The 143,147-nt window shown below is 51.4% G+C and overlaps 1 protein-coding gene across 1 annotated transcript; it reads left to right on the top strand.

Moving 5' to 3' along the window:
• Positions 1–69,759: 69,759 nt before the first annotated feature.
• VWA5B1 (von Willebrand factor A domain containing 5B1) lies at positions 69,760–116,621 on the top strand. The gene is made up of 21 exons (XM_068968520.1): positions 69,760–69,898; positions 72,071–72,245; positions 73,468–73,716; positions 77,737–77,882; positions 78,760–78,891; positions 79,466–79,590; positions 83,659–83,835; positions 88,658–88,768; positions 90,881–91,083; positions 92,019–92,133; positions 93,576–93,761; positions 96,015–96,198; positions 97,185–97,375; positions 101,825–102,026; positions 102,458–102,772; positions 105,274–105,411; positions 110,498–110,626; positions 112,744–112,812; positions 113,637–113,706; positions 114,581–114,698; positions 116,127–116,621. The coding sequence occupies exons 1-21, from the start codon at positions 69,760–69,762 to the stop codon at positions 116,619–116,621; spliced, it is 3,669 nt and encodes a 1,222-aa protein (XP_068824621.1).
• Positions 116,622–143,147: the final 26,526 nt, after the last annotated feature.

Genomic DNA, 143,147 nt, shown 5'->3' with positions numbered 1-143,147 from the left:
ACTACTGGAAAAACCATAGCTTTGACTAGATGGACCTTTGTTGGCAAAGTAATGTCTCTGCTTTTTAATAAGCTGTCAAGGTTGGTCATAACTTTTTTTCCAAGGAGCAACCGTTTTTTAATTTCATGGCTACAATCACTATCTGCAGTGATTTTGGAGCCCAAGAATATAAAGTCTGACACTGTTTCTACTGTTTCCCCATCTATTTCCCATGAAGTGATGGGACCAGATGCCATGATCTTCGTTTTCTGAATGTTGAGTTTTAAGCCAACTTTTTCACTCTCCTCTTTCACTTTCATCAAGAGGCTTTTTAGTTCCTCTTCACTTTCTGCCATAAGGGTGGTGTCATCTGCATATCTGAGGTTATTGATATTTCTCCCGGCAATCTTGATTCCAGCTTGTGCATTCCAGTCCAGCATTTCTCATGAAGTACTCTGCATATGAGTTAAATAAGCAGGGGAACAATATACAGCCTTGATGTACTCCTTTTCCTATTTGGAACCAGTCTGTTGTTCCATGTCCAGTTCTAACTGTTGCTTCTTGACCTGCATATATATTTCTCAGCAGGCAGGTAAGGTGGCCTGGTATCCCCATCTCTTGAAGAATTTTCCAAAGTTTGTTGTGATCCACACAGTCAAAGGCTTTGGCATAGTCAATAAAGCAGAAATAGATGTTTTCCTGGAACTCTGTTGCTTTTTCGATGACCCAAGAGATGTTGGCAATTTGATCTCTGGTTCCCTTGCCTTTTCCAAATTCAGCTTGAACATCTGGAAGTTCACAGTTCATGTACTGTTGAAGCCTGGCTTGGAGAATTTTGAGTATTACTTACTTACTTAGCATGTGAGATGAGTGCAGTTGTGCAGTAGTTTAAGCATTCTGTAGCATTGCCTTTCTTGGGGATCAGAATGAAAACTGACCTTTTCCAGTCCGTTGGCCACTGCTGAGTTTTCCAAATTTGCTGGCATATTGAGTGCAGCACTTTCACAGCATCATCTTTCAGGATTTGAAATAGCTCTACTGGAATTCCATCACCTCCACTAGCTTTGTTCGTAGTGATGCTTCCTAAGGCCCACTTGACTTCACATTCCAGGTTGTCTGGTTCTAGGTGAGTGATCACACCATCATGGTTATCTGGGTCATGAAGATCTTTTTTGTACAGTTCTGTGTATTCTTGCCACCTCTTCTTAATATCTTCTGCTTCTGTTAGGTCCATACCATTTCTGTCCTTTATTGTGCCCATCTTTGCATGAAATGTTCCCTTGGTCTCTCTAATTTTTTGAAGAGATCTTTAGTCTTTCCCATTCTATTGTTTCCCTCTATTTCTTTGCACTGATTGCTGAAGAAAGCTTTCTTATCTCTCCTTGGTATTCTTTGGAACTCTGCATCCAAATGGGTATATCTTTCATTTTCCCCTTTGCCTTTCACCTCTCTTCTTTTCATGGCTATTTGTAAGGCCTCCTCAGACAGCCATTTTGCTTTTCTTTTTCTTGGGAATGGTCTTGATCACTGCCTCCTGTACAATGTCACGAACCTCTGTCCATGGTTCTTCAGGCTCTCTATCAGCTCTAATCCTTTGAATCCATTTGTCACTTCCACTGTTTATGTCTCAGTATTATCCCACTGGCTTCCCTAGTGGCTCAGTGGTAAAGAATCCACCTGCCAAAGCAGGAGACACAGGTTTGATACCTGGGTCAGGAAGATATCCTGGAGAAGGGAATTGCAACCCACTCCAGTATTCTCACCTGGGAAATCCCATGGACAGAGGAGCCTGGCGGGATACCGTTCATGGGTTTGCAAAAGAGTCAGACACGACTTAGCGACTAAACAACAACAATTTCCATTGGATATAAATGTTATTTGATTTTACTTTATTAAATACCCTAGTACCTGTCTTAAAAAATAAAATTAAATAAAACAAAACTTCTCTCCAGTGAAAACAAAAATGCCCCCCACCCCCAGAGTTCTCTCTCTTTGCATCAGCAAAACTGCTCTCCAGATGAAAACGCCCCATTGCTTATGCTTCACCCATGTTTGCTCTGCCACGAATGCTCCTGCCCACGTGGGGAGCTCAGGTAGCGACTACTCTACTTCTGTTAGGTATTAGATTCCAGTTCTCCTCTGAGAGACCACCCTTGACGGGTCTAACTTAACACAGTCATTCTGTCATATCTAACACTGACACAGTTGGAATCAATAAATATTGATTTATCTGCGGCTTCTCTCTCTCTCTTGTTTCTTCTCCCCTCCCCACCCCCTACTAGAATGTCAGCCCCTTACAGCAGGGACCTGGTCCCTTTTGAATGCTGCTGTGTCCTTAACACCTTCAACAAGTCTTATTCCTGCCCACTAATCACATTCCCCTGTCTCAACCACCAAGTCATGGAATGAACTGTGTCCCACAAAAAACTCATATGTTTAAGTCCTAACCCCTGTACTTCAAAATATGACAGCACTTGGAGATAGAGTTTCTTTTTTAAAAGCTCTGGTTTTATTGTTTAAATTAATTCTGGTTGGAGTAGTTGCTTTGCAATGTTGTGTTGGTTTCTGCTGTGCAGCAACGTGAATCAGCTGTGCATATACACGTAGCCCCTCTTTTGGGGATTTCCTTCCCATTAGGTCCCCATTAACAAGCACTGAGAAGAGTTAGAGCTATACAGCAGGTTCTCATTAGTTACCTATTTTATGCAAGTGAAAGTGAGAGCCCCTCAGTCGTGTCCAACTCTTTGCGACCCCATGGACCATAGAGTCCATGGAATTCTCCAGGCCAGAATGCTGGAATGGGTAGCCTTTCCCTTCTCCAGGGGATCATCCCAATCCAGGGATCCAACCCAGGTCTCCTGCATTGCAGACAGATTCTTTACCAGCTGAGCCACAAGGGAAGTCCAAGAATACTGGAGTGGGTAGCCTCTCCCTTCTCCAGGGGATCTTCCCAACCCAGGAGTTGAACCGGGGTCTCCTGCATTGCAGGTGGATTCTTCACCCACTGAGCTGTCAGGGAAGCCCTATCTGCTTTATGCACAGTATCCATAGTGTGCCTATGTCCATCGCAGTCTCCCGGCCGTCTCGCCACTCCCTGTTCCCCTTGGTGTCCATGCATTTGTTGTCTACACCTGCGCCTCTACGTCTGTTCTGCAAGCAAGACCATCTTCATAGATTCCACATATACGCATTAATAGGTGACATTTGTTTTTCTCTTTCTGGCTTGCTTCACTCTATACAACAGTCTGTAAGACCATCCACATCGGAGATGGGGGCCTCAATATGCTTAAATGAAGAGGAGGTCATTAGGATGGGCCCCATTCTGGTATGAATAGTGTCCGTATAAGAAGAGGAAATTGGGACCCAGAGGGAAGACACAGGGAGAAGACGGCCACCCTCAAGCCAAGGAGAAAGGCCGGGAACATATCCTTCCTCCCTGGCCCCCCGAGGCCCCTGCCAATACCCTGAGCTCACCCTGATCGTCTAGTCTTCAGAACTGTGAGGGGGAAAAAATTCCAATTGTTCAGTCACCCGGCATGTGCTCCTTTGTTACAGCAGCTGGAGGACACTGATGCGTATCACCACAAAGAGAACCAGGAACTTGCAAGAAAATGCTGGCAGAGTGTCTGTGACAAGGTGCTTTTGATCAGTTGAGTTGCCAGCAGGGAATATGCAGCACTCTCCCATTGGATAATTGGAGGTGAATTTAAGAAAAGGACTATTTGGGGGCCTCCCTGGTGGTCTAATGGCTAAGACGCCACACTCCCAACATAGGGGCCCCGGGTTCGATCCCTGGTTGGGGATCTAGATGCTATACATCACAACTAAAGGATCCCATGTACGGCAACTAAGACCCAGCAAAGCCAAATAAATAATAAAACTTTTTTTAAAAAAATTAAAGGACTGTTTGTAAAGATGTGGGCAGGGTGGGAAGCAGCATAAGGGAGGCTTATGCTGGGACCAGAGCCCGTAGGCTGCCAGGGAGAGGGCAGGGAACAGTTAGCAGGAGCCCAAAGAGAGAGAACAGTCCATGCAGACAGTTGTCTGGATCAAAGCTATGACCTTTGGAGACCAGCCAGCTGGCGTGAAACTGCCTGGAGGGGGTGGGAAACAGATGTCTCTACTTTCTCCCCTCGCTCGCCAGCTCAGGCACGAAAATGGCAGTACTCACGGAGGAGTCCGTGTGGAGAGTAGGTCTGGAGGGCCAAACGGAAGATTCCAGCATCATACCCGCTTTCCCCTCTTGCTGGTGAAACATTTCTCTTCTACTCATTAACTCCTGCAGAGAAATGAAGCAAAGCCACTTTTATCTTCACCTCCTGCAGGCTAAGAATGTCATTTTTAAAAATTTAATTTATTGAATTATAGTTGACTTCAATTCAGTTCACTGAGTTCAGTCGCTCAGTCATGTCCGACTCTTTGCAACCCCATGGACTGCAACATGCCAGGCCTCCCTGTCCATCACCAACTCCCAGAGTTTACTCAAACTCATGTCCATGGAGTCAGTGATGCCATCCAACCATCTTATCCTCTGTCATCCCCTTCTCCTCCTGCCCTCAATCTTTCCCAGCATCAGGGTCTTTTCAAATGAGTCAATTCTTCGCATCAGGTAACCAAAGTATTGGAGTTTCAGCTTCAGCATCAGTTCCTTCAATGAACACTCAGGACTGATCTCCTTTAGGATGGACTGGTTGGATCTCCTTGCAATCCAAGGGACTCTCAAGAGTCTTCTCCAACACCACAGTACAAAAGCATCAATTCTTTGGCACTCAGCTTTCTTTATAGTCCAACTCTCACATCCATATATGACCACTGGAAAAACTATAGCTTTGACTAGACGGACCTTTGTTGGCAATGTAACGTCTCTGCTTTTTAATATGGTGTGTAGGTTGGTCATAACTTTCCTTCCAAGGAGTAAGTGTCCTTTAATTTAATGTCTGCAGTCACCATCTAGAGTGAGTTTGGAGCCGAAGAAAATAAAGTCTGCCATTGTTTCCACTGTTTCCCCATCTATTTGCCATGAAGTGATGGGACCAGATGCCACAATCTTAGTTTCCTGAATGTTGAGTTTTAAGCCAACTTTTTCACTCTCCTCTTTCACTTTCATCAAGAGGCTCTTTAGTTCTTCTTCACTTTCTGCCATAAGGGTGGTGTCATCTGCATATCTAAGGTTATTGACATTTCTCCCCACAATCTTGATTCCAGATTGTGCTTCATCCAGCCCAGCATTTTGCATGAAGTACTCTGCATATAAGTTAAATAAGCAGGGTGACAACATGCAGCCTTGATGTACTCTTTTTCCGATTTGGAACCAGTTGAATTACAATGTTGACTTACAATTTGTTAATTTCTGCTGTATAGCAAAATGATTCAGTTATACAAGGAATGTCATTTCTCAACAATGTTTTCAATATTGAACTCCATGGATGATCCCCAAATGAGTCTATATATTGAGTTTTACCCACACATTCTTGAGAACTTGAGAACTCAACCTCAAAAAGGGCAGCACAGTCTTAGCCCCTGCATCACACAGAGCTGAGTCCCTAAATATTTATGTTACAGGCTTCTTGGTTTCCCCACTGAGAAGATCATCCTCCCAAATCTTTCTCAGGTGAGATTTCTTCTCCTGCAAGTTTGGTGTAAGATGCTTCAAAAATACTCATTTGTCAATGCCCAGGAAGACTCAGAAATAGAAAGAGTGGGTGGCATATTTACTGAACACCTATTAGGTGTCAGACAGTTAACTAGCTTAATCCTTGCAAGACTTATGAAGTCATGTTATTTATCCCTAATTTACTTGCAAGAATTATGAAGTCGTGTTATTTATCCCTGCTTTACAAATGAAGAAATAGACTCAGAAGAGTAACTCGTGCAAGGTCACCCAGCCAGCAAGTCAGCAGAGCTGGGATCAGAACTCTGGAATAGTCTCCCCATATTCTGTGTCCTTCCCACTATACCAGATGCTTTCCGATCGAATGAAATGGCTCCAAAAAGAGCGAAGAGGTGAGATAAAAAGCCCAAAATAACAATAATGCCAGACACATACTATTTCCCATCTGCCTGGTGCTCCAATTCGCGTGACTAATCCCATTAAATCCTCAAAATCACCCTCACAAGGTATGTGCTGTTATCTCCATGTTGAAGTTGGACCTTTGAGGAGCTGACTCAGGTGAGTCATGGCTCACCATCCAAACCCCAGGAGGCCCAACTCTAGAGGCCAAGCTCTGCATGAGAATTATAATTACAAATAATGGAATTTGATGCACGAAGACTTAGGAAATGGTTGGAAAAGGAAGGACCCTCAGTGCATAGAAAATGCAACCTGCACAGGGTAATCCTGCTGCTTTGCATAGAATAAGAGTGGGAAGGGAAAGTGAAGCAACAGTTGCTCAGGGAACCTTCGAGAAAGAACCTGTTATCTCAGGTTTCAGGAAGACTAAAAGATATTCATTGGAAGGACTGATGCTGAAGCTGAAGCTCCAATACTTTGGCCACCTGATGCAAAGAGCTGACTCATTGAAACAGACCCTGATGTTGGGAAAGACTGAGGGCAGGAGGAGAAGGGGATGACAGAGGATGAGATGGCTAGATAGCATCACCACCTTAAGTTTGAGCAAACTGCAAGAGATAGTGGAGGACAGAGGAGCCTGGCGTGTTGCAGTCCAAGGGCTTGCAAAGAGTCGGACATGACTTACCAACTGAACAACAGTGAAAGGAGATTAGCTCATGTGCCCATCCTCAGCACTTCCGACTTCCGGGGCGGGATAATTTTTTTGTTGTCAGGGAATGTTCTGGGCCTGGAGTTTGCTGAGCAGTCCCGGTCTCTCCATGCTAGATGCCAGGAGCAGCTCACCTGCCCAGTTGTGGCAATCAAAAATGTCTCCAGGCTTTTCAGATGCCATCTGGAGTGTCAAACCACACACCGCCCAGCTGAGAACCATCATTCCATCTCAGAATGAGGGTGAAGTGTCAGGGGGAAACTCGAGGTAGAGACTCTTTGTCTGGAACACCCAGAAATAAAACCTCTCAGTGGGAGGGCTGACCATCAGAAACACGGCAGAACCCAGGACGAGGAAAGCCACCGAAAGACGCTACAGTTGGTGGAAGGGGCATGGCCTTTGGCACTGAGCGGGCAGGATTCAGATCCAGGTGTGCCGCTTACTGCAATAGTGAACGAACCGCTTCACCTCAAAGAGTCTGTGTCCCAGGCTGTCAAAGGAGCATCAAATCATCTGCCACACAGGACTGTTTCAGGGACTTAATGATTTGTTCCCTTATGTGATTTGGGCTCATTTTCGCTTGTCCCTCATTCCTAAGACCAGCAAAGCCAAGTTCTGCCAGCTGTCCTTCTCCCTGAGTACATCTCACTCCCGTGAAGTCCTTTCTTGCCCCCCTAAACAGCTGGCCAAAGATGAGTCACTGGCAGAGGAGAGTGTAACTCAGAGGATAAAGATGGAAGAGCTTTCCAGGAAGGAAAAATAGCCCATGTTCAGAAGAAAGAGCAACGAGCCGTAATGGACGAGGGGATCAGTGGGGAGGGCAAGTGGTCTGAGGGGCTCTGAAGCCTGCAGAATGCAGCACACCCAGGAGCTGAGGCTGAAAGAGCGATTGGAATCTGGTTTTGAATGGTCGGGCTCTCATTGTTTATCTGCCAAACTCATACTCATCCTCCAAGACCCAGTCCAAAGAATGAAAAGCAGAGCCAGTTCTATGTGAATCTGAAGCGCTCAGAAGGCAGTCATCCCAAGAGCTGGAGTTAACAGGGAGTTTGCGACCAGCTTTTGAAAGATCAGATGCTCATGTTATTTAAGTGACAAATTATTGTTGTTTTTCAGTCGCTAAGTCATGTCCAGCTCTTTGCAACCACATGGACTGCAGAACGCCAGGCTCCTCTGTCCTCCACTATCTTCTAGGGTTTGCTATACCCCACTGTCATCTCTCCCAAACGGCAAAATGTCATCTTCGTGATACCTACTCCAGCTCTCCCAGGTCACCTACCTACTCCCTCTTTTCTCTGCCTCACACTCTTCTAATGATATATACATCATACGGCGAGAGGTTATTTTGTATCTGTCTCCTCTAGCAGGAAATATGTCCCAGGGGGCTGTGCCATTCATCTTCATATTCTGCGTGCCTAGCAGAGCCTGTATGGCAGGCATTACCAGGGACCTACTCATTCTTCCCATCTTTCTTTCTAACAGAATCCCAATTTTTGAAAAGCATTCACTTCCCCAGGCTCCTTTGAAGCTCAGGTGCCATGTGACTTGGCTTGGACTGGAAAAGGTCAGTTTTCATTCCAATCCCAAAGAAAGGCAATGCAAAAGAATGCTCAAACTACTGAACAATTGCACTCATCTCACACGCCAGTAAAGTAATGCTCAAAATTCTCCAAGCCAGGCTTCAACAATATGTGAACCGGGAACTTCCTGATGTTCAAACTGGTTTTAGAAAAGGCAGAGGAACCAGAGATCAAATTGCCAACATCCGCTGGATCATGGAAAAAGCAAGAGAGTTCCAGAAAAACATCTATTTCTGCTTTATTGACTATGCCAAAGCCTTTGACTGTGTGGATCACAACAAGCTGTGGAAAATTCTGAAAGAGATGGGAATACCAGACCACCTGACCTGCCTCTTGAGAAACCTGTATGCAGGTCAGGAAGCAACAGTTAGAACTGGACATGGAACAACAGACTGGTTCCAAATAAGAAAAGGAGTACGTCAAGGCTGTATATTGCCACCTGTTTATTTAACTTATATGCAGAGTACATCATTAGAAACGCTGGGCTGGAAGAAACACAAGCTGGAATCAAGATTGCCGGGAGAAATAAAATAACCTCAGATATGCAGATGACACCACCCTTATGGCAGAAAGTGAAGAGGAACTAAAAAGCCTCTTGATGAAAGTGAAAGAGGAGAGTGAAAAAGTTGGCTTAAAGCTCAACATTCAGAAAACGAAGATCATGGCATCTGGTCCCATCACTTCATGGGAAATAGATGGGGAAACAGTAGAAATAGTGTCAGACTTTATTTTTTGGGCTCCAAAATCACTGCAGATGGTGACTGCAGCCATGAAATTAAAAGACGCTTACTCCTTGGAAGAAAAGTTATGACCAACCTAGATAGCATATTGAAGAAGGCAATGGCACCCCACTCCAGTACTCTTGCCTGGAAAATCCTATGGACGGAGGAGCCTGGTGGGCTGCAGTCCATGGGGTTGCTGGGAGTCGGACACGACTGAGCGACTTCACTTTCACTTTTCACTTTCCTGCTTTGGAGAAGGAAATGGCAACCCACTCCAGTGTTCTTGCCTGGAGAATCCCAGGGACGGGGGAGCCTGGTGGGTTGCCATCTATGGGGTTGCACAGAGTCGGACACGACTGAAGTGACTTAGCAGCAGCAGCAGATAGCATATTCAAAAGCAGAGACATTACTTTGCCAACAAAGGTCCATCTAGTCAAGGCTATGGTTTTTCCTGTGGTCATGTATGGATGTGAGAGTTGGACTGTGAAGAAGGCTGAGCGCCGAAGAATTGATGCTTTTGAGCTGTGGTGTTGGAGAAGACTCTTGAGAGTCCCTTAGACTGCAAGAAGATCCAACCAGTCCATTCTGAAGGAGATCAGTCCTGGGATTTCTTTGGAAGGAATGATGCTAAAGCTGAAGCTCCAGTCCTTTGGCCACCTCATGCGAAGAGTTGACTCATTGGAAAAGACTTTGATGCTGGGAGGGATTGGGGGCAGGGGGAGAAGGGGACGACCAAGGATGAAATGGCTGGATGGCATTATGGACTCCTTGGACGTGAGTCTGAGTGAAATCTGGGAGTTGGTGATGGACAGGGAGGCCTGGTGTGCTGTGATTCATGGGGTCGCAAAGAGTCGGACACGACTGAGCGACTGAACTGAACTGAACTGAATTGAATGAGATCCAAGTAGAATTCTATGGGATGGTTTTCTAGAAAGAGCCATTGCTTTCCTGATAAAGGGTCCCAGCTGGCTGTTGGCCTATGGCCCTTCACTTTCAACTGCCCTTGTCCTCTCTTCCCACCTGGAACTTCAGACTCTATACCATGAGGTGGAGCAACCATCTTGTGACAAAGAAGATGAAGAAACAAAATCACACTGGGGAAAGCTTAGCAAGCGTCTGGAAGGATCTTGAGTCATCAAGGACTTCCTTGCACAGCTGCGACAGCCTGGGACTTTCCTCTTTAGGACTGGCTGTCAGATGTAAGAATCAAAGCCCAGTTTGGCTGATCTGGATCCTGTCGTGCTGTGCTAAGTCATTTCAGTTGTGTCTGACCCTTTGTGATCCTATGAACTATAGCCCACCAGGCCGCTGGATCCGTGGGACTCTCCAGGCGAGAATACTGGCGTGGGTTGCCGTGCCCTCCTCCAGGGGATCTTCCCGACCCAGGGATCAAACCCACATCTCGTATGTCTCCTGCATTCGTAGGTGGGAAGCCAGGATTCTGCAATATACGGCTAAATGCAATTCTACAGGTTATATCCTGGCACATGTTTAGTGAATTCTGATGCTGCAACCAGATGGCCATATCTGTCCCTGCCCAGCCCAGGCCCCTTGGCCCCCACTGGACCAACAATGCTGGCTGCATGAGGGCACAGCTGTGATGGAATCCTTTTTCTTCTCGGGTTCAAAATTCTCAGCAATTCCCAATATCCTTAGTACGACAAGGACCTCAGGCCTTTCTGCTCTGGAGCACCTGCCCTTCTTAGAAGAGGCTAATTTTGGAGACCACTGCCCACTAGTTGATGTAAACTTGGGGGAAATCTGTCAGATTGTTGGGTGGGTATAAACACTGACTTTGGGATCAGTTGGACCATTTATTTTTTCTTTCTTTCAATACTTTTTGAGCAACTGGTCTGCCATTGTCAGAGAACTGGGGAAATGAAGGGAGAATATCAGGGGTGGGGGTGGGGATTGAGCAAAAACATGCCATTTTCCCAAGGAACATACAGTCTAGTGGGAGAGACAGAGCCTCGTTGAATAACAGCACTGATGAATACTTAATAATTAAGGGAGGTAAGTAGCACTAGTGAATGCTGAAACATAATACAAGGATCTGTTCTAACCTGTCTTGATGTTCAGGGAAGACTTCCTGGAAGAGGTGGCATTTCAGCTGACAGCACAGGTCGCCTGGATTCAAAGTTCAATCCTATCATTTACTAGTAGACATATCCTGGGTGAATCATTTACTCCTTCTAGGCTGCTGTTTCCACAATGAAAACACAAGATTCATAGGATTTACCACTTTTATTTGTTAGGCTCAAAGGAAATGATGCTCATAGTGCCTGGCTCATAGGAAGCACTTCTTAGGAAGTTGCTGTTAAAACTTTGTTTCAGTCCAAGCCCCCAGGCTGTTTCTGCCTGGGGCCACTGTGCTCAGGGTCAGCGCTCACGATAGAACAGACGCTGTTGATCTCCGCCAGTTCAAACCTGAGGTCTCAGCTCAGGAAATCATGTGCTGGGGGAGGGTGAGAAACAAGCTCAGGCCAAGGTGAAGGATAATCAAGTCCCCTGGGCTGACCCAGCAAGGTCTCCACCCCCCATCTCCTCTCGTCAGCCCCCTCCCTGGGGTCCCTGGGTACCTCGAGGCTTGACTGATGCCCGTCTGGGCAGAGGCATGAGGGGCATAGTGAAGACCAGTCCCAGTGCTACCTGGGGGAGATTCAGAGGTGCTGGGCTGTGAGGGGGCCATGAAAAGCAGAAGCACCTCCTCAAGCTTCAGCATCCCTTCCTTGGCACTCATCCCTAACGGCTGTGTGCCAGGGCCACACGTGCTGGAGAAGCCCAGGTAAACCCACCTCCCTACTCTGAGGGTCAATTCCCTCACCTGTGAAATAGGCAGTAAGGCGAAATTAGTGGGTCTCAAATTCTGCCACATGTCAGAATCATCAAGGGGAAAATTAAAAAACTCAGACACCCAGCTGCACCCCAAACCAAGGCACTGTCAGAACCTTTGAATGGAACCCAGTATTTTTCAAGCTCCCCTGGGATTCTCAGGTGGAGTCAGGTTGAGATGCAGGTTGAGATGCATCCTTCCAGCTCTCACTTCCAGCTGCGTGACCTCAGAGAAGTGGGTTGAGACTTTTGTGTTTCCATTTCCTCATCAGTAAAGGGTAATAACAGCACATCCCTCTTGGAGGTGTTAGGAGGACTGAAAGGATTCATTCCTTTAGAGCGCTGATAACAGTGATTGGGCGCCATGTGAAGCCTCCAGCAGCACCAGCTGGGGGTGGCGGTTGCCCTTCTTGTTCTTGATTCCATTGTGATCATGATGGAGGCAGAGGAGGAGGAGGAAGAGGGAGGAGGAGGAAGACGGGACTCTGTGTCTGCTTCCTTCCCCACTATGCTCGTGGCTGTCAGCAACAGAGGGAAAATACATTCGACTCTCACATCCTAAGAGACGCAGGAGACAAGAGACATAGCATTTGGGGTTGCCCCATTAGGACAAGACTTCCCTGGCGGCTCAGATGGTAAGGCGTCTGCTCACAGTGCGGGAGACCCAGGTTCGAGGCTGTCACTGACTGTCACCAGGCCTCTGCAACATCATTCCCTGGGCTGGGAAGATCCCCTAGAGAAGGAAATGGCAACCCACTCCAGTATTCTTGCCTAGAAAACCCCATGGACGGAGGAGCCGGGCCGGCTACAGTGCATGGGGTCGCAAAGAGTCAGACACTGAGCGGCTTCACTTTCATGAGGACAAAGAATGGATGAACACAGAGTTGATCAGCGGGCCGTGATGTTGCACTGCCCAGCATTTTGGGGGGACTGCTAGAAGGCATCTTATTTTGTTAAGCTTAATTTTTAATCGATTTTTCAAAAGATTTCTTGATATATCTTTTTAAATTTTTTTGGCCACTCATCATGTGAGATCTTAGTTCCCTGACCAGGGACGGAACCTGTACCCCCTGCACTGGAATCACAGAGTCTGTAACCGCTGGATGAGCAGGGAAGTCCCTAGAAGAGCTCTTAGCACCTACCCCTAACTTCTCAGTTTAATCAATGAAGATGCTGAGGCAGAGAGGTTAAGTAATCCACCCAAGGTCACATAGCCTCGGGCCTAGCCAGGCCTCAAAATCCAGGTGTTTTGTTCTTTTTTAATTTGGTCTAGAAGTCATACAAAAGAGAATCATAACATCTACAGCCTCCTCTCAGAGGACAAAATCCGCCAGCCTTAATCAGTCCTTTTACTTTGGCAGGGATGCCTTATCTCTTTCTTCTAAGCAGACACAGTGCCTGCAGCCGAATGAGCAATCATGATAATTAATAATAATATTTTGCACTTGGAATTTTCCCCCGGCAGCAGCTGCTCTGAAAGCATCTACTCATTCAGCCACACAGTAGCAGCCAATCAATCAGTCTATAGGAGCTCAGGGAGCATCCGCTGCCAGCCTCTCAGCCTGCACTGGACGCTTGGAGAACCCGGCAGCCTAGGAAACAGTTCCAGCACTCGGCGAGCTTGGGTGGGGAGCGGAAAGAACCCCCACCACGAGGCTGTCACTGACTGTCACCAGGCCTCTGCAACGTCAGTTTCCATCAGCATGGCCAGGAAAGTCAGATCCCATCCCAGGAGCTTCCGTTTGAAGTCTGGCTCTGTTTCTTTCATCAGAAGCCGAGACTGAAGTTCATGCATGCCTGCGCGCTAAGTCGCTTCAGTCGTGTCTGACTCTGTGTGACCCCATGGACAGTAGCCTGCCAGGCTGCCCTGTCCATGAGATTGTCCAGGCAAGAATACTGGAGTAGGTTGCCATGCCCTCCTCCAGGGGATCTTCTCGACCCAGGCATCGAACCTGCATCTCATGTCTCCTGCCCTGGCAGGTGGGTTCTTTACCACTAAAACCACCAAAGTTCATAGGCCAAAGGTAACAAGCATTCATTCAAGAATAAGGCCAAACAGCACCTACCATACATGGAGGGTTAAATGAGTTAAAGCATGTAACACTGTTGGAAAAAAAGGCTTTCCTGAGGAAAGCATCCCATAAATGCTAACCATTATTGATGCTGGTGTCTGTATCAGCAAGGATCTCACTCAAGAGTTGAATGGAATTCATTCATTCATACCAGGAAGACACTGTAATGAAGAGACTATATTTATGAGATGTGGGCAGGGTTAAGGAAAACCGTGAAGGATGGTAAGGGGCCATAAGAGCAGTAAGCTACTACTATTCCAGGAGACTTCCCTGGGGGTCCAGGGGCTAAGACTCAGAGCTCCCAGTGCAGGGGCCCAGGTTCCATCCCTAGCTGGGAGACTAGACCCCACATGCTGTAACAAAGATGGAGGCTCCTGAGTGCCGCAGCTAAGACCCTGCACATTAAAAAGAAAAAAGCTGCTCCCATCCCAGACCTGGAAGGACAGGGGGAAAGGGCCAGAACTGGGGACAGAGAAGAGAATGCTCCACGGGGGAGCTATGGCCACAGAGAGGAGCAGTCACTAGGAGGCCTGCTGTAGCCAGATGCACGGGTACTTGTCACAGGCTGGTGCGGATGCTGCTGGCCTGGAGGCCACTCTCTGAGAACCTCTGGCCTGCACATGGCCTCCCAATCAGAGTTCATCTCCTCTGTGAGCCCTCCTCTGACTGCTTCCATCTCCCGTGACCAGTCTGCACAGTCTGATGCCAGCTTGAACCCACAACACCATCTCCTGTTCTGGATGGGATTCAGAAGGTCATCTGAGCTTCCCCACAGGACTGGCAGCTCCTAGCGGGCAAGAACCATGAGCCTCAGTGCCTCCACCCCTTCAAACACCCTTCACCACCCTTCCCTGCTTCCTCGACCCTCAGCCCTCAGGGAAACCTGGCTGTATACACTTCCATGCCTGTCTGTGCTCAAACGCAGACTGCACAAGTGTAAGACTTCCCCCATTTTTGTAACCAAAAATTATCTCATAATAGATTATTACGTGCTACTAATACACAATGATTACTGTTTGTCTCTTACTTTTCCTTTCCTTTAATTTTATCTTTCCAGGAAAAAAAAAATCTCTTTCTCATTCTTGATGAATCGTCTAGAAGCAACACTCTTGAGATTCTCTGATGGTTCTTCCCCATCACATGCCCTCCCCACTGAGTGACCTAGCTCATAGGTGAGTCTGGGGGAATGAACTGGCAAGAGGAGCCCAGCACGTTCCTCACCGCTCTCCCTCGGGAGTGAGCTGCCCACGAGCAGCCAGGTTCTGCTCCGTTCTTGCAGTTCCCGCCGTGGCCCCAAGCTGCCTACAGCCGGGTGGGCGAGCCTGCCTATTCTGGCTGCACCAGAAGGCAGCCCACTTCCCCGCAGAGAGAGCCGAGCTCTCCAATCGTGGCTTTATCTTTAGCAAAGGTGACGCTGGGGGGCTCCATCTGCCTTTCTCTTGTTCTTCTTTCTCAGTTGGATCAGAATGTGGGTGCGGATGCCGGCGCACTGTTTATTAGCTCCTCTTGGCATGCGTCCCTGGTGATGTATCTCAAGACCTGGCCCATGTTACACGGCCGATTCTGTTCGGATGCTTTCGGTGGCAAACAGACGGCCCGACTAAAAGTAGCTCGAACAATAAGGGGGCTGTTCTCTCACGTGGGAAGAATTCTGCAGGCAGATCTCTTTGCCAGCCTCCTGGTCTTGGATTCATTCCCGTCCACGAATGGTGGCCTGGCTCTGGGTCGCTTTTCCCATCATGATGTGTTCTCCTACGGTGGAAAGGATGGGAGAAATTAGACCACTGGATTGCAATGTCTGTCGTGCTATTTCTTATCTGCGGGTCCTCAAGCAAGTGACCTAAACACTCTGACCCTCAGCCTCATCTTCTGTGAAATGAGGATAACAAGACCTTCCTTCTAAGAGTGCGGCGGGATGAAATTAAAGCATGGGGAGTGTCCAGGACAGTCTTTGACCCTGACAGCGCTCAATATCTGGTAGTTCTTGTCCCATCTTCTCCTCTATGACCTTCTCACATAAGGATAGAAACTTGAATCAGTTCTTAGAAATCTTTGATGTCTGCCTTAGCGCTGTGGTTATTTTTCTCTAGAAGCAGAAAGAAGTCTCATTTACATCTGCTTTCACGCAGGTCCCAGGCAGGGAACGGGGCTCCTCTCGAATGAGTTAGCCATTCTTTGACAGATTTACCCTCTAGCAAGGTACCTTCTTGGGGCTAAATGTGCTGTTTCCAGGCACCAAAGAGGGTTTTCCTCCATCAAGGACATCTGCCAACATACACATGCCAGGCACCCAACAGACACCCTGTTAGGACCGCCGCAACAAAATGCCACAGCCTGAGCAGTTTAAACAACAGAAATGTATTGTCTCACAGTTCTGGAGGCGAGAAGACCAAGATCAAGTGTCAGCAGGGTCACATTCCCTCAGAATGAGCTAGGGGAGGGTCTGTTCTAGGCACCTCTCAAGCATCTGGCAGCTCCTTGGCGACCACGCTCTGTGCCCACATCTCCCCTTTTTGCAAGGACTCTGGTCCTCTGGGATTACAGGTCCACTCTACTCCAATACGACCTGTTAGCACCTGCATCGACCCTATTTGAACACAAAGTCACATTCTGAAATACTAGGGGTTAGGGCTTCAATATACAAATTTGGGGGGATATAATTCACTCCATTACATACCCTACGCTTCAGCAATCGTATCCCCCAAACACATCCCACCCTTTTCCTTCTCCGTGGTCTTACTCACGGTTCCCTGAACCTGAGATGTCCCTTCCGTTCCATCTCTGTGGCCCTACTCAGATCACCTCCTCCAGGCAGCCTTCTTTCAATCTCTTTTTACTATCATTACAGTGTTATTCAAAGTTGGCCCCACACTTGATTTAACTGTGTGATGGGCATCTTCAGTTCCTAAAGAGTCTTCCTTCAGCTGGGTGATCCAGGACCTCCCACCTCCAGCATGGTCCCCGGACGAGTAGCACCAGCATCACCAGGGCTTTGTTAGAAATGCAGAATCTCAGGCCCCAACCCAGACCTTCTTGGATTGAATAGGATCATCAGCTGTTTTACACACATACTAACACATGAGAAACTCTGATCTAGCCCAGGAATTTACTGCAGTCTCAGTTCCCTCATCTGTAAAATGGGCAGAGTAAAGTTACCTGGCCTATAGGGCAGCAAGGGTATAACTGAGAATATGTGTGGACAACGCTTAACCCAGTGCCTGGAGCAGGTTTGGTTCGGTTCAGTTCACGCGCTCAGTCGTGTCTGACTCTGCGACCCCATGGACTGCAGCACGCCAGCCTTCCCTGTTCATCACCAACTCCCAGAGCTTGCGCAAACTTATGTCCATCAAGTCAGTGATGCCATCCAGCCATCTCATCCTTTGTCGCCCACTTCTCATCCTGCCTTCACTCTTTCCCAGCATCAGAGTCCTTTCCAATGAGTCAGTTCTTCGCATCAGGTGGCCAAAATACTGGAGCTTCAGCTTCAGCATCAGTTCTTCCAATGAATATTCAGGGCTGATTTCCTTTACAATTGACTGGTTTGATCCCAGGTATTTAACCCAGGTCACCCCCATTGCAGGCAGATTCCTTAGCAGCTGAGCCACCAGGGAGACCCAAGAATACTGCAGTGGGTAGCCTATTCCTTCTCCAGCGGATCTTCCCAACCCAGGGATCCAACCAGGGTCTCCTGCATTACAGGTGAATTCTTAACCAGTTGAGCTGCCAGGGAAGCTCCCGGAGCAGTGAAAGTGAAGGTCACTCAGTCGTGTCTGACTCTTTGCGACCCATGGACTACACAGTCCATGGAATTTCCAGGCCAGAATACTGGAGTGGATAGCCTTTCCCTTCTCCAGGGGATTTTCCCAACCCAGGGATCCAACCCAGGTCTCCCACATTGCAGGCGGATTCTTTACCATCTGAGCCATAAGGGAAGCCCAATAATACTGCAGTGGGTAGCCTATCCCTTCTCCAGCAGATCTTCCCAACCTAGGAATGGAACCTGGGTCTCCTGCATTGCAGATGGATTCTTTACCAACTGAGCTATCAAGGAAGCCTGGAGCAGAGTATGTACTAAATAATGATAGTTATAATCATTATTGGACTTCACTTGTGGCTCAGATGGTAAAGAATCTGCCTGCAATGCAGAAGACCTGGGTTGGATCCCTGGGTTGGGAAAATCCCCTGGAGAAGGGAAAGGCTACCCACTCCAGTACTCTGACCTGGAGAATTTCATGGACTGTATAGTCCACGGGGTTGTGGCAGCCAAGAGGAGCTACCCCACATCTGAGGTCAGGGGCAGCGGCAGGGAGGAGCAACCCCATTTCTAAGGAGAGGTGGCAGCATGGGCGCAGGAGGGCCTAGAGGAGCTACTCCACGTTCAAGGTCAGGAAGGGCAGCGGTGAGGAGATACCCCTCATCCACGGTAAGGAGCAGTGGCTGTGCTTTGCTGGAGCAGCTATGAAGAGATACCCCACATCCAAGGTAAGAGAAACCCAGGTAAGACGGTAGGTGTTGCAAGAGGGCATCAGAGGGCAGACACACTGAAACCATAATCACAGAAAACCAGTCAGTCTAATCACATGGACCACAGCCTTGTCTAACTCAATGAAACCAAGCCATGCCCTGTGGGGCCACCCAAGACAGGCGGGTCATGGTGGAGAGGTCTGACAGAATGTGGTCCACTGGAGAAGGGAATGGCAAACCACTTCAGTATTCTTGCCTTGAGAACCCCATGAACAGTATGAAAAGGCAAAATGATAGGACACTGAAAGACGAACTCCCCAGGTTGGTGGAGATCAGTGAAGAAGTAACTCCAGAAAGAATCAAGGGATGGAGGCAAAGCAAAAATAACACCCAGTTGTGGATGGGACTGGTGATGGAAGGAAGGTTCAATGCTATAAAGAGCAATATTGCATAGGAACCTGGAATGTTAGGTCCATGAATCAAGGCAAATTGGAAGAGGTCAAACAGGAGATGGCAAGAATGAACGTCGACACTCTAGGAATCAGTGAACTAAAATGGACTGGAATGGGTGAATTTAACTCAGATGACCATTATATCTACTACTGTGGGCAGGAATCCCTCAGAAGAAATGGAGTAGCCATCATGATCAACAAAAGAGTCTGAAATGCAGTGCTTGGATGCAACCTCAAAAATGACAGAATGATCTCTGTTCGTTTCCAAGGCAAACCATTCAATATCACAGTAATCCAAGTCTAAGCCCCAACCAGTAACATTGAAGAAGCTGAAGTTGAATGGTTCTATGAAGACCTACAGGACCTTTTAGAACTAACACCCAAAAAAGATGTCCTTTTCATTATAGGGGACTGGAATGCAAAAGTAGGAAGTCAAGAAACACCTGGAGTAACAGGCAAATTTGGCCTTGGAATGCGGAATGAAGCAGGGCAAAGACTAATAGAGTTTTGCCAAGAAAATGCACTGGTCATAGCAAACACCCTCTTCTAACAACACAAGAGAAGACTCTACACATGGACATCACCATACGGTCAACACCGAAATCAGATTGATTATATTCTTTGTAGCCAAAGATGGAGAAGTGCTATACAGTCAGCAAAAACAAGACCAGGAGCTGACTGTGGCTCAGATCATGAACTCCTTATTACCAAATTCAGACTGAAATTGAAGAAAGCAGGGAAAACCACTAGACCATTCAGATACGACCTAAATCAAATCCCTTATGACTATATAGTGGAAGTGAGAAATAGATTTAAGGGACTAGATCTGATAGACAGAGTGCCTGATGAACTATGGACGGAGGTTCGTGACATTGTACAGGAGACAGGGATCAAGACCATCCCCATGGAAAAGAAATGCAAAAATGCAAAATGGCTTTCTGAGGAGGCCTTACTAATAGCTGTGAAAAGAAGAGAGGTGAAAAGCAAAGGAGAAAAGGAAAGATATAAGCATCTGAATGCAGAGTTCCAAAGAATAGCAAGAAGAGATAAGAAAGCCTTCCTCCGCAATCAATGCAAAGAAATAGAGGAAAAGAACAGAATGGGAAAGACTAGAGATCTCTTCAAGAAAATTAGAGAAATCAAGGGAACGTTTCATGCAAAGATGGGCTCAAGAAAGGACAGAAATGGTCTGGACCTAACAGAAGCAGAAGATATTAAGAAGAGGTGGCAAGAATACACCGAACCGTACAAAAAAGATCTTCATGACCCAGATAATCACGATGGTGTGATCACTCACCTGGAGCCAGACATCCTGGAATGTGAAGTCAAGTGGGCCTTAGAAATCATCACTACGAACTAAGCTAGTGGACATGATAGAATTCCAGTTGAGCTATTTCAAATCCTGAAAGATGATGCTGTGAAAGTGCTGCACTCAATATGCCAGCAAATTTGGAAAACTCAGCAGTGGCCACAGGACTGGAAAAGGTCAGTTTTCATTCCAATCCCAAAGAAAGGCAATGCCAAATATTGCTCAAAGCTACCAAACAATTGCACTCATCTCACACGCTAGTAAAGTAATGCTCAAAATTCTCCAAGCCAGGCTTCAGCAATACGTGAACCGTGATCTTCCAGATGTTCAAACTGGTTTTAGAAAAGGCAGAGGAACCAGAGATCAAATTGCCAACATGTTCTGGATCATGGAAAAAGCAAGAGAGTTCCAGAAAAACATCTATTTCTGCTTTATTGACTATGCCAAAGCCTTTGACTGTGTGGATCACAATAAACTGTGGAAAATTCTGAAAGACAGACCACCTGACCTGCCTCTTGAGAAACCTGTATGGAGGTCAGGAAGCAACAGTTAGAACTGGACATGGAACAACAGACTGATTCCAAATAGGAAAAGGAGTACGTCAAGGCTGTATGTTGTCACCCTGTTTATTTAAGTTATATGCAGAGTACATCATGAGAAATGCTGGGCTGGAAGAAACACAAGCTGGAATCAAGATTGCTGGGAGAAATATCAATAACCTCAGATATGCAGATGACACCACCCTTATGGCAGAAAGTGAAGAGGAACTCAAAAGCCTCTTGATGAAAGTGAAAGAGGAGAATGAACAAGTTGGCTTAAAGCTCAACATTCAGAAAATGAAGATCATGGCATCTGGTCCCATCACTTCATGGCAAATAGATGGGGAAACGGTGGAAACAGTGTCAGACTTTATCTTTTTGGGCTCCAGAATCACTGCAGATGGTGATTTCAGCCATGAAATTAAAAGACGCTTACTCCTTGGAAGGAAAGTTATGACCAACCTAGACAGCATATTCAAAAGCAGAGACATTACTTTGCCAACAAAGGTCCGTCTAGTCAAGGCTATGGTTTTTCCAGTGGTCATGTATGGATGTGAGAGTGGACTGTGAAGAAAGCTGAGCGCTGAAGAATTGATGCTTTTGAACTGTGGTGTTGGAGAAGACTCTTGAGAGTCCCTTGGACTGCAAGGAGATCCAACCAGTCCATTCTAAAGAGAGATCAGCCTTGGGTGTTCTTTGGAAGGAATGATGCTAAAGCTGAAACTCCAGTACTTTGGCCACCTCATGTGAATAGTTGACTCATTGGAAAAGACTCTGATGCTGGGAGGGATTGGGGGCAGGAGGAGAAGGGAATGACAGAGGATGAGAAAGCTGGATGGCATCACTGACTCGATGGACCTGAGTCTGAGTGAACTCCGGGAGATGGTGATGGACAGGGAGGCCTGGCATGCTGCAATTCATGGGGTCACAAAGAGTCGGACACGACTGAGTGACTGAACTGAACTGAACTGAACTGAATAAACTCTTAAAGAGCACAGATCAAGATTAAATAAAGGGGCATACATAAAGCTCTTGGAATAACCATGCTGTATGATCCAGCAAGTCCACCTCTAGGCACATATCCAGACAAAACCGTAATTCAAAAAGATGCAGGCATCCCTGTGTTCACAGCAGTGCTGTTCACTGGAGCCAAGACATGGAGATGACCTAAGTGTCCATCAATGCATGCATAGCTGAAGACGCAGTGCGTATATAAAATGGAGTATTACTCAGCCACGAAAAGAACAAAATAATGTTGTTTGCAGCCACATGAATGGACCTAGAGATTATAATACTAAGAGAAGTCAGAAGAGAAAGACAAATATCATACTATATCACATAGAATCTAATTCATATTATATACATAGAATCTAAAATATGGCACGAAAGAACTTATCTATGAAACAGGAAAACACAGACATGGAGAACAGATTTGTGGTTTCCAAGGGGCTGGGGAGGGATGGACTGCGAGGCTGGGGTTACCAGATGCAAGCTATTGTATACAGAATGGAGAAACAACAAGATCCTACTGTATAGCACAGAGAGCCACATTCAGTATCCGGTAACAAACCACAGTGGAAAGAAGATGAAAAGGAAGCTTGTGCTCAGCTGCTCAGTCATGTCCAGCTCTCTGGGACACCATGGACCGTAGCCCACCAGGCTTCTTTCTCCATGGGGACTCTGCAGGCAAGAATACTGGAGTGGAAAGAACATATATTTATGTACAACTGAATCACTTTGCTGTAATTTTGCAACATTGCAAATCAACTATACTTCAATAAAAAATAAAATAGAAATAAAAAGAATAATCACGCTCAGCACTCAGTAAGGGACGGCTATTGCCATTGCTATTGCCGCTAGTCTTCACGGCCCACCCCTACCTTCCCACTCACTCACCTTGGGCCAGCGCCCTGCTTAAACGAGCTCATCAGTGTTTATTAAGAGGAATGCAGTGACTGAGCTAACAGGCCCATATGGAGAGGGAACCCTGAGCCTTGTCAGTCCTAATTGTGTGCACTCGCCAACACAAAGGCCCTCTACCCAGGCTGGTGTCTCTCAGCCAGCTGCCCCGTGCCCCAGTTCTGCTCCCAGCCAGGAGCCCTGGACACACAGACACAGCAGCTTCCCATCCTGCACCTTGTACAGGAGCCGTAGCAGAGAGAGCGGGGGGATGGACCTGGACCCATCCCCAAGAGGGACTGAGGTTGTGGAATGGGTTATGGGAACAGGAGACACTGAGTTCCTGCCAGAAAGGGGAGTAACAGGGTGTCAGGGCCGCCTGCTATGTTCTGGGAACCCTCCAGACCCTTTCACATTCTCCATCCTGTTTATTCCTTATAAGAATCCATAAGAAGTCATTATTTTCATTCCCATTTTATATATGAGGAAACAAAGGCCCATAGAGATGAAAGTCACCAGGCTGGTTACTGATAAAGCTGAGATTCCTAGGATGGGTCTTTCTGATTTTAAACCCACTAACTGAGACATATGGGAAAGAAAGCGAAATGGGAAGACAGGCAAAAACTCATCCTGCCTCCCAGAACAAAGCCTGGTGCCCAGAAGCAGGTGTGTTTGAGTTAGGGAGAATCCTCGAGAGGGCCAGCCCTCCCCTGGCCATTTCCTCCCTCCCTCCCACAAGAGGCTGGGGTGGGTTTCATATGAGCGAGTAAAGCAGCATGTATTCACAGAGCCCTGAGCTGGGTGCCTGTGCAGAACACGCATCTGTTCTCTCTGCAGCTGCATGAGTCACTGGGCCATTATTATCCCTGTCTGCTGCCATTCCAAATCTTTGGGGGAATTAGATGAGGAACACATTTTCCCCAAAATGTTAGCACTCCCATTTTACAGATGAGGAACTGAGGCTCCGAGTAGGAGAGGACTAACCTAAGGTCTCAAAGCTAGTGACTCCTCAGAGCCAGGGTTTAAGTTCAGCCCTGTGCAATCCCCCAGACCTGTGGCTTCTGCCACTTCCTGACTTGAGGGAATTTAGCAAGGGATCGACTCCAAGGCAGGGGGAGAAGAGACGGGGACCGCCCTCCCCTGCCCCTGTGGTCACAGCACAGCTCATCCCCAGAGGTAGGGCTTGAGTTCATCTTCCCAAAGCAGAGCAGGCACCAGGCTTAGGACACGGCGAGGCAGACAGGGATCCCGGCCACAGAGCCCTGCTCAGAGGGAGCTTCAGACACTGCCTCACCACTGCCTGGGGTGGAACGTTCTGCAGGGATCTCTGACCCTCCTGGGCCCGGGTCCAGCGCACCCGGCCTTGCTTCCCTTTGCCCTGCCGCCCTCACGGTCCACGACCCTCTTTCTGATGCCTCCTTGGTAAGCCCTGTGTCTAGAGCTGCGCTTGTCTGGTGATTTGATGATCGCCACGTCCTGTACCATCTGTCCAGGACTCCCCTGGCGGCTCAGCGGTAAAAAGTCTGCCACCCAATGTAGGAGACAGGTCCCATCTTTCAGTTGGAAAGATCCCCTGGAGTAGGAAATGGCACTCACTCAAGTATTCTTGCCTGGAAGATTCCACGGGCAGAGGAGCCTGGCAGGTTTCAGTCCACGGGGATCACAAAGAGTCGGATACGACTGAGCATTCAAGCCCATGAAAAATAATAGCCACAACATTTCAGCCACGTGGCGCTCAGTATTCGTATTGGTGTCCATAGAAATAAGCACACAACAACTAAAAATAAAATTTGCCATTTGTATTTGTTGCTGTTCAATCGCTCAATCGTGTCTGACTCTGCGACCCCACGGACTGCAGCACACCCGGCTTGCCTGTCCTTCACTATCTCCTGGAGCTTGCTCAAACTCATGTCCATCACGTTGGTGATGCCATCCAACCATCTCATCCTCTGTCGTCCCCTTCTCTTCCTGCCTTCAATCTTTCCCAGCATCAGGGTCTTTTCCAAAGAGTTGGCTCGTCACATCAGGTGGCCAGAGTATTGGAGTTTCAGCTTCAGCATCAGTCCTTCCAATGAGTATTCATGGTTGATTTTCTTTAGGACTGACTGTTTTGATCTCCTTATAGCCCAAGGGACTTTCAAGAGTCTTCTCCAGTAACACAATTCAGAAGCATCGATTCTGCGTTTGTCCTCTTTATGGTCCAACTCTTACAACCGTATATGACTGCTTGAAAAGCCATAGCTTTGACTAAATGGACTTTTGTTGGTAAAGTGATAGCTCTGCTTTTTAAGATGCTATCTAGGTTTGTCAAAGCAGCTATACTCCAGTAAAAATTAATTTAAAAAGAAGAAATCCACTGGCTCGCTTAAGCAATGAAGTGCTTTGGGAAGATGTGCGAAAGCTTACAAATCAAAGGGAAAAATTGGAATAAACACACAAACCAAGTCTCAGGAAGAACAAGAAACCAAAAATCCAGCAAGCAGGAAACCAAACCATAATCCCTGCCAGGCCCGTGGGTGAATCATGTTCACCCTGTTGTCACATGATTTCTCTTTAGACGCAAATTCTGGGAGCAGCCCTGGGTCCTGGGTCCACCTCTCGGCAAGAGGATGGGCAGGACACCTTGATTGACAGTCCAAACACTCCTGCCTCTGGTAGAGGAGGTGGGGCTCACCAAAGGAGCACCAGCATTTACTTATCATAAGAAGGAAGGATGGGAAGGGATGGGACTGACGAGCAAAACACAAGCTTCCCGTGCCATCAGCCCGTTGCCTCTGGATGTTGAGGGCTTCATCATTTTCACACTCAAAGCAATTCTGTCACTATCAGGCTGTAAAATGAGATCGTTCCAGAATGGATGTCCTCAAATAACTAGCTAGACTGAGAAGGGGAGTGAGAAGAGACTTTCCTGGGAATATGTTGGTTTTCAAATGTCTCTGTCCCCCAGATAACTGCCAAGTTGTTTGGTGGGGACCAGGAAGAATTCTAAAGTTTCCTACTCACTCATCCTGAAAGCCTCTGGGGTGCTTACTTCCAACAGTAGACACATGGTCCCCCCTATCTGCATGCCCTTTTGCAGATGTGGCTTTGCAACTCCTCCCACCAAGATGTGGAATCTACTTCTCCTGTCCCCTTGAATCTGAGCTGGCCATATGACTTGATGCCACTAATAAGTCAAATGCAGTGGGTGTGAGGCTCTATGATTTCTCCATCTAAATCTTAAGAGGCTACACAACTTTTTGTTCCCAGTACCTGGTACCTCTTATGGATTGAATAGCATCCCCTCAAAATTCACATGTTGAAACCCTAACTCCCATTGTCCAGCCCAGGTTGTAAATGCCACCGATATGTTGTCAACTACAAAATACATCTAGAACCTGCCCACTTCTGCCAGACCTATTGCCATCACCTTAATTCAAGTCAACCCCATCTCCTGCTGAGTGTATTTGTTAGATGTTGGTATGATAATGCCACATCACAAACAACCTCCTCCAGATCTCAGTGACTTGCCACAACATTTCTTGAGGATAGGTGTACAGGTCATTTGGGAGACCACTTCTTTAGGCTACAGGTCAGTTCTGGTTTTCTCTCTAGGTTTCCTTATTCTTCATGGACCAGTAACTACCCGGGGCATTTTCTTCTCAGGACAGGTGATGCATAAGAGTGGAAGCCAAACAGTACAGCTGCTTGAAAAGCCCTTGTTTGCATTATACCTGCTAACGCTCTATTAGATAAAGCAAATTATACAGTTAAGGCCCAAGACGATAGGGGAGAAATGTATCTTCCTCCCATAGAAAGGAAACCATGGCAAGGGCCAGGAAGGGAGAAAGATTTGGAGGCAAATGACAGTCTACCGCACCTAAGCTACTCTTACAGCCTCTGTAATGGGCATCTTTCCCAATCCATTGGAAGAACCGCCTTTCACGAAGACTTGCTGATTAACGTGCTCGTCTGTTTACAGCCCACTGGTGGCTTCCTATTGCTCATAGGAGATGGGAAGGGTGGGCTCTAATCCAGCATGATTGGTGTCCTTATAAGAAAAATGTAGAAGGAAAGTTATTTAAGACACAGAGAGAATACAGCCAACTACAAGCCAAGGAGAGATCAAAGACAAAACCAATCCCTGTCCAATACCTTGATCTTGGGCTTCTAGCCTCCAGAATTGAGAAAATAAATTTCTGTTGCTGCAGCCACCCAACCTGTGATGGTATGGCTGGTATGTGCCATACTTTGTTATGGGAGCCTACGCAAACGAATACATTCCTGGTATGTCCCTTCATAGCATGAATCACAATGGCAGCGATATGTTATGGTGTGATTTCTTTTTCTTTTCCATTAGGGTTCACTACAGGATATTGAATATAGGTCCCTGTGCCATACAGTAGGACCTTGCTATTTATCCATTTGATATATAGTAGTTTTCATCTGCTAGTCCCAAACTTCCAATCCAATCTTCCCGTACCCACCATCCCCCTTTTTGGCAATCACAAATCTGCTCTCTATGCCTGTGAGTCTGTTTCTGATTTTGTAGATAGGTTCGTTGTGCCATACTTTAGATTCCACATATAAGGGATATCATACGGTTTCTTTTTCTCCTTCTCACTTACTTCTGTTAGTAAGTTCTCTTGAGTTCTATCCATGTGGCTGGGAAGTATGTGTGCGTGCGCGTGTGTGCGTGTGTGTGTGTGTGTGTGTGTGTGTGTGTGCTCAGTCGTGTCCTACTCTGTGCAACATGGACTGTAGCCCACCAGGTTCATCTGTCCATGGGATTTTCCAGGCAAGAATACCGGAGGGGTTGCTACTTCCTACTCCAAGGCGTCTTCCCCACCCAGGGAGCAGACCTGTCTCTTGCATCTCCTGCATTGACGGGCAGAGTCTTTACCACTAGCACCACCTGCATCCATGTGGCCGCAACAGGCATTATTTCACTTTCACGGTTGAGTAATGTTCCGTCGTGTATGTGCACCACATCCTCTTTACCCATTCATCTGCCAGCGGACGTTAGGCTGTCTCCATGTCTCGGCTATTGTGAATAGTGCTGCTATGAACATAAGGATGTGTGCACCTTTTTGAATTATAGTTTTGTCTGGATATATGCCTAGAAATGGGATTGCTGGATCATATGGCAACTCTATTTTTAGTTTTATAAGGAGCTTTCATACTGTTCTCCATAGTGGCTGTACCAATTTACATTCCCACCGACGGTTCAGAAGGGTTGCCTCCTCTAAATGTTATGGTATAATTTCTTATGTGCCTGCACCTCCCACTAGACTGTGACTGTGCAGCCATGCAGGGACCACGTTCTCTTATCTGCAGTTCCATCCGCAGAAGCTAGCCTGGTGCTTGATACAGTGCAGGTGCTCAAGAAATGATTTGCATGAATGAACAAACCGACAAGCCTCATCTCAGGTGACAGAGCAGGGAGAGAGTTGGGAGGCTCTCCGAAGGGGGAGAGGGAGCCCTTCTGAACCGCCGGTGGGAATGTAAACTGGAGCAGCAGTCTGGAGACTGCTTCCAGACTGGAGAACAGTCTGGAAGTTCCTATAAAACTAAAAGTGGAGCCGCCGTGCGATCCAGCAATCCCGTTTCTAGTGCAGACCCCTTGACACATCAACCCCTTCCTCGTTCCTTACAACCCTCCCGATGTAGAGCGGCTCTACTGTGAGACTTGCAATCTGATTTCCTCCCGAGTGACATCATAGTCATCACCATGGCAACACCCAGCGATGCTTGTCTGCCAGACAAAGTCTCTTCCGTCAGGAAAGGGCAAATGGGCACCAGGATGGGAAGGAGTCATTTGTGAGGTACAAACGTCAGCCTCAGAGCCCTGCACTGGCAGCCAGGACCTGCGGGAGCTGTGTCTAACAGGGCAGGTGTCCCTACGGAGGGCAGCCAGGACCATCTTCCCTGCCACTGAAGAGCTCTCTTTGAGACAGGCCAGTCAGCCAGAAGTAACACTGTGTAGGTGGAGGCCAAGTTTAGCTCAGGCGTGTCTGGCTGACTTACCTGCAGCATCTGCCCTTCATCCCCAAAACACCTGCACAAAGACCAGAGCAACTGCTTTCCCATCTGCCCATTGCTCTTTCCCTTCCTGATTTCTTACAGCCCCTCCTGCCCACCTTACCCCCCTCCCCACTTTCTGCCTTTTTTTTTTTTTCGGTCAGCTTGTACTAAGAACCTGCTGTGTGTTAGTCCATATCTTAAACAGATGTGGCATGTTCACCAGTGTCCAGAGGGGTCTTTCCTTTATAGATAAAGGAATTAAGCCCCATCTTTTTCAGTGGTGCTAGTGGTAAAGAACCTGCCTGCCAATGCAGGAGACATAAGAGACATAGGTTCCCTCCCTGGGTCGGGAAGATCCCCTGGAGAAGGAAACGGCAACCCACTCCAGTATTCTTGCCTGGAGAATCCCATGGACAGAGGAGCCTGGCGGGCTACAGCCATACAGTCGCAGAGTCAGACATGACCGAAGTGACTTAGCACACACACTCGCCATTTTGGTGGAGCTCTGACGCTGTCCCTCAGGGGTGGACATTGAAACACATTGCTGGTATCATGAGTGAGATCTTGGGATGTGCCTTCTTGCAGTAACAGTGTTGACTAAGTGTCACCTGGGTGAAGCTGAAGTACGACTAGTAATCCTCCAAATAGTTGAGGGTCAAATGGGATTTTGTGATTCAGTCTGGAAATCCCTCATCTTACCTACACAAATGGATTCCAGGTGCCCAGCTTTTAGATACTATCTTCATGGAGGCTATCTAGTGGACACTCATTTCTCCTCCCTGGGCTTCTCTGAGATACTCAGACCTCCTTAATCTCCCAAAGCAAAGGGGTTGAAACTTTAGAACACCTCACAGTTTTGTCCAGTGCTTACCCTGCAGGCAGGGCTACCTGGCCATGAGCCAATACAGTCAACATAGGCATGCATCCGAGGGACAAGGGCTCCCGGCTCAGCCCTCCACTGCCTGGCTGGCTGATTTTGACCCAAGTGCCCTCCCTCGGTGAGCCTCAGTGTTTTCATCGGTAAAATGGGGACAACACCTGCTACGTCACAGGATCATGGCGAATGTACACATGTAGGGATAGCATCACCTACAAAGAGTCTGGCGTGTAGAACACACAGAAAAAAATCCCAGCTGTTACAGCAGCTTCTGCAGGAGGGCAGAGCTTGCCCTACAGCCACCCCACCGGCAGAAACGTCAACAGAGAGAGCAAGATGTTGAGAGATGCCTCCTGAGCTGGTGCGGATGGAGAAGCCGTGACAATCTGCATGAAGAAAACCCTCAGCAAGCGGCCCAGGAAGGGGAAGTCCAACCACGACAATGTTGCCCAGACTCCACAAGATGCTTCCTCATCGCCGATGCTCCTGAGGGAGAAGCCACAGCTGAGCTCATTCCTTTCCCACTGATTTGCAGCATCTGCCCCAGAATTCAGTGGAGGTGGGAAAAGTAAGGATTGTAAGGGCAAGCCTTCAGGCTGCCAAACTTTGATAATCACCGGGTCCTTTCAGAAATTAGATTTTCCAATTGGCCTCTGCAATGTCACTGATAGCTTTGGTGCGCACGGAGCAGCACTGGCCCATGAGTTCCTTCAGGGCCAGGCTCTTCAATCTGCAGAGTTCCCGCACACAGGAGGGCACGGTAATGGCAGCCGCTAATGAAATTGGCTGGATAGATGCATGGAGGCGTATATGGAGTGCTGTCGACTGAAATAAAGATTGCGTCCTCCTGGCTGGAGAATTCCAGAAGCTCAGGAAGATCTGAGGCTGAGAAAACAGTGGGGTTCAGGCTCTGGGAAAAGCTAGGAGGACCACCAAAGTGGTTAAGCTCCTAATGACCTTGAGACCCAGGGTAAATCATTCCTTGTAGATGTGCAAAGCATATTTCATAGAGGGAGGGCCTGTGGGCTTGGGGGCCAGCCCAGTCCAGACTCTCTTCCTGTGGATGAGGGCATGGGCCTCAGTTTCCCCTCCAGGGGAGGGCATAATCATGGCACCTCCTTTTCCGGTTCTTGGAAAGTTTTCATTGAGATAACGCTAACCAAGTAGTCTGCATAGAAGCAGACACATATACGTGCACAATACACTTCTTCATGATATTTTGTGTGTGTCTGCATGTTTTTATGCCCATGAGAACAAGACCCAGTTCCCCCCTCAGCCAGTCTCTCCCATCAGGAAGCTTCCATAAGCCTCATATCCTTCTCCATCAGAGGGCAGACAGACTGAAAACCACAATCACAGAAAACTAACCAATCTGATCACATGGACCACAGCCATGTCTAACTCAATGAAACTATGAGCCGTGCCGTGTGGGGCCACCCAAGACAGACCGGTCATGGTGGAGAGGTCTGACAAAACGTGGTCCACTGGAGAAGGGAATGGCAAACCACTTCAGCATTCTTGCCTTGAGAACCCCATGAACAGTATGAAAAGGCAAAAAGATAGGACACCGAAAGATGAACTCCCCAGGTCAGTAGGTGCCCAATATGCTACTGGAGATCAGTGGAGAAAAAGCTCCAGAAAGAATGAAGGGATGGAGCCAAAGTAAAAACAACACCCAGCTGTGGATGTGACTGGTGATGGAAGTAAAATCCAATGTTGTAAAGACCAATATTGCATAGGTACCTGGAATATTAGGCTCCATGAATCAAGGAAAATTGGAAGTGGTCAAATAGGAGATGGTAGGAGTGAAGATCAACATTTTAGGAATCATCGAACTAAAATCGACTGGAATGGATGAATTTAACTCAGTTCAGTTCAGTCGCTCAGTCGTGTCCAACTCTTTGTGACCCCATGAACTGCAGCACGCCAGGCCTCCCTGTCCATCACCAGCTCCCAGAGTTTACCCAAACTCATGTCCATTGAATCGGTGATGCCATCCAACCATCTCATCCTCAGTCATCCCCTTCTCCTCCTGCCCTCAATCTTTCCCAGAATCATGGTCCTTTCAAATCAGTCAGGCCTTCTCATCAGGTGGCCAAAATATTGGGGTTTCAGCTTCAACATCAGTCCCTCCAATGAACACCCAGGACTGATCTCCTTTAGGATAGACTGGTTGGATCTCCTTGCTGTTCAAGGGACTCTCAAGAGTCTTCTCCAACACCACAGTTCAAAAGCATCAATTCTTTGGTGTTCAGCTTTCTTTATAGACCAACTCTCACATCCATAGATGACTACTGGAAAAACTATAGCCTTGACTAGATGGACCTTTGTTGGCAAAGTAATGTCTCTGCTTTTTAATATGCAGATGACCATTATATCTACTACTGTGGGCCAGAATCCTTTAGAAGAAATGGAATAGCCATCATAGTCAACAAAAGAATCTGAAATGCAGTACTTGGATGCAATCTCAAAAACGACAGAATGATCTCTGTTTGTTTCCAAGGCAAATGTTTATAACATAAGACACCAGTATTAATAACGTCTGAGACAGAGGGACCTCAAGCAGGGAGCAGACACAGAGGGAGACAAGGTTTATCTTCATTTAGTTGCATCGTTTCCCAATTCCTCCCTTCCCCACGGCAGTGAAGAGCAGAAGGCCAAATGATGCCTCCCCCACCTTCACCCCAGACTGCAGAGACCCCCGACTCTTCTCCTTATTTGCCGTATATCCTTGGGTGATTTCTTTCCCTTCTTTGAGGCTTGGTTTTCTCATCTTTAAAAATGTAAATAACAATAGTTTCTTTACATAACAATTGTTTCCAGGATTAAATGAGTGTGCATACTTTGGAGAGCCTGATCTAGGTGATGCTCTAAAGACATCTGTTCTCCCCTTTACCTAAAGAAACAGCATGGAAAGAAATCAGAATCTGGACCAAGGCGCAGGCAAGACATTGGGCTGGGGCCTCTTGGGCTCTCTTGAAGGATGAGGCAGAGATGCTACAGACCAGAAGGAGGAAACGACCTTCCAGGCAGAGAGTCTGCCTGGGGATAAAAGTCACCCTGTGTTCCAGATGCAATGGATATGAATTTGAGGACACTCCGGGAGATAGTGAAGAACAGGGAAGCTGGGTGTGCTGCAGTCCATGGGGCTGCAAAGAGTTGGACACGACTTAGCTACTGAACAACAACAACGATGTTTCAGAAGCTGAGGGAAGCTTTGGGAGGGTAGGGAATATTACTACAACGAAAGACACCCCCCACATATATCAGGCTGAAGGAAGGAAGACACAGAGAGCCACCATAGAATCTCTAAAGGGCACAGCTGGACTTAGAAATCTGAATGGGAATTTTGCCATTACTCACCGCAGCAAGGTGAGTAACAGGTGGGAGACAGCGGAGGGCAGGGGTGGGGTTGGTTAGAGCTGCATGAACACAATCAAGATGCTTGAACCCAGGTGGTGGTAGTGGGGAAGGGAGACAGGGAACAGATTTGGAAAACAGGTTCAGAATATTTCTTGAGCACTTTTTTCATGACCTCTGATCTCACCATGTCTGCGTGGAGCCATCCTTGCAAATCTTCCCCGGCAGCTCTGTGATCATTTCATAGCGGATCAGATCGCATCACCCCGTGATTTAAGGCTTCTTGACGGCTTCTAATTGCCCTTGAGGTTAAAGCCAGAGTCTTCAGCCCCGTCTGCAGGTCCTCTCTGTTCTCTGCCTCTGCTCCCCGTCTTGCTCCTCCTCCGGGTTAACACCTATTCAGGTCTCAACTCAAGTAGACGTCCTGACCTCCAGGGTGCGGTTGAATTCTCCTGTCGGGCAAGCACCACATCACCCTCGGTGGCCTTTGTTGCGACTGTTCTTTCACGATCATGAGTAGCTCCCTCTCCCACTAAAATATAATAGCTCCACGGGGGTCATCCCTGTGTGTGTTCACCCCCAGTCCATTCACCCCAGTAGTTGGCACAGAGCGTGCTCAGTAAACATGGGTTGAACCAAGGAGCGAAGGAATGAGCGTGCGCTGTCCGCCAGCACCATGCCGGGCCCTTAGGGAGACGTTCACAGGCAGGGACCGTTCAGGAGCAGAGCGCCAGCCCCGAGGAAGGAGCTGTCCTCCTGAATCCTGTCCCTGGTCCCCGCTCCTCCTCCCCAGGGCCCACGGCCCCGGAGCTGCTCAGAGGCTGACATTCCCTTGGCAACGCGGCCACCAGCCTGGCATGATGAGATGCTTTAGCCGGACCTCGCCGGCTGAGCCCAGCCTCAGAGAAGCTAAGGCAGATACCATGGCAACCCAGCTCCCAGGGGACCATGGGCTGCCCTTTGGGGATGCCAAATCAGGCTTCTCTGTTCTCTGGGGACTGAGCCCAGGGTCCAGCCTGAAAGAGACAAAGTCTTTGAGGGAGGAAAAACCACGATCAAGCTGGCCAGGGATGCATCACTGCGATCAGGGGTCTCAGAGTTCAGGGGAGCCGTGGACCAATTAGTCCAGCTAGAGGCCTGACCACATGTCTGTGGAGTAATTGTCATCATGAAGACAAGGCTCCTCAGTGGGGAGGAGGAGTCACCGGTAAAGCGGGTGATGGAGGAAAGGGAGGGTGGGGTGAATGGAGAGAGAAACACAGAAGCGTATGGGCTACCATGTGTGCAATGGATAGCCAGTGAGGACTTGCTGTACGCCCCGGGGAGCACAAACCAGGGCTCTGCCACAACCTCGAGGGGTGGGAAGGAGGAGCGGGCAGGAGGGGGGCTTAAGACAGAGGGGACACGTGTAAACTGGGACTGCTTCATGTTGAAGCATGGCAGAGGCCAACACAGTATTGTGAAACAATTTCCCTTCAATTAAAAATAAACAAGACTGGGGCAGGATGCGGGAGAAGGTCATGAAAAGTTCTCGTGCAGGGCAGGGAGAGCCGGCATGGCACCGAGGAAACAGGTGAGCATCCTGGCTTCAAGTCTTGGCTCTGCCTTCTAAATGCCTCCACTTCTCTGAGTCCCTGTGTCCTCACTTACAAAGCAGGGATCGTAATAAAGACTTACCTTGCAGGGCTATTGTGAGGACCAGGTCTGCTGAGAGACGGAAGCTCCCTGGGACACAGAGAGCACACGCTAAATCACAGCTGTCTTCGTTAGCGTCACCGTGGACACTGTAAACAGTGATGTGCTCTCAGTGACGTGCCAGAACTGGGCTGGCAGCCTGTCGAGAGTGACCTGCCAAGGTCCTGATTCTGATACAGGGGCTGAGACCAAGGAGGGGGCAGTCCTTGACCGCGGAGTCCTTGGTCTACCTGATCTCACCTGTCTTCACCGCCACCTGGGGCAGGGATCACTGCTCCTGCTTCCAGACAGGGATTTCCAGGTCCAGAGAGCTACGTAATATGCCCAAGTCCCATCATGGAATGAGTTTGTGGATTCTCACAAATGAAGCTGAGAAGCAACAGTAGCAGCCGCTAGCACCGCGAGACACAGAAGACCACTGGGGGCGCCTCTGGGCCGCTTCCTCCAACCCCTTCCCACCCCAAACAGAAGTGCTCCTTGAGAAAAGGGAGCGCTCCGACACGACACTGTTGGTGGGGATGCAAGTCGGTGCAGCCACTGTGAAGAACAGTATGGAGATTCTTCAAAAAACTGAAAATAGAGTTGCCATGTCATCCAGCAATCCCACTCCCGGGCATATATCCAGACAAAAGGACCATTCAGAAAGATACATGCACCCCATATGTTCATAGCAGCACCATTCACTGTAGCCAAGACGTGGAAGCAGCCTGAGTGCCCATCAGCGGATGAAAGGGCAAAGAAGGTGTCACACACACACACACACACACACACACACACACACACACACACACATGGGAATATTACTCAGCCAAGAGAAGAACAAAGTCATGCCAGTTTCAGCAACATGGATGGACGTGGAGACTCTCATACCAAGTGAAGTAAGCCAGAAAGAGAGAGACAGCATGTTACTTGTATGTGGACTCTGAAATGTGTCACAAAGGAACTTACCTATGACCCTGTGCACAGAGAACAGACCTGTGCTCACCCCGGAGCGGCAGCAGAGAAGAACGGGCGGGAGTCTGCGACTGGCAGATGCAAGCTATTGTCCATAAAGTGGCTAAACCACAAGCTCCTGCTGTATAGCACAGGGGACTAGAAATACGTTCAATATAGGGCGACCCTGGTGGCTCAGATGGTAAAGAAGCTGCCTGCAGTGTGGGAGACCCGGGTTCAATCCCTGGATCAGGAAGATCCCCTGGAGGAGGAACTGGCAACCCACTCCAGTATTCTTGCCTGGAGAATCCCATGGACAGAGGAGCCTGGTGGGCTACAGTCCACGGGGTTGCAAAGAGCTGGACGCGACTGAGCAATTAACACACACACACACACACACACACACACACACACATCTTGTAATAAACCATAATGGAAAAGAGTATGAAAAAGAATTTATATATCTGATATATATATCTGAATCACTTTGCCATCCAGGAGAATAACACAACATTGTAAATCAACTATACTTCAATAAAATAAACTTAAAAAAAAAAAAAGAAATGCTTCTTGATAGGAGGAAGACTAGAAATTGTTTTATCTGGACCACGCTCCTAGCTGGACCTGGACCCTGGGTACCTTTGCCAACGTGGACCGTTCCGTCTGATTCCATAGCAGGGATTCAGGAACTGAAGCAGACAGGCACTCACCTTGGGGATGTCTGGGGAATCCAGGAGTTAAGTAGGTGAATGGGTATCCCTTGGTTCTTAAGCATCACGCCTTCCTTTTTCACCTTGAAATAGCAGGTTCAGCATAGGCCAGAAACTTCCTGCAGAAGCCAGTTTAAATTCATGCTTTTTGCTTATGTTACACTGGCCAGTTAACACCTGCAGAAGACAGGAACGATGGACAGGTTGTGAGAGACGATTCTGCTTATGCCTTTTCCCAGAAATAAGTCATTTTGTTTCGTGAAGGCCCTTGGCCTCTGGAAGAGCCAACTTTCAAAGGGCGTGCTCAGCTTGACTCCCTGTTACAGGATGCACCTCGGGTTGGAATACAGATGCAATTAATAAATCCAGATGGCACTGAATTTACCACGAAGAGCCAAGGGCCATTAAGAAAGTGAGCAACCAACAAGTGTCATTAACAGAAATATACAAAACCCACAGGCGTGGGGCGCCACCAACTGGGTGGGACCTTAGAACCTCGCAGAGTCCCTTCCCTTAAGTGTTTCTGGAAGTCTCAGGGAAGGCGTAGTCCAGCATACTCCATGTGAGACCATTTGTGGTCGCCCGAGGGCTGGATGCAGTTTCTGTGGGTGCTTGAAACGCTGTCCTTGAGAGCACTGTGGTCCTGTGGGTCCCACACTGAAGCCTCAAGATACCCAAATAGCCCTCCTTCCTGTCTTTACTGTGTGGGAGCCATGCTGGGATTCGTTCCAACTGGGGAGGACTTATTCATGTAAGGACCATTTACTGAGCATCTGCTATGTGCCAGAAGATTCACTGGGGAATAAATGTGGCATGGTATTTGTTCTTTGTGGAGTTCATGGTCTAGCAGCTGATGATAAACACGTGAACAGACCAAAAATTGCAAGGAGAGCTACTAAAGAAGTCGACAGGGTGCCATTCAATGATACAGACTCATTGGAGGTTGTACTTTGGGATCAGTAATCACAGAATACCTCTCTAAGGAGGTGACATTTATGCTGAGACCTGAGAGCCATCCTGCCCAAAGTGAGGGATGGAGCATTCCAGGCGGAGGGAACAAGGTGGGGTGAGGCCTGAGGGCTGAGCCTGAGGAATCGAGAAGAGGAGGAATGGGTGGGACACCAGTTGAAGAGAGAGAGGTAGGGGTGAGATTAGAGATGGAGGCTGGGGCAGGCCATTCAAGGCCAAAGTGAGGTGTTTGGGTTTTATTTTGAGCGTGATGCAATCCCCAGCGGGTTTTAAGCAAGGCGGGGATGTGAGTTAACGTATATTTTTAAAATGTCATCCTGTTGCGCAAAGCAAGGAAGGAGGCAGACAGCAGCGAGGAGACTGCTGCAGAGTCTGTGGGAATGGCCAGGGGAGGGGCTGGGGAGGAAGAGGGGCTGGGGGGTCAGAGGGGGAGGTGGAGAGGTGGGTGGACTTGACAGATATTTTGGAGGGAGAATCAGCTATGCTTGCTAATGTCCATGGATATCTTGATTTTTCTTTTTAATTTTGGCTGTGCAGCGCGTGTGGGCTCTGGAGAGCAGGGGCTCAGTAGTTGCAAGCTGACTTAGTTGCCCTGCAGCATGTGGAACTTTAGTTCCGCAACAGAGGACCAAATCCACGTCCCCTGCCTCGGAAGGAGGATTTATAACCATTGGACCACCAGGGAAGTCCTTTGATTATTTTTTACTGTAAAAATAACATATAGTCTTTGTCTTAGCATTTTTCTCCACCAGGCACTTTACCAATCTCTCTACCTCTTTCTACTTCTAACCTTGGCATTGACCCAAAGCTCAGTCTGCCTTCCCCAAGCAGAGGTTGCAACTACCTAAGTACCCTGCCTTAGCCTTCACTCAGCCACCCAAATCGATTCACTCAGTCGTGCCCGACTCTGTGATCCCAGGGACTGCAGCATGCCAGGCCGCCCTGTCCATCACCAACTCCTGGAGTTTGCTCAAACTCATGTCCATTGAATCAGTGATGTCATCCTCCGTCCTCCCCTTCTCCTTCTGCCTTCAATCTTTCCCAACATCAGGGTCTTTTCAAATGAGTCAGTTTTTCACATCAGGCAGCCAAAGTATTGGAGTTTCAGCTTCAACATCAGTCCTTCCAATGAATATTCAGGACTGACTTTCTTTCGGATGAACTGGTTGGATCTCCTTGCAGTCCAAGAGACTCTCCAACACCACAGTTCAAAAGCATCAATTCTTCGGTGCTCAGCTTTCTTTACAGTCCAACTCTCACATCCATACATGACCACTGGAAAAACCATACCCTTGCCTAGATGGACCTTTGTTGGCAAAGTAATGTCTCTGCTTTTTAATGAAGACATATAAACTCATCCATGCTATAGATGCTGCCGACCCTTTCTAGGCTGTTTAGAAGAAACCAAAGCCCAGAGAGGCTCAGAGACTTATTCCAGATCACGCAGCTACCACATAATTTGTTTTAAAACCCCAAATCTAGTTCTGTTGCCATTGTATCCTACATAGTAATTTTAGCAAGAATCACCTAAGAGAGATGCATAAGGAATTTGCTTCAATAAATAGCTAAGAATTCATTTATTTAATAACCCCACTGAGCTATTGTGAGTATTGGTTATCTGTCGTCTGTCACGTGCCCAGCACCCAGCCAGCCTCTGAGGTTATGAAATCAATCAGATAAAGCCCTCTACCCTTGGGACGCTTTTGCTTTTGCGGACAGAGAGGGTGTTGGGTCAGAGGATGTAAGGGTGTCTCCAGCGTAAAGGCCTGCCGTGCAATAAGACAAGTGTAGTAGCAAAGACACAGACGTGCTCAGGAAACCAAAAATGAATGGTGCACAAACCCACTGAGCATATAGCAGATCCTTCCAAAAGGCTTAGAAGTGGCTTGTTCTCAAGTTCTTCAAATGTTTGCCTCAGAAGTGCACTTCGCCTCTTAACTTGGACCACCCAGCAGGGCAGGCTTTGTGAGGCTAAGGCAAACGCTAACCCTGGCTCATCTGAATGGCCCTGGATGCCAAACTGGTCCTGCAGCTTTTTTGTTCTGTGCTTTTGAAGCTGTGTTTGCTTCTGAATGGTCTCTTGTAATACAAGTTCCTTGAAGAAAGGGATCACATCTTTGCTTTCTCAGCATATTCACCTTCCAGTCTTCAGTAATGCTAGTTTGTAGTGGGGAGGGAGCAGAGAGCAAAGACAGTGACAGGCATGGTCCCCGCCATCATGGAACTTGCAACTGGCCATCAGCCAACTCTCAGTCCACGAAGGGGCCTGCTGGATTGTACCATCTACAGCTTTGTGCCTCCGAAATCTTATCTTCCACCGAGTGTTATCTGAGCTCCAAACTCATACATCCAACCATAAACTCTGCCTGGTTACATGATTTGCCCTGAAACCTTTATATTCAAGACAAAATCTGATTCCCACCGATGCCAACTCCCACCTGCTTCTCCCTGCACCTTTCCTGCCCTGTGAATGGCACCATCACCATCTGATTGCACAAACCCATAACCTAGGAAGCACCCTTGACTCCTCCCTCTCTCTGGACTCCCACACCCAGCCATCCCCTGCTTCCCATCGTCTCTGTCACCACCACTGGCTGCTGCCATCTTGGACTTCTGTTACCACCATAGCGTCCCACTGACCTTCTCTCAGCTTTGAATCCATTCATTACACAGTGCCTAGGTCAGTCTCATAAAATGTAGACAGAGCATATCTTCTTGTAGCCTTGCAGGGATGGTCCGTTGCTTTCAGTGTAAAATTCCAACCCCACAGTGACCTGCACTGGTCCTCGTCACCTCTCGGCTTCCCTCTCCTTTGCATGGGTCCCTCTCACTTTGCTCCAGCCTGTCTCATCTCCTCTCTTCCTTGGGTCCCTGATACCCCTTCCCATCCTTTGCAGCTGCTGCCCCTCTATCACTGACTGCTCCTCTGCAGCCCCATTCTTTCAACAGCTGGATTCCTCCTCACCCTTCAGGCTTCAGCTCAGGTATCAACTCCTCTGAGAAGCCTCCCCTGACTTCCCAATCCAACACACCACTCCCTACCCTAGTGACTCAGTGTCGCATCACTCAGAATTTCCCTTTATAGCATCAACTCTCTCATGGTTTCAGGGACGTAGACTGTGGGACTCATGACATCAAGGATTCACTATGGAGGCCCCGGGGCCCCAAAGAGATGCTCAAATGTTTGTTGGATCCAAACAGAGCAGCAACAAAAAGCTTCCCAGGGCTGTTCTGAGGATTACGTGAAGCCGAAAGCCCCTGCAACAGGGCCGGGTTCACTGCAGGCTTCCGCAGGCTCACTCAGGGTCCCAGGCTGGCCTGTAGATTTCAGGTACCAGAAATGCATTATCCTCATCTCCCAGGGGGAAGAAGGCATGAGAGATGAGAGGGCAAGAAACATAAAAAAGTGCTTCTGACCACACTTGAAAGAATTTATTTCCTTTGTTTGTCTCTTCCCCTTCTTTGCAGTGTGTCTATATTTAAAGAGCTGGAAGGGCACTGCAAGACAATCACTCCAGAGATGCGGCCTTCCCTCGCTGCCTTCCACTGGCTTTCAAGTACCCACTTGTTCCGTGCCATCTGCATCGAGCCCAGCCTGCACCTCTTCCTGGCCCACTCAACTACACCCCGGGGACCCTGGCCAGACCAGGATCTGTTCCTGCCCCCAGGATGGTTTTGAAGCAAGGAGCTCTGTCTGCCTCTTTTTTGCAGCAAAGCTCCTTGTATAGTAACGGGTCATGAATAAGAAATAGGACCCTGATGGCAGAGCAGACATCTCCTGCCAGCACTAACTGCATCTGCAAACTCCAGGCAGCCCAGCTCCTGGAGAGGCAGCAAGGTCCGGCAGGAAGCACCAGAGATGGAGGCAGAACCCACCTGAGCTCAGCAGGCAGGAATCAAACCCCTCCCTGTGTTGGGAGCTGTGTCTGGGTTCCAGCCCTGGGTCTACTGCTAAGCCAGGAGACAGGAGTAAGTCCCTTCTCTTTTCTGTCAGTTTCCTTATCTGTACAGTGGGTAGTGGAATAATCCCAAATTGGTACCTAGGATTTAATAAAAATCTTTCCTTCTAATGTTTTTATTTCACTTGTTCAGTGAAACTTATTTACTAGGTGCCTACTCTGTGCCAGGCACTACACTAGGCATGGAAAATACAGTTGCCCAAAGAGATATGGTATTGGCCTTCACTGGGCTTGTATTGCAGGGAAGAAAGACATGCACTCAGTTCTCCCATAATTGAACGCTAAGTTACAGCTGTGACAGGTTCTAAAAAGTCTACAGTAGACAGGTACTTGGGGCAATGAGAGCCTGTAACTGGAAAATTTGACCTGAGGGTCCCCTGAGGAAGTGATGCTTGAACTGACATCAGAAGAAGTAGAGATGCTAACTAAGAAAGGAGCGAAGAATGCCCTGGGAAAAGGGAACGGCTTGGACAAAACACGGGTCAGGAGTAGCTCAGAGGTTGTGAGGGCTTGCAAGGAATCTGATCTTTCTGGGGGTACAGAGTGGAAATGAAGCAGGAAAATCAGCAGGGACCAGACTTGGTGGTCCTTGTTGTCAGAGGTAAAGAGGAATTGTGTCTCCATTCTGAGAGCAATGGGAAACATTTGCTGGTTTCATCAGGGTGTCCTGAGATCAAGTTTAATGCTTCCAAGGTTCACTCTAGCTGCTGAGTGGAGAATAGACTGGTGTGGGGGGATGCTGAGGGAAAGCAGGAGCCTGAAGTCTGTTGAAGGCAACCTGGAGGAAGATGAGTGTGGTTTAGTAATGATGGTGGCAGAAGAGTTGGGAAAAAGGTCCAGGTAGCTGGTTGCATGGCGTTGGGGGGAGCAGTGGAGTGGGAAGGGATGGGGGTAGGTGAGGATGGATAGGGCTGCCATTCACTGGGGGAAACAAAAATTACCATCTCCACTTTAGAGATCAGAGAATCAAGCCTCAGAAAGGGGAAATGGTCCCCCAAAATAGCAAGTGATGGGACCAAGCTCACAGCCAGTCTTCCAGGAGACCAGTATCAGGTATCATGATTAAGTGAGTGCCAAGCGACTAAGTAAAGACTGGTCCCCATGGCCAGGGCTGGCCTCTGCCTCAAAGTTCTTGCTGCCAAAGGTGAGGAGGGCAGCGTCCAGGCTGAGCCAGTCCCACCCTCGGCAAATTCTGGGTCCTCAGCCAAACCCAGGGGTGTCAGCCATAGCAGCAGGAAGAGAGCAAGCCTGAGGGCCAGCTGGAGACAGGACCCGGGGCAGGTGAAGATGGCGGGCTCTGGAGGCACGCAGACCTGGGTACCAATCCTATTTTTGCCACCTGCCACCTATGCGCCCCCTGATGCTGCCAATGGCCTCCTGGCATCTGACCAGAGCTAGACAGCATTGCACCAAGACTGTGAGCCTTCGTGAAAACCCAGGCTGGGCTCCCCAGAGACACAACTGCCCTATCTCTCCAAGGACATCCTCCAATGGGGCAGACTTCTGTGGGGATGACAGCACCAGGGAAAAAGGGAGAGTATCTTCCCCATGGCAGGACATCAAGGTGGAGGCAGATGGCAGCGTCTGCTCCGTGGGGGAGGACCTTTTGATCACGACAGTGAACTTTCCAATGCATAGTGATAATTAAATGCAAACTGATTTTAACTTTATTGCTTTTAAACTCTCTGCACACAATGTAACCCTTCTTGGCTGGACTCAGAGATGATTCCTGCCACACTCGCCCCCACAGTGACGGGTGCCAAGGCCCCCTCACTCACTGGCCCCTTCTCTGGGGAGGTGGGGAGAAGTGTACGTGACTCTTTGGGACACTCAGATGTAGGGTCATATGCTCGTTTACTCACTTATTCAATAAATATTCATGAAGCCCTGCTATGTGTCGGGATGAGCATTAGATGCTGGAAATACAGGTATCTGTTACAAGTGATACTGCCCTTGAGAAAGGCTTATTCATTCATTTCCCCATTCACACATTCATCCAATGTGATATTAATTGAGCACCAACTGTGCCCATCATAGGAACTGAGGCCCCTCAGGCAGATTATCTAACTGGGATGGTTAGACTTTCTCAAGGAGGTGCCTTCCAAGGGCGCTTCAGCTCTCCTTTTCAGGAAAAGTGGAAGATAGCTAGATGAAGGGAAAACTCATCTTCCAGATGGAGGGATCGACGCTGGTTAAAAACCCCAGAGGTATGAAGCAACTTGAGATTCAGGGAACCACAGCAGTTCTATGTGGCTGGAGGAAAGGTTCACAAGGGGGACTGGGCAGGAGCAGGGCCAGAAAAAGGGAAAGATCATAAACAGCCTTGAATGCTAAGGCAGGAAGGGGAACTTTTTAGTAAGAAGCCGTGGCAGAGTCACTGAAGGGTCTCAGGCTGGGTGGAGAGAGGGGATAACAGGTAGGGACAGCCCCCATCAGATATCACAGAGACCTGGCTGCAGCCGGCGGATGGAGGGGAGCACAGGACACTCAAGACAGGGAGCCCGAGTCTGTGAGGAGGCTGGTACTGAGGCAGGTGGCATGGAGAGCAGGGGTGTGTTCCAAAGACATCAGCAGAGGAAATCTATGTGAGGTGGCTTATCAATTAACTCCTGTCAGAAAATGCTGCAAACCCAACCACTCCAAACTCAGTCACATAAAAAAACATTGACCCCAGATCAACTGAGAGCTGGCTGGTCTTGCCCAGGCTTGAGCAGGCTTGACCGGACTTGTGCGAACGTCTGCCGTTGGATGATATCAGCTGGGCTTGCTCGGGGCAGTTTGGTCCTGCTCCGTGGGTCCCTCATCCCCCTCCTGGCACCAATGGGCAGTGAGGTCAAGGCACAAAAGAACAAGCCTAACCAGGCAAGAATTTTATAAGCCGTTAGTTATGTTATATCCACCAACATCCCATTGGGTAAGTCAAGGAGCTGAGCCCAAGATGAAGGAGTGGGAGCTATATTCCATCTTTTTGGAGGACGAATTGCCAAGTCACATGGCACAAAGCAAGGATTCAAGGAAGGGTGAAGAACTGGGTGGTTCAAGCTGTTTCTGGTCCACTACAAAGCCTGGGAGGAGAGGAAGAGCATTCATAAGTTCTTTCGCCAAGAATGGGACCCATGTCAGTCTCCAAAGCTTGGACTTGTTGCCCTCTAGACCTCAAAGCTGCATCAAAAATTAACCGTGAGACAAGGGTTGTCTCAGATGCAATGTCTATGCAGCCTGCCCACCCTGCACAGAATGTTCCAGGGGAAGAACCCAACCCTCAGCCCCATTACCCATCCAGACTTTCTCTGATCTTTCTGCCAGCCCTGCCCTGAGCAGCCCCCCACTGCTTACCTCCTGGAGGACTGGCATGTCTTCTCACTCAGACTGTGTTGATTACACATTCTGGAGCCTTGTTTCCCTCCGTGTGGGCAGAAACCGTCACACAACTGCTCCAATCCTGCAAACAGAGGGGTGGGTAGGAAGAGAGGTATGTATCTGGGGCAGGAGACATCTACCATTGCTGCTCTCCGTCTCACTGGGGTCCTCTCTTCCCCCTGGCACTCGCCCTCCTCTCCGGCTGCCCCTCCAGGCCATCCGCCTGCTTCCTCCAATTGCGCAGCCAATGGGAGGAAGGGTTACTCTCCCCTGAGAGTAACCCGAAAGGAAGGAAGCAGAAGCGGCCTGCACCCTGGGGGCCCTGAGGGGTGTCGTTCCCCTCTCCTGGATCTTAGTTTGTGGCTGTTGTGCAGTTGCTAAGTCATGTCTGACTCTGCACCCCCATGAACGACAGCCCGCCTGCAGGTTCCTCTGTCCACGAGATTTCCCAGGCAAGAGTACTGGACTGCATTGCCATTTCCTTCTCCAGGGGACCTTCCCAGCCCAGGGATCGAACCTGTGTCTCCTGCATTAGCAGGCGGGTTCTTTACCGCTGAACCGTCAGGGAAGCCCAAGGATCTTAGTTTTCACACCTATAAAAAAGTAACATTGGTTTAGCAGACATTTAATGTTTAACAGACACTCATACAATGCTTACTAAGTGTCTCACTATCTTAAGTGCTTTGCAAATATTTGCTCATTTAATTATCATAATGACACTTCAAGTCATCTCTATTTTACAGTGGGAAACTGAGGGGCAGAGAGCCAGGGGATGGCAGAGTCAGGGCTTCAACCAGGCAATCCAACCCCAGAGTCCACATTTAACCACATATCACTCAGCCAGGTGGTGCAGTGGTAAATAATCCACGCGTCAACCCAAGAGATGCAGGTTCAATCCCTGGGTCAGCAAGCGCTGGGAAACCAACACAATGGGTAAAGTCTTGAAGGTTTCAAGCAGAGGCAGCTCCAGAGAGTAACTCCAAGCTGGCTTCCTCCTCTACCTCCTAGGGCACATCCAAGGTCCTCTGTCTCCTACCACCTCTCATGGAGTCACTCAACCTGGCTGACCTTGATTCCCGGAGAACTTTAATCCCCAAATGCAAACTCTAGGCTGGGGAAGGCAGATTGGAAAGGATGGCCAGAGAATATGCAACCTGAATGGTAGGAGAACAGAGACTTTGAACTATGTGGGGGCTGAGAACTGGACTTTGGGAACCTCGGGAGCAGGGAGGCTTGGAATTCTTTTTCCAGTGGTCATGTATGGATGTGAGAGCTGGACTATAAGGAAAGCTGAGTGCCGAAGAATTGATGCTTTTGAACTGTGGTGTTGGACAAGACTCTTGAGAGTCCCTTGGACTGCAAGGAGATCCAACCAGTCCATCCTAAAGGAAATCAGTCCTGAATATTCATTGGAAGGACTGATGCTGAAGCTGAAACTCCAATCCTTTGGCCACCTGATGCGAAGAACTGACTCATTGGAAAAGACCCTGATGTTGGGAAAGACTGAAGGCAGGAGGAGAAGGGGATGACAGAGGATGAGATGGTCGGATGGCATCACCGAGTCAACAGACCTGAGTTTGAGTAAGCTCCAGGAGTTGGTGATGAACAGGGAGGCCTTGCGTGCTGCAGTCCATGGGGTCACAAAGAGTCGGACACGACTGAGCGACTGAACTGAACTGATGCTCTGTAAGCCCAGTCTCTAACCTCCAGGAAACTGGGACTCTTCGAGCTGAAAAGTGGCTCAAAGCCACTGCAGGTACCAATGATGTCACGTCTCCACCTCAGTCTCCCAGCCGGTCTAGGGCAAGGCTGATCCTGCCTACTGCACCAGTGATGGTGGGATGAAACAGATAGTGTGTGTGGAAAGGCTTTAGGGGATGGTCGAGTGGAACGAAAGCTAGCTGGGAACAGTTGGGCCTCTTCCCACCTGACCAAGTTGTTGGAATCTGAGTCTTGCTCATCATTCTGTTCTTTAAGCCCTGAACCTAAAGCCTAGCTCATCATGGGTTTCAAATTTCAGTTTCAAACTGAAGTGAATCATGGTGAGTCTCCATTTTGACAAAGGCAGCATTCCATTCCCCAAACCATCATTTTCTTCTCAGGACCGATCTTACACCCCAGCAGGCATTCAGAGATGACCCAGGCAAAACAACCAACTTGGAGAAGTTTGTTTGCCTACAAGCTAGCTTCCTGTCCTCTCTGCCTCTTCTCCATGCCCTCTGCCCAGCAATACCTACCCCTCAACACACCACACACAGAGAATCACTCCCTCCAAACTCTTCTCCAGAATTCTCTTGCTGGGGCTGCGCTCTCAGCTGGCTGACACCTACACTGATGTCTACCAGGGTTTCAGGCAGACATTCAGTGAACATCTGATGGGACTCAGAGCACTCGAGGATCCTAAGACATGACTTCTTAGTGTTTGACTATCGAATCGCTGACTATCAGACTCCTGCCTGAGATCACGTGTCATCTGTCACACTGGCAGGGAGCTTCTGCATCCAACTCCATGTCTCTGCTCCCTTCAGACTTTACCCCACTGCGCCCACCCGCAGGCCCCATCCCATCCTCAGACGTCTCTCTGTTTAGGCAGAGAGTTCAGAAAAACGATAGGTCCTCTGCCCTGGATGTGTAGTGAAGGAGACAGGGTGGAAAGACGGAATCAGACAGACCTGGCCTGAATTTCATCTCTTCTACTTGTTCTCTGGCCTTGCGCAAATTGCTTCACCTCTCCAAGCTCATTTTTAAAAATCTTTGTTTTATATTGGATTGTGGTTGATATACAATGTTGTGTTAGTTTCAGATGTACAGAAAAGTGACTGTTATACACATACATACATCTATTCTTTTAAAAAATTATTTTTCCATGTACATGATTACACGATATTGAGCAGAGTTCTGTGACTATACAGTAGGCTCTTGTTGGTTGTCTATTTTAAATATAGTAATGTGATTATGTCAATCAACCTGAAATGAAGATCACAGCGTCTTTCTCCCAGGGTTTCGTGTAGAACAGCAGCACGCACCTCTTCCAGGCCTTGCTTGCCAGGCCCTGGCACACAGTGAGAGCTATAAAAGGCCGCTGGGGTGTGATGGGGAGCTCCCAGGCGTTGGAATCTGACAGGCAGAAATTTGAATTCCTACTCCATCACCTCCTAGCTGTGCAGCCTTGGGTTAAATCACTCCAGACCTCTCTGATCCGCTGTTTCTCTGTAAAGCTGGGGTAATGCCTCTGATCGTGGGTGTGAGAACAGAAGGAGAAGGGGACAACAGAGGATGAGATGGTGGGATGGCATCATCGACTCAATGGTCGTGAGTCTGAGCCAACTCCAGGAGATGGTGAAGGACAGAGAAGCCTGGGGTGCTGCAGTCCATGGGGTCACAAACAGGCAGACACGACTGAGCGACCGAACAACACCAACACGGGTTTTGATTGCTTAGCTTCATCCTGTGCTTAACTCCAGACTCCAAGGCTAGGTTTCACAGTCCCAGCCAGCAGACCTCCTGGCTTCCAGATCTGCTGTCCCTGATCATAAGCCTCTGACTCACTGGGCCGTCCAACTTTATACTCAGAGCTCAAGTCTCCAGTCTGATGCCTCCTAGAATTCACCTAAAAGCCTAGATACTTCCTTTGTGGCTTTGGCATGACCAGAGTAGGAGGTAACATCTCAGGACTCTCAGGTTGGATGGGTACGGCCAAAGGTCTCCGCGATAACATGCCTGTGATCAGCAGGATGACCAGAGCCATCTGCTTGGCTGATCATGGCCACAGCAGGGCAGGGGCAGAGGGGGAAACAGACGGTCAGGGTCCATCACTCGGTCCTGGAATGCTGGGGGACACTTGCTGGGGGTCAAGGAGATACAGACGAGGCCAGCCTGGCTCTGATCTCGGGCAGAGGGCGCCCCCAGGGCCCAGACAGGCCCCGTCAAGTGCTGACCCGAGGCAGCCCTATTCCCCAGGGAGGGGCTGCCCGCAGGCCCGTGACTGCTGGCCAGGCCCTTTCCATCAGTCCCAGCAGGAATTAGCAGAGGCTGCAAGTGGCCTCGGCCTTCTCCTGTGCTCCGGAGAAGGGGGAGGGAAAGGGCAGGGGGAGCCGCACCAGCGGTGTGCGCACGGGGTGATTGTCATGGTTACGCTCTGACAAAACAAATGGCTCGCTTCCTGCAGGCCACCTAAACAGCCACTGCAATGTGGGCTTGGATCAAGCCGGCTGCCGGGCCACGGGCGCTGGGCTTGGCACCGGAGCCCTGCCCTGGGTGCCCCCTCCAGCAGCTCTGGGCTCCGAGAGGCAGCGGCTGGGGCTGTGGACAACAGGGAGCATTTACCCAGACACCTGTTGCTTCCGGGGTGAGGTAAGGGCTGGCCCAGTTTGTGTGAGGATGAGGACGGGGCCGCTGGGCTGTCCCCAGTGTGTGTGTGTGTGTGTGTGTGTGTGTGTGTGCATGTGCACACATCAGCGCGTGTACATTGTGCTCGGGCACTAGTGGGATGGACCCACTGGACACAGGGCTCAGGACGCTCCAGCGATAGAAGTGAGAGCTCACAGGACCACATGTTGCTGCCGGGTCCCCTCCCCTTTCCTCCCCCTCTCTCCACTCCCCGCCCCCCCAGCACTCGGGATGTGTGTGTATGTCTAGTTCTCTGTTTCTTATCCTGTGGATGAATCTCACCATCTCCTGCCCCCTAGGTGTTTCTGCGCCCTCTTCCCCGGCAGCCCCCCCCCCCCCCCGCCCCGCCCTGACACCTGTTCCGTCGTCTCCTGCCCCGCTCCCAGTCTCCAGGGCCCTGGGGCCATCAGGAGCTCTGCGGGCTGTCCTCCCCTGGCTGCTGGGCTCCGTGCCCGGTGCCCGGAGGGCTGGGCGTGTGACTGTCCCCAAAGCCAGCCGCTAGCTGATCCGCAAGCCCTTCTCAGCGCCCCCGAACCCCCGGGTTCCTGCCAGGTAAGTGGGGCTCTGGGAGGGAGCAGGGGTCCGCGGCAGGCTGGGGGAGGGGAGGGAGCCTGGCACCCTCGCGCAGAAGTGGCGTCTGCCAACACGTCAAGCCGGGGCTGGAAGTCCCGTCATAACATCTCCCACGGCGTCGCCAACAGCCGGAGCCGGAGGCTCGCTCCGCCCCGCCCGCCCCGCGGCGCAGACCCAGGCTCGGTGGGCACCGGGGCGGGGGCGGGGGGATGCTAGACCCTCCCCCACCTCTCCTCCCAGAGCCGCTGGCACCTTCCTGTCTCTCTCCCTGCTCCCCTTCCTTCCTGTGTTTTCTTTCTTTTTTTTTTTTTTTTTTGAAGATTTAAGAGCAGGCTAAGCGCCCTTCCTCTCCTCCCTGGATTCCCCGGCCCCTGGGATCTGGGCAGAGGCTCAGGGGCGCTGGATGAATCCTGACGTCCTGCCCTGCCCGAGGGTGGAGGGCAGAGGGCACCCGAGGCTCCCTCGCTTAGCTGGAATTGGGGGAGGGAGCCTGGCTGGAGGGGAGGGGACCTGAGCGCGGGGCGTGGAGGGGGCGTGGTGCCCGCAGGATATCTGCTCTAGAGACCTGCAGGGGGGCAGGGCCGCTGTGCCTCCGTCGCTAGAAGGTGTGAAGGTAGGGAGGGAGCCTCAGGGGTTGGTAAGGAGAGGCATGGTGCGGGGATAAACGTGCTGACGTGTTTAAGGGCACGTGTGTGGGATCCCTGTGTCTGCTGGTGTGCAGAGGTAGTGTGGGGTGTATCTGTGTGTGTGTGTGTGTGCTGCGTGCCTGCGCATGCACACGTGCAGGCAGCTGTGGACTGAACTTGACCCAGAGGTTGTCTTCCAGGATTCCCAAGACCTGACAGGTTGGCTGCAGGCAGTACTTGTCACCCAGCCTCCGTCAGCGTCCCTCCCCAGGGACAGAGCTTCTGCTGACTCCAACCAAACCCTCCCCACTGCCCCCCACAGGTGGTGATCCAGGGCACCAGGGAGGTGGGCACTGTGCCCTGATGGCTGGCCTGCATACCCCACTGCTCTTCTGATGTGAGACAGGCCAAGGGTCCTGGGCTTAGGGGGACAAGGATGCTCCCTCCCCAGCCTTAGGTAACTCCAGGTCTAGGAAACCAGCCCCAAATCCCAGCCAGATAACCACCTAAGGAACTCCAGCCATTGGCCATGGGTTTGTTGCCTGGTGGATGGGTGCTGCTGGTGGTCCCGACACTGGAGACAAGAACAGCGTTTCCCTCACTGAGCGGGGCTCACTTGCTCGCTGGCCTCCCCTCACCTGATAGATGCTGATGCTGTTCTGGGGGAAAGGGCACCTCTAAGGGAATGGGGACAGCGGAAGAGGCACCCTGCCCCTCCAGGATCCTGGCCTCGGGTTCCTGCTCAGGTTCAAATGGTCCTCTCTCCTGGGTGAGCAGGTCTCTCTTAGCACCCCCTGGCAAAACCCCTCCAACTACATGACCTGAGTAACCCATGGCCAAGCTGACTTGGGTTGCTTGTGGTCTCCTGGACGTTCCCAGTTCAGCCACACTGGGAAGGTGGCTCGGGCTAGGCCAAGCAGAGGGTCACCAGACATGAGAAGTCCACAGGCTTCCCTCAGGGCCTGGGGAACAGTCCAGTGGGATCAGCGGACAAAATGTGGCTCCAAGTCACCAGAGATGCGCAAATCTTTTCACCCCGTGTTAAACTCCTCAAAGGCTTCCCTGATAGCTCAGTTTGCCTGCAAGGCAGGAGACCCAGGTCGATCCCTGGGTCGGGAAGATCCCCTGGAGAAGGGAAAGGCTACCCACTCCCGTATTCTGGCCTGGAGAATTCCATGGACAGTCCTTGGGGTCTCAAAGAGTCGGACATGACTGAGTGACTCTCACTTTCACTTTCAAACTCCTTGAGAAGCATGTGTCCATGGGGCACTGCCTGATGAAAATCCAGCTGGAACCTTTCCCTAACCTGTGTTCTCTGGGGTTACTTAGCCAGCAGAACGGCTGGTCCATGAAACCCTCTAAGAGAGGGGGCTGGGACTCGGGGTGTTCCCTGTGGAGCTGAGAAGGCTTCCTGGAGGAGGTGACATTCGGGTGGGGAGCTGAAGGAAGTGGAGGGGGGATGTGGATACATGGGTGAATGGAGAGGGGCAGGGGAGCATTCACACGTGGCGGGAGGCATGAGGACAGGCAGAGCTGGGAGGAGCAGGAGTCTTGGTAGGGCTTGTTTTAAGTAAATCAGTCGGCATGAAGAGAACCACCTAGGGTGGAAAGAGGGAAAGGAATGAAACCCTTCATCACTGGGGGCCCGCTTTCACCAGGCTCTTTGCTAGGCACTGCAGTCTCAATTGTGGAGAGCAAGATGCACCAGTTATCTGGGATGAGGCAAAGCAGTGCCCAAGAATTCTTCAATCTGAGCTCTCTTCGAGCTAGCCACAAGGAGACTCCGAGGAGGCTTGTAAGAACCTGAAGCCCAGAGCTTAAGGCCGAGTGGAGACAGGCCGGAGGGAGCCATCTGCTCACAGCTTGGAGCAGGGCAGGAGTCAGCCACTTTGGGAGAGAAGAGAGGAGAAGGCCAGAGGCTGGACCCTGAGGAATTTTTGCCTCCACTGACCAGTCCCTTGCCTCACTTTAGTCCTGGCCCTGAGCGATGAGCCTCCCAAAGAAACAGAGGAAGCAGCTGGAGGAAGAGGCCAGTACAGAGGGCCCTCCCCGCTGTGTGATGTCTCCTTACCGGGTATCTTCCCCGTGGGGTTTTATTTCATCCTCATTTTACAGATGACGAAACTGAGCCTTGGAGAGGTCCAAGAGCTTGGTTGGAGGTCACATAGCAAATGGCAGAGACATTTCAGCAGGAATGAAGTGAGGAGGTGGGCAGATCCCGCAGACAGTTCCTGAGTAGGTGCTGGGTGCCCGGAGAGGAAGTGACAGGCGCAGGCCCTCTTGCTTCCTTCAGAAGAGATGTTAGGACCACTCTGCCGACGGCGATGATCGCAGCAGGATGTGGCTGAGCCAGCCTGCGTCCCAGGGGGCTCAGAGCAGGGAGCAATCACCCCCAGATACAGCATCAGGAGAGGCTTCAGGGAGGAGGTGGGACTTGAAAGGGTCAGAAGGATCAGCAGGTTCAGAAACATGTAGACGGCTCAACTGTGCTCTGGGTTAAGGGAAGAACATGGCGAGGACATGAGGTTGCGGGGGGCAAATATTCTATCTTCTCAGGGACAGAGGGCAAGCATGGAGGAATGACACCAGAGCAGGCTTCAGAGGCAGCTTGGGGGTGACCATCAAGGAGGCTGGATCTGACATGCAGTTCAGACTTGACAGTCGAGGAGCAGAGAGCGCGGTGATCAGGTCTGGACCTTGGAGAGTGTGTTCAGGCTCAGGTGCTCAGTCGCCTCCGACTGTGCTCTAAGGAGCTGAAATTTCACACTTCTAATCCTCACCAGGATCTGGGTGGGGAGGGGAGGGGTACTGCAGTCCCCAGTTTGAAAACCCTTCGCTGGATTCTTCTCTCTCCTCCTCTAACCATACTAGGGGTCAAACTGCGGGACGCAGGGCATCGGCCAAGCAGTTCCTTCCATGCGTGCCCCTGTGGAGACAGTGAGATGCAGTCAGGATGGCAGCTGCGGGGGATTCTCCCGCACAGACACAAAAGGAGCCTGGAGGAGGGGTCTTCCTGACCCATGTGTGCAGACCCTTTGCAGGGATCTGAGTAGTCACATCTGAGACCCCACAAATGTGAGGCTGTAAGTTACCCAAAAAGTTATAACAGAAGAACGGTAAAGAAACAGCCACTTGAACTGTAGTCCCTGCATGACCGTCTCTCCTCGCCAGCATCGTCCCTGCCCATCACGTAACCTCTATGTCTACCAGGCCCTCTTTGGTTGCTGGGTGGGGTCAGCAGCTGACCATATGATGCCACAGATTGCGTGGTAAAACTGCCATCCTGTGAAAGTTGTGAGTTTTAATGACACCAATCAAAGGGGAAGATGGAGGACTCTTAAGTAAGTAAGTGTTAGTTGCTCAGTCATGCCCAACTCTTTGTGACCCCATGGACTGTGCCCGCCAGGCTCCTCTGTCCATGAGTACTGGAGTGGGTTGCCATTTCCTTCTCCAGAGGATCTTCCTGACCCCAAGATTGAACCCAGGTCTCCTGCACTGCAGGCAGATTCTTTACCGACTGAGCTACAAGGGAAGCCCCTTGTAGGACACTTTTAACCCCACCCAAATTCATAGACAAATGAGAAGTTGGCATAGGCCAGTTAATAACACAAGAGAAAATTGGTCACACTGAGTTTATGATAGGAAACTTCAAGCACTCTGCTGAGACAGTGAAATATGAAATGAAAAAAGTCACATCATTCTAGCATATAACGTTCAAAAATGTTACTGCCCCAACCACACTTGTTTTATTCTTTGTAAATTTTTTTGGGGGGAGCCACATGGTATGTGAAATCTTAGTTCCCTGACCAGGGATCAAACTTGTGTCCCTGCAGTGTAAGGGCAGAGTCTTAAGAAATGGACCACCAGGAAATTCCCATGATCATTGAAAAATTTAGCATGTGGTTACATCTGCAATCTTATTTTAATAATGCAAGATTTTATTTTTCTATTTTTAGTTTCATTTCTTAAAATGAAATCCATGTTGAAAACTTTTCCCCACCATTTCCTATGACATTTTCTACCCTGTCTTAAGTTGATTCACTGGGCCTATTTCTGGTCAAATTATTGGGGAGATTTAGAGATCTTATGTGGTCAGTGCTTAGTATTTGTAAAGTTTACAAATGAGCGAGTGAATGACTATCCTTGCAAGGGCCATGCACTTCGCTCTTCAAGTCTTTCGCTTCTGCATTGCCTGCCTCACCTTAGGGCATTCTTTCATTTATTCAACATTTAATGAGTATCTGTTGATTGCCAGGCACTGGGCATACAACTGTCCACAAAATATGCAAGACTCTGCCTTCATGGAGCTTGTATTCTAGTGGACTCACTGGCCAATCTCCCCTTTCCCCGCCTCTTACTCTCTTCTCAGGAGTGTGGCTTCTTGGGACCATAATTACTCAGAGACCCATCCGCGGACTGACTCGCTAGTAGATGAGGCAGTAATGAGCAGCAATGTTTCCATTCTGGCTTGAGCCACACATCTGGGGGTCATGCACGCTCTCACCTTTAGGTCCAGGATAACAGAGGCTCCTCGCGCACACGTGTCTCTGTGATCACCATAGCAGGGAATAAAAATATGGCCAATTGCACACTGGCTATTACAGCTTCCACCTGGAAGTGACCCACTTCACTTCCACTCTGTTCATTGGCCAAACAAGACACACAACCACACCTTCAGAGGGGCGGAGAAGTGTGATGTGCCTAGTGTCCAGAGGAGGTGGCTGAGAAAGATCTACCCAACAACACGAAGGACACACTCTGGTTTCCCCAAGAGAGGGGCAGCAGAGCCTTTGGGAGGATGTTAACAGCAAATTGGGGGAAGAGAAAAGGTGATCTTGGGCTGGATCCCTTTGAGCATCCTCGCCCCCAGCCCTGGTCAGTAACTCCGATCAGCAGATCTGAACACCTGTGGCCAGTGGAGCTGGCTTCTGCAACTCTCAAGCCCCAGCTGAGCAAAGCAGTAGGTTGGTTTTAACAGTGCCTTAGTCAGCCTGTGCCGCTGTAACAAAAATACTGTCAACTGAGTGGCTTAAACCATTTACTTCACGTAGTTTTGGAGGCTAGAAGTCTGAGATCAGGGGGCCAGCAAGATCAAGTTCTTGGGGGAGAAATACTTACTGGTGCCTTCTTGCTGTTTGCTAGCAAGGTGGAGAAAGACAGCTCTGGTTTCTTCCTCTTCTTGTATAAACCCATCATGGGGCTCTATAATCATGACCTCATTGAAATAGTTATCCCTGGGAGGCCCCACCTTCAAACACCATCCCACTGGGCATCAAGGCCTCAAAATATGAACTTAAAGGGGATACATTCAGTCCACGGCACAGAGGAGGCTGTGCTACAGAAACTCCAATTCTGCTGTGTTACTTGCCCTTTGAGCCTCAGTCTCCTGATCCTTCAGTTCAGTTCAGCTCAGTCACTCAGTCCTGTCCGACTCTTTGCGACCCCATGGACTGCAGCACGCCAGGCCTCCCTGTCCACCACCAACTCCTGGAGCTTGCTCAAACTTACGTCCATCGAGTCAGTGATGCCATCCAACCATCTCATCCTCTGTCGTCTCCTCCTCCTGCCCTCAATCTTTCCCAGCATCAGGCTCCTGATTCTTAAAATGGGAATAATAATTTATTTTGCCCCTATTTAGAAAGCTCCAATTAATTTATGGGTGTGAACACACTTTGATTCTACATTGCTTCCTATGAGGTGGGGATACTCTTAATCATTCTAAGGCTCAGTGGTGGAGTTGAGAGGATGAGCTGGTCAGGGATCGGAACCCCTCACTACTTTTACTTCTGTCCGTTCAATTCTGTGGACCTTGAAGCCTTTCCTAATATATCCCCTTTCTAAGAGATTCCTCACAAGCCTATTGGAAGGTCTGGCCTTGACCACCTTTGTCCCTCATCCCATCTTCCCCAACACAGGCCAAAGCTGCCCACTCACCCTTAACACTCAGCCCTGTTTTATTCACACAGCTTTAGCTTGGCCCCTGACACCCTGTTGCTGAATCAGACACACTGTCCGGACTTGAGGACCCCTTACTCCAGGCCAAGTACTGTGCTTGACACATCACTTAATTTGGTCATGATGATGCCAGGAGGTAGGCCTCTAATGTACCCGTTTTACAGATCAGAAACCTGAGGCTCAGAGAGGTGAAGTCACTTGTCCATGTGACTCAGAGATGCAAGTCAGAGGCAGGCTTCCAACCCAACTCTGTTGGGACTGCAGAGCCTGAGCTCTTGACCCTCAGGCTGGGGGACTCCTACTCGCTTGCCTCGGGTTGGTTTCATCTCTGTTGCTGACAGCCCCAAGCCGCATCAGAAAGGCTTTGCTCTTGCTTCTGTGGATTTAGCTCCAGCAGCAGCGTAGTGAGTGCAGAGGCACTGGAATGAGACTGCCAGTTCAAGTCCCAGGCGTGTCACTTACCAGCTCTGTGACTTTGGGCAAGTTTCTTAACCTCTGTTAGGTTCACTCAGTTCAGTTCAGTTCAGTTCAGTTCAGTTCAGCTGCTCAGTCGTGTCCGACTCTTTGTGACCCCATGGCCTGCGGCATCCTAGGCCTCCCTGTCCATCACCAACTCCTGGAGTCTACTCAAACTTATGTCCGTTGACTCGGTGATGCCATCCAACCATCTCATCCTCTGCCGTCCCCTTCTCCTCCTGCCTTCAATCTTTCTCAGCATCAGGGTCTTTTCAAATGAGTCAGTTCTTCCCATCAGGTGGCCAAAGTATTGGAGTTTCAGTTTCACTCAGATCATCTGTTAAGAAAATAATAATAATAATATAGGGTTAGGAGGAATCAGTGTGGTAATCGACATGAATTACTTAGCATAGTGCTTGACCCAGGGACAGCTTGTTACAAGGGTCAGGAATGTCCAACTGGCTCCCCACTCCCTGCCAACTGTCAGCTGGCACTTTACCACATGGAGTCCTAACACGAAAAGAGACACCGCAGACCTCTTCCGAGGCTCTCCTGCAAGTAAGCTGCCCCTTGAGATCCATTTCGAGGCCGCTGCCTGCATCCTCTATGGTCCATTTACCTCTTGGTTCAGATGACTTCCTGTGGGAGTCGCCTCAATGGTGCTGATGCGGCAGGAAGAGAGCTGCGGGGCGGGTCCAGCATCTGTGCCTGAAGCACGGGGAAGGATGCGCCCATCCCCGCTCCCATCCCTGCCCCCTACTCCTGGAAGGAACGTCAGAGGGGCAGGAGCCAGCTGGTCATGGAACCTACGGGTTTTGCCCCAGTCTGAGCCAAAGGATCGCAGCCACCGAGTCAGAGCAAGCAGGGTCCCCGGGGGGCACTGACTGGGCCTTGGCACGTGGACCTGACCAGCAGGCCACAGGGAGACACCATGCACAACCCAGGTTTTGGGACCAGACTGCTTGGATTCAGACCCTGACTCTACCGTGACTTGCAGTGTGACCCTGAGAGCTACCTCACCTCTCTGAGTTTTGGTTTCCTCTGCTGTAAAGTGAAGCTGATCTGCCGCACAGGGTGCTTGTTGCGGTGGTGTGCAGGGTTTCTCTATTTGCAGTGCCTGGGCTTAGTAGCTCTGCCGCACGTGGGATCTCAGTTTCCTGACAAGGGATCGACTCTGTGTCCCCTGCACTGGAAGGCCAATTCTTAACCACTGGACCACTGGGAAGTCCTCATAGGGTCTTTATGGGGATTAAATGAGATATGCCCCCAGGTTGAGCAGAAACACTCAGGACTGCCTCTGAGCAGGGACTCAACAGTCAGACATAGAAGTCAAAGTGAAGTCGCTCACTCGTGTCCGACTCTGCGACCCCATGGACTGTAGTCCATCAGGCTCCTCCATCCACGGGATTTTCCAGGCAAGAATACTGGAGTGGGTTGCCATTTCCTTCTCCAGGAGATCTTCCTGACCCAGGGATTGAACCTGGGTCTCTTATATCATAGGCAGATGCTTTACCGTCTGAGCCACCAGGGAAGTCAGACATGCGGCCCCCTTAAAAAAGGAATCTTCAAGTGAGGGACCAATGCCCAGGCTTCAGCTGCCTTAAAAGAGCAGAGAACTCTCTTCTTTCTAGAGAGAACCGTGGACTGTCAATTTGGGAAAGGGGTACGGGATTCATTCTCCAGGCCCATCTCTTTGTGCTGTTAAATGAAGATGCTAAGACTTGGGTGGAGTTGAGAAGTGACTTCTTATTTACTTCTGCAAAATATTGAAGGAGTGATGCAGCCTTATAGTTAAGACATCAATCTCTGAAGTTAGAGTCCCAATTCCAGCTCCACTTATGAATATATCACTTTGGACAAGGGCTGTAACCGCTCTGGGCCTCAGTTTTCTCATCTGCAAAATGGGGATAATATCCATGCCTTACTGCACAGGGTTGTCTGGAGGGTTACATAACCTAATTCATGAGAAGTATTTAGAACGATGCCTGGTAGGTCTTCATTGCTCAGTATCTTTAGTATCTTTATTCTTTTTTGAATAACTATTGCAGCCACTGCTGTGCATGCTAGGAGATAGAACAAGCAACCAAACAGCTTTTGTCCTTACCCTCAGGGCATCCACCCTCAGGGGTGCTGGACAAAGACAGACACTAAGCCAGCAGCCACTCATGGTGCCAGAGCTGAGACGTGGGCACAGGCTGTACGTGGGACAGCAGGGTCCAAATCCAGGGCCCACATGGAGTGGTTGGCAGAGCTGGCACTCAGGCCTGGGGGCCTTGACCTGTCCAGTGGCCTCAGTCTACACAGCCTCTCTCATGTGTAAGGTTTCAGCCTCACAGCGTGGCATCAAGTGGCCTTAGACCTCAAAGGGAAACTGAGGCAATGAACATATTCTTCAGTCCACACCTTGACTGGGTGCCTTGGGAAGGGGGTCCTCGTGGTGGCTGAGTGGCAGGGATAGGGGCCAGGGATGGCCACAGCTGTTCAGGACTCTCTGAAACCCCATGAACCACAGCTCGCCAGGCCTCCCTGTCTATCACCAACTCCCGGAGTCCACACAAACCCATGTCCATTGAGTCGGTGATGCTGTCCAAACATCTCATCCTCTGTCGTCCCCTTCTCCTCCTGCCCTCAATCTTTCCCAGCATCAGGGTCTTTTCAAATGAGTCAGCTCTTCACATCAGGTGGCCAAAGGGTTGGAGTTTCAGCTTCAGCATCAGTCCTACCGATGAACACCCAGGGCTGATTTCCTTCAGAATGGACTGGTTGGATCTCCTTGCAGTCCAAGGGACTCTCAAGAGTCTTCTCCAACACCACAGTTCAAAAGCATCAATTCTTCGGCACTCAGCCTTCTTCACAGTCCACCTCTCACATCCATTCATGACTACTGGAAAAACCATAGCCTTGACTAGACGCACCTTTGTTGACAAAGTAATGTCTCTGTTTTTCAATTTGCTGTCTAGGTTGGTCATAACTTTTCTTCCAAGGAGTAAGCGTCTTTTAATTTCATGGCTGCAATCACCATCTGCAGTGATTTTGGAGCACCAAAAAATAAAGTCTGACACTGTTTCCACTGTTTCCCCATCTATTTGCCATGAAGTGATGGGACCAGATGCCATGATCTTTGTTTTCTGAATGTTGAGTTTTAAGCCAACTTTTTCACTCTCCTCTTTCACTTTCATCAAGAGGCTTTTTAGTTCCTCTTCACTTTCCGCCATAAGGGTGGTGTCATCTGCATATCTGAGATTATTGATATTTCTCCTGGCAATCTTGATTCCAGCTTGTGCTTCCTCCAGCCTAGTGTTTCTCATGATATACTCTGCATATGTTAAATAAGCAGGGTGACAATATACAGCCTTGACGTACTCCTTTAAATGGGAAATGCCAAAAACCATAGGTGCCCAGATGCAGTCTGAGTTAGGGGGAAAGTAAGACTAGGAGGAAATCCTAATGGAAAAAGGACATGAAAGCGGTCATCAGCATTGATGGAGAACAAGACACTGGGGTGCACAGTGTGTGCGCAAGAACTCGCTTGTAACCCTCACAGTGGGCGTCCCTGGCTGGTGGCTCAGTGGTAAAGAACCCACTTGCCAATGCAGGAGACACAGGAGACACGGGTTTCATCCCTAGGTCAGGATGATCCCATGGAGGAGAAAATAGCGACCTCGGGGATCCTTGTGGGCTTCCCCAGTGGCTCAGAGGGTAAAGCCTCTGCCTACAGTGCAGGAGACCTGGGTTCAATTCCTGGGTCGGGAAGATCCCCTGGAGAAGGAAATGGCAACCCACTCAGGTATCCTTGTCTGCAAAATCCCATGGACAGAGGAGCCTGGCAGGCTGCAGTCCACGGGGTCACAGAGTGTCAGACAGGATCGAGTGACTCATACTTCCACTTTCACTTCTCCTAAATGTCACACAGCAAAGATTCTCATCAGTAACTCTACCCACTGGCATTCACAAACCTGGAGGCTTCAAATCGGAATGTGCCCCTTTCTCCTTCCTTCAGCAGGTCTGGACACAGCCTCTTAGCTGGAAATCTCCCAAGGTGTGGGCGGCTTGGGCCTCGGCCACAAGCAGGGCCGGCCGCCCTGGATGCCCGTCCTGGCAGCACTCCAGGTCCCTCGGGCCGCACGGGCACGCCAAGCGCCGCCCACAATGGGACTGCAGCTGTGTCTGGGATGGAATCCTCCCAGCGCTGGGCTGAGATAGAGGAATTCCTGCCATCACCAAGGCCTCTTCCCACCCCTTCTTCATGCCCCCTAGCCATTCACTCACCCACTCACTCAGAGTCCACAAACGGAGCGCTTGCTGTTCACTTCCCTGAGTTCGTTGTCGAGCAGTCTATGTGCCAGAAGCACGCTGGGGAGAGGGAGTGCCTGCCCTGAGTTCTAGGAGCTGACCGCCTCTCTGCTTGGGAGGGTGGTGTCTCTGCCTGGGGGTGTAGCCCTTGCCTGCCCAGGCCCGCACCGTGTCCCACACGCATTGGCTGAAAGGACACGCAACACACTGATAATGAGACGGCTAATGCGACAAGGGCTGGCTGTGCTGGGGGTGGGAGCAGGGTAGTTCTGTTCAGCACAGGACCCCCGAGAAAGCTTCATGGAGGTGGTGGTATTTGAGCTGGGTCTTCAAGGATGAGTCAGATCTCCTCTGGAGGAGGGGTTGGCGTGGGGATGGCATTCCTGGCAGAAACTGGCAGCCTCAGAAGAGATATGGAAGCTGGAAAAGTCAGGCTCTTTTGGAGGAATTCAAGGGGTCCTAACTGGTTGGAACATGGGGTGAATAAGGTGGGGAGAGGGGACGCCAGAAGCACCAATTTGTTTACCTACATCAGGGCGCTATGAACCCAAGGTGGGAGGTTTAGATGAAGTGGACCAGAATTTGAGAGCCCCCGAATTCTAGAAGCTTAGAACAATCAGATCGGATCCTAGGAACCCATCAGTTCTGCCCCCACTTTGATGGGAGTGTCAGTGTTGGTCACTGGGTGGGGTGGTCCTTGGGGACAGACCCTGAGTGAAGGCATTATGGCATGGACTTCCGAGAGGCATCGACCACAGGGCAGACAAGGTGGACCCCCGAGCCCGAGGTGAGTGGGCCAGCTCGCCGTCTGCACCTCTCCCAGGTCTGGCTGAGCCCCCTCGGCTGAGGGCCTCTGACCAGGGTGAGGGATGAGAGGCCTCCAGAATGACTTTCCAGGTGGAGGGAGGAGGCCTCCCTTTAATGACCCGGGATGAAAGGAGATGGGGAAATGTCAGCTTCGTTGGAAGGACTGATGCTGAAGCTGAAGCTCCGATACTTTGGCCACCTGATGGGAAGAACTGACTCATTTGAAAAGACCCTGATCCTGAGAAAGATTGAAGGTGGGAGGAGAAGGGGATGACAGAGGTTGAGATGGTCGGATGGCATCACCGACTCAATGGACATGAGTTTGAGTAACTCCAGGAGTTGGTGACGGACAGGGAGGCCTGGAGTGCTGCGGTCCTTGGGGTCGCAAAGAGTCGGACATGACTGAGCGACTGAACTGAACTGAACTGAACAGCTCCAAGGACAGAATCAGAGGAGTTACTGGGATGAGCACTCGGGCAGAGACCCAAGGACATTTCCAGGGGAGCAGTCTGCCCAGGGGTCAGGAAGTGGCCCCTCGGGGAGGGATGATGGAGGAGGGGAGACAGGAGAAGCCCCCAGCCCCACCAGGACCTGCCTGCTCCCACCCACTCACTTGACAGGCGTTCTCTCCTTTATCATCCCAGTTTCCTAGGAGTGGGGCGGGGGAACCAGCATGGTCCCATTTTACAGATGTAGAAACTAAGGCACAAAACTGTTAAGTCACTTGCTTGAGGTTACACAGGAGGTACTTGGCAGGGCACAGCTGAGTAACGGGCCCAAGGTCACCCAGAAGGAGCTGTCCAGGGACTCTATCCCCAGGCAGTAGGCTAGCTCCTGGGACCTTGCTGCGGCCCCACGAGCGTCTTGCTTTCCAATTTCTTTCTGAAACTGAAAAAAGTAAATGGCCCCTGGCAGGGAAGGTATGCAGCCACACTTCTTGACCCAGGACCCCAGTGCAGGCCGTCATCACGATTGAGGCCAAGCAGGGCCCAGCACTCTTTCCCTGGCTCCTTCCCCACGCAGCCTTCCCACATCGCATCTGAATCAGGTCACACTGCTGCAGTCATCTGTCAGCCAGCCTCTGCGCTCCGCCTGGAACCCTGCACCCCAGACTGTTCCAGGACAACCTGGAGGGTGGTGATGGGGCCGCTGGTGGGGCTCACGGTCCAGCTGGGGTCCTGGCCGCATCTTGAGAGGCATCAGAGCAGAGGAAGCCCAGGGTCCCCGGCACTCACAGCCCTAGCTGACCGGAGTCCTGGGCATCACTCCTTCTCCCCCTCCCTCCCTCCTTCCTTTCCGCTTCCCTGTGCTCAGCATGGACTGTGAAGCAGCTGGGGAAGGAAAAGCACAGGTGTATTTTTTTTAATATTTATTGAATTATTTAGCTGTGATGGGTCTTACTTGCGGCAGGCAGGATTTTTAATCTTCGTTGCGGCATTCAGGACCTTTTGTTGTAGTATGCGAACTCAGGGCTTCCCAGGTGGCTCAGATTAAGGAATCTGCCTGCAAGGCAGGAGCCCCGGGTTTGATCCCTGGATCAGGAAGACCCCCTGGAGAAGCGAACGGCTACCCACCGTAGTGTTCTCGCCGGGAGAATCGCATGGACAGAGGAGGGCCACAGTCCACAGGGTCACAAAGATTTAGACACAACTGAGCAACTAACATATTGACTTTGGCTTTTGAACTCTCAGTTGAGGCATGTGGAGTCTAGTTCCCTGACCGAGGGTCACACCCAGGCCCCCTGCATTGGGAGCATGGTGTTTTAGCCACTGGACCCCCAGGGAAATCCTGAAGTACAAGCTTTCGAGGAAGGCTGCTTCCTACCTCAGCCATCCTGACCCCTCACCAGCCATGTGGTCCTGGCTTCCAGATCCCTGACCTTTAACGTGAAGGTGCGTGTGCGCACTAGTGATGATTGCAAAGCACTTGGTGACCCTAGGAGATGACTCCATTTCAGACCCCTCCTCTGCAGGGGCTGGGGCGCAGGAAAGGGGAGGGGCACCCCTGTTCTTCCTGTGCCCACGACCCTCAGGGGGAGACAAGCCATCGCAGAAGGGTAGTTACAGAGCTTCAAGATGCGCAAGGTGGCAGACAATGCCCAGCGACTGTGGAGACCCCGAGGAGGGCATGTCTGATGGGCTGGTGTGTCGGGGAAGGCTTCAGGGAGGAGGTGACAACAGAAGTGGGTCTTGAGTGGTGAAGAGGACTTTGAAAGGCAGAGAAGAACGTTACAATCATTGCCGGAAAAGGCTCCAGTGTGGGAAGGGCACGGTGAGAAGGTCAGTGTGTTTGGAGTAAAGGGAACATGCGGGACATAATAGGAGCTGACTCGGGGCGGCAACAGGGAGCTGGTGGTGAGGAGCCTTGAGTGCTGCTCAGGAGTTTAACCTGCAGGACAGACACAACGGGGAGCCATGGAGCTCAGGGGAAAGGGAAGGCACGTGTGTGCCTGTGTGTGTTTTCACACTTGCATGTGCACCTATGAGATGACAGAGGGGACTAGGAGGAAATCAGCCTGGAGGTTGAAGGAGCAGGTAGGAGCTGGTAGAGATGGTCCAGGAGAGAGCACTGAAGCTGCCCCCATGGGGGTGGAGAGCAGAGGATGTCAGGAGGGTGTGGGCAGAAGTGGTGAGAATCAGGGAGACGCTTCCCGCAGGAGGCAGGGTAGCCTCACGGTTAAGGACCTGGGCTCCGTGGTCCTTCTGCTGTGGTTAACTCCCAGCCCAAGGCTGGGTGGGCTTAAGGAAGTTACCTCACCTCTCTGAGCTTTGGTATTTTCAATCTGTAGCACATGGATGGTGAGAGTACCTGCTTCTGAGCTGCTGGTGGTGTTTTAGCCTCCCAGTCATGTCCAACCAGCTCTTGGTGACCCCCATGGACCATATCCCGCCAGGCCCACCTCTCTGTGGGGTGCTGCCCGCATTGTATTGGGTTGACCAGAAAGTTCATTCGAGTTTTTCATACAGAAAAACTTGAATGAATTTTTCTGCCAAGCAGTATATGTGAAGCGCTCGCAATAATGTTTCAGCTACTTGACAAACATTTATTGAACATCTACTATACCCCGTAATATTCTTTGGGTGGCAGATGGAGCCAAGAGACAAGCTAAAAATTCTTGCCCTCACTGGAGGTTATACGGCATCTAGAGAGTTGGGGAGACACATTAAACAAATACAGCAGCAGAAGATACAGCCTATCCGAGGGTGATGACTGCAAAGGAAAAAAAAACAAATAAGAAGAGAGAGCTGGGAAGTGCTGAGAAGCTGCTCTTAAAAGTGCCGGGTGACTCAGGTTCTGGAGATGGAGTGACCACGGGCTGTGCCTCAAGTCCAAGGACTGCGTGGCAATGGGAGGCTGAGCTGGAGCGGCAGCAGAGGCCCCTGAGATGTGGCGTTTGGAGGATAAAAGCCCGAGACGCTGCATGCATGGTTCCCACAGACGCTGAAGGCCCCCTGGGTGATGGCAGGGCTTGGGGAGCAGGGAAGCCAGGAGCCTGGGGCCAAGTGTTTGCTAAAAGGAGGGCATGGTTGGAGCCTTGAAATGGCAAGCAACACAGAGCGGGTGGGATGTAGCCGAGAGACGTCAGCCTCCCAAACTGGGGGGTGCAAGAAATAAGCACCTCCTGCTGGAAGGAGGGAAGCAGGTCCTCGGACAAGGACACAGACAGCCTCTCAAGGAGCCTGCCGGCTGCCAAGTGGGGGGGCGGTTAGCAGAGGAAGAAGCTGGCCAGGGGTTGGTTCAAGGGCAGGACCACAGAGCACCCTCTGTGGACGGGCGGATGGTCCGTTCAAAGACGGGCGGGACCGCCGTGCTGGCTGTGAGCGTGTGTCTGGGCCCCTGACTGATAAGCTCTGGGAGGGAAGCCTAAACAATGGATTTAATTCCAACATCTTCCCTGAGGAGCTGCCCTGGACCTGGTGGTCAGGAGACATCTCTCCCTCCCCTGGGAAATATGGGAAACTTGGAACCAGCCAGCTTTGCCCTGTGACTCCACGTATCGATTGATTCACCCAACAACATTTGTTTACCACCTACTAACAGCGCAAGCACTCCTCAAGGCCCTCGGGACACATCAGTGAGAGACACGGGCCCCAAATGTTTGCCCTCGTGCAGGGGAGACGGACGATAAGCAATAAACAATAAATGCTTCATATGGGGTATGTCAGTAATATGTGCTTTGGGGAAAATAAAACAGCAGGATGAGGCTTTGGAAGTGAAGCTGGGGGAACAGGTTACAAGTTTAAACCCAGGATTCAGAAGAAGGCGTCCTTTGAGCGAAGACTTGAAGGAGGGAGGGAGCTAGGGAAGAGCATCCCTAGAAGTGGAGACGCCCAGCTGGAAGGCTCTCCAGCGGGAGAACAGCCAAGCAGAGGCCCCAGTGGGGAAACCAGAGAGGAAACCGGCGCGGGGCCCGGATGGGGGTCTCCAGGGGCGTGGGGAGCTGGCGGGGCGGCGAACTCTGGGACCGCACAACTGGATCCGTGACTTCTGAGGACCGCTCTGGCTGCCTTACTGGGAGTGGACGCCACTGCGGGACAAGCGGGAGGCAGCTGCGGCAGAGACAAGGAGTCGGGTTTTGGATCTGTTGGCTTGCAGCTGTGCTGGGGATCTGTGGCCGCTGTTAGTCCGTATCCTTCATCTGCCTTGTTCTCCACCATCTGCCCAGCACATAGGTGAGCACTGAAGGTTAGTGTCCCTGGGAGACTGCCCGCATTCATCCGGTCATTTCACTTTGCAAACATTTATTGAGTACCTGCTGTGTGCCAGGCACTGTGCTGGGTACTTTATGCTGACTCAGTTTAATCTTCAGTGCCAGGGAAATAGGACCTGCTGGCCCTTCCACTCACCTGGGATTTGGGGGGGTTTTGTTGTTGTTGTTTTTCCTTTTTTTTTTTTGGCTGTGTTGCACAGGATAGGGAACTTCCCCAACCAGGAATCGAACCCATGCCCCCTGCATTGGAAACACAGAGTCTTAACCACAGGATCACCGGGGAAGTCCTCACCTGGTTGTTGTTTTTTTTTAATATAAATTTATTTATTTTAATTGGAGGCTAATACTTTACAATATTGTATTGGTTTTGCCATACATCACCATGAATCTGCCACGGGTACACACATATTCCCCATCCTGAACGCCTGCCACCTCCCTCCCCATACCATCCCTCTGGGTCATGCCAGTGCACCAGCCCTCTCACCTGGCTTCATAAAGGAGGGAATGAATAACCAGGGATTAAAGTGGCTCCCTCTCTTAGAAATCCTCTTTGTTACCCTCTCTCCACCCGCTGCTCTCCTCATGCCTCCTCTAAGGTCAAGGGGCCCTTCCCATTCCTCTGCCAGCCCATTCTTTCCCTTTTCCCTTCCCTCTCACCTCACCAGCCCATTTTCCAGATCCTGCATCCCAGCAGTTGGGGGAAAGGTGCTCTGGCCCATCAGGAAGAAGACGAGGAGGGTAAAGGCCTGGCTACATACTGACCCACTGAGATCAGCCCCTGTCACTGTCTGGACCAATTCACACCTCTCTGTTCCTGAAGTCGAGCCTGGCTTCTCACACTGTCCAGGGGACACGGATGGCTTCCTCCCCAAGAGGCGTCTCCTGGGTGATGCCCACCGGAGCCCCAGGCTGGGATGGTTGGAGGGATGATGCTCAGCCTTCCTGGCGCTGGTCCCCATCTCTTGCAGGGATACCCCTGGGGTCCTCCAGGAGGAAGTTCCACCCACGCACCCCTGGCACCCATATGTCCTTGGGGGACCCCAAACTCTTGTGCAAAAAACAAACACACCTCTTTGACACCTTGATGTCCTCACTTGCAAAGCAATGCACTTTATAAGGTTGTGAGAGTTAGATGAGATAGTAGATGTGCCTGGCACAGTTTCAATTTTCAACAAATTCCAGCCACTGTTACTATTATTTCCCTCACTCCTCGTCCCCTCTACCTGAGGACTGTAAGTTCCTTAAGGATGGAGCCGTGTCTTATCTCTGCATCCCCAGTGGCTAATTCAGGACCCAGAATACAGTAGATTCCTATCAGTGCTGAAGGAACTGATAAAGATGATGCATGAGCTAGACTGCGGAATTTCAAGTGCACTCTTCCAAGAGGGCGCACGGGGGAGTCGGTGCTCAGGGAGTCTGTCTGTGTTAGTGACGTCCATCACCGAAGCCCCACTCCCTGGGGAGAGTGGCCCCGGGAACTGGGTGGGCACAGGGCAGCGGGGCATGACTGGGCTGGTTGAGACGCCCTTGGCAAAACTCCACCCCGCGCATGCATGCTTCGTCGCCCAGTCGCGTCCAGCGCTTTGTGAGCCCATGGACTGCAGGCCGCCAGCTCCTCTGTCCGTGGATTCTCCAGGCAAGAATCCTGGAGTGGGTTGCCTTTCCTCCTCCAGGGGACCTTCCTGACCCAGGGACTGAACCCAGGTCTCCTGCGTCTCCTGCACTGCCGGCTGATTCTTTACTCACGGAGCAATCAGGGAAGCACCGCCCCCGCCACAGGATGAACCCAAGCTGAAGTCCAAGTTCCCCACCCATCTGGGGGTTGGCTCGCCATCAGCCTTCTGGACAGGAGGGAACCAGGAAGAGGAGGTGGAGGGAAGGAGTGTGGAGGGCCAGGGACGTGACTCTCTCAGGAAAGGAGCCCCACCATCTGGTTCTGCCCCCGGCTTCGCCCTGGGCTTTGAGACAGGAACTCCTGGGAGAAGGTGGCTGGGAATCCAGCCCTCTCTCCTGGCTCCTTATCTGCCTCCTGCTGTCAGTCAGCCTGCTGCAGATATGCCGGGGGGCTGAGAGCTGTCTGGGCTGGAGCCACAGAGAGAACATAATTAAAACGATACTCCTGGGCTAGCAGAGAGGGTGGGAGCACCCGAGGATCCTTGCTTGGGCACTCATGGAGGATGTGAAGGCACAGAGTTCCCTTCTCAGAGAAAAGACAGGGTCATCAGCAGTCACAGAACAGCCCTGCAAATAAACGGCAACAGGCTACCAGCCCACTGCGGCTCCGCCTGGCGCATCCATCACCCAGAAGAAGACCCAAAAAGGACCTCAAGTTCGTATTCCACACCCTTTGGTCGGCTTCTCTTCCTGCTCCTGCCCCCACCTCTCAAAGGCAGGCGATTGCTTGGGAGGGTCTCAGGAACCTCATAGAGAATCGCACCCCACCCTGAGATGTGCTCCGAAGTCGCTGGCGCTGGCGTGATGACAGGCATCTTTTTGCTGTTCCTGGCTGTGCTGGGTCCTCTTTGCTGCACACGGGCTTTCTCTAGCTGCAGCGAGTGCGGGCTTCCTCTTCGGTGCAGTTTGCAGACTTCTCACTGCGGCGGCTTCTCTAGTGGTGGAGCAGGAGCCGTCGAGCAGGGGGGCATCAGTAGTTGTGGCCCATGGGCTTGGTTGTTCCCCAGCACGTGGGATCTTCCTGGCCCAGAGATGGAACCTGTGTCCCCGGTATTGGCAGGCAGATGCTTAACCGCTGGACCACCAGGGAAGTTCCCAACCATGCTTTTATTTATTCAGTCAGCACTTAGGATGCCGTGCAAAGCAACAGTAAACCAGGAGCGTGCTCTCCAAAGGAGTGATGCTCCTGCTGCTTAGCCCCTCAGTCGTGGCCGACTCTCTGCGGCCCTGTGGACTGTGGCCCGCCAGGCTCCTCTGTCCACGGGATTCTCCAGGCAAGAATCCTGGAGTGGCTTGCCATTTCCTTCTCCTAAAGGGGATGATAGACGTGGATAACGTAATCTCATGGAGACAGGATGGATCCCGACAGATGGAAGGAGAGAAGCTAGGCTCTGTGAGAAGGCTCGGGTGGACTGGCTTCCCTGCAAAGGGGGCCCTGAGTTGACACCTAAGGGCAGTTGGCGGTGGCTCGTTTATTTTGGCTCACGGGCTGAGCCTTGCAGATAGAGTGTGGCAAGGACAGAGGTTTGAGAGCACACAGGTCACACCTAGGGATGAGGTAGGAGCTGGGGGACCCACAACGTGCATCCAGCCAGGCCTCATGTCTGCAGGCCTCAGTTCCTCTACTGTGAGGTGAAAACAGAGGGCATAATCACGCCTTCTCTTCTGAGGGTGGTCAAGCGTCATTGCGGGAAGTGGTTGGGGGGAAATGGAGAAAATGACGCTCTGCTTGTCCGTGGAGGCTGAAGGGGGAGAACTGAGCCGAGCGGCATCGGAGGGGGCCTTTCCCCACTTCTTGCCTTGCCACCTCTTGCAGGTCCTGAAGGCCTAGTAGCCCGCGAGATGCCGGGTCTGCTGAACCAGATCACAGGGGCGGCCCTGCCCCTCACCTCGTCCGACGTCACCTCCTTCGTCAGCGGTTATGCTCTGGGGCTCACCGCTTCCCTCACCTATGGCAACCTGGAAGCCCAGCCTTTCCAGGGTAAGGGTCCCTGCAGGCACTTCCCCAGGGCCACAGGTATGCTGAATCCCCCATCCTGACACTCATCAGCCAACTGACATCAGACAAGTCACGTCACCTTTCTGAGCCTCGGTTTACCCACCTGCAAAGTAGGAATGCCATTTCTGCCCAACAGGTCTTAAAGCTGGGGGCAAGTCATGTCAGGATTTGAACCCAGGTTTGGGCTGCACCCCAGCCCTGTCCCAGCCCTACCGATGTCCACAAATCACGCCCACCAGTCAGATAGTCAGTTCTCCACATCCCCCAGGGAGTCTCACAGGAGGAGAGGTATCCGGACTCACTGGAAGCCAGGAGCTCCCAGTGCTAAGCGTGGCTCTTGTCCCCGTGACCTTGGGGGAGCTGCAGTCCTTCTCGACATCAGGATGCTCCCGTGTTTGTCTGGATGCCAGGGTTTGAGGGAGAAGCAGATGAGGTAATGCGTGAGGAAGGGCAGCGTGGAATGGAAAACAGTCTGCGAATGTGAGTCATTGGTGTTCGGCAGTCAGGAGCATGTACTGACATTCCCCTGCGAGAGCTGTTTGTAAATTGTGCTCTTGTCTTTGCATGTAAGGAAGGGAGTTACCGGAAGCCTGGCCAGGAAGGTCCTGTATAAATGATAGTTACGCTTCACATCCCTTCTCATCCACAGTGATGGGGGCCTCCTAACTCCCAAACTTCACCTCTTGGGGCACCAACCCTCCAACCTGACCTGAGTGTCTGAAATCCTTTGAGTTCCCAAAAGAAACCTACAAGGGAAACTTTCCTCCCCACAGAAATCTTCCAGGCAGAACAAAGATCCGGTCCCTCTGTTTCAGGAAACCTACAGAGGATAGCTTAACGTGAGGCTGATGGGGAACCGAAGAGACTGTATTACTTGAACAGCTGTAAGACAGCCCTTTAGCTTTCCATGTGCGGGAAAACCAGTGCCCCCATTTTACAGATGAGGAGACTGAGGCTCAGAGGGATGGGAAACTGGGATTTATGGAGAGCTCGTCAGGGTCCTGGCACTGTGCTGCCCCCGGGTTAGCGGGCTGATTAAATGAGATAAGACCTCGGTCCTCCGAGCGTGCTCCCCCAGCCATCGGCATCACCCAGAGCTGGTTGGAAACGCAGAATCTTGGGCCCTGCCCCAGAACTACTAAATCAGAATCTGCGTTTTAACCAGACCCACCCCCTCCCCCAGGTGACGCATGTTTTCTCAAAGTGTAAGAAGCGTGGCACTGAGGCATGAAAACGTAGGACGCACACTGTGGGGGATGGAGCTTAGTAACCGGTGGGCATTCCTCCCAGTTTCATAAGGACCCTGAGTTTGACTCTATCATCCCCATTTTCAGACAGGGCTCTGAGGTTTCGAGATGCTGAATGTCACCAGACTGGGGCAGGGGGCAGGGCTCAGATTAGAACCCTAGTCCTAAAGACCAAAGACCAGCTCCTGGGCACCACGGGTGATAATCCACCACACAGAAGTGTCTTGTTAGACCCACACAACAGGTCACATAGAGATCCAGATTGCCGCTCTCTCTTGAGAAATCAGAAACCCTGGCCACATCAGCGGAGCCAGAAGGATGGCGGAATCTAAAACCTGGGATGAAGGTGGAGGCAGATGCTCTGGGGAGGAGGTGGTCATTACATTTCTCAGAGGCCCAGGGTCCACGTAGGCATCCGCACGAGCGCCCCCTTCTCCCAAAGATGCAGCAGAGACCAGCCCCAGGCCAGGGCCACCAGGGGCGAATCTTGGTGCCCACCCCGCGGTGAGTGCAGCTCCTGAAGCGGGTGGATGAGGCTGCCTGTTTTAGAGGTTCGGTCTCTTCATTCTCTTTTCTACTCCCTGGGGCCGCGAGGGTGGGGCAGGTGGGCAGAGTACTGGGTGGCCGTGGTGAGCTTGCAGCTCAGCGCAGAGTGAGAGGTGGCTGGGATGGGGGAGCAGCGTCCCTTTACTACCCCGCCACTGATGCGGAGCCTGCCACTCTACGCATCCTGTCCAGCCCTGGAGTCGGGGGGCGCCCAGCCCGAGACCCCTCGGGAGCCCTGTAAGTGGCAGTGAATGCCACGGTGCCCTCACACGGCAGGCCAGGGGCTCTGGTTCCATGCCAGGGGGGCGGGCATGCCGAGCGGCGCTGGGTCACCCCATGACCCTGGGCCCTGCTCTGCCAGGCCTCTTCGTGTACCCCCTGGACGAGTACACCACGGTGATCGGCTTTGAGGCGGTCATTGGGGACCGCGTTGTGACGGTACAGATCAAGGACAAAGCCAAAATAGAGGGCGGCCACTTTGAGGCTCCCGGCATTCGAGCCGCGACCGTCACAGGTAAGAGGGCTGGAGGGGCTGTGGCAGGGCCTGGGCGTGGCTGGAGTCTCGCCGGACCGAAAGGGGAGCAGTGGGATCGAGGAGTCGGGAATCCTGCGTGGCTGCGGCCCAGTAAGTAACGTCTCTGAACTTCACCTTCCTGTCTGTAAAACAGGCAATTGTTTCTCCTCTCACTTGGAAAGAGTGGTAAGGGTCAAAGAGGCAAGCGAAGGGTATTTAAGACATCTCTAACAACCAGAAAAGCATATTATCATTTAAGCTCAGAGGTTGTAGAATGAGTCATACCGGGATTTGACTGCCAGCCCTGTTGCTTGCAAGCTTAGATAAGAAATGAAGACTTGTTTTGTAAAATGTAACTAATAATCCACTGAAATCTCAACAAAGAGCGTGCAGAACGCTCGTCACTGTCACTGATGCAGAGTCGGAACTCACACAACGGCCATGGGTTCCTGCTGTGGAGGATACTGAGGCTCAGAGAGGGAGTGCCCCACCCAAGGTCACAGAGCATGTTAGTGGCAGAGCCAAGGCTTGCGTCCAGACCAAGGATCATAAGATATGAAAGATTCTCACTATTGGATCTGTGATGGAAATGAAGTTTCTTCACCTGACCATCGATGTTCAAGAATCTTTGAACACCCACGCTGTGTAAGATGCAAAGTTGCCCCCCAAGAGTTTAGGACTTACCGCAGCCTGGGAGAATAGCCAGGGCATGCCAGGGAGTGACTGCGAGAGGAAGTTGAACATGGCCATGCCCAAAACGGTCCAGGTCATGTCAGAGGAGGAAAAGAAGGGGCCACACTGGGACCAGGGAGGTTTTCGTAGAGGGGTTGGATGGATGGATAAGATGGGCTAAGAAATAATGAGGGATGGGCCTTTCAGATGAAAAGAAACAGCATGGATTCTGAGGGAGGCGAGACGTTCCAGTGTAAATCCTAGGGGCACATAGAGTCTGAAGATGGAGATGTGATCCTCCATCGGGGTGAGTGGGTCCCAGCCTTCCACTCCCGGCAGCGCACAGTGCAAAGTACACAGGCCTGGCGCCAGACCCGCATAGGTTCAGATCCTGGTTCAAGAAATTAGTTCTTTGTTGAATAACTTGAACTCATTACGCCCCCACGCTGAGCCTCAGTTTTCCCATCAGCGCACAAGCTAACCCAACACACAGCAAGCTTAGAGGGGATGAGAGAGAAGGGGCTCATGGCCCCTGACTCCAGGCCTGGCACGTAGGAACCACTCTGCAAACGTTCCATTATCCCTCCTTCCTGCCAACCAGGAAAGGTGGCTCTGGATGAGGATTTGGAGCGGATCCTCTTTGTGGTCAACCTGGGGACCATCGCCCCGATGGAGAATGTCACCGTGTTCGTCAGCACCTCCTCGGAGCTCCCGACGCTGCCCAGCGGGGCCGTGCGGGTCCAGCTGCCTGCTGTCTGTGCCCCGACCGTGCCCCAGTTCTGCATGGAGAGCACCAGCTCCCCCAGCCAGCAGGTCCACGGGTGAGGAGCCCTGCCAGATAAGGCCAGGGTCGTGGAGTGGGGGGTCAAGGTGTGGGGGAAGAGAAAGGATATGCGGTGATGCTAAGCTCTGTAGCTGCCACCTCTCAAAGACTGTCAAAGAATCTCCCTGAAATGCCTGATGTTGGTACTGATCAGAAGTGTTGGAATTGGGATCAGAATATCCAGGCTTTATACTTAAATGCACTCAAGAGGCATTTTTGGAGCACCTACTATGTGCTAGTGGAGAAGGAAATGGCAACCCATTCCAGTATTCTCACTTGGAGAGTCCCAGGGACAGAGGAGACTGGCGGGCTGCAGTCCATGGGGTCCCAAAGCGTCAGACATGACTGACACGGCTTAGCACGCGCGATGTGCTAGACACTGGGGGCTGTTAGGAGCACAGAGGGCACAAACGCACACGGTTCCTGACCTTTTCGGAACTTGGTGGGAGAGATCATTATCCAGCCGATAACACAACTAATGTGAACTGTTTGTGAACTTGCGTGCATAATTAATTATGCGAAAGTGCAATGGAAGAGACGTTCATTGGCTAAGAATAGAAAAGAGGGACCCAACCCCTGGCGGTCCAGGGGCCAGGTCCGTTTTCTCGGAAGAGTGATATGTCAGCTGAGGGCTGAGCCAGGAGGCAGACAGATGAGGCACAGGGAGAAACGTTCCTAGAGGTGGAGCGGCAGGGGCAGAGACCCTGAGGCAGCAGGGACGGGGCCCGAGAGAGGAGCTGAGGCACAGGTGATACGAGAAGAGGCTGCAGAGATACAGGACACCCTGCGGCCCTGGCCGGCTCTGCATTGCTCCCCAGAGCAATAAGGAGCCACTAACAACGGTTCTCAACAGGGTCGGGTCGGACATTGCAGCAGTTTCTCTGCACTCTCCCCGGCGGTGGGGAGGAGGGCAAAGGGGGTCACAGCCTGAGGCACCTGCAGCTGAGATCAGGGATCTTCCTATTTCCCCACCTGTGGACCCGGGGGACCAGCGCCTCCTCCACAGGGAGAGAGGAAGCCCGGTTTAAGAGGCCTGCTGCGTACGGGAGATATCTTTTGAGGCAGCTTACCATTTGGTCTCCCCTGGTGGCGCAGCAGTAAAGAACCCGCCTGCCAATGCAGGAGATGTGGGTTCAATCCCTGGGTCAGGAAGATCCCCTGGAGGAGGAAATGGCAACCCACTCCAGCATTCTTGCCTGGGAAATCCCATGGACGGGGAGCCTGGCAGGTTACAGTCCATGGGGTAGCAAAGAGTCAGACATGATTTAGTGACTAAATAACAAACTCCTTAACTCCCCCGCCCCTACTCTTGTCCTGAATCTTTGAGTCAAGTTGAAATCTGGGAAGATAGAAACACTGTACATACCCAGGAGTTTCATACACATACTCTGCAGGGCTCTGGGGACAGCTGGGAGCACGTGCCCACTGGGCCACAGAGAACAATGTCAACAGACTCCTAGACAGCACAGGTTAAAGGGATGATCCATGGCTAGGCTGGGAAAGGGGAGGAGAAGAAGGGGATGACAGAGGATGAGATGGCTAGATGGCATCACCAACTCAAAGGACATGAGTTTGGGTAAACTCCAGGAGTTGGTGATGGACAGGGAGGCCTGGCGCACTGCAGTCCATGGGACTGCAAAGAGTCGGACACGACAGAGCAACTGAACTGAACTGATGGCCAGGCTGGCGGGGAGAGGTTACTGCAACCTCCCATAAGGGGCCAGCCTGGAGGGCACACCTCAGTCATTCCACAAACAGCAATTAAACACTCACCGTGGGACGGGACTGAGCACACACATGGGCCAGGCGCTGTTTCGGGTGCTGGGAATACAGCAGTAAACCAGAGCGGCAAGGTCCCTGCCCTTAAGGAGCTAGCATGCTAATGGAGGAGACAGACAATAAAGAAATAAGCTCATACATATGTCATATGTTAGGTGATGAGTTCTATGGAGACAAACACTACTGAGGCTGGAGACGGACAGATGCGGCGGGTGCTTGTTAGAAGAGACAGGGCTTAGGCACCATCTGAGAGCTGGACCATAAAGAAAGCTGAGCGCCGAAGAACTGATGCTTCTGAACTGTGGTGCTGAAGACTCCTGAGAGTCCCTTGGACTGCAAGGAGATCCAACCAGTCCATCCTAAAGATCAGTCCTGGGTGTTCACTGGAAGGACTGATGCTGAAGCTGAAACTCCAGTACTTTGGCCACCTGAAGGGAAGAGTTGGCTAACTGAAAAGACTGATGCTGGGAAAGATTGAGGGCAGGAGGAGAAGGGGGCGACCGAAGGTGACATGGTTGGATGGCATCACGGACTTGACAGACATGAGTTTGAGTAAGCTCCAGGAGTTAGTGATGGACAGGGAGGTCTGGCTTGCTGCAGTCCACGGGGTCACAAAGAGTCGGACACAACTGAGCAACTGAGCTGAACTGAAGCAACATCTGAGGCCTGATCTGAATGAAGGGAGCAAGCCATGCACATCATCTGGAGGAGAACATTCTGAGCCGGGAGTAGAGCAGGGAGGAAGGGCAAAGGCCCTGAGGCAGCGCCAGGCCTGGTGTGTTTGAAGAGTAGCAGGAAGGCGTGTATGAACGTCGCAAACGGGAGAGGAGTGCCAGAGTCAGATCATGGAGGGCCTCGAAGTCTAGGCTGAGGACACTCGCTGGCACAACAGAGAGGCTGCTGGCACCAGCCAGTGCTGGCCCAGGGGACACAGCTCGTGGGTCTCCTGTGCAAACGCTGCCATAGTGCATTTGTAAATGCAAGCCTGGTACATTTGAGAGGCAGGACCTAGCAGAGCTGGGGACATTCAGACCTCAGTGGGTCAAGGAACAAGACACGTGGGAGTGCACAGCTCCCCTGAGGTGGCCCTGATAAATTTTTGATTCCTGCCCACTCTAGCAGAAAAGAGTTAACAGAGGCACCCTTGGGACTGCGGGGGCTGCAGACACCTGCCTGCATCAAATTCCAAGGAAAAAGTGGCTTAGATAGAGTGATATGGGAAAAAGTAAGAAAAATAGGCCATACCAAATGTTAGTGAGGGTGAGGAGGGAAACTCTCGTTCACTGCCGGTGGAAGTGAACACGGGCCTAGACACCTTGCAAAGTAATCTGGCAGTATTTGATGTGTGCACTTTGACCCAGGGATCCCAGAGAAATCCTTCCATACATCCAGAAAGGGCACACAGACGAGGATCTTCTTGGGGGTGGCCTGTGGACGCAGCAAGGTGGAGGCAGGAAGAAACCAGGGCAATATAACAGAGGCCCTCAGGTCGTACCATTGTTGTTGTCTAGTCGCTAAGTCACATCCGACTTCTTCCGACCCCGTGGACTGTAGCCTGCCAGACTCCTGTGTCCATAGGATTTCCCAGGCAAGAATACTAGAGCGGGTTGCCGTTTCCTCCTCCAGGGGATCTTCCCCACCCAGGGATCGAACCGAGTCTCCTGAATCGGCAGTCAAATTCTTTACCGACGAGCCGCCAGGGAAACAAGCTGAATCACAGCAGCAGCAAAGACTTTGGTTTTCAGACCTTTAAAACACAGCATTGGGTGGAAAACAGAGGGAAGCCGCTGAATGAGATTCCTAACACAATGCCATTTTTTCAACCAAATGTCATGGTGTGTCTTACAATGCTCTGTGCATATTCAGAACAAAAACCTCAGAGGGCAAGGCTGTGGAAGGGAGGGAAATAGAGCGGGATGAGAGCCCGGGTGACGGACAACAGACAGAGGGCCAGATGACTTTGCTAAGCACTCACGAGCGACAGCTGCGTCATCATGATCCCTATTCAACGAGGAAACCAAGACTCAGAGGAGGAGTGGCTCAGGCAGGGGTCCCCAGCTCCCAGAGACAGAGCAGGGATTCCAGAGGTGATGCGACGCTATGTGAACTGTCCCACGGCCGAGCCCGAGAGACCCGGGTGAGGATGTACGCTCTGCCAAGTGCGAGTGTGGGAACTGAAGCCAGTGCTCCCATCTTGCTGAGTCTCCTCCCCCTCCCCTCCTCCCGGCCTCCTTCCCAGCAGAGACAAGCACTGCTTTGGAAGCCGGGCCCTGGACTCCTGGAACAGACTATGCCTGTCGACTCTCCTAGACACCGACGTGTCCAACCCCATGGAATACGAGTTCAACTTCCAGCTGGAGATTCGCGGGCCCTGCCTGCTCGCAGGTGAGCGGAGCTGCCTAGACCCCAGTGGGGCTGGAAAGAAGATTCCAGGTCCCGGGGTGGGGAGAGGAAGGGAAGGAGGGAAAGCTGGCCGGCCCAGGTGGATGACAGCCTGCGGCCAACGTACCACCCGACAGGACACTTTCCCAAGGACAGATTTCAAGACTGGCCCCACCACCCCCCACAATGGCTTCCCCGGGGAAATGTCCACAAGGGCCTAGCAGTCCAAAGTCCAAAGTCAGAGGTCCAAGGTCCTCTCCAGGAGGCCACAGCCACAGAGATGCTTCTCGGGTCCTCCCCTGGGGTGGAGGTGGGGGTCCTCTCAGTGGGGTAACTTTCCAAATCCAGCCACCTAGATCCCACCCTAGAGCTTCTGATGATGACACTGGTCTGGGGTGAGAGCCCTGGGCACTGGAAACATTGAACAGCTCCCAGGTGATTCTAACAGGGAGCCAGAGTCAGGCACCCCTGTTCTGATCATTCCCCTCCCCCTCCCAGTCAAGGTTTTAAAAGAAGGTGGTTTCAGTCCATGAGTGTTCTCCCAGAGCAAGCCAACATCCCAACACAAGAGGCGTTTATGGAGTGCCCTCTGATGGAGCGTGAAGCTCCTTTTGTCTCTGTGGCCTGAGAGGAAGCCACCCGTTTAACCCGCACTGGGTCCTGGGGTCAGGGCAGGAGAGGTTATCTGACCTAGCTAAGCTCCCAATTTGCAGACGGCCAGACTGAGAAGGGCTGTCCACAGTTTCGCACACCGGCAGGCCAGGAGCCCCTGACGGGGCTGGAGTGGCAGTCACCTCCGGCCTGGGTCTCCCGGTCCCCCCACCAAGCCCCTCTCTCTCTGGGGACCCCTGAACCTATCCCATTTTTCTGCTCCACTCAGGGGTAGAGAGTCCCACCCACGAGATCCGAGCCGACGCCGCCCCTTCCGCAAGCTCAGCCGAGAGCATCATCGTCACCCTGGCCAACAGGCACACCTTCGACCGGCCCGTGGAGATCCTCATCCACCCCAGCGGTACAGTGCCACCCAGCGGGGGCCCCCGAGGCTGCCGGTGGGAGGGAGGAGGTGCTGATCCCAGGGCACACAGACAGCTGCCCCCCTCTGCCCCGTGGCCAGGGAGAGGGTAGGCTACGTGGCAGAGGAGAGGAGACCAACTAATCGCTTCTGTGTCAACGCGGCTCTAGTTGGCAGAGTTGAGTGTCTCCTGCCCCATTTCAGCTCCTGAGGCCCCACTGTCTCATCCACCCATCAGTGCACTTTGCTCTCAGGCCAGCTGAACACCTAAGCTTGGTGAGACCCCAACAGTTCTGAACCCCCAGGGAGCAACTCTTTTATCTCTTTAAGAATTCATAGAATGTCAAGATCCAAAAAGATTAGAGCCCAGGATCACTCCCATTTTACAGATGGGTAAAGTCGAGTCACGCACTCTCCTGACTCCCAGCTAAGGAGTCTTTTCACACGCCTCAAGCGGCCAGGGATCCCATCCCCCTCTTCCAACTGGGAGTCCTCCCCACAGTGAAGATCCACCCGTCAACCAAGGTTCCCTGCATTGCCCTCACGCTTGGACAGTGCTGTCTCATCTCTGCAGAGCCCCATGTGCCGCATGTGCTGATGGAGAAAGGGGACATGACCCTGGGGGAGTTTGACCAGCACCTGAAGGGAAGAGCAGATTTCATCAAAGGGATGAAGAAGGGCAGCAGCGCAGAGCGAAAGGTGAGAGTGGCTGAGCAGCATCACCGGTGGCAGAACCGGGGTGGCTCTGGGCCCCGGGCCTACGCTGGGCCAGTGAGAAGCCTGGGCCCCAGGGTGGGGTGGGGTGACTCGCCCGAGGTCGCACAGCGAGCTGATGACCCCACCTCCTGCCAGGCCACCTGCTCCTGGTGCCATCCAGGTGCCTGAAAGCATGAAAGTGGAAGTCACCCAGGCGTCTCCAACCCTTTGCGACCCCTTGGACTGTACGTCCATGGGATTCTCCAGGCCAGAATACAGGAGTGGGTAGCCTTTCCCTTCTCCAGGGGATCTTCCCAACCCAGGAGTTGAACCGGGGTCTCCTGCACTGCAGGCGGATTCTTTACCAATGAGCTATCAGGGAAGCCCATCAAGGTGCCTAAGCTGGGAAAATTTTAGGCTGGTGGCAGAAACGATCTTGGACTTCTTCAGGACAGTCTGCCCCCGAAAGGCACCAAGGCCCTATGCTGGGTGCCCTCGCGGCTCCATCTCTACTCTGGGCCTCCCTTCACCCACCTGCTGAATGGGTCTCTTGATTTGCCTTCCTCTGGGATCATTGTTTGCTATCAGGTAAAGAATAAAGGCAGAGTCAGGGAAGCCAGAGAAACCCTCTCCCTCAGCCCGCCCCTCCCCCATGAAGGTAAAGGATAAGGGGGTCCTCGCAGGGGCTGGGGGTGGGGAAGGGGGGTAAGAAGATGCCGAGCCTCAGCCATAAGCTACCCCCGCAGTCTCCCTCCTGCTGGTGTCACCGCACACCGCCCTGGATCCTGAGTGCCAAGGTAGGCTCAAGAATCAGGGCACACTGCTTTTTATCATCTCCCTTTTAAGGGGAGAAAACTGCGGCTTAGCACCCACAATAACTGGTGAGCTGGGAAAAGGAGTTGGCTTTCGTGACACTGAGGCTAAGGACACCGCCCCACTCATGTGGGGTGGCTGTGCTGAGTGTAAGGGCCCCTCCGGCCCCTGCTGGTCTGACGGGCAGAGGACGGTGGAGAGGAACAGACGGGAATGCAGAGAAAACCGACAGCTGACATCCCTCCCTTTGGTAGAGATCCCACCCGAAGGCCCCGGCTTGGAGGGAGATGGGGGATGGGACAGGGAAGGTACAGATGGCTCAGTGCCCACCCCCACCTTGGAGACCTTGCTGGAAACATCTGCCCTCCCAGAGGTGCCCCCAGATGAGTCAGTTGGGAGAAGAGGCTGGAGCCGGGTTCTCAGAGTAGGGGTGCCAATGCCGGGGTGCCACTGAGCTCCGAGAACTGCAGCGTGCAGCAGGGGGAGTCAGCAGTGAGTTTCCCTGCCTGCCTGCCTGCCAAGCCTTAAATCAATTAGCTCTGGGACCACCGGAGCAAATGAGAATTAATTTGCCACCTTGGGTTGGTTATGCAAATACCCTGTATTCTCATGAGCTTCAGGGATGACAGGCATCAACCCGCAGCTGCTAAGAAGTGATGAGTTTATTGTAATTGGATAATGGCAGCTCAAGGAGACATCAGAGAATCCTGAGCCCGAGGCCCCCACCCCTGACCCTCCGAGAGGCAAAAATCAGGCTCCTGTCACTGATGTGGCCGTTGCTGCCTCGGGCTCTGTCATCTAGAGAGCCCTGTTGGGCAGTAGCTTTTGGCTAAGGACCTCCCTGTGGGAGGGGAGGACCTGATCCCTCACCAGGGAGGGAGGTGAGCACCCAGAAGCATCAATCAGGGAGAGCTGGGTGGGCTGAGCTGTCAAAAACTGTGATTTAACAAAGTGGGGGCAAATGACACAGAGGGAGACACAGACGGAGATGCAGAGAGAAGCAGAGTCAAAAGAGAGACAGGCTGAAAAATTAAAAAATGATACACAGGTCAGTAACGGACGGAAAAGCCCAGAGATTCATCTGCTCATTTATCCACTCAACAGACAGTAAGTGCCCTGTTAGGCATCAGGCTCTGTTCTAGGCCCTGGGAAGACCAGGAGTGTCCCATCCTTTCCTCCTGGTGCTTACACTCTAGCCCAGGGAAACAGACAAGAAGCAAAAAAATGAGCAAGATCAGTTAAGCAAGGACCAGGGACTGTGAAAGACCTAAAACAGGATGATAGGATAATGAGTGATGAGTCCTGGGTGCTGTTTCGCCAAGTGTTTAGAGGAAGCTTATCTCAAAATGAGACCTGGTGGACTGTGAAACCCTGGGAGAATGTACAAAGAACTGGAGGCGGAATAATGGTGATGTGCTTGGAAGACAGAAATGTGCCCCCTGTGGCCTGAAATGTGGGGCAAACACGAGGTGGACAGGCAGGCAGGGGTCAATCCATAAGGGGCTTCATGAGGGGCCCTGGTACGGGAATGAGAGGACACTGTTGCTTAAGCAAGAGAGTAACAATGATCACACTGCCTGCTCTGTATGGAGCAGATCACAGGGAGAAAAAAGGAGAGGAAGGAGGCCAGGAAGGGGCTCTTGCACAGGTCCAGGCGAAGGTCCAGTCACTCAGTCATGTCTGACTCTATGCAGCCTCGTGGACTGTAGCCGCCAGGTCCCACTGTCCATGGGATTTTCCAGGCAAGAATACTGGAGTGGGTTACCATTCCCTTCTCCAGGGGATCTTCCTGCCTCAGGAATCAGACCCAAGTCTCCTGCATTGCAGGTGGATTCTTTACCATCTGAGCCACCGGGGAAGCCCAAGTTGGGTGTTTACAGTGGGGACAGGGAAGAGGGCACGTTCAGAAGGTGTTTGAGCTACAGAACTGGCGGTCGTCTATCGAGGGAGTAGATACGCAGAATGAGGAAGAGGGCAGGGTCAAGGACGACTCCTGGGTCTTTGCTTTAAACCACTGGGAAGGTGATGATGTCATCTATTGAACTGAGGAAGGGGCCCAGACAGACTGAGAAATAGACAGAGAGACATGTACACACAGAGACAGTCAGAGACGGAGAAAGATGGGGTGGTGAGAGAGGGTGGCAGTGAGGATGGAGAAAATGAGATTTGGTGCAGAGATGACTGCAACAGTCAAAGACAGTTCAGTAGCAGCAGGACAAGGCCAGCTAAGAGAATCCATGAAAAGATACAGAATCGTGGTGGTATCCTTCCTTTAATGTTTCCTGAGCCCATCTTTATACCAAGCTCTACGTGGAGCCCTGGAGATGCAAGAGACTCAAGCATGGTCTGCCTTCAAGTAGCCCCCAAGTTAGAGGGGAGACAGAGAGATGAGCAAAAAACTCACAGTGTGAGAAGTGCCTGGGTCCCCACGGCAAATAGCAAGAGTGGCAATGGTTGCTGTCCAGCAACAGTTACTCTGCTGAGCGGTGCCCTGGAAGTGTCCCATTTAGTCCATGCAACTCAGTAAGGTTTGTACTCTTGTCCTCATTTCATGGGCAAGGAAACTAGGTGATTAAGTCCATGTAAGATGGGGGCTGGATGGCATCACGGACTCGATGGACGTGAGTCTGAGTGAACTCCGGGAGTTGGTGATGGACAGGGAGGCCTGGCGTGCTGCGATTCATGGGGTCGCAAAGAGTCGGACACGACTGAGCGACTGAACTGAAGATGGGGGCAGGATTTCCAAAGAGGTGAGGCTTGAAGTGCGAGTGGGAAGTCTATCAGTGGAGAGAGTCGGTAAACCAGAGAAGCCAAGGTGGGCCCGAGAGGGGCTTATCCCTGGATGTGAAAGAGAAAGGAACCGCTGTTCAGCTGAGGGCCTGCACGTGTGTCAGGGCCTCCCCATCTGCAGGCCAGCCCAGTCCACCCTCAGAACCACCCTGAGAAATGGGCCTTAGTTGTCCCACTTTCCAAAGAAGCAACAGACCCTGAGGAGGGGCTGAGCCAGCATCACACGGCTGGACAGTGATAGCTGAGATTCAGACCCAGGGTCTTCCTGCCTCCAAAGTCCCTGTCGCTACTGCAACCTGTGAGCATCTAGCAGAAGAGCCAGGTAGGGCCCACCTGGAAGTCTTATATGCAGAGGATGAGTGGGATTCTGATCAAACTTGGAGAGTGATGGGGGCCACCAGGGTGAGCCCCCAGGTGTAGCTCTGGGCCCCTTGAATGCTCAAGTGAGAGTTTTCCTTTCTCCTCCAGACAGAAATCATCCGGAAACGCCTTCACAAGGACGTCCCCCACCATTCCGTCATCATGCTCAATTTCTGCCCCGACCTCCAATCGGTCCAGCCGAACCTGAGGAAGACCCGTGGGGAGTTTATCTTCCTTGTTGACAGGAGTGGCAGTATGAATGGGACCAACATCCAATGCGTCAAGGTACATTTGCAAGGACCCCACCCCCAGGATCTAGGGTTCCAGGGTAACCAGCTTCTCAGCACTTTCTCCTTCCACACCTGAGCCATTTCCTTAAGTGACTATCTCTGGCTAAAAGACATGACGAGCAAATTTTTTTTTTTTTTTATCAGTTTAGACAGAGATCTCTCTGCTCAGTGATATGAGCAGAGGTTAACTGCTGTCCATTTTCAAAGGATGAAGTCATCAGTAATTCCCCTTGGAATTCTCCACAGCTCTGTTGAGTGCCTGCTCTGGCTAAAACGCCTCACTAAGTACTCAGTGGGGAGGGATATAGAGAAGACAGGAAGGAAATTAGCATTTGCTGAGGACCTGCTCTGAGTCAGGCTCTGTGCAGCCACTTAATGCACAGCTTGGTGTTTAATCCAGACAGTAATCCTGTGAGGTTGGTCCAGTTGTCACCGTTTTCCAAATGGGAAAACCCATCCTGAGAGTTTCAGTAATGTGCCCAAGGTCACAGTCTAAAATTAAACCCCTATCTGTCTGTCTGTTTCTACCATGTGACATCAGAGGTTCATTAGATATGCCCCCCGCCATCAAGGAATGTGTTGAATCCAGTGAAATGATTTGATTTATCTTTCCTTTTTTTTTTTCAAATGCCTAATATGTGCAAAGCCCCAATGCTTGGAAATCCGGAAAGAGTGAAAGTGTTAATTGCTCAGTCATGTCCAGCTCTTTGCAACCTCACAGACTGTAGCCCACCAGGCTCCTCTGTCCATGGAATTCTCCAGGCAAGAATGCCAGAGTGGGTAGCCATTCCCTTCTCCAGGGGATCTTCCTGACCCAGGGATGGAACCCAGGTCTCCTGCACTGCAGGCAGATTCTTTACTGTCTGGAAAGAGTGAAGTGAAATGAAGTCGCTCAGTCGTGTCCGACTCTTTGCGACCCCGTGGACTGTAGCCCACCGGGCTCCTCCGTCCATGGGATTTTCCAGGCAAGAGTACTGGAGGGGGTTGCCATTTCCCTCTCCAGGGGATCTTCCCGACCCAGGGATAGAACCTGGGTCTCCCGCATTGCGGGCAGACACTCTCCTGTCTGAGCCCCCAGGTAGGGCAGGTTGTAAATACAGTTCTGCCCTCAAGGAGCTCACAGTGGGGAACATCCTGGTGGTCCAGTGGTCGGACTCCACGCTTTCATATGGATTTCAATCCCTGGTTGGAGCACAAAGCCCCTACACACCATTTGGCATGGCCAAACCAAACAGAAAAACCAGAAGCTCACAGTCCAGTGAGGCTCATAGCCCTGCTACCCAAGCGCTCCTGGGAGTGTGGTCTTGATGCTTTGGAGAGTTCTGAAGGAGTGCAGGTGAAAGAAGAATAACTCCCCCCCACACACACACATCCAGAAGCAGCCCGTCTCCTTCAGAAGATCATTCACCTCAATTATGGCATTATCCAACTCTTCCTCGTATTTTCAGTTGCACAGATGTCTGCCTCCTTCTCTGGAATTATTCCCTTATTGAGGGGAAAGAGCAGATCTTCCTTGTCTCTCTCTCCCCATGGGGTCTAGCTCTGTGTTCGTGCATCAAGAGCCCTTGGTCGCTGTTTACTGAACTAGGTAAAGGATTACAGTTCAAGAGAGCAAGGAGTGAGGGACCAAGGAGAGGGCTCTGCTGTCGCCTGAAATTTTATCCCTCCCCCTAGCTTGTCCTTGGAGCAGCCTCTTGTTTCCAGGCAACAGGATCAGCAGGGAGTTGGGGAGGGGGTGGGTTACGTGGGATCCATGAGGTCTCCTCAGCCTTGCCATGACTGGGTTTGCTCTTGAAGTATGACAGAGCAGTCATATGTCAGATCCAAGCTCCTGTTTGAGGCCTCTTGACACTCAGGTGAAGGACCGGTACATTTTCCCTATCCCTGCCCACCTCCAGTCTTCTTGCCTGGAGAATCCCAGGGACGGGGGAGCCTGGTGGGCTGCCGTCTCTGGGGGTGCACAGAGTTGGACACGACTGAAGCGACTTAGCAGCAGCAGCAGCCGCCCACCATCAAAGGCAGCAGCAAGATGGGGAGCTGTCCACAGTGCTAGAGTGCTGAAGCACGCATCAGGCCTGTGGGGCCATGTGTATTCCATTCCACAACTGTACCAATTTGTAACACATCTCTTCAGTTACCTTAGAGTATCATGGGATCATATACCTAAAACATCTCTTAGAGAGCATTTAATCCTCTTTCCCCACCATTTTCCAAGTAAAGAAACTGAGTTCACAGAAGGCTAAGTATTCTTCCAACATCACAGAGCTGGTGCAAGAACCTGAGCCTTCTGTGTCTTGACTTGGTGCTCATTTCCCTTACATTGCTGGCAGGGGATTATACAGACTCTTCCACTAAGAAAAGCTCTCTTCTCTGATTGTTATTCTTGCTTCATAGCTCTGTGGGAAAAGCAATGCCTGGGTTGCAGGGTCACTTCTGCCACAGACTTGCTATGTGGCTTTGGACAAGTTGATTCTCAACTCTGGGCTTCATTTATTCTTGATGAGAAGGGAGGAATCATTCAGGGAGGGCAAGCATATGTCACACCTCATTCCATTCCCCCTCTCCCAAGCCCAGACAGACATCAGTAATTGACCATGATCTCCAGTGGTTTATGATGTCCATCTTCTTTGTGAATTGTACCTTTTATCATTAAAAAATACTCATCTCTGTTTCATATAAAAATAAAAATATAATTGACCATGACTTTTTTTTCAATGCTGAGCCTGGTCTCAATCTGTATATCCATCTCAGCTTGGTGTTCCAGGCAGTTACTACCAGTTCAATGGAGTTTGTTAATGAGTGGAAATCCAGTTCCTGAATTAAAGACCTACTGTTAGAATTCCCTGACAATAGCTTTCTCTAGCTCTGATTCGAGTGTCAGTCCCTGTCCCCTTGGAGTCGCTCATGCTTTCTTTTTCCAGGTCAGCTTGGGGAGCTCACGGTCATCCTTTCACAAATGGCTTTGTGTTGGCACAACCCATTCTGCTAAATGTGCCCCTGTTAGAAAAAGTCACAGAAACTACTCAAGCCACTGTCCCTTTCCCCATTGACAATGAGGCCATTTGGGGATTGCTTAAGTCTTTCAGTGGCCCATTAGGTTGAAGTTTCTGGAAAAGCTAGGCTTCGGGATATAAGAGAGAATAGAAATTTAAACAGTCACGCCAAAAGGCAAAGTTCAGTCAATTTAATTTCCTGCAGCTGGTCTCCTTCTTCAGCTACCAATTGCTGCCAAAAACATGGCTTTAAAAATTGTAATAGGTGTGAGCAGAGACAGTCTGTAGGGATCAGCAGAGTCTCCTGCTAGTAGCAATACACATTAGCAGCTAATGAAAAAATAAACAGATACTGACTTCTTTTGCAGAAAAACAAAATGTATTGACACAAGTAATAGAAGGAGATGGACAGAACATTGATGTTAATGTTTACAAAGCAGGGTGGGAGAGGGGCTGCAGGGCTATGGAGCCTGAAAGACCATATGGTGTGAACGTTGCCAGTATCTACTTGCAACTGTTTCCATCTAGATTTTGGAGTATAACAGTTTGTTTCTGTGAAGCTATGCCGAGATCCCTGGGATGCCATCAATAAACTCCGTGAGGGTGGGGGAAAGCCCCTCATTCCCGAGCTCTGTGCCAAGGCAGAGACAACATGACTGAATATCTCAGTGTTGTGCTTTGAAAGCCTCAGCCCTGTTCTTAGGTTTTATGATCCAGTGCAATTCCTCAGTTTCCTCATCTGTAAAATAGAGGTCTTTTTATTAATATGTATTTGACAGGGTAGGTAATAATAACCGCTTACTGAATGTTTTACTGTGTGCCCTGCTGAAGTTCAGAAAAATAACATAACTAACCCAAGGTCAAGTTAGTAAAGGTGAGATGGAAACCCAGATATGTTTAACTTCAGTGTATCTTCTCAACCACTATGCTATAATACATATTATAGAGAGGAGAAGAGATAATGCACAGCGCTTAGCACATAGCGACTGCTTGACATTGATCATCGCGTCGTATCATCGCCGTCATCGATACCGTCATCTTCCCACGTGTCACCTCCGCCTTCTCTCTGCGTCATCATTTTTAGAATATACCTTGCTGAAGGTCTCCTGGTGTTGCCTGGTCAAATAGGTTCAGACCCTTTAATGTTCACAGGCTTGGAGTCAGAGCGACACGTTTGAGTCCCGGCTCCACTGATTTACAATCCAGATGCTCACAAACAAGCTCACTCCCCCTCTCTGTGCCTCAGTTTCTCTTGAATAAAATGAGGGTGATACGGTGCCTGCCTCAAAGAGTTATTGTGAAGGTTATGTGAGATAATGCACGTAAAGTACATTCTGGGCGTTCAACAGATGAGCTAAAGAGACTCTTCCTAAGAATGTATCCCTAGTTCATGATAATGGTGGGGGGGTGGTTCTGATCCAAAAGGCCCTGGATGAGAGCCAGACAGAAGCCTGCTCCATGGCCAGCGAGACCAGGCCCTGTATCTCCCTTAGAAGTCAATTTTGTTTTGGCAGAAGGGAATGCGTACTTCCGGCTTTCCTTACCGCTCAGGGTCATAGGAGGTGAAATGGAACTGGCAAACTCTAACAGAATGGCTTTGAGACTTGCTACACGGATGAGGAGTTTTATGATGATGGCTTTGGCCCAGCCTCTGGTCAGCATCAGTGAATTTCTTGCTCTGGGGGAGGAAGCGATAACAGGTGCAGGCAGAGGGTGAAAGGTTACCTTGCAGGCTGCCTCTGTGCTGGTATGAGAACATCGCTCTGTGATGGCCAAGGGAAGAACCCCTTCTGGAACCCTAAAAGTTCCTTCCTTCCCTATTAGGATGCCATGCTGGTGGCTCTTAAGAGCCTCATGCCAAGCTGCCTCTTCAACATCATTGGGTTTGGATCCACGTTTAAAACCCTCTTCCCTTCCAGTCAGACCTACAGTGAGGTAAGGAGGGGGCATGGTTGGGACCAAGAGGGGTTGGGTGGTGAGGAGCGGAGGCAAGGGAGGGAAAGGAAAGAGGAGGTAACCTTAAGGCCTGCACTCAGAGGACCCTAACCCCATGTAGAACCTAGCTGGTGAGGCCAGGAGCAGAGAACCATAGGGGAGGCTCTCCCCTTGCAGGCCATCGCTGACCTCCCCCTCCCAAAAATAAGGAACATGTGGGGCAAAGTATGGGTGTGCTCAGGGAGGGAGCACAGGGAAGAGGGTACCCTAGGCCTCCCACCCGCAGCCTCCCTCTCATAAGAATGATGGACCCACGCAAGGTTGAGTGAAGGCGCCAATGGCAAGGGGCGGAGGAGTGAATAGGTGGGCAAGGGGCTGAGAGTGGCGCTCCACACAGCTCCACACAGCCACCACTCACCACGTGCGAACTTACGGTTGCCCTTTCTTTGTTCCTCTTTAAAAATGTAAACATCCCTGGAAAAGGTCGCACATCAGATCCTGATTGCTCAGCACAGAGGAGCTTTCCTTTTCTGATGAGTGAGGCAGGAGGTGTGGTGGAAAGACCTAGTCTAGAAATCTTACGATTTCTCAAGATTTCCAAACCACGAGGCATGGTTTAGAACAAGAAGACCTTGGCCCCAGCAGGATGTTCAGAACGGGAACATCCTAGGAGATTCCCTCGTGGCCTAGTGGTTCGGATTCTGGGTTTTCAGTGCTGTGGCCCAGGTCCCATCCCTGGTTGGAGAACTGAGATCCCACAAGCTGTGCAGCAAGGCCAAAAAGAAGGGGTGGGGGGGGCGGTGCGTCCCTGTACAGGTCTAGACACAGGGAAGAGGGAACGGGAGGATGGAGGGATGGATGGAAGAAGGGAAAAGGAAGGAAGAAATGAAGGGAGGGAGGGAAAGAGAAAGAGGGGGAGAAGGTGTAGGGAACGAGAAAAGAGGGACATAGGAACCCCTTTTCAATTAAAAATAACTTCTTTATGGGTTTCTTCAATACAGAAATAATATATATTGATTGTCCCATGATTTTTAAATCTAGATAGCTGAAAAAATTTTTAAACCTCCCATCATTAGAAAAAAGAGAAAAAAAAAAAAACATTAAGAGCTTAGTATAAATCCCTTCTTGTTCTAAGCATTTGCACACATTTTCAATAAAGATAGGATTAGCCCTCCCACACTGTCTGTATAACCTATTTTTCTAACAGAAAAGCCTATCCTGAGCATATGTCCAGGCCAGTAAGTATTAATCTGCAACATAATTTCAGTAGTTGCCTAGTATCTCACTGCACAGATAGACTGACTTATTTAACTAAACCCCTACAGCTGAGCATTTAAGTTGTCCCCATTTTTTTCTATTAGTTATCTTTGCAGCAAAGGCCTTGCATCCATCCTTAATGATTCCCTTGGAATAAATTTCTAGTCTTGCTGGTTCAAAGGGTACATATACATTCAAGGACTTTTGATATATTCCATCGCTCCAAGTGTGCCTGTTGGAAGAGCTTCTTCCTGAGTGAGGATCAGGAGGGCATGTGACATCCAGCAGGAATTTGTCCTTGCTCCGTGGCATCCATCCAATGCCAGGAACCCTTGGCCACTTGGGTCTCACAGTACTGGCCCACAAGGGCGGAAATCTGAAGCCCAGATGACGGAAATGGTTTCCTCAAAGGATCCTAGGAATTTAGTGCCACCAGTCAAGCCAGGACTCAAGTCTTAAGATTTCTAGACCACTGGCCTTTCCACCACACCTCCTGCCTCACTCATCAGAAAAGAAAACCTCTTCTGTGCTGAGCAATCAAGATCTGACGTGCTACCTTTTCCAGGGATGTTTACATTTTTAAAGAGGAAAAAAGAAGGCAAAAGCGAGTTAATACATCGTGAGTGGTGGCATCTAGGACATTGGTAGATGGTGTTATTAGGCAGCTCACACCAGAAAATGACCACCTGTTCTTCCTGCACATGGGGCAGAGATGAAACCGGGAAGAGGAGTCAACTCCAGTGAGGGTGAACTAAAATTCAGGGCAACAAAGGGTTCATCCTCCAAGTGCTGGGCGTCTCCACGCCATATGACGGCCCTGGGGATGACCTCCCTGCCCTTGACCTTTCTCTGTAGGAGAACTTGGCCATGGCCTGTGATAGCATCCAGAAAATGCGAGCTGACATGGGTGGCACCAACATCCTCTCCCCGCTCAAGTGGGTCATCCGGCAGCCAGTGCTCCGAGGATGCCCGAGGCTTCTCTTCCTGATCACAGATGGTGCCGTCAACAACACCGGGAAGGTGCTGGAGCTGGTGCGAAACCACGCCTTCTCCACCAGGTGGGCACAGGCTGAAGGTCTAGGGCTCGGGTTTTCTGGGCTGCCCTGGGCTGGGGATGCCAGACCTGGGGTAATGTGGAAAATGCCAGAAGGAAAGGCAAGGACCCACAATTCCTCCAGTGCTTTGCTTCCAGGGTGGTGTCCAGTCCAGTTCAGTTCAGTCGCTCAGTCGTGTCCAACTCTTTGTGACCCCATGGACTGCAGCAGACCAGGCCTCCCTGTCCATCACCATCTCCCAGACTTTATTCAAACTCATGTTCACTGAGTCTGTCACGCCATCCAACCATCTCATCCTGTGTCATCCCCTTCTCCTCCCACCTTCAATCTTTCCCAGCATCAGGGTCTTTTCAAATGAATCAGCTATTCACATCAGGTGACCAAAGTACTGGAATTTCAGCTTCAACATCAGTCCTTCCAAGGACTATTCAGGACTGATTTCCTTTAGAATGGACTGGTTGGATCTCCTTGCAATCCAAGGGACTCTCAAGAGTCTTCTGCAACACCACAGTTCAAAAGCATAAATTCCTCAGCGCTCAGCTTTCTTTATGGTCCAGCTCTCACATCCATACATGACCACTGGAAAAACCTCAGCCTTGACTAGACGGACCTTTGTTGGTGGTGTGGCTAACTTCAAAGTTTGCCTTTTCCCCACAACAGTTCAGGAAGGATAAGATGCTCACGATCTTGCATCCAGGTCGCAAAGAGCAGCCTCAGCAGAGGAAGGCCTTCCTGCCTTGGCTCTGCACTGGGGTGGGAGGTGATGGGCTGTCCATGTGTGAATCAGTGTCCATGGATGCCCTTCTTCCTTCTCCCTCACCCTCTCCCTGAAGCCAGGGCCAGCTCAGAGATAGCTCATGATCTGCCCCCTTTCCTATCAGGGGACAAAATGGCAGAGAATGTGGGAAGTACCAGTCTCTTTTCTCCCCCTCTCCCAGGTGCTATAGCTTTGGAATTGGACCCAACGTCTGCCACAGACTGGTGAAAGGGTTGGCAACTGTGTCCAAGGGCAGTGCTGAGTTCCTGGAGGAGGGGGAGCGGCTGCAACCCAAGGTAGGCAGAAGGACCTCAGTCTTTTCTGGTGCTGGAACCTCAGAAGCCCAGACTGGCCACACAGAAACTCAGTGGTGAAACTGGGATTTCACCCCAAATCTGAGCTCTCCACTAGGCCAAATTGCACCTCAGGGAGAATCACAGGTGGAGGCACAGAGTGGGCAATTTCTGGAGTTAGTGCAGGACACGGGATGCCCTTGTTTCCATCCTCTGGGTCATATGTTCCATTCATCCTGGGTGGGTAGGATTGGGGCTGCCAAAGGAATCACTGCCTCTTGGATATGAGCTGTGTCTGGGGTCCTTTCTGGACATGTTCCTGATGATGATAAATGATGGCTCAGCAGAATCTAAAGGGCCCAGAAGACATCAAGGCAATTAGTCTTCTCTCCATGTCCTGTATAATTGGCACAAGTAATCCAGCCCTTAGAGAGTCTCTGTGTTGGTCCATATCCTCCAGGGACAAGGAACAAGAAAGCTGAAGAGCAAGAGGTTTCTTGAGGGATTAAAATCTGTGGAAGGGAAGAGGAAACAGGGAGGAAAACTCTTTAGTCCATGCAGATGAGGCACTTGTGAAAGGGAAGGAGGGAAACAGAATTGAGCAGGGAGAGCCTCAGATGTCAGTGCAGGTCTGGCAAGGTCTTAACCAATCCACCAGGGATCTCTGGAGCAAGAGTTGCCCATTAGATCATCTGTGTTGGGTGGAAAGGCCAGGCACTGCTCATTTGCTCCCTGGTGGCTTCCAGGGAGTGGTGTAGTCTTGGTTTGAAAGCTGAGGCATTGCACGTGGAGACTGCCATCTAACTGCATTCCTTGCAGCAAAAGAGCGCAGTCTGTCTCAAAGGGAAAATTGAAAGTGCATCTCTATGGCTGCCATACTTCCCAGATCATTTTTTTCTCCACCTTTGTAGTACACTTGAGGAAATCACTCTAGGGGATGCTAAGCCACTAAGTGCTAAACTAGCTGTCATTTGTTGAACACCTGTCTTATGGCAGATACTTGAAATGCGGTATCCCAGGTAGTCCTCTCAACTACACTGAGAGTGGAGAATTACCAGCTCCCTTTAACAGAAAGGGGCCCAGGAAGGTCTGTGGCCCAGGAAGACAAATTGACTTGCTCAAAATCACTGTTCGGTCTGTGTTTTGACACAACTTGCTGTATGCCCCTGGCTCATCGTAATCCTACTTTGAGTCTTGGGTTTTTCTCACTTATAAATGCTAAGCTTAGAGGTGACAGCAAAGATCTGCTCCAGCTCTGACATCCTAGGAGCCTAAGAAGCTCAGATGCCTGTTCACCACTGAACAGGCCGCCCCAAGGTGTCTTGTCACGTCCTCTCTGCTCCTCCTCCTCCTGGTCACGCTCACATGGTCTTCATGCTCCTCACGTGTGCATATCCCCACTCACACATCCCCCCCCCAACCTGTGTTCTGACCTTGCCCAACAGATGGTCAAATCCCTGAAGAAGGCTATGGCCCCGGTCCTGAGTGATGTGACTGTGGAGTGGGTCTTCCCTGAGACCACCGAGGTCCTGATCTCACCTGTCAGCACCAGCTCCCTCTTCCCCGGAGAACGGCTGGTGGGGTATGGCATTGTCTGTGATGCCTCTTTATACATCTCCAATCCTAGAACTGTAAGTATTTTAGAAATTCCAGGAGTCGGTGGGGGTCCAGAACCCTGCCCACGAGGCCATCCTTGGCTGGAAAGACTGTTTATTTGTGGCAGCCAGGAGGGCAGACTGCTGTGGGGTATAGTTGTTAGGCCATAGGCATTCAGTCAAGTGGTGACACTGCTTGGATAAATGCTACTATCTCAGTCTGCGGTTCTCTAGGTCCCCTGCAGCTGAAGAACTTGGGGAACATGTTTAAAATGTAGAGCCCTTGCTCCAACCCAGGTCTACTGAATAACACTTAGCAGCTAAGGCCCAAGAACATGCATTTTGCATAACTGACCCAAAGTAGGCTATGAGTCTATTTGATGAACAATTCAGTTCAGAACAGCACTCATGTTTCCTTTCCCTAAACACTCTAATCCAGCCATATGTCCTTAGAAGAATCTGTGTTTTACTTCTTAACATGGGTAATTCTGTTGTATGTGGTGGCAGAAGTGGGATAAAAGTGAGAAGCTTCTCAAAGGGAGGTGAAATCCTAAATGCTAAAATGTAGAAGAGTGCCCGAGAAGCTATTTTCTCACTTAGCTTCCTTCTTTACTCTTTAGTAAGTCTCTCAACTCCCCTTTAAAGGATTTGTCACCTTAGTTTCTTTTTAAACCAGAGTCACAAACTAAATGCCCAGAGGGACTGGGCAGGTATAAAATGAACGAAATGAACTTGTTACAAAAACTGAAGGGGAAAATACCATGAAGGATAGCAGACATTCCTGATAGAGAGGAAATGAGTGGTGGGGAGGAATATAGCAAACTGGATCACACAGCTCAGCTTAGTTCAGTTGCTCAGTCGTGTCCGACTCTTTGTGACACCATGGACTGCAGCACGCCAGGCCTCCCTGTCCATCACCAACTCCTGGAGTCCACCCAAACCCATGTCCATCAAGTCAGTGATGCCATCCAACCATCTCATCCTCTGTCGTCCCCTTCTCCTCCTGCCCTCAATCTTTCCCAGCATCAGGGTCTTTTCAAATGAGTCAGCTCTTCACATTAGGTGGACAAAGTATTGGAGTTGCAGCTTCAAAATCAGTCTTACCAATGAACACCCAGAACCGATCTCCTTTAGGATGGACTGGTTGGATCTCCTTGCAGTCCAAGGGACTCTCAAGAGTCTTCTCCAGCACCACAGCTCAAAAGCATCAATTCACACATCCTGTCTAAATTGTCAGCCCCTACTCAGGTCTAACAAAGGGTTGCCATGGAAGAATGTAGGCCTTGTGTTAAATGTATTTCTAATCTTTCAAGCAAAGTTAGGATTTTATTTGAAATTTTCAGATGCTATAAAGATATGGAATCTCTTAAGAACCATGGTCAGTAATGGTAAGTGTATTCTGGAGAGTGGGTTCTTCAACTGCAGAGGAAACACATGAAACCAAACACTGGTCAAGACTTTGCACAGACTAGGCCCTTCTTGGAGGTCTGGGAGGTAGTAGACTACCACTGCCAGCAGGGACATCAAATCCATTCTCTTCTCCTTACGCATGAGACTAGCAATGCTTTCTCCTCCTACTAGAAGAGTTGCTGGGTAAAGAGTGTGATCATGGCTTACCCTCATGAAAGGCAATCTAGAAATAACTAATAAAATTAGACATATATAACTATTCAACCCAGCAAAACCTCCTAAGAGTCAAATACATAGAAACAAAAGTGATATAATAGATTTATGGCCAAGAATTTATTGTAGTATTTTTTTATGGTGGCAAAAAAATAAATGGCCACAAAGCAAATGCTTCATAATAAGGGGTGGTACAGTATCATACAGTCAAATGTTTAAGAGAGTAGTTGATATGAAAGATTTCCAAAATGTTTTAAGCGTGAAATTCAAGGTACTGACAAAATGTAAGTAATATGGCCACAAAAAACCTTTATATTTTTATAGTTTATATCACGGGGAATGGAATGAGGGCAACAGATGGTTCACACTATTGTTTTTGTTTATCTATTTGAAGACAGCAATAGCATTTAGAATTACATTTTTAATTTAACAAAGAATATAATTATAAATATAAACAGCATAAGTGATATGAAAAGCCATTTCCATTCATCATCCCTTAAACAGCGGTCTGCCTAAATTCCCGGAGCAAGCAAAACCATTGCCTATTATTCTGGTTCTTCAAAGGTGGAGCCTCCACCGTCTCCTCTCACACCCCTTGCTGCCCTTTGGACGTCCTTCTTGACACCTAGCCTCACTCTAAGTCCTCTTTTCTCTTCCTCCCTCCAGGACAAGAGAAGACGATACAGCATGCTGCACTCTCAAGAGTCCGGCAGCTCTGTCTTCTACCACTCACAGGATGAGGGGCCCAACCCAGACAGCGGGGACTGTGTCAGGAGCGTGGGGGCACCGTTCAGCCCGAGACAGGCCAAAGACACCCAGCCGTCCAGCGGGGACGCCATCCCCAATCCCGGTTAGTTGGCTGCTGTTTGTACTTCACGCCCTTCTCCAGGGAAGCCATGATTGCTACATTTTTACTGAGTACCTACTATGTGCTAAGTACTTACTAACAATCTCAGTGAATGGTTAGCAGCTGCAGAGGCGGGTTACTATTACATCAGCTTTACAAATGAGGAAACTGAGACTTGGAGAATTTTAGCAACTCAGCTAACTAAGCTTACGGAACTCGAAAGAGGTAGAGTACAGATAGTCTATATCCATCTTCCTCCAAAACTTCTTTATGGCATTAGTTTCCATTCATAGGGTATTTACTGATCACCTACTAAGGCTAGATCCTGAGCACAGAATGGGAAGCAAAGATGGCTCAAACATGGCACCTGTCCCTCAGAAGCCTTCCGACTTTGAGAAAGACACAATTGTCCTTGATTCTGTTAGAAAGCAGAGTGACAAGGACCATAGGAAAGTTTAACAAACTGTAGGAATCCCAGGGAAAGGACCATCCGGCAGAGGATATTAGCAAAGACATGAGAGGGGCACCAGTTCTTAGAAGTGGGGAGGGGAGATTCCAGGCAGCAGGCACTGCCTGAGCTAAGACGTCGAGGTGTCGTACCTAGAGACCACACACACAGACGGTATGTTTGGGGCACAGATGCCTGGAAAAGAAGTAGAGAGAGTGGCTGGGCAGATAGATTAGAGCTAGATTGGGCAAGGCTTTGGATGCCAGGTGAGGCGAGACCCTGCACATGTTTCAGTAGGTAAGTGAACGTGAAAGTCACTCAGACATGTCCCACTCTTTGCGACCCCATTGACTATACAGTCCATAGAATTCTCTAGGCCAGAATACTGGAGGGGTAGCCTTTCCCTTCTCCAGGGGATCTTGCCAACCCAAAAGGTAAGCAGTGGAAACCTCAAGAAGTATCCAAGCAGGCAAGGGGTTTATAAGCCCCTCTCTCTTTCTCCAGCCTGATGGCTTGCTTCTCTGTCACCACTCCTGCCCAGGTCTAGACCTCTCCCAGCGACGGCGGGCATATAGCACCAACCAGATCACCAACCATAAGCCCACCCCAAGGACCCTCATAGCCAGTGACCCCACAACGGCTACCAGGAGATACCCACTGCGGAAAACCAAGCTGCAGGACCTCACCAACCAGACCAGCCTGGATGCTCCGTGGTGGCAGATTGATTTGCAGGTACCCTAGCAGGGAATTTTGGAGTTAGGGGTCGCCATAGATGGGAGGAGCTGTGTCTCTTGCTTCAGTCGGAAGGATGGAGCTTGACTGCAATTTACACTGACATGAGTCAGTTCCTCCTGTTTCCAAATCTTTGCCTACCTGACCTCCAACTGACGCCTTCCTAATAATGATACCCACCGGTCAATGACATCACATATTCTCTTCTCATAGAACTTCCCAGCTGTCAAACAGCACCGCATTTGCACTCTCCTTTGATTTTACAGTGCCCCTTGGAAAGGAGGGAGTGTAGGAGCTAACCACCCCTACTCTGTACAGGTGTGGAAAATGAGGGTCACAAAGTAAAGTGACTTACCTAGGGTCACTCAGCCAGTCAGGGGATTGCAACCCAGGACCTTTTGCCTGCAAAGCCCTTGCTTTCCCCTCTTCATCCCTTTCTGCACCTTCTGAAAACCTCAAGGGTTGTGCATTCATCCAGGGCAGAAATCATCTCAGAGTTAGAGGCACAGCAGGACCAGTTATCCAGTGTCCACCTCAACTAGGGTTTCTCAGCCCCCACACTATTGAAGCGGTAACTCTCGGTTGTGGGGTGTCCTATGTGCTGCAGAATGCCAGGCAGCTTCCTTGGCCTCTATCCACTGGTTGCCAGTAACACTACCATCCCCAGTCGGGACAACCAAACATGTCTGCAGACAGTGCCAACTGTTCCCAGGGCAGGGCAGCAAAATCACCAGGTTTGAGAAACACCGTGGTAACCCGAATGGATGTTTGCTATGATCTGTATGCCTTAGCCCATTTTCTTACAAATGGGCTTTGCATAGCATTGTCATTGTGAGTCTGTGGTTCCATAAATGTAGGCTTTCATCCTCCCATTTCCCCCAGTAACCCCATCCCTCCCCATCTGCACATATACATAAGCCCTCTGCGCTCCCCAGCGATGGAAACACTGCCACCTTGTCCCTGAAGGTGCTTCTCTGTGCTTAGCCAGAAACCATTCGATGCGGTTAGAAGACACTGACTGTGGAGTCAGACAGACTCTGCTCCTTAAGCACATTGCTTAACCTCTCTGAGCCCCAACTTTTCATCTCTGCAAAGGAGAGACTAGCTTGTCAGACGATTGGACCAAGAGTCAGCAACAGATGTTTCCTGGGAGCCAACCGTACGTGGAAGACTCTCGCAGCATCTGCTGATAAGAGATAAAGTAGCTAGTGCAGCACCTGGCACATAGTAGGTGTCCTTTATTTTTTTTAGTTTCTCTTTTTAATGCATTTATTTTTAATTGAAGGGTAATTCTTTGCAATATTGTTTCTCCCGTGCATCAACATGAATCAGCCATAAGTAAACATATGTCCCCTCCCTGCTGAACCTCTCTCCCACTTCTCAGCGCAGCTCACCCCTCCAGTTTGTCACAGAGCACTGGTTTGAGCTCCCTGACTCACACAGCAAATTCCCCCTGGCTGTCTATTTTACATGCGGTAGTGAGTACATTTCCAGGCTGCTCTCTGCATTCGTCCCTCCCTCTCCTTCCCTGCCTGGGTCAACAAGTCTGTTCTCTACATCTGCGTTTCCATTGCTGCCCTGCAAATAAGTTCATCAGTACCATCTTTCTAGATTCCATAGGTATACACCTGTTAATATGTAACATTTGTTTTTCTCTTTCTGACTTACTTCACTGTGTGTAATAGGCTCTAGGTTCATCCACCTCATTAGAACTGACTCAAATGTATTCCTTTTTTACAGCTGAGTAATACTCCATTGTGTATATGTAACACAGTTCTTTATCCATTCATCTGTCAATGGACATCTAGGTTGCTCCCATGTCCTAGCTATTGTAAATAGTGTTGCAGTGAAGGTTGGGGTACATGTGTCTTTTTAAGTTGTGGTTTTCTCAGGGTATATGCCCCGTAGTGGGATTGTTGGGTGAAATGATATCCTTTACACACAGTTCTGCTTGGTGAGAGCTCTGGACAGTTTGGCTTCTCTCCTGCTCACTTCTGACCCATCTTTGTTTATTGCTCCCTATCCCCTTCTTGATTTCTTCCACAACGTGATAATCCTCAGTATACTTACGTGAATGCGTATGTATGCACACACACGCACACCCTCCCTGCAGCCTATGGATGGCTGAAGGGCGCTGAGTCTTAGACTATTGTTGCTGTGGAACCTGTGGCAGTCTCTATTTCTCAGTGTGGTGGTGACCGTGGAGCAGGAGTGAGGGGAATCCCAGTCTCTGATGGGGATGAAGGGGTTAAGGACATCCTGGGACTCAGTAGCCTTGTCTGGGTACCAGTTCCCACTGAGGCCATCCTAAGAGGGGCCAGTCTCTTTCATCTCCCACACCCTTGTATCATCCCCAGGACCTCAGGCCCAGAGGAAACAGGAAGGCCATCTCTGACCCCTGCCCGCAAGAAGCCCCCTCTACTGGGAAAGCACAGTCCTCTTTCCAGTAAATATTTGATGGAGATGAGAAAGACTCTGTGGCTAACCATTAGTCTAGAAACTAAGGGGCAGTATTTGTCTCTGTTCTACCCAAGCGTCTTTGTTCCCCTACACCCTCCTCCTTCCAGGCAGGTGTACATGTCCCCAGAGGTACAGCTTTTATTTTTAACTAATTTAACATTCTTTAATTACAAAAGTAATACATACTTAGGGTTCTCAATGATTAAAAAAAAAAAAACCTCAAACAGTTTGGTTGAACATAAAGTCTAAGTACTCCTCTCTTGTGCTTTGTGCCCACTTGGTTTGGGGCATTTCCTTCCAGAAATACTACACACACTCAAAAACACACACATGTAACACACATATATGTTTTGAATAATCACATATACAAACTGGTCTCCAATTTACTTTTTAAATGTCTTTTTAATTCACTTCTTATATGCAGTAAAAATTACTCTGTTTTGTGAACATCTCTATGAGTTTTGACAAATACATGTAGTCATGTAACTCTCACCACAATCAAAATATGGACCAGTTGAAATTTTTTTAAATATCCACTTTATCTTGGATGTCTTCCTGTCTGGATACAGGTGTGGAAAAATCCACCACTTTCATTTCAGTGTTGTATGACGCTCCACTGCACAGATGTACCGAAACGAATTTTGGCTTCCTAGGTGACTCAGCGGTAAAGAATCTGCCTGCAATGTAGGAGGCTCAGGTTCAGTCCCTGGGTCGGAGAGATTTCCTGGAGGAGGAGATGGCAACCCACTCCAGTATTCTTGCCTGGGAAATCTCACGGACAGAGGAGCCTGGTGGGCTACAGTCCATGGGGTCGCAAAAGAGTCCAGCGTAACTTAGCGACTAAACCACAATGACCATGATGTATACACCATCCCCTATCAACGGCCTTTTAGAAAGTTTCCAGATTCTCACTTTCTCAAACAGTCCCACAATAAATATACAATACATGCACATGGATATTTTCATCCTTGTGTGTTGCCACAGAATTAAATTCCTAAAAGTGGAATCGCTGGGTCAGAGGAGCTTCTGCATTTTCAATGCTGACAGATGGCACATTGCTAAATCGTTCCCCCACAGGAGTGCTTCAGCGCAATGGCCGATCAACAGTCCATGAGAACTCCTGTCTCCTCCTTGGCAACAAGGGTGTCATCAAACATTTAAATATTTGCTAATCCATAGATGGAAAAATCATAACTTATTTCAATTTAGAGCAATGCTCCTGAGACTGAGCATGTTTTCACAGGCTTATATAATACTTTTCTCATAAAAGCATTTTGTAGAAAATGATCTTTGTCATGCATGCTGCAAATATATTTCCCAGTTGACTTCTTGCCTTTTGAAGAGTTTTGTACTAGCACTGGACGGATTAAATCCACAAAACAGAAGTCCAGAAATAAAACCAAATGTTCATGACAGCTTTGTCAGGATAGAGGCGGAGAACTGATGAACTGCAGGGACTCGATGAATGAACTGTCGTCAGTAAATGGTGATGACATTTGTACTATTCAGAAAATCAAAGAAAAGGCTGTTTTCTATTTCCTTACACCAAAATAATTTTTGTGTGAATCAAAGATTTAAACAAAAACAGAATCACAAAAATTCTAGAATTTTTTTTCCTATTCGGAAAGACTTTTTAGCATGACAAATGGGAAGACATAAGGGGAAAGGTTGATAATTATAACCACACACACAAAGTTTTAAACTTTACGGCCAAAAACAAAACCAAAAAAAAAAGTGGGTTTGGAATATTATCCATGGTACATGATTTTCCCATGGTTTTCTGTGGTTTGGACTTTATCCACGATTTGGGATTATTTGTGCCGATGTTTCTCATGGGTAGTGGAGAGCAGGTCACGTGTCCTTGGGCGCTATGGGGGCAGTCCCCAGGGAGGAGCTGTGATGTGCCAGGGAAAGAGCTGTGGCTGGGGGCAGAGGGGAGGGGCCCACCACCAGGAACTCAGCCTTCTCCTCTTCCTCTTGCATTCTTAGCCCTTGCTGAACGGTGGCCCAGACCTGAGCCAGGGTCCCAAACTCCGGGGTCCAGGGGCCCGCAGGCCCTCTCTGCTGCCCCAAGGCTGCCAGCCGTTCCTACCCTCCAACCAGGAGACCCAGGCCTGGAGCCCCATGAAAGAGGTGGATCTTGGGTCCAATTTGAAGCCTGCCTCAGAGAGCCGCAGCCCTGGGGACCTGGGTAAGTGTCCACAAGGTCCAAGACCTGACTGGGGACAGGGAGGAATCCTAGGCTGGAGCCCATCCTGGGGGAGGCGGGGCGGTGTCTGTTATGGCCCATCCCTGCCAGGGACCTCACCAACCCCTCCTTCCCAATCAACTTGGTCTTCGGGCTACCTGCGAGGCTCCCAGATGTCCTCCCTGCAGAGAGCTCCCCACTCTCTGGCCCCCTCAGGTACTGACTTCCTGGGAGGGGGGTCCGCCCTACTCTTGGGGACAAGCCCGTGCTACCCCTGTTCTCCTAAGGAGCGTTGTGGGTTCCCTGGGGCGGGAGGAGCGAGGCGGGACTGTCCTTGCTTAGTGTCTGCATCCGGGGAGCTATGTAATGTCCCCTGGGAGTGGACCCTCTGTCCTGCAGCTCAGATCTCAGCCCGCTGGTTCCTCCGCCCGCAGAGCCGTCCCATCACCCCTCTGCCTTCGCGACGGAGACGTCCTCCGACTGGGAGCCCCTGGCCGAGTCTGAGGAGCGGGCCAGCCCCAGCAGGCCCGCCACCCCAGGCCCCGTGCTGGGTAAGGCCGTGGTCAAGGGCCTGCGGGACAGCCAGCATTTGCAGTGGGAAGTGAGCTTCGAGCTGGGGCCTCCCGGCCCCGAGAGGGGCGGTGCGCAAGAGCCCGACCTGTGGAGCGAGACCTTCCACCACCTGGCGGCGCGCGCCATCATCCGGGATTTCGAGCAGCTGGCGGAACGAGAGGGTGAGATTGAGCAAGGTGAGCGCCGCGGGCCCGCCCCTCCGCGCGGCCCCGCCCCCTCACCGCAGCCCTGCCCCCGGCGCGGCCCTGCCCCTCACAGAGGCCCCGCCCCTTCCGCTCAGTTCCGCCCCTCATCACGGAGCGGCCCTGCCCCTTGCCTCTCTTCCGCCCATCCTCGCGGCCCCGCCCCTCCTAGAAGCCCCGCCCTTTGCCTCTACACCAGGGGCCGCCCTCTTTCCTGGCCCCACCCCTTACTTCTCTCCTCAGCCCTGCCACCGCCCAGCGCTCCACCTCCTCTCCCCATCGCTGCCTCCAGGTGCATCCCTTGACCCCCACTGTCCCCCTCTCAACACACACACACACACACACACACACACACACACACACACGGCCGAGGGCTCCACCTCCTGCTTGATCTGCCCGGTGACCTGTTCTCTCCTCCCTCCTGCCCCCCTGCTATGGGTCCCTCAATAACTTCAGATATGCAGATGACACCACCCTTATGGCAGAAAGTGAAGAACTAAAGAGCCTCTTCATGAACGTGAAAAAGGAGAGTGAAAAAGTTGGCTTAAAACTCAACATTCAGAAAACGAAGATCATGGCATCTGGTCCCATCACTTCATGGCAAATAGATGGGGAAACAGTGGAAACAGTAGCAGACTTTATTTTCTTGGGCTCCAAAATCACTGCAGATGGTGACTGCAGCCATGAAAAGACGCTTGCTCCCTGAAAGAAAAGTTATGACCAACCTAGACAGCATATTAAAAAGCAGAGACATTACTTTGCCAACAAAGGTCCGTCTAGTCAAAGCTATGGAGAAGGAAATGGCAACTCACTCCAGTATTCTTGCCTGGAGAATCCCAGGGATGGAGGAGCCTGGTAGGCTGCCGTCTATGGGGTCACACAAGTCAGACATGACTGAAGCAACTTAGCAGCAGCAGCAGCAGCAGTCAAAGCTATGGTTTTTCCAGTAGTCATGTATGGATGTGAGACTTGGACCATAAAGATAACTGAGCCTGAAGAACGGATGCTTTTGAACTGTGGTGTTGGAGAAGACTCTTGAGAGTCCCTTGGACTGCAAGAAGATCCAACCAGTCCATCCTCAGGGAAATCAGTCCTGAATATTCATTGGAAGGACTGATGCTAAAGCTGAAACTCCAATCCTTTGGCCACCTGATGTGAAGAACTGACTCATTTGAAAAGACCCTGATGCTGGGAAAGATTAAAGCCAGGAGGAGAAGGGGACAACAGAGGATGAGATGGTTGAATGGCACCACTGACTCTATGGACATGAGTTTGAGCGAACTCCAAGAGTTAGTGATGGACAGGGAGGCCTGGCGTGCTGCAGTCCATGGGGTCGCAAAGAGTTGGACACGACTGAGTGACTGAACTGAACTGGACAGTAGGACTCTGGAGACACTACCATGAGGACCACCCTATTCCACCTCCCTAGCTCCTCTGGGACCACACCTCTCCTCCCACAGAACCCTCTAGGCCTAATCGGTCCGCCCATCACCCTTCGAGGCCATTTATTGAGTGTGGATCAGCTGGGGGTCAGGCTGGACAGCATAGTGACCACCGTCATCCCCGTCCTTACTTATGAGTGCTTGACACAGATGAGCTGGGAGGCCGGCCCACATGAATCAAATAATTATACACACCATTAATTGAGTGCATTTGTCCTAATGCTATTAAGAAGAAACAGGAATCCAAGCAATTGTATAACAAGGATGGTGGGGAGGCTCATTTATTCCAGGAACTGGAGCAAACTTTCAAGAAAGTGATTGCTGAGCTCTTGATGAAGCATATTTGGAGAACAGATATGGATATACATAGAGAATATTTCTATTGTTTGTTATCATTTATGCCTTATTTATATAATAATACTACATGGTTTTTGTTTTATATTATTTGTAGTTTTGTATACGTTATTTGTTTTCTTACCATGAGCACTTTTCCTTATAGTTTACAGGACATTTGTCCATCATTCATGCCAAGAAGACTCCTCACCTATTCAGTAGGAAGAGTCTGGACTTTGGGTCAGGCCATCCTGTGTCCTGATCTCAGGTCCATTCCTAAGTTGCTGTGTGACCCTGTGTGCCCCACTCCCCCTTTCTGGTTTGTCTCTGTGAGGTGGATCTATGGTCCTCATGCAGCCAGGGGACCTGCGGAAAGATTCTCAGCACACAGCTGCAAAATGAAAATAGAAAATACTGCCAACACAGAGATTTGGGTTTTTTAAATAACACTAAAGTTATTTAAGGCAAGTAACTGTCATTTTTATTAGCTACCTTACCTCTTTTACATTAAAATAGCCATATTTTATGAAATGATGGTGGAGGTTTTAATAATTTTGAGAGTTTATTTTTTTAATGTCCTTAATGGCAAGTTGGTAACCCCTTAATTGTAAGGCCTGATTGAATTCCAAAGATGGGACCACCGACCTAGCCCTCCTTTTAGCCCCCTGTGAGGTAGGACTTTCCGAGTCCGCACAGTGACCTCAGCCCCTCCCTCTGCAGGGTCCAGCCGCCGCTACCAGGTGAATGCTGTGCACACCAGCAAGGCCTGCAACGTCATCAGCAAGTACACAGCCTTTGTGCCCGTGGACATAAACAAGAGCCGTTACCTGCCCACTGTGGTGGGATACCCCAACTCCGGTAAGGCAGATGCAGGGTCCTCCCAGTGGGCCGGAGGCTGGGGTGCAAAGGAGCCTAGACCAGTGGGAAGGGGTTCAGGGAAAGGCCTAGAAATGAAAAAGCCCCAGGCAGAGAGGGTCTGACCACCAAGGTGTAGGGGGCTCACGAGCCCACAGCCTACTGCTCTGCAGAGGGCTGTGAAACTATCCTGCTCTCTTTTTTCCTACTAAATGAATTTGACTTTATTGTCCTTTTTCCATTTGGTATGTGTCACTGTAGAAAATTCTAAAATATTGAAAGATGTGGATGGACCTCGAGGTGATCGTACTAAGTGATGTAAGCCAGACAGAGAAAGGCAAATATCATACGCTATCACTTATATGTAGAATCTACAAAAAATGATCCATATGAACTTATTTTCAAAACAGAAACAGACCCACAGACAGAGAAAACAAACTTATGGTTATCAAAGGGGGAAGTGGGGGAAGGATAAATTAGGAGTTGGGGATTAACAGATACACACTACTGTATATAAAATAGGTGAGCAGTAAGGACCTACTGTATAGCATCGGGAAAGTGAAGTCGCTCAGTCGTGTCCAACTCTTTGCGACCCCATGGGCTGTAGCCTACCAGGCTCCTCCCTCCATGGGATTCTCCTGGCAAGAATACTAGAGTGGGGTGCTATTTCCTTCTCCAGGGGATCTTCCCAACCCAGGGATCGAACCTGGGTCTCCCACACTGCAGGCAGATGCTTTAACCTCTGAGCAACCAGGGAAGCCCTAGGGAACTATACTCAATATTGCATAATAGCCTATATGCAGTAGGTAGAATACGTGTAGCTGAACCACTTTGCTGTATATCCGAAACTAGCACAACATTGTAAATCAACTACACTTCAATGGAAAATAAATAAAAATAAAATATAGAAAGACATTAAGCACATGAAAGTGACTGGAACTGACAGTCATCCCGAAATGAGTACTAATTACCCCCTTGGTGTGATCATCCTTCCAGGCTTCTGTGAGTATCCGTATGTAGAGCAATCAAAAGATAGATCATTTTGCGTGAACTGAATCATACCAATATGTGCTATATCTTACAAACTCTGGGTATGGGAAATATGTGTCCACTTTTCATTTTAATAGTAACAATTCCAGTGGTAAAGAAGCTGTTGGCTAATGCAGGAGATGCGAGAGACGTGGGTTCAATCCCTGGGTCAGGAAGATCCACCGACTCCAGTGTTCTTGCCTGGAAAATTCCATGGACAGAGGAGCCTAGTGGGCTACAGTCCAGGGTCACAAAGAGTCAGACATGACTAAGCACATGGCAGGGAGCAATCATCATAACAGCCAATTAGACAGTGTTCCAAAGCACTTTATATATATTAAATCATTTAATCCTCAAACAGCTCTGCAGAGAAGATACCATTACCCTCATTTTACAGATGCGGAAGCAGAGGCAAAGGGGGTGAGTCACTTCCACAGTTACACAGCGCAGAGGGCAGTCAGGCTTTAATTCACAGTGACCCGGCTTCAGAGTCTGCGCCCTCGGCTATCCCGCTCCACTGCCTCTTCAGGTTTATCTCAACCTATTTAACCAGCCCCAGGTTTGATCCCTGGGCCAGGAAGATCCCCTGGAGAAGGGAATGGCAACCCACTCCAGTATTCTGGCCTGGAGAATTCCCTGGACAGAGGAGGCTGGCGGGCTACCGTCCATGGGGTCACAAAGAGTCAGACATGACTGAGCGACTAATGCTATTATTTTTAAACCTTCTGTTTGTTCCCCCTTTTGATTATTGTAAATTATGCTGCAAAGGACCTCTTTGTACATGGTCTGGTTGTCTCCTCAGGGTTAACTGACATTCAGAACTAAGATTGCATATCAAAGGATTGGCCCTTTAAAAAAAAAAAAAAACTTTTGGCCACTCTACATGGGGCTGTGGGATCTTAGTTCCCCAATCAGGGATCACACCCATGCCCCCTACAGTGGAAGCATGGATTCTTAACCACTGAACCACCAGGGAAGTCCTGACCCACCTTAAATTACTGTAACATAAGCTATCAAGCTAGCCCTGCCTTCAGAGATTATCCTGTGTTATCCACTCTCACCAACACTGAAAATTGTTTATCTTTCTAAACCTACAATCTGAGAGGGGAAAAAAGTATCTTTGGGGAATTTCTTTAGCTTCTTTGTTGAAAACTTTTCATAGGTTTATAAACTCTATGTACTTTTTCTTTCCTAAATTTCATTTTCTGTCCTTTGCAGCAGCTTTTTCTTTCAAAGCAGACCTCTTAACAGAATTGTATTTAGAAATAAAATATGCCTTTTCTAATTCCTCTTGCCCCTCTTCCCTGCTTTTTAAAAATCTATGGCACCAAAATATTCAATATTCCATTCCCTCCCTCCCTCTCTCTCTGCCTCACTTCCTCTGATTTCAGATTTTGACCAGCCACCCAAGCTGTCACTCCACTGGCCTTCTCACCCACTGGGCATTGTCACCCTGAATGATGTTCACCCCCTCTCACTCATCTCTGGCCGTTTTTTAGCCTCTATAGCTAAAAAAAAACAGTCTGGGAGTTTTAGGGACCAGGCCTGTGTCTTAGTGGCTCAGACGGTAAAGCGTCTGTCTGCAGTACAGGAGACCCAGGTTCGATCCCTGGGTTGGGAAGGTCCGCTGGAGAAGGAAATGGCAGCCCACTCTAGTATTCTTGCCTGGAAAATCCCATGGACGGCGGAGCCTGGTAGGGTACCGTCCCTGGGGTCGCAAAGAGTCAGACACGACTGAGCGACTTCACTTTCACTTTCCTGTGTCTTAACCCAAGTCTCACAACCCCCTGAGGTCTGGATCAGCACTTCCCAAAGTGTGTTCCAGGAGACTGGAACCCCAGTTTCATGTCTTGTTAATGGCCATTCAGCACAAAAAAACAGGAAATACCAGACTGGTGGAAAATATTTCCCAACCACTGGATTAAATAAAGCTCAAAAGTTTTCTTTACTGCAGGACTTCTCAGAGCCTTTAGGGTGCTAGTTAGTATACATCAAGAGGCCCAGAGAATGGACTACAGGATGAGTTCAGTTCAGTCACTCAGTTGTGTCCAACTCTCTACCATGGACTGCAGCACGCCAGGCCTCCCTATCCATCACCAACTCCCAGAGCTTGCTCAAACTCATCTCCATTGAGTCAGTGATGCCATCCAACCACCCCATCCTCTCGCGTCCCCTTCTCCTCCTGCCTTCAATCTTTCCCAGCATCAGGGTCTTTTCTAAGGAATCAGTTCTTCACATCAGGTGGCCAAAGGATTGGAGCTCCAGCTTCAGCATCAGTCCTTCCAATGAATATTCAGGACTGATTTCCTTTAGGATGAACTGATTGGATCTCCTTGCAGTCCAAGGGACTCTCAAGAGTCTTCTCTAACACCACACTTTAAAAGCATCAATTCTTTGGCATCCAGCTTTCTTTACAATCCAACTCTCACATCCATACATGACTACTGGAAAAACCATAACTTTGACTAGATGGACCTTTATTGGCAAAGTAATGTCTCTGATTTTTAATATGCTGTCTAGGTTGGTCATAGCTTTTCTTCCAAGGAGCAAGTGTCCTTTAATTTCATGGCTGCAGTCCCCATCTGCAGTGATTTTCGAGCCCAAGAAAATTAAGTCTCTCACTGTTTCCATTGTTTCCCCTTCTATTTGCCATGAGGTTGTGGGACTGGATATTATGATCTTTATTTTTTGAATGTTGAGCTTTAAGCCAGCTTTTTCACTCCCCTTTCACTTTCATCAAAAGGCTCTTTCATTCCTTTTCGCTTTCTGCCATAAGGGTGGTGTCATCTGCATATCTGAGGTTATTGATATTTCTCCCCTCAGTCTTGATTCCAGCTTGCGCTTCATCCAGCCTGGCATTTTGCATGATGTACTCTGCATAGAAGTTAAATAAGCAGAGTAATAATATGCAGCCTTGTCGTACTCCTTTCCCAATTTGGAACCAGTCCATTGTTCCATGTCCAATACTCTGTTGCTTCTTGACCTGCACACAGATTTCTCAGGAGGCAGGTCACGTGGTCTGGTATTCCCATCTCATTAAGAATTTTCCACAGCTTGTTGTGATCCACGCAGTCAAAGGCTTTGACATAGTCAATAAAGCTTCCCTAGTGGCTCTGACAGAGAAGAGTCTGCCTCCAATGTGGGAGACCTGAGTTTGGTCCCTGGGTTGGGAAGATCCCCTGGAGAAGGGAATGGCAACCCACTCTGGTACTCTTGCCTGGAAAATCCTATGGACAGAGGAGTGTGGCGGGCTGCAGTCCATGGGGTTGCAAAGAGTCAGACACAACTGAGCAACTAACAGTATGAAACGTCTTCAAAATGTATTCTTCAGTAGAACTCTTCACTTTCAGGGACGACTTACAAATTCGTGTTCTCCAAGGATGGAGTTCCCCAAAACTCACTGTTGGGTGTTGCAGCTTCATCCCTGATGGTGATGCTCTGGGGAGGGGGAAACTGGGACCTCAGTTTCTGAGGTGGCAAACTGGGAGAGAGGGAAACCAGGTGCTTCTGAGAAAACCAACCTTTTCTAACTAACACTGCTGCTTTCTGAACATTATCTCAGCAATAGTACTTACCCGGCAAGGTGAATATTATTAGCCCCATTTTCCAGGTAAAGACACTGAGGCTAAGAGAGGTCAGCACTCCATCCAGCTAGTAAGAGAATTGGGGCTGGGGTTCAAACCGAGGTCATTCTGGCTCCAAAGCTCATGGTCTTGCCTTCTGCAATGCCTTCCTCCTTTTAGATAATTGACAGGCTGAAGCTAGAACCATTCTTGCCAGCCTTGAACGTGTCAGTCGCTCAGTATTTCTGACTTTTTGCGACCCCCCATGGACTGTAGCCCACCAGGCTCCTCTGTCCATGGGATTTTCCAGGCAAGAATACTGGAAAGGGTTGCCATTTCCTCCTCCAGGGGATCTTCCCGACCCTGGGACCAAGCCTGGGTCTCCTACATTGCAGGCAGATTCTTTACCATCTGGTCCACCAGGGAGACCCTGGGGGCAAGGCAAAAGCCTAGCACAGTTGTACCCACCTGACCACCTTCTCCTCGTCCTCGCGAAGGTGCTGCGTTGCGGATGGTCAGCTCTCGGGTCCTGACTCGACAGTGGAAGGGCACTTCTGGATTCAGGCGGTCCCAGACCACGCTTGGCGAAGACTCAGCTGCAGAGGACAGCAAGTATCAGAATCTAAGTAAGAACCACCTCGATGTGTTCTGAAGTCTGGGCCTCCGGGTCCCTGCAGCCTCGTGTCTGAAGCCGTGACGGACTCTCTCTGAGTCTCCACTCCGGGCCTTACGGGGCCAGAGCGAGGCCAGGCTTCCTGAATTCTCTGAGGCCTGAGACGGGCAGAGGGGCTGAGCATGGCCCAGGTATGCCGCCAGAACCAGAGAGCAGACTGGCCTCCCTGCCCACGTGCCCACACCACAGCCCAGCTCTCCCCTTTCAAGGCCCAGCGCCCCCAGTGGCTGTTCCCTGCTTCCAACCTCTGAGTCCTCCCAGGCACTGAAAGCCAGGAAACCTAAAAGTCAAGGGAAACGGCAGCTCCATCTGTTCGGGTCCCACCGTCCGCTTACTCTAGGATTCCCCAAAGCTTCCTTTCGACCGTCACCAAATTTCATTGTGCCCGAAGCTTGGGTCCCTGAAGATCCATGATTTGGTCATTTGGCGACCTTGCACACATTCACAGGACAGCCTGTGTCCTGGAGGCCTGTGTGTCTTTTTGTCCCGCTACAGACAGCCTGACCGCCGCACCCATCCCGACCCCTTCCTCCGTGCCCTCACGTGTACCCTGAGCATCTCCTGCCTTCCTCTGCACATGGGAAGGGCAGCAGAGGTCCCGCCTGGCCGCCAGCCCCAACACCCAGACAATAGCCCTGTCGTACCTGAGGGATTAGAAAGTGCTCACGGACATTGATGGGTTCAAAAAGGAATAGTGTGAGGGGGTGAAAATCCAAGGCTTTCCTCAGGGATTGAGGAGTTTTGCCCACTCCTTGGTCCCTCAGAGCCTCCAAGGGCAACCTGCTCTGCCCCCGAGTCAGGCCTGGCTCCCAGAGTCTAGAAGAAACTTCTGGTCTACCCTTTCCATCCTGTGTAGCTCAGCTCTCGGCGGCCCATGACTTCCACCAAAATCACAGGTCCCTCCGTCTCTAATTGTCTCCTAATTCATACCCGGTGTGCGCGATTGCAAAACTCCTAGTCTACCCCACGCCCTTCCTTCCCTTTCCCTCCCCAAGGAGAGGATGCCTAACACTCATGGAGGGCTTTCTAGGTGCTCAGCACTACTTTCATCACTCATGCCCCTTCACCCCCATCTGAGAGAGCTTCTCTCATTTTCCACATTAAGGGATGAGGAACCTGAGGCTCAGAGTGGGTAAGTGACTTACACAAGGGCTCGCAGCAGAGGCGCAGTAGAGCCAAGATGCGGACGAGCCCTGTCTGGCTCCAGAGTCCATGAGGCCGATTTACCACCATATTCTTTGCCTGCTGGTTGTGTCAGTCATCCAGCCACTGATTCACTTTTGTGCTCACCTTGCCCCACCCCGCACAGGCACCCAGCAGTCGACAGAGCTTCTTGCCCTCAAAGAGCTGCTAACAGTCTCAGAAGGGGAGAGAGGCTCAGCAGAATATATCTGCGTGTGAAGTTTTCCCCATAATTTGGATCATTCCTGAATAGTACATTGCCCATCACTCTCCAGCTGTTAAATAATAATCATAAGAATCATCACCCCAGTACACATTTTGAATAAACAATATGTGTAATTATTATCCCCATTTTACAGATGGGGAAGCTGAGGCTCAGAGCTCTCTGACAAGTCAGTGCCACATTCTGGTGCCTCCTGGAGAACTGATGTGAACCTACCTCTCCCCCAACCACCTCCAGCCACCACGTTCAGGCCTCTAACCTGTTCCCACTAACCTGCTGAGCCCATAGCTCGGAGCTTTGCAGATTACATACCACAGGCCAGGCACTGAGCACTATCTGTGTATTATCTCATCTAATCCTTACAACACCACCAAGCAGTACTATTAGCCCCAGTTTGCAATCGAAGCTTATAAAAGGAAGTAAGTTTCCCTGGGGTCACACAGCTATCCACTGGGATGGCTGGGATTTGAACCCAGACGTGTCCGACTCTTGTGGTGGAGCCGTGGCGGTGTCTCTGGGAGGTGAAGACCCATCCAAGCAGGGACAGGAACCTGGACATTGCTCTCCCAGTGCCCCCCTATCGTACTAGCACCCTCCTGGGGTGTCTGGCAGGTGTGAAGGGGAGGGCCGGGTAGCTCAGGCCTCACTGGCTCCCTCTGTTGTAGACGTGGAGGAAAGCGCCCTGACGCCCTTCAGTGAGAACACGGCCCGCAAGAAGTACGCTACTCCTGAAGGTGAGCGCGCAGTCTGCCAGCGCTCCTGTTTTTCATTTTGATATTTATTTACTTATTTGGCTGTGCCAGGTCTTAGCTGCAGTACCTGGAATCTTCAACCGTCGAGGCATGTGAACGCTTAGTTGCAGCCCATGGGATCTAGTTCCCCGACCAAGGATGGAACCCGGGCCCCTCGCATTGGGAGTGCAGAGTCTTAGCCACTGGACCACAGAGAAGGCCCTGCCAGCTCTCCCTTGAGTTAAAATAGTCATTGATCTTTGGGCCGAGAGAGTGTCTTAACCCGACAAAGTCCTTGGTGGTTCTTTTAGTCTCCGAACAGCTCCATGCACGCTAGATAGTATTAAAGCTTTAGAGGAAGGGGACTGAGACTCAGAGCAGGTGAAATGACTTGCCCAAGGTCACACAGCAAGTTGGTGACAGAGCTGGGCCAGGAATCAGGCGTCCCAATTCCCAGCTGAAGGACCAGTCTCCCATCTCCCTTTGCCCAGAATCTTCTAGCAGTGTGCCCATAGAAGAAAGGCAGTGTCCCTGCTTGGGGCTGAGGGGGGCTGGCCTGCAGCTGTCACTGTCCCCACAGGTAAACTTCCAGAAAATGCAAGGGCTGCCAGCCAAGGGGGCTTGGAGGGCTGCTTCTCTGCCCAAGAACCCACATCTTTCACCCCTCCCCACACCCACTGGGTCAGAAACAGCCTCATCATTAGCTTGGATCCCTGGGCATACAGGCAAGCCCCCTGCCCCTCTCTGGGACTGTTTCCCCAGCAGGGCGGTGAGCAGTGGGACAAGGTCATCTCTCAGCTCCTAACTTGCATTCTGTGGCTCTCCAGGTCCCCTGCGAGGTTTGGCCACCAACACCCTTTCTTCCTTGAAGGCCTCAGACACTCTGTTTGGATCCAGGTACGTGGGGATTTCCACTGGGGGATCCCTCTACTGCCATCCATTTTCAGGGGACCGCCCCTGGTTTAGGGGGCCAGAGGTAGGCCCAGCCTGACAGCTGCACAAACGTGAACACTTTGAAGGGTGGCAGGAAGGACCCTTGCCCAGAGACAGCACCGTCTCCAGGTGTCACGCTGCTGAAATCTCCCTCCCGCCCCAGGTCCCCTTCCCACACCTCCACGGTCTCTTTGCAAACGCAGGTCCCCCCGGGAGGGCTGGCATGTGACTGTCTGACCACTGGGCTGACCAAGAACATGCTGTCAAAAGAGGGTCCCGGGATGGGATGGACAGTTGAGAGAGGTGTTTTTGTGCACGGGCTGAAGCCCACCAGGCTCCCCTGTCCATGAGGATTCTCCAGGCAGGAACACTGGAGGGGGTTGCCATTTCCTCCAGTAAAGAATCTTCCCCACTCAGGGATCGAACCCACGTTTTACGATCCTGCATTGGCAGGCGGGTTCTCTACCACTTGTGCTACCTGGGAAGCCCTCGAGTGGGAGGGGACAGATGGATACCTGTGGCTAATTCATGTTGACGTGTGGCAGAAACCAGCACAGCTTTGTAGAGCAATTATCCTCCAATTAAAAACATTTTTTTTAAATAAAGAGGGTCCTAAAAAGAGTACCACCTCACCCCTCACTGCTGCTCGAGTGAGTGCCTTGGGGAGACACACTCCCTGAGCCTCAGTTTCCCCCGCTGTCAAAGGAGGAGATCATCTGTCAGACCCCTTCTGGCTGGGACTTTCAGAGGCTGTTGAGGGGCCTCTGGGAAGGGGGTGGAGGACCAGGGACACCCCCAGGATGGCGGCGGCCACTCCTCCTCGGTTTTGCCCACACAGGCTGAGTCTCAACAAGTCTAGGCTGTTGACACGAGCGGCCAAGGGCTTCCTGGGCAAACCGCTGAGCAAGACTCCAGACTCAGCCCAGGGGAACCAGAGCTCTGACTACATCCCGCTGGTGAGTGCCCCAGACCCCAGACCTCAGCCCCGCACGCAGCACAGGGGCCACCACCCTCCACCTCTGCAAAGGGAGGAAGATGTAGGCCTTCCTGCCCATGTAGCAGCAGAGCGGGGGTGTGCCCGGGTCCCCCGCCGGGGGTCAAGGAGGGCTGCTAAAAACCACTGTTAGCGCCACAACCACTCTCTGCAATCTGCTATCTTGGCTTTAAAAATTCCCGGGGATCTTGCGTCCTACTCCACCATCTGTGTGTGTCTGTTTTTCAATACGTTAAAAAACAAAAAAAGCCTTGAAAAAGAACACCCTGGGGACATGTACCATGTTTAGCAAGTGGCTCTGCAGACATGCCAGCCTGCAGGGCAGGGTGAGGAGCCCCAGCCAGGAGTGAGTGTCTCTGAACTGAGGAGCAAGGGGGCCTGGTCTTGCCACATCTGGGGCTCAGCAAAGTTGGGGAAAGAAGGTGCTGGAAGGATGGACAGGGCGGGAGTTTCCCTGCCCTGTCCCAGCCCCTGCACACCCAAGTGCTTACGGTCACTTGGAGTCTCCAAACATCCCAGACAACAGAGCGGGAGGCGTGTAGTCACGAGGATCTGTTGAGTCAAGCACCATGCTAGCCCCTGGGAGATAACCTTGAAGCAGGTGAGTGTTGTCCCTGAGCTCCAGCCTCTCAGTGTCTAGTGGGGACACTCAAAGGAACCAGGCAGCTCTGATTGCTGGCTGCTGTGATAGGAGACACTGGGTTTGGTGGGGGAGAATGAGGGAAGGAGGAGACACCAACTCCAGGCTTGAGGATGGGGGGAAGGATGCAAATGGTTAAGCCAAGACCTGAAGGGCGAGGGGCTGCGGCTGACAGTTTACAGAGGAGAGAGGACGCCTGAGGGCTGGAGAACAGCAGGGAGGGAAAAGAGTCAAGCACAAACCAGAGCTCTGGGATTATAGCTTGGATTTATCCCAGAAGAAAATTGAAACTACTGAGTGGATGGCCTCCAAAGAGTGACGTGCCCTATGCCTTGCAGAGACCCCTCAGGACACAGAAAGGATGGGGGGGGGGGGCAGGGAAGGTAAGGAGAGTTAGGGATAACATGAAGTGGTAGATGGCGGAGGGAGGAAGCAGGTGGTGAGCTGCCTGGACCACAGTGGATGGTCCCAGGGGCTGAGGTGGGTTCAGCTGCCCAGGACAAGAGGCAGGTTTGGAGTGAAGAAGTTGAGCTGCACTTGGAGGAACCATCAGTGTGAGCACCAGTGGGATAAGGTTCAGTGATGCTCAGCTGGTCTGGGGGTCCTGCAAATCCCACAGGTGGGCAGGGCGAGCTGGCGGGGGGGAGGTGAATGGGTGCGCGCTCTGTGCGCCCAGGCTCGGCCGTGGCCTGGGGCTCCATGGGCTGAAAAGTGTGAGACCCACTGAGGGGCTTCCCCACACACACACAGGTGTCTCTGCAGCTGGCTTCCGGGGCCTTCCTGCTCAACCAAGCCTTCTGCGAGGCCATCCGCGTCCCCATGGAGAAGCTCAAGTGGACCTCGCCCTTCACCTGCCACCGGGTGTCACTCACCGCCCGCCAGCCCCCGAGTCCCCAGCCGTGCACCAGCCCCACGCCCCTGCACCCCTCCCGCGACGGCCTCTCCCAGGAGCCCCTGGCCGAGGGCAGGCTGGGCCAGGAGCCCAGGGCCGTGGTGGAGCACATGGGGAAGCTGTGGGCCACCGTGGTGGCGCTGGCGTGGCTGGAGCACAGCTCCGCCTCCTACTTCGTTGAGTGGGAGCTAGTGGCCGCCAAGGCCAGCTCGTGGCTGGAACAGCAGGAGGTCCCCGAGGGCCGCACGCAGGGCACACTCAAGGCTGCCGCCCGCCAGCTGTTCGTACTCCTGCGGCACTGGGACGAGAACCTGGAATTCAATATGCTCTGCTATAACCCGAATTATGTGTAGGGGGCGGTGGGGAGGCTGGGGAGGCGTGGGAGAGTGAGGGGAACCCCGTGGGCCTGGTAAGCGGCACTCTTGAAAACTATAGCCAATATACTGTTGCTAGAAAGAGTCCTAGACGGGCAATCGGGAGGCCTGAATTCAACACCAACTTTGCTACCACCTACCTGTGTGACTTTAGGCCAGCCCCTGCCTCCTTTCTGGACCTCAGTGTCCCCACCCATAAAAGAAATGGGCGAGGCGAGGGAGTTGGACTAGGTCTCGAGAATGTCCAGATTCCTTTCTGCCTGGACTTCTGAGGAGCCACAGAATTGACTGCCACCGGGGGTTGGAGAAAGACTATATACAGGTTAAATCTCAGTTCTCTCTGGAGGGGGAGCACATGGGCAGACCACCCCCCACCCCCGACCCAGATAAAGGGTGGATGAACAGACCCCAAACCTGAAAGTAACCAGACCTGCAAGCTTGCATGTAGGCAGGGGGAGACCACCTCCACCAGTTGCATTCTGGGACAGGCCCTTGACTCCACGGTGACAGTCCAGGAGCCTAAATCCCACCGACAAACTACCTGGAGAACCATCCTCCCCAGCACTTTACAACAGTCAGAGGGGAACTTTTATTTTGGCCTGGAAGCCCTTCCTATATTTCAGTGTTGGTTTGCAGACTGTGATTTCCTATTCAAACAGAGGACAAGGGACGTTTCCCTGCAAGGTGAGGTTTAGCAGAAAGCCACGTTCTGTGCAAAACCAGTCCCAAAAGAAGAGCTGTGGTCACAGAAGTCAGTGGAGAAACCAGAGGACTCCTTAAGTAATTGATACACACTTTCCGGAATTATGTAATGCAAGCTCTATCCACTTGTCTTGAGGGGCTAGAGAGGCTCCTGGTGTCAGCTGCACTCTGGGATAGTGGAGGCCTTCTCTTGACATAGCACACGGTGAGAGAGAGAGAGAGGCCTTCTTTGCAACAGAGCCCATGCTTGGCTGCAGTGCATTTGGGGATGGTGGCTTCAGCTGGGGGCTGTGATTTAGTCAATGAAGTGAAAGACTCTTGAAGCTTTAAAGCAGAGAGCCCCTGGGGACTTCCCTCTCTCAGGCCCGCCGTGTCGGGGACAGGTGTGTCCCAGCCTAGGATTCCCTCAGGGCCGGTGCCCGGTCACCTCTGCCCTGCAGACTCCCTTGGGGGTGGGTCAGGACCTCACCTGGGAAGCCCACCAGCTTGGGACACCAGGCTGAGTCCACACCCTTGCCCACCCTCCCCTCCAAGGTCTTAATCTCTCCTCACCAAGTGGTCCCTTCTGGCCCAGGTCCCTGGCGTGAAGCCTGCCCCTGCCAGATGTCCCCTTCAGGGGGACCCCATGGATCAAACACCTTCATGAAGCCCCAAGAAGACTCTGCCTGGTCTTCAAGGGGTGAGAGAGAGGGCGGGGTCAGCAGGACGCCCATCGCACATGGAGAAAAGGCAGTCCCCTCAGGACGTGGCTCCCCACCCCACCTGCCCCCATCCCATTGCAGAGCCCGCCCTGTCCTCCTGCAGAGCTGCCACACCTCCCGCGAGGACTCGCACCTCACCCGCCCCTCGAGGCTCTCCCCTAGTAACTGGTGACACGTGTCCCAAGGCAGGGAAGGGGCTGGAGGTTTCATATCAGGTCCCATCTGCTGCTTGGCTGGCCGTTGTGCTTCAGACCCACCTGCGGGGGAGGAAGCCAGCCAGGTAGTCACCCACCCGAAGAGGGATGAGGGCTGGGAGCTAGCTCTGGACCTCGTCCCCAGTGCAGCCAGCAGCCCCAGCTTCAGGGGCAGGAGGACGGGGTGTGCCATCCCCTGCGAATGGAACTACTGTCAGGCTGAGAGCTGAAACGCCTGGCACTAGTTTGGGCAAGTGGCTTCCCCTCTCGGGGTGCCCTGGAGCCAGGAAGCAGGGGCTTTCTCCTGCTCCGACAGCCCCAGGTTCTCCACTTCTGAGATGGTGACCATGGCGGGCTTGTCAGTGCGAGCCTGAACAAGTCCCACGTGCCTTCTGGGCCTCTTTCCCCCTCTACCATGACCAGCTTGGGACTGGGCTGTCCAGCTTCCTGTGTTCACCCGCTTCTGGGTCGCTAAGCTCAGTGCAGACAATGACCTGGGCTCAGATGGTCCAGTGCCTGCCCAGTAGAAAACCAGTGCTGTAAGACCCCTAGAAGGAGGAACTGAGAAGCCCAGCAGGATGGTGGGCACGCCACCCCCTTCTCCAGGGAGCCACCACAGACCCTACCCCAGTAGCAGCCGCTGGAGCCCTGGACACCTCTGATCCACGAGCAACTCGCCGATCTCTGCACTTCCCGGTTCCCCTACCCAGCACCCAAAGGTGCAGAGGAACAGATCCTCCTTGACTTCAGATAACCCAAGGGCTTTGGGGGACATCTGGATAAGAGACTTTGTTTAAAGAACTCCAGTGGTATTGACAGGACACGGGTCTCAGAAATCTGCCCCCAGGATTGCCAAGCAAAGGACCAAAGGGACTAGTTCTAAGGAAGAGGAGAGAGCCTTAGGTAAATAGTACAAAAGGTCTTGTGTAGACGAACCATTGCCCCTGTAATCAGGATTGATGTGGATTAATCTGGATTCTTTGTTAACCTGGCTCCTGCTTTCTAGGTCATGCAGAAGGTCGTTTATGTCCTGCCTGGCTCAAGAATCAGGAGGATACAAATGCTTAATGGCACCGCTCCAAAGAATGCAGAGCTGAAAGCTGGGGAATTTAAGTGCCGTTCTAAACTCTGCCGGTAGCGTGCTGTGTGACTTCTGGCAAGGTGCCCACCTCCTCTGGGCCCCATTTCATCTTTTGCAGGAGGAGGAGGTGAGGCTAGCTCAGCATTTCCAGCACTATTTCTTGGTGGACAGGTGAGTTAGCCATTCATGAAAAACTGTCCAGCAGGCAAATATGTTAGGGAAACACTAAGAAAACAGATTTCTTGAGTCAGGACAACTCAGTCCCAGGAATATATAGATATGCATTGTCAGTCTCCAGGAGGTGATTCGGGTCTCTCTCCCCCGGGTATTCAGTTGGGAACATGCCGCTAGATCTCCCTTCAGGCTCTTCAGGCACTGACATTCAAAAAGCCTTTCAGTTCAGTTCAGTCGCTCAGTCTTGTCTGACTCTTTGTGACCCCATGGACTGCAGCAAGCCAGGCCTCCCTGTCCATCACCAACTCCCAGAGCTTGCTCAAACTCATGTCCATCAAGTCGGTGATGCCATCCAACCATCTTATCCTCTGTCGTCCCCTTCTCCTGCCTTCAATTTTTCCCAGCATCAGGGTCTTTTCAAATGAGTCAGTTCTTCGCATCAGGTGGCCAAAGCATTGGAGTTTCAGCTTCAGCATCAGTCCTTCCAATGAATATTCAGGACTGACTTCCTTTAGGATGGACTGGTTGGATCTCCTTGCAGTCCACAGGACTCTCAAGAGTCTTCCCCAACACCACAGTTCAAAAGCATCAATTCTTCAGCGCTCAGCTTTCTTTACAATCCAACTCTCACATCCATACATGACTACTGGAAAAACCATAGCTTTCACTAGATGGGCCTTTGTTGGCAAAGTAATGTCTCTACTTTTTAATATTCTGTCTAAGTTGGTCATAACTTTTTTTCCATGGAGCAAGCGTCTTTTAATTTCATGGCTGCAGTCACCATAAAAAGCCTTTATTGAGAGCCTACTGTTTGCCAGACACACCGGGGCGGTGTGGTGTTCCTGTTCTTTTTGGAGGCTGGGGAGAAGCATTTGAAGGGTGTCTCCTCTGTGAACATTTCCTCACTTCCTGGCAATCCAGGTGGGTGTGTTTTGATGGGCCACGCCCCCTCCCTGTGGTCCTGCCACCTGTGGGTGTGGCCTCAGGTTTCATTGGCCCTGAAGAAGGCCCTAAGCTTGCTTTCTCATTGGTGTGTGTTTGGGTAAAGCTGACTGTAACAGCTGGGGGCCTCCTTGTCCCTGCTGCAAAGGCCCAACCTGCTGCTACACACCGAGGCAGAGCCCTCTCTCTGAGAGCCCCTCATCCGAGGAGACCAACTCCAGATCCCAGGAAGACTGGGCCCCTCACGTAGGCAGACTTACACTGGGCTTGGAAGTAAGTAGCATCCGTTTCCAGCCAGCACTCATGGTTTCCCAACCTGTCCCTTGCCTGTGGACCAAACCAATGTCACCGACTGTCCTCCACTGCTGTGACTGATGAAAAGAGTAGTTGATTCCCACACTAGCTGCTGGTGGGTTTTCTTCCGCTTCTCAGATGTTAGAGAAAGCCAGGTTCCTCCTCCTCTCTTCCTGCTTTCGGAAAGGCCTCTAGAAGTTTCCTCTAAATCCTGACTTGCCCCGAGTTTTGTCCCTACCCTTATTTGGAGGGGTCTCCTGAGATCTGAGTGCAGCCTACCCCAGGGGACCGGCCACCCAGCTCATTTGCCTAGCTAGAACCTTTGTGACACTCTGGCAACTTCCATTGTGGGGTCCAAATACTGCCTCAAGCTGTTTGCATATTGGAATGTAGGTGGTCCCCAGACACAAATGCATTCTGCATCCTTAAGGTGCCCTGGGGAGGGAAAGAGAAGGGAGCTGCTACCCCAGGAAGTAGGTTGTGTGTTCACCGCCATGGCATTTGGAAGATCTTTTTTTACCCCCCACCCCCCCTCCCCCACCAATCTAGCAGGGACTAGAGAAAACAACAAAAATGGGCACATGGCTCAGCTGTGGCACGCTCTGCAGAGCCAGTGTAAAAATAACCAGGGCAGGGGCAGGTGCGGCACTTTGCAGCTCGATAGTCTGATCCACAGAGATCCATCCCAAGGTCGGGAACTTGGCAGCATCTCCCGGCCGGGCCTCCAGCCCCTACGATGGAGCTCCCTGACCCACGTGTTCACCCAGCCCCCAGCCTCTCCACAGCACTGCGTTCCAGGTGACCGGACAAAGCGGGATTTCTCCTGTTCATGCTGCACATCTCCTTGGCTAGGAGCCAGCTGTCTTGAGCCTACAGCCGCTTCCCAAGGCAAAGCGCCTCGTCTCACTGTGGCCCAACGCGGGCGCACCTGCAGTACAGTCTCACTCATCGCCCAGACGGCTTCAGCTCAAGTGGCATGGCCGGGGCTTGTCCCCCCCGCCCCCACCCCAGAGCCTCAAGTGCCTACAACGCGCCACCCCGGCCCCTGCCTGCTCACCTGTAACAGCCCCACACTTCTCGTTCTCGGACCGCGTCTTACCCTTCTGCCCGGCAGCCAGTTCTGTAGACACTGTGGAATCCTGGACACCAGCGTCTAGCGTCCGCCAACAGTTAGTGCATCCCACCCTGGAGCTGTATGCCTGTCCCTGTTCCCAGCAGAATGGCTTCCTTGTGTATTACACGGTGGCTACTGTTCTCTTAAAGGCTTTCAGCTCATAAAAAGTTGACGATGTGACAAAAATTATACTTGAGTCTGCACTTTTGTTCTCGAAGCTCACGCTTGGCTTTCAAACTGGGTTCAAGCGATCTTTCTGCCTCACTTAGTGTGGTTGCTTCACTCTTGATGTGGGTTCTCTCTTGGGTGACCAACTGTTCCCTCAGATTGCCTGCAACTTAGGAGTTGGTGGAGGAGCTCCCAGGATGTGGGACTTTGAGTTTCAAAACTGGGACAATCCCAGGAAAATCAGGACAAGTTGGTCACTGTAGTTCCCCCAGATGCAGAGCCTGAGATGAGGATTCAGTGCAGATAGTGTATCCGTGTGCTTCCAGGAAACACCCTAGGCACATGAAGAATTAAAATAATAGCGCAGAGGACACCCATAGAGGGATCGTTACCAACCCGCTTATGACTCTGGGTGTGGGCCCTCTTTTGTTCTCAGAGCTCATGCTTGGCTTTCAAACTAGGTTCAGTGACCTTTCTGCCTCACTTAGGACGGTTATATTTGTCTTGACCTGGGTTCTCTCTAGGATGACCAACTGTCCCCCAGGTTGCCTGGAACTTGGGTGTGGGTTGGGGGTCCTCCCAGGATGTGGGACTTTGAGTTTCAAACTCTCTAGGAAGGAGAGTGGATGCCCATCTCAGCGCTCACAGGGAAGGAATGGGGGCCGGCGCACCAGATCCACTCAGCCACCGCTTGAGGGTCCCTCCCAGGGGCCTTCACCCCTTGGCATCCGTGGCCAACCATGGGTGCACTGGCCGAGCTGACTTCTGCAGCTGGAGAAAGCCACCTGGCAAAAGGCAGGTGCTGGCAGGTCTTCAGCCGCGGTCCGCCGAGCTGAGCGGAGCTGAGAGGGAGCTGACCCTGAGAGGCGCCTGCAGCACCTGCTGAGGCCTCTCTGCAGCGTTGCCTTCATCTCTACTTTTTCGCAGTGGCCACCAGTGATCCCACAAAATATGTCCCTTAGAGAGCCACCGTGCTGCCTGGGAAGCCACCCACACTGACCCCCAAGTCAGGACGCTAAGGCTCCTTCGGAAGTCCTCTAGCAGCTGGCCTCGTTTCTTCAAAATCAGTCATCACTTGGCAGAGTCCAGGGAGAACAGTTGATTAAAACAGGAACTCCCAATGGGCCAGAAGCAGCATGCCAACAGCCCCTCGTGGAAACAATTCCAGGAGCCAAGAGGCTGAGATTAAACGGTCAGCCGAAACACTGTTCACAAGCAGCCCCCATGGGTGATTTCTCAACCAGGTTAATGGCTTTCACTAAGACAGGCCAGCCCTTTTCTCTGATCACCACCACAGCTCCACGCTGCTGGGGGACAGAGTCCTTTCAGACCTCACTGACTTAACATGAGCCAGGCACCAGCCACCTTTGTAGGAAACTTGCAGTTGCCTGCTGGGTCCTCTTCATTCTGCAAAAGCCAGGTGTGTGTGTGAACACGCGCATCCTGCTGGGATGGCTGTATGGGTCTCCTGGTCCCTCGTACAGGGAAAAACATGCACAGGGACGCAGGGACTCAGGGTCTCCCCAGGAGCTCTGGAGGAGAGAATGAAGTGAACCCTGTGGTCTCTGAGCCTCTGAAGTCCTCTGTCCCACTCCAAGGCACTGAGCTCCCTTGTGCTGTGTGCTAAGTCGCTTCAGTCATGTCCGACTCTGCACCCCCATGGACCGTAGCCCGCCAGCCTCTGCTGTCCATGGGATTCTCCAGGCAAGAATGTGGCAGTGGGTTGCCATGCCCTCCTCCAGGGGATCTTCCCACCCCCAGCACCGAATCCACATCTCTGATGTCTCCTGCATCGGCAGGAGGGGTCTTTACCACTAGCGCCACCTGGGAAACCGCAAGATGCCACCTGAGCTCCTTTAGGCTCCATTCTCCTGAAACGGAGTGTAAACACCGAGTTCCAGCCTGGCTCTGCCAAGCTCTCTTGTTCTTCCAACCAGCACACTTGCTGTCATTCCCATCTGAGTCTCCCTACCGTCAGTCCCTCCTGGGAGCATCCCGACCACCCACCCAAAGTCCAGCCACCCCAGATGCCAGGTTGGAGGAAGAAAGGGACACACGTCCCCCAGGATGTAATGAGACATAGGGGATCTGCTGGGAGGGGATCCTCTCTCGTGATCTGGGGTGGAGAAGGAGTCCTGGATACCCAGGGTGGTGGCCACCCCAGCTCCTGAACCCCTGCCCTGAGATCTGGGGGACAAGGTACCCCGATGGCTCCCGCAGCCATCCCAAGCCAAACTAGCCTCTCCTTTCACTACTCTCAAGGCCCCAAGATCCTCCCAGACATGGACCCCGGGCTTGTCTGTCCTTCCTACCTGACTTCGGAATTTCTCCCCCAGAGCCAGAAACCAGGGGGCTGGCTGTCCAGCAGAGGGTGCTGTGGGCATGCACTGCCTTCCAGATCCCGGGCCTGTGGAGACATCTGGGAAAAGAGGAGCAGCAGGGATGAAGGGAGGCTTTAGAAGCTATTCCTGTCCCCTGCCAACAGTCTTTTTTTCACTCCTAAAAATGGGTGATTCGTGATGGCCAAGAAGCCCACTGAAAGGCTGTGCCGGCCATGTATTCACCCATGTGTCCAGACACCAGACCAGCTCACCTGGGACTGCAAAGGAGAGGCGACACCCTGGTCCCTCCCTGCCCTGCCCACGCCTCCCCTTCCCCACCACGGACAACCCCCTCCTGCCCATCTCAACTCTGTGCAAACCCGTTTCCTTCAGGACGCCCTTCCAGGCCTCCGGGAGCAGCTTCCTGTTAGTGCATGCTTATTATGCGTGCACGTCTCCCCCATCGTCCTTGAGAATCTCTTCCTCCGGGGCAGGGGCTGTGAGGCCCTCCAAGGGCACAGATCTCATCTCCTCCATCAGACCAGGGCGTTTCCCAAACAGGGCTCTCTCTTCACCCGTGGATGCTGCACTCTCTGAGGCAACTCCTGTGTAGCCCATGGCCCCTGTTTCGGGACTCTGTTCACAGACGGTGAGCAGACCGGGGCCAGTTCTCTTCCCCCACACCCCCAAGGTGGGGGCATCTGAGCTGCCCCCAAGTCCCATGAGCCTGGCACACTGGGCAAGAGACAGATGGAATCTGATCAGTAAGAGCTCGCCTCTTTGGAAAGCAGAACAGAAGGCGGGCAGACAGGCTTTGTAAGGGATGGAGCGGCCAGCCCTTGGTCTGCCCTGCATCTCTGTCCTGTCCCGCAGGTCCTCTCCTCCAGCTACATGGTCATCTGAGACCTGGTCTTACTCACTGCCTGTCACAAGCAAGGTTCATTCATTTGAGAACCATGAGCAAATATGTGTCACTAAATGCTGAGCCCATTCTAGACTAGAGTTGATGCTTCTGAACTGTGGTGTTGGAGAAGACTCTTGAGAGTCACTTGGACTGCAAGGAGATCCAACCAGTCCATCCTAAAGGAAATCAATCCCAAATTTCACTGGAAGGACTGAGGCTGAAGCTGAAGAACCAATACTTTGGCCACCTGATGTGAAGAAAGTGAAGTCGCTCAGTCGTGTCAGACTCTGCAACCCCATGGACTGTAGGCAGCCAGGCTCCACCATCCATGGGATTTTCCAGGCAAGAATACTGGAATGAGTTGCCATTTCCTCCTCCAGGGGATCTTTCCAACCCAGGGATCGAACCCAGGTCTCCCACACTTCAGGCAGACTCTCTACCATCTGAGCCACTAGGGAAGCCCCCAGTGTGAAGCGCTGACTCCTTGGAAAAGACCCTGATGCTGGGAGGGATTGGGGGCAGGAGGAGAAAAGACCCTGATGGCTGGGTGGCATCAAAGACTCAATGGGCATGGGTTTGGGTGAACTCGGGAGATGGTGATGGACAGGGAGGCCCGGCATGCTGCGGTCCATGGGGTCGCAGAGTCGGACACGACTGAGCGCCTGAACAGCAGCGCTCCGGACTGGGGGGTACAGTTGGGGAAGCGGCACAGAGCAGGAGCTTCAATAACAGAAAAGTGTTGTCCCACAGCTCTGCAGGCTCTAAGCCCAACATCAAGGGGTCTGCAGCGCTGACTCCTTCTCAGGGCTGAGGGAAGGATCTGTTCCAGGCCCCTCTCCCAGCGTCTGGCGGTTCCTCAGCTTGGGGCAGCATGACCCCCATCCTCAAACGGCATCCTCCCTGTGTACGTGCCTGCCTCCAAATTTCCCCTCTGAATAAGGACACCCATCATACCGGATCAGGGCCCACCACGATGACCTCATGTTAACTTGATTACCTCTGTAAAGAGCCCATCTCCAAATCTCGTCACATTTTTAGGTGGTGGGGGTTAGGAATTCAATATCCGAAAATGTTTTTGGCGGGAGGAGACTCAATTAAATCCATAGCACTGTGCTCATGGGGTTGATGTCCTAGTGCCAAGAGACACGAGAAACACAAAATCAAATAAATTTAGACTGGAGCAAAAGGTAAGGCAGAAAAATGAAGCGTACGGGGGAAGGGAATAACAGGGAAGGGAGGGTGCTGTGTATTCAAGCGAAATTAGGGAAGACTTCCTGGGAAAGTGACATTAGAGCGAAGACTGGATTCTGAGTGTTCCCCAAGCAAGCCATTCATGTCTGCCACGTTTTCTCTGCCTATGATGGAGGTTTGCCAAAAGCAAAGTCCTTCTGAGCTCAGTGCAGAGCACACCTCCTCCAGGAAGCCTTTCCTGACCTGCACTCCCCCACCCCAGAGCAGACGCAGCCTCCCGCACAGCCCTCTGGGCTCCAGGTAACAGCTGTTTATGTGCACTTCTCAGGGGATATTTCGAGACTGTGTGTTCAGATGTCTCCCTTCTGAGACTATAAGCAATCTGAGAGCAGAGACCGGGCCTCAGCCACACCTAGATTCTCTGCAGTGCCTGGAGCATCATACAGGCTCAGTAACTGCAAACTGAAGTGCAAGGTTAGAGGGTGACCCAGTCATTCTCTCTTTAGTGAAAATAAATAGAAGCTCTGATTTGGGGAATCCTAAATGTCAGAAGGATTCTGAGACCTGATTCTAAGACCTTCCCATTGACTCATCTTGTTCGCTCCTCACAACCCTGCTGCTGCTGCTAAGTCGCTTCAGTCGTGTCTGACTCTGTGCAGCCCACCAGACTCCCCTGTCCCTGGGATTCTCCAGGCAAGAACACTGGAGTGGGTAGCCATTTCCTTCTCCAAAGCATGAAAGTGAAAAGTGAAAGTGAAGTCGCTCAGTCGTGTCCGACTCTTCGCAACCCCATGGACTGCAGCCTACCAGGCTCCTCCGTCCATGGGACCTTCCAGGCCAGAGTACTGGAGTGGGTTGCCATTGCCTTCTCCGCCTCACAACCCTAAGAAGTACCATTTTCCATGTTATAGATGAGGAAACTGAGGCTCAGAGACACGAAGGAATCTGCTCAAGGTCACCCACCGGAAACTGGTGGGGCAGGACCCAAACTCAAGTGTGCCCAACTCTAGGGCGAGGTCTCTTTAAGACATTCATTCATTCATTCACTCTGCCATGTCTACTGAGTGCCGGCTACCCCAAGGCTAGGCTAACCCGGCAAAGTAGGAGAGGGAAGTATTTGTTTGAGAGTGCTTCACTTCTTCCGCATTAGATGAGGAACTACCCTTCTGAGTTCAGGTCCCAAGATTACAGGCTCACTACCCCTTTGCCCACTGAGTCCTCTCTTGCCCACACCATCCCTAGAAGGCCACCATAGCCCAGCTCTTGCTGTCTGTTACCAGGAGGCAGCCAGGAGCCAGGAAGCTCAAGACACAGGAGCAGAATGGGTAACAGCTCCCTGCTCTTCACGCTGCTTCCTGGGGCTCAGAGGCCCTTGTGTTTTCTCCACTGTTCACACCCCAGGACGGGAAGCAGCAGGTGGGCCCGGGCCTGGGACCCAGATCCCAGCTGCTCCTCCCACAGTCAATCCTGAGAAAGGAAGAGCTGCAAAGGGTGCCTACAGACCTCCAAATGTCCACAGCACCCCCACTTTACAGATGGACACACTGAGGCCCAGAGAAGGACAGAGCCTGGACCAAAATCACTCAGGTCCTGCAAAATCTGCCCCTGTTGGGTGTGGGAAAACATGTATGTGTAGGCCAGAGCTAGAGACAGGTGATTTCAGAGGGGCAATAGACGCAAGCTAGAAAGCTAGGCCAGTGAAGATGGGTCCTAGGCCACCGAGAGGACTGGGTGAAGGGGAGCAAGGGCTGGAAAGAAGACTGGGAAATACAGGAAAGAAATCTTGCGGCCCGCCCCATTCTGTGGTAAAACCCAGATCCCCAAGGCTGAAATAAGATGGGGGAGGGGCCATCCACGTGTGAGCTCAGTCGTGTCCGACTCTCTATGACCCCATGGACTATAGCCCACCAGGCTCCACAGGCAAGAATACCAGAGTAGTTTGCCACGCCCTCCTCCAGGGGATCTTCCCAACCCAGGGACCGAACCCCCATCTCTTACATCTCCTGCACTGCAGGCGGATTCTTTAACCGCTGAGTCACCGGGGAAGCCCCAGGGCCATCTGCACCTCCCAGCAATCACTCAGGCCAGCAGTGACAGAGGACTGGACACGCTCCCAGGTTCCCTTCACCTCTGAGGCCTGTGAGTTCAACGTCCTGATCCCAGACTCCAGGACTTTCCAGGATGAAAGGGTGGTAGGGATATTCCCCCCGCCCCCCGCCCTGGACTCTCAGGGTCAGCTCTCCTGGGCATGAGGATTCCTCCCCATGGACCACAAGGCCCCCAGCATTCAGGCGCCAGCACCCGGCATGGCCAGGTCCAGATCAGGCATGGAGAAAGGCGCTCTGGGGACCCAGGGGATGTCCAGTGTACACAGCACGCCCAGAGCCTCCCGCAACCACCAACCAGGCAGATCGACCAGCTTCGGTTCCAGAAGGCTCTGCGGCCACCCCAACATCCCTCAGGGCCAGAAGCCTGATGAAATTACAGCCACCATCAATCAGAGGTTTGGCCCTGGGTCGTGGAAAAAAACGTGAGCTTCTGGGCTGGCCACTCCATCCAGCCTCTGCCTGTCACTAGCTGTGGGGGTCACACCACCCCTCAGAGACGCTGTGTGTGTTTCTGGAAAACCATCACGCCTATCTGGGCAGTGTTCACAGAGGGAAATGCACTTGGCTCACTGCCCCTCAGAAGAGGGACCTGAGATTCCTGCACTGCCCCTTTAAATTCGCCTTTGGGGTGGGGTGGGGGTGGGGCACATTACCCCGGGCTTTACTAAAGTGCAGCTCCCTTCCAGCAGACACAGTTTCAGGGTGACACCAACCAGGCCCGAGAGTTGGCAAACACCATATTGCGACCCCCATGGACTGAGCCTGCCAGCCTCCTCTGTCCATGGGGTTCTCCAGGCACGCATACTGGAATGGGTTGCCATGCCCTCCTTCAGGGGATCTTCCCAACCCAGAGATGGAACCCAGGTCTCTGGCATTGCGACTGGATTCTTCACCGTCTGAGCCAGCAGGGAAGCCCATGAATACTGGAGTGGGTAGCCTATCCCTCCTTCAGGGGATCTTCCCAACCCAGAGATCGAACCCAGGTCTCCAGATAGATTGCGGGTAGATTCTTTACCAGCTGAGCTACCAGGGAAGCCCGATTAAGCACAGTACCCACAGTACCGGTAATAAAATTAAATGAATAAAGGGCCTCAAAGTAGCTGGCCTCCGCATTAAGTCTGCTGCCTGGGATGGGGCTGGGCTTATCAGGGAGGGGGTGGTCCCGGGCAGAAGCCGGCCTGGCAGCCCCCCTCTCCTGGCCGCCTCTGCAGCCTCCGACTCGCCAGTTTGGGCCCAGCTGTATCTTCTGTCCCCTTCCTCTGCCTCTGTCTCCCAGCCGTCGCCTTCCCTTGTCTTATCTCCTCTCTCCAGGGGCGCCCAGCCGGGGTCTCTCCCAGGCCGTTATGCCCGCTCCCCTTGCCCACTCCGACCAGCGCCCGCCCCCGCCCCCGCGCGCCCAGCCTCCAGACCCAGCGAAGCCACATCTGTCCTTAACCCAAAATCCTGCCAATTAAACCGCTCCCTCCGGCTTCGGCGGCTGCTGCTGACGTCGGGAGAACCAGGCGAGGCGAGGCGAGGCGAGGCGGCCGCCTACGCGGGTGGGGTGCGGAGAGGCGATGTCCGCCCGCGCGGCCCCCGCGGTCTGTCAGTCCGCCCACAGCCAGGTGAACCTCCAAGGTCCAAGCGCAGCCCGTCCGAACCTTAGTCCCATCCAGCCTCGTGCTCAGAGTACCCACCTGCTCCAAGACCCCCCAGCTGGGGCCCTCTGCACCGCGCCATCCCATGATCCGCCACCTGCTCCGAGAACCCCCAGCTGGGGCCCCCGCACCCCCCAACCCACTCCCAAGATTCCAAACTGCGCTCAGGCAGGCCTCTCACGCTCTGGCTCAGGGACCCCCACCCTGCGCTTCCCAGGTCCCCAGCCCTTCAAACGCGCACCCTAAGCACCTCGGCGCTTCGCCCGCGCGGGCACCCCCGCCCGCCGCCCCCTCCGCGCGCCGGTCCTCGGTTTCCCCGCCTGCGGCGCTGACTCCGCCGCCGCCACAAAGGCGTCGCCGTGGGAACCGGGAGGGGGCACATTAAGAGCAATTAGCCCGCGCACAGTTGGCAGCGATACCTTAATAAATAATAGTCTGAAAGGCATGTAAATAAATATTAGAGCGCATTACGCGGGCAGGAGGCGCGGCGCAGGGGCCCACGAGTGGTTCCCAGACGAGACGCGGGCAGATTGGCACGTGCCGGCGGCTGCGGGGGGACCCCCGCTCCCCAGGGGCTGAGCAGGGCGGGGAGAGGGAAAGAACATAAGCCAGGCAAAGGGCAGTGAGGACAGAAGTCACAGGCAGGATCGAGCGCCCCGGGAGAGAGAGGTGAGCGCCTTCTCCCTTTGGATTCTTCCCCTCTCTCTGATAGCTCCTCCCAGTCCTCTGCTGGCCTCAGATGGCTCAACCTTGGGGTCCCCCAGCGCTCAAGCCCAGGGCCTCTTACCCTTCCTCACTTGCTCACTAGTTGAGCGCATCTGATCTGGGGGCTCTAACTGCCATCCTGGGTCAGACCTGTCTCCTCCCGAGCCGCTGGCTCACCTGCCTCTTGGATGTCCAGAACTTCACATGACCAGACCGCAAACCGCCCTCCCTCCCCTTCGCCCTCAAATTCTCCCCAGGTGGGTTGGGGGCAGCTCCCTCTTTCCATGTTGTTGAGACAAAAACCTTGCAGTCATTCTGGCTGCCTCTCCCTACCACCTCCGCCCGATCTAGCCCACAGGGAATCCTGTCCTCTCTACCTTGAAAAGGGCTCTGAAGTCTTTCCATACCCCCCAGTTCCTGGTGCCCTGTTAGCCCAAACTCCCATTGTTTCTCACCCAGTTGTTGTAACGACCTCTCCTTATGGGGCTCCCTCAACCCCAACAGCCTCTCTGCAGACAGAATGGAGATTTTAAAATAAACATACAGGATTTACTTAGTGGTCGGATGGCTAAGATTCCGCGTTCCCAGTGCAGGGGTCCAGGTTGGATCTCTGGTCAGGGTGCTAGATTCCATAGGCTGCAACTGAGAGTTCGCATGCCACAATTAAAGATCTCACGTGCCACAGCAAAGACCCAGCACAGCCAAATAAATAAATTTTTTATTAACTTATTTTAATTGGAGGCTAACTACTTTATAATACTGTGCTGGTTTTTGCCATACATTGACATGAATCAGCCATGGGTGTACATGTGTCCCCCATCCTGAACCCCGCTCCCACCTCCCTCCCCATCCCACCCCTCAGGGTCATCCCAAGGGACCGGCTTTGAGTGCCCTGTTTCATGCATCGAACTTGGACTGGTGATCTATTTCACATATGGTAATATACATGTTTCAATGCTATTCTCTCAAATCATCTCACCCTCCAAAAAACTAAATAGACATTTCTCCAAAGAAGACATACAGATGGCTAACAAACACATGAAAAGATGCTCAACACCACTCATTGTCAGAGAAATGCAAATCAAAACCACAATGAGGTACCATCTCACGCTGGTCAGAAGGGCTGCTATCAAAAAATAAATAAAAATTTAAAAATATGTATATGAGTGTGTGTGTCAAATTAAGCCAGTCCTCTGCTGGAATGTTTCGTTTGGAAGAAAAGTCAACATCCCTAAAACGGCACAACAGGCCCTAAGCATCTAGAACCTTCCAACTCCCCATCCTGGCCCTGACCGCCTCCCTGACCTCCCCACTCACTCCCTCTGCGCCAGCCAGCCCAGCCTCCTCTCTGTGTCTGGGACACGCCACACTTGTTCCTACCTTAGGACCTTTGCACTGCCTCTTCCCTCCTCCTGGAAAATTCTTTCCCCGCACACCATCAGAGGTTAGCCATCACCTGCCAGTCTTCAAGGCTTTAGCCTTCAAGTCTCTGTTCAAATCTCCCATTCTCCATGAGGCCAACCATTCCATTAAAACTGTGAATTTCTCTCTCCCCCACCACAAAGAACAGCTCCCCCGTCCTCAACACTTTGCTGGATCCCTCCAGAGCGCTCAGCCCCTTCTAATGTGCTATGTAACGGAACTATCTTGTTCTTGGCCTCACTCTCTCCCAGCTCCACGAAAGCATGGATTCGGCCCTTTCCCCTCCCCCATGGCTGTGCCTCCAGTGTCTTGCAAAGGGCCAGGTACCTTGGCAAAAAGAGACTCAAAAATATTTGAAGGAAAGCAAGGATGGTGTGGAGCTGGTGGGAGGGAAGGAAGGGGAATAAAAGAGGGGAGACAGTCCCGGGAGGAGGGAGCAGGGCTGGTCACGGCAGGGTGGCCTGGGCAGGCACAGCAGCCTGGGGAGACACTTGGACGGAAAGCCCCGGGGCTGCTATGTCTGAGCGGCTTCCTCAGCAGCCTGATCCGCGGCTGGAGAAGCGCCAGTGGGGAATGCGGCGGCCCCATCTCCGCTGAGCCCCCAGCCCCCTGGCAGGGAGCACCAGCCTCACCTCAGGCCCCAGCTGGGTGTTGGACCCCAGGGTTTCGGGCGGTACTGCATGGGTAGGCCCCTGGTAACAGCCACAGTAATTACTGGTTGTATGCGATTAGGGGATAATTATGCTTAATAAGTCCAAAAGTAATTACCATGCAGCCTGCTTGCTGCTTTGGAAAACAGAGGCCCCCGGTGAGCTGGAGCCAGAGACGTGAGAAGGGGGAGAGTGGGCATCGTGGAACCACAGAGGCACTGGTCCATTTCTCCAGCAGATGCCTGAATCCTCCTGGGGGCACCCGCCCCAGGAGCTTGCTCCCCTCTGGTGATGGGGAGCTCACTATCACACAGGCAGTTTCATCATTGGATGCCTGCACCTTCCATTTTGCACACAGTTTTGGCTATTCCTGTCTCTTCACTTTCTCATTCAACATCTTAGCATGTGCAGAGACAAAGAACAGAAAAATTAATTGTAAAAGGAGAGAAGTCCATATTGCTCCTAGCTATCTTATTGACTCACGATATCACTGAGGCAGCGTTCCCTATTAGCCCCACTGCACAGGTGAAGAAATCCAGCCTCTTGGAGGCCAAAGCTCTTAGCAACAGTGAATAGCCGAGTCAGAACTCGTATTTCAGCCTGTCTGATGCCAAAATCTATGTTCCTAACACCTAAGTTTTACTGCTCCCCCCGGGAAAAACACAGAACCAACCCATCTTCCCAGAAGCTAACCCACAGCCCTTCAAGCCTTCCCTTTTTTCCCTCTGGACTGAAGCAGTGGCTGGACTCATGGCGCTGTGCCCAGGAGGCCGTGTAGCACAATGAAAGGGAACTTGATTCTTTCCATTGGTTCTGCTGCCAACTAAGTGAGGCTTGGGACAGGTCAGCTGGCCTGTATGGGTCAGGTCATTTTGCCACCTGCACAAAGTGGGGAGGGGCCCCCCGCTGCTGATTTGATTCTTCTCCTCCAGGTCAACCCTAAGACCTGAGCAGCTCCAGGCCCCCACTGGCACCAGGCTTCCACACCAGGGGCCTGGGAAGACTCAGCGACTTCTTCCAACACCTGGGACGGTTCCCTTTCTTCCTCTGGGTTGAATTACCCTGTGGAGGCACCTCAAGAAGATGCCTGAGGAGGAACAATGGCCAACACTGCTCTGGACACACAACCGTGCCCTTCCATTACCCCAAACATCTACCTTCAACTTCATTTTTAGACTTTGGTCTCCAGAGAAAAGGGAGAGAAATGGAAGCTAGCAAGACATGAAGAATATCATAATAAAATGCAAATAAATGCCCCCCTTAAGTTTGCAGCCATCATCTGGGTTCAGGTTCCTCTGTATGATTATAATAACTTATGGGAGGGGCTTCCCTTGCAGGCTCAGATGGTAAAGAATCTGCCTGCAATGCAGGAGATACAGGTTCGATTCTTGGGTCAGGAAGACCCCCTGAAGAAGGGAATGGCAACTCACTCCACTATTTTGCCTGGAGAAATTCATGGAAAGAGGAGCCTGGCGGGCTATAGTCCATAGGGTCGCAAAAAGCTGGACATGACTGAGTGACTGAAACTCTGACTTCCCAATGGTGACTTATAGGAGGACACTTTGATGTCCATTTTCTCATGCGATCTCTCCATCAGCCCTGTCGAGGCATGGATAGTGCTGTCCATATTTCACACACCAGGCAACTGAGGGTCAGAAAGTAGGAGCAGTTTGTCCAAGATGACACAGCTAGCAAAAAGCAGGACCAACCTTTGAATCCGGACATGACACCAAAGCCTGTGCTTGCGATCACTATTCTGTACCTCCTGACAACCTCAAAGCCAGCCGCTCTGGAATCTGGAAATCAAATGAGAGGGTAATGCAGCTTACAAGGGTCCAACTCACCCTCCTCCCCAAGGGGGCTGTCAGAGGCGAGTGAAGCTCTCTGGCCTCATCCTGCTGGCATCTGTTTTGGTAGAATGTCCGTTGTGACTATTCCTCCACCGACAATTTTCTCTTTGGGGTCTCATAGGGAAAGAGAAGTATTTAGAAGAGTAAATACCACAATAAAGGCATCTCATCTCTGCCTGGAGCAGTTCAGTGTGGGGATGCAGAGCACATGAACATAATTAAAACCACTCCAGCTCCCTGAATCTCCAGGCCCGCAGGCAGAGGGAAAGAGTGGTGTGGAGTTCAGAGGACCGCAAGTATTGGATCTGGAAGAAGTGTGCACCCTCAGACTCCCAGAGTAGAAAAATGGTTGCCACTGCCATAAAAGTAATTGAACGGCCAACCACCCATAAAATCTGCTCTATTAATATGAAACATATAAAAATGATTTGCTTTTCTCTGAGAGCATTAAAATTACAAATTTATTAAGAAAAATCAGAAAATGATATAACTGAAAAGCAATGATCCACGGGAGAGGTGGGCTAGGGTTGGGATACGCAAACATTCCCCAAAGAAGTGGGGTATGAAACCACTCTCATGGAAGACTCTCAAATGTACAGAAGCTGAGCACTGACCCTGGGAGATTCTGGTTCAGTGAGCGAGAGGCAAGGCCTGGGAACCACAATAATGATGGATTCTCCCCAGGAGATTTTGCAACAGCCATTCTCCAGCCAGGTCTGGAGTTGAGGACCCCCGCCCAGGTCCCAGCCGTATTTCAGCACCAGGGACAGTGACACACGCATTGGCTCTCTCAGAAGTTCCTGGTCACTCTGCCTGTTGGGGGTGGGCGGGGTGCGGGTAAGTTTAGCTCTTTTGTCTTCTTTGGTAGCAGAGAGAAGAGTGGGAATTTCTCACCTCCTCTCTCTCTCTTGGCGGGGAGAGGAAAGCATATATTCTTTATAGCCACTTGCAGAGCATGTAAAACGAATGGAAATGGGGCAGAGGGGACCACATCAGTCTCAGAGATGAGGAACACTCACTCTCCCCCCTAGAAAGGATCTCACGCTTCTACTTGACAGTGGGAAAGAAGGGAGGGCAGAAGTGGAGGAGTCCTGGGCTGGGAGCCCTGCGTATGAGCCTCGGGTCTCCCTCCAGCCAACTGTACGGCCTTGGGCAGCCCACTTGTCCTCTCTGAGCCTCATCATGACATTTATTGAGCCCTGTGGCTGGTAGGGTAAAGCTGGGGGTGACTTCAGATCTCTCAGATGACTCAGAGAGTGCTTTCTCCCTCTACCTCAGTCACCATGGTCTCAAAACAGTGACTAATCTCCAATTAGTATGTCTCAGACTATGACCTTCAAAAGTGGGTGTGTTCTAAGAGACAGGTGTTCTGTGCTTACAAAAAAGGAAGAGGGAGTACTCTGAGAAGTCCAAAGGTAAGCAAAGGCCTACAGATCTTTTCGCTGTAGGGCTCCTGGGGCCTCTCCTGTGCCATTGTGTGTTGATGACTTCCAAGATGATGGGTTATTACAGAAGAGCTCAGTGTTTCTCAGACTTTCTCTCATGGAATGCCTATAGGAATAGCTAAGAGTCATTCAGCACTTATTACGTGCTAAGCACTGCTCTAAGATCTTTCCATTCTAAGGCATTTATTCTTCACAACAACTTATTGAGCAGGCGTTATTGTTGTTACCATTTTCCAGAAAGGCAAACCCAGACACAAAGGGATCAGATACTTATCCAAGGTCATGGCTCGTGTGCTGCCGAGCAGGGGTTGGCACCGAGGCAGACAGGCCCCAGTGCCGGTGCTTTAACCACATCTCTCAACAGCATCGCCCATCTTGAGGACCCGGAGTTCACAGGCCACAGTTTGGGAAACGCATGTCTGTTAGCTTTGGAAAGTTTTAGCCATAGAGTTTCCTTTTCAGTTTTGCTGGCTTTGGGCTGATGTTTTGATTGCCTGAGCAAACAGTGGCAGGGGAAAGGAGAGATGGGGAGAGTGGCTGGAGGGAAAAGAAAGAGAGGAGGTGAAGGAGAAGGAAAGAGGGGGACAGAAGAGACAGGACAGGGGTGAGCGAGAAGGAAGAAAAGAAAGCAGGCCGAGGAGGAGGACAAGAGGCAGACGGAAGGGCGAAAGAGGGGAGCAGGAAAAGACCCCCTCCCCTCGGCTCCAGTGCTGGGGTCCCCCCCACCCCCTCCAAGGCCGTCACCCTCCCCCATGCTCCCCATGGGAGCACCTCCCTTCTCCACAGCCCAGGTGACCCCCCTTTCCAAGCGGTGCTCTGAGGACACCTGGGAAGCAGGGTCTGGGGCTAGCCCAGCCTGTGGACCTCAACACTGTGTCTTGGGAAACCCCGCACTCCCACAGCCCCATTCTGGGCCCAGTCCTCTCTCCAGGCACTTTCTGCACAGTTTCCCCAGAGCAAACCATCCTGCCTGTCACCCGCCACCACCAGGAACTGCAGCTCCCTTGCTGTCTCCCTGGAAATTCAAAAGGGCCCAACACCCTTCCTCTCCGGCAGCTCTTCCCTGCTGAGGTGGCTCAGCTGGTTCCAGGACTCAGCTGTGCTGCTCATTTTCCGATCTTTAAAAAAAAAAAAAAAAAAAACCAAAACACGGATCCTGTTTCTCTTCTTACCCGGAGCATCAGCACCAAATTGGAGCATTATTGGTGACAGTCCCTGCTCAGGGCCCAGCCCTGGAGCATCCTTGAGGGCATGCGGGTGGTGTCATCTCCATGGCCTGAGACTCGGGTGGACTCCAGCCCCATCCAGGTCAGCCCCCACCCCAGTCTTAGGCCTCTCACAGCCCGGGGCGCCTCGGGGAGGAAATTCAGGGCCCATGTTGCCGTGGTAACCATGGTACCAGCAATTGGTGCTCACTATGCTCAGCTGATAGGGTTATATGACCTGGGATTTCAGATGAGAAGCAGCTGACGTTGTGGAAAAGCCACGCACTGGGAGTCAGGAAGCCACTTCCGGCAGGAGCTAAGTCAGCATCAAGCAAAGTGGCTCTGACAAGTTCCCTGTCCTGGCTGGGACTCGGATGCCCCACCTGTCAGATGCCTGTCTGTGTGAATGTGGGGAGGGTTGTGTGAGATGGTCCCCAAGCTGGACAAAACTGGTGGCTGCCTTCTATAGCTAGGTGACTGCACGACCAGTTCCCAGGAGAGGGTGAAAAAACAGTCCAAAGTATATTACCAAAAGCTCTGATTTGGGGATCCCCAGGTGACCCAGAGGTTAATATTCTGCTTTTCAATGCAGGGGGCACAGCTTTCATCCCTGGTGGGTGAACTATGGTCCCAACTGCCCCAAAGTGTGGCCAAAAAATAGTAAGAATTTTAAAGCTCTGTTTCTATTCAAATTCCCTCAACCAGAGATAGTATCAGTCCAAAGGACGGCAACGTCCCTCACGAGTTGGTCTCTCTTAGAAAACAACTACCTCCCTCCTGTTGCTCAGAAGCTTTGGTCCTCTTCCCATTAACCCGGCCCTAAAAGCAGTCCTTCCTTTGAGTCAGTAACCCCTCTTCCAGAAATCTATGCTCAGAAAATCACTTAAAGTACAGGAAAAGAGCTTGAACACAAATAAATGCATCACTCTGATGCTTGCTACAGAGAAAACTTAGAGTCTATTCAAATGTCCAAATGTGAGAGAATGGCTTCCCTGGAGGCTTAGATGGTAAAGAATCTGCCTGCAGTGCAGGAGACATGGGTTCAATCTCTGAGTCGAGAAGATCCCCTGGAGGAGGGCATGGCAACCCACTCCTGTATTCTTGCCTGGAGAATTCAGTGGACAGAGGAGCCTGGCAGGCTGCAGTCCATGGGGTTGCAAAGAGTCAGACATGACTGAGCAGCTAGCACACAACAGCGCAAGGGGATGGTGAAGAAAATTAGGGTATGTATCCCCAGCCGGAATATTGTGACCATCATTAGCAATTACCCTCACTGCGAGTCTTCACTCACAGGAAATTGCTTTCTCTCTAATGTTAAGCAGAAAAAATAAGATGCCAGTGGAGTGTGCTGTATGATTTTTTTTCAAGGGCATAGAAAAAAAAATTGGTTAGGGTAAATTTTATTTCTTGAACTCTACTTTCCAAATCTCTACAGCTAGCATGCATTAGTATGTTCTAGAACGATTCATAAGTCATTTTTAAATGGGCCTTGACAGAGAGACAACAGGGTTTGACAGCTCTTGGTTCACACCCCAACTCCGACACCCTCCAGCTGTGACTTCCTTGACCTCTATGCACGGGGATGACACCCAACGTGAAGCTGGGATGAGACAGCACCCCCTAGGGCACCTAGCACGGGACTGGACACGTAGTGGGTGCACAGGAAACTGGCTGGATGCTGTGTGGCCGTCGTCTCAGACCCAGGCTGGCGGAGGCCTCGCGGCCTTTCTGAATCTCGGCCTCTGCCACTCAGGCTGCAGTCTGGACTCACTCATGCTCTCCTGGCTCCATCTCTGCCCCATTTGGAGAGTCTGTCCCCTGCCCCCCAGCTCAAGCCCATTCCAAGATGCCAGCCACCCCAGATCCTGCTCAAAGAGCTGCTCTAAGGGTTTCCCCAGGATGCCCAGCTGAGTCCGACACTCCCCCAGCCCCCTGCTGCCGGCTGGACCACTCCCCAGCCCTCTCCAGCCTGGTGGGCTGGGGTCTGCCACCTGGCCTAGGATTCTCTGATCAAGCTGCTCTAAAGAAATTCTCCAGCCCTGGGGACTCTTCTCATAGCCCTTGCCCCTTCCTCCGGGGCCTCTGGGGAAGACGCAGTCGGGCCTGAGTCCGCCTCTACACCCCAGCCCGGGGCAGATAAGCATCTTCCGATGAACCAGCCAGGAGCAACACCCCACCCACCATGCCTGGTGACAGACGTGTTTTACCTCTGATAATTCCACCGCTTTTTGGCACCTACGAGGCAGGGAGAGATGGAGCAGAGCAGGCAAGAGAACAGTGAATATTTTGTGGGAGCCGGAGGCGACTGAAGATCTCTGCTGATGACACACAGGCAGGAGCGGGCTGGGGAGACGTGTCAGTGCTGCAGGGTGGGGAAGAAGGGGTCCCCGCGGGACATGAGCCGAAACCCATCCTCCCCACCTGCCTGTTTCCCCTTTCATTTCTTCTTTTTTCCTCCTGTTTTCTTCCCTCCCTTCTTTCCTTCTTTTCCTTCCCTTCCCCCTTCCCTCTTTTCCTCCTTCTTTCTTTCCTTCATCCCTTCTGCTCATTCACTCATTCCTATTTTTATTTTTTAAAAACTTTTTATTTTATACTGGAGTATAGCCGATTATGTTGTGATGGTTTCAGGTGGACAGCAAAGGGACTCAGCCGTACATACACATGTATCCACTCTCCCCTAAACTCCCCTCCCATCCAGGCTGCCACATCACAGTGAGCAGAGCTCCCGGGATTCATCCCTACTTTCCTTCCTCTTCCCTCTGTCTGTTGAAAGGATATTCCTTCTGCTCCTGCTCTGTGCTGAGTCTTGTTGTTGGGTGCTGGGGACACAGATCAACCAAACAGAGCCCAGGTCCTGAAGGACACGGACTCCAACAACCCCATCACTCCAGAGCACCGGGGAGAGCAGCAGCAGAAAAGCCCAGACCAGTGTGTTCGGGAAGGCTTCCCCAAGGAGGTGCCCACTGTGGAGAGCCATGAGGCCTCTGCCCCCGGGCAAAGCAGGGCAAGGCACCTGGGCAGAGAACAGCGTGTGCAGAGGCACAGAGGAGGAACTGCCCGGGCGTGGCCCGACGTGAGAGTGTGGCCTCACGGCAAGGAAATGATGCCGCTCGCGTGACTTCCTGTGGGCTCGGCATGTCGGTAAGTACTGTACCTTGTGCAGTGGGGAAACTGAGGCTCAGAGAGTCATGGGACTTGCTTAACATCACACAGCCAGTGAATGGTAGAGCTGGGACTTGAATTCAGACCTGGGTGGTTCAGAAGGCCATGACCGTGCCTCTTGATCATGATAAACCTCAGGCTCAGTAGTTCTCCAAGGTGCCAGCCACAGCCATCGGGTGACTGGTGAAGCCCGCTCCTGCAGCCTCAGGGCACACAGGGTACTTTTCTGCTGTCCACAGAGGTAAGGAGGCTGTGCCCTTCAGGCAGGAGCCCTCCTGCCACCTTGAGCCACTGGGGAGAACGCAGATCTTCCCATTTGGAACATGGAGCAGGGTCTGGCTGGAAGGTAAGCCCAAATGGCTTTGAAGGGCAGTGCCCTATCCTAATCCCCGCACCCCCTTCAGGCTGGGCATCCTCCCTGGCACCTCCAGGAGCGAGGGGCAGGAGGAGGCAGCAGCTGCTTCCCTCAAGCCCTGCCCTGAGCCTCCCAGAATCACAGAGTTGCCAAAGGTGAGAACCAGGAACAGGCCATAAAGAAGGCTGAGCACTGAAGAACTGACGCTCTCGGACTGTGGTGTTGGAGAAGACTCTTGAGAGTCAAAGCAGTCCATCCTAAAGAAATTCAACCCTGAATATGCTGAAGCTGAAGCTCCAACACTCTGGCCACCAGATGTGAAGAGCTGACTCATTGGAAAAGACTCTGATGCTGGGAAAGATTGAAGGCAGAAGAAGGGGACGACAGGATGAGATGGTTGGATGACATCATCAATTTAATGGACATGAGTTTGAACCAACTCCAGGAGAGAATGAAAGACAGGAAGTCTGGTGTGCTGCAGTTCATGGGGTCGCAAAGAGTCAGACACAACCTCGAGACTGAACAACAGGGAACAGGTGGAAGGTCACTCCACCAAAGGCCTGAAGGTGGAGGTGCTGACTGCCACCGGGCAGGAGGCCCGACTTAACCCTGAGCCAACCTCCCCACTTCTCAACGCAAATCATAACCCCCACGTCCCACTGCTGGTGTCTCCTTCTGGCTCAGCAAAAGAGTGGCCTTGGATGAGGAAAGACTAAGAGCTTTAGAGGCAGAATTCTGGGTCCGGGCCTCAGCTGTGGGACCTCTCCACTCAGAACCTCAGTGTCCTCAGGCATAGACCGTTGACAACAACATCCCGCTTTGGTAAAGAACCCCCCTACCAGTGCAAAGACATAAGAGATGTGGGTCCCATCCCCGGGCTGGGAAGATCCCTGGAGGAGGGCATGGCTGCCCACTCCAGTGTTCTTGCCTGGAGAATTCCATGGTCAGAGGAGCCTGGCAGGCAACAGTCCATGGGGTCACACAAGTAAGACACAAGGGAGTCCACTTAGCATGCCTGCAGTATTCCTGATACCTACATGAAATCTCCCAAGTTAAATACCGACTACTCGAGCTCCATGCATTCATTCATTTTATTCAGAAGATAGATACACAGGGTCTATGTGCTCCAGGCACTGAGGTAGACATGGGATGGGGTTGGAATACCCCGGAGTCCAAAGAGAACAAGGTCCCCTCCTTAATGGTCAGTACATGCTGGGGGGTGGGGAGAACAGAGTGGCAACAAATGAAGCGGGCTGACACGGTGGCATGTGACTGGGAAGCTGCTTGAGGCAGGGTGACATGCAAGGCTGCTCTGAAGGGATGAATGACAAGAAGGAGCCGGTCACGCCAAGACCTGGAGAGACATTCTGCAGAGGGGACAGCATGTGCAAAGGCCCTGAGGAAGCAACAGGCTTGGTGTCTATGAGGCTGGTGAGGGTGAAGACAAGGACTGGTGCAGAAAGTGCAGGGCTGAGGTTGAGGTGGTGAGTATAGCCAGGTCAGGATGGAGCCCTGGAATGTGTATAAACGGGGCTGGACACACGGTGGGCGCTCCCTGTCGGTAGCTGTAAGATCTCCGGCCCCACGCCCTCACTTAGTAACTGGGGAGACAGGCCTCACCATTCGCCTGTGGGGGCTCCCTCTGGCCTCAGTGACTGCCAGTCCATCTGCTCATAGCCTGGTGGTCTGTCCTGACGCAGAGGGCCTCTGGGCCACCAAACATCAGGTCTTGAGTTCTGAATAAAATAAAGGGGGGCCCTGGGGTGAGCACCCGTCCCAGTCACCTCCAGCCTCACCTGTTTCACGCACTTTTAACACTGTTGGTTGCTCAATCGTGTCCAACTCTTTGCAACCCGAGGGATGGCAGCCTGCCAGGCTCCTCTGTCCCTGAAATTCTCCAGGCCAGAATATGAGAGTGGGGTACCATTCCCTTCTCCAGGGGATCTTCCCGACCCAGGGATCAAACCCAGGTCTCCAGCATTGCAGGCACACGCTTTACCGTCTGAGCCACCAGGGAAGCCAAAGAGTGAGGGCACCAGGAAGTGGTGGCCCCTGCGTCCAGGTGAGCCCTTGGACCAGCCAAGCCTGCTCAGTTAGGCAGAGAATTCACCCCGAATTGACTGAGGTCTGTGAAGCTGAAGGGAAGGGGCCCTTTCGCAGCAGCTGAAGCCCTGAGCCCC

This window comes from Capricornis sumatraensis, chromosome 3 (genome assembly GCF_032405125.1).
Source record: "Capricornis sumatraensis isolate serow.1 chromosome 3, serow.2, whole genome shotgun sequence".
NCBI classification, from domain to species: Eukaryota; Metazoa; Chordata; class Mammalia; order Artiodactyla; family Bovidae; genus Capricornis; species Capricornis sumatraensis.
This window is presented reverse-complemented; position numbering and strand designations above follow the sequence as displayed.

Coding starts and splice junctions, on each gene's coding strand:
- VWA5B1 (XM_068968520.1), top strand. CDS start 69,760: ATGCCGGGTCTGCTGAACCAGATCACAGGGGCGGCCCTGCCCCTCACC. Junction 91,084..92,018: donor AACCACGCCTTCTCCACCAG/GTGGGCACAGGC, acceptor CCCCTCTCCCAG/GTGCTATAGCTTTGGAATTG. Junction 113,707..114,580: donor GACACTCTGTTTGGATCCAG/GTACGTGGGGAT, acceptor TTGCCCACACAG/GCTGAGTCTCAACAAGTCTA.